The 131303-nt window shown below is 37.9% G+C and overlaps 2 protein-coding genes across 6 annotated transcripts; both read left to right on the top strand.

Moving 5' to 3' along the window:
* The first annotated feature begins 6164 nt into the window (after positions 1-6164).
* On the top strand, positions 6165-66170 carry LOC121945207 (myelin basic protein-like). Its single transcript, XM_042489268.2, has 4 exons — positions 6165-6422; positions 25374-25432; positions 39595-39664; positions 65750-66170. The coding sequence occupies exons 1-4, from the start codon at positions 6401-6403 to the stop codon at positions 66046-66048; spliced, it is 450 nt and encodes a 149-aa protein (XP_042345202.1). The 5' UTR covers positions 6165-6400; the 3' UTR covers positions 66049-66170.
* On the top strand, positions 66041-86885 carry LOC121945208 (myelin basic protein-like). 5 transcript variants are annotated; one of them, XM_042489270.2, is made up of 7 exons: positions 66041-66300; positions 77511-77615; positions 77806-77832; positions 78573-78602; positions 80494-80577; positions 80721-80739; positions 85391-86885. In XM_042489270.2, the coding sequence occupies exons 1-6, from the start codon at positions 66181-66183 to the stop codon at positions 80721-80723; spliced, it is 369 nt and encodes a 122-aa protein (XP_042345204.1). In that variant the 5' UTR covers positions 66041-66180; the 3' UTR covers positions 80724-80739; positions 85391-86885. The 5 variants fall into 5 exon arrangements, with proteins under 5 accessions (XP_042345204.1, XP_042345203.1, XP_087940118.1 ...); XM_042489269.2 differs by lacking the exon at positions 80721-80739; XM_088083992.1 differs by lacking the exon at positions 78573-78602 and having other exon boundaries at positions 80503-80577.
* The last annotated feature ends 44418 nt before the right edge of the window (positions 86886-131303 follow it).

Raw genomic sequence — 131303 nt, forward strand, 5'->3', positions numbered from 1 at the left:
CGTACCCTATCTGGGAAATATCCATATCCTTCAAATTCCAGTTTGTAATGAAAACTGGCATAATCATGACTCCCCATGTGCCCCTTAAAATGGTATTGCATCTCAAATATCATATTGTGTCCAACCAAATCATGACAACTGTTTTTTTTAGAAAGACTCTGATCCAATGGCATATTAACACCCTCCCACAGTAGGCTGTATATTGTTTTTCTTTTTCTTTCTTTCTTTCTTTCTTTCTTTCTTTCTTTTTGTTTACATTCTTAAGGATATTTTTGGATGTCTTCCACTAGATGGGGCTAATTTATATCAAAGAAATGCATTGAAGTTGTTTTAAAAATCCAACCATTGAAGAAAAGTATCGTTTGTGTCATTATGTTCTGGCCTTGCTGAAAGACTGTTAACTGCTGTGTCTGGCACTAATTCCTGGTGTGTTTGGTGAGTTATCAGTTGAAATAATGACAACAGTGTACCAGCCAATTTGATTGCGCAAAGTTGCACAGGTTAATCTCTGTGGTTTCAAACAACATAATCACATTGGGAATATGCCAATGCTGGCAGTTTGACACAATCTCCAGCTGTAAATGTCGTTGTCGGCTTGTTCTGCTGCACATCTTGGCAGCACTTTGTATGGGTTTCTGCAGCACAGCATGCTATTTTACAAATTAGAGATGCTGTCTCTGTTTAACAAGTTGCCCCAGCTAAATCCGACATGAATTGTTCCACATTTCCTGTTACATAGATAATAAAGCAAGTCAATTTTAGGGATAAGTGTACTGCTTTTGTCTGATAAAGTAAAAAAAAAAATATATATATATATATATATATATATATATATATATATATATGTATATAGCTGTTATCTATTATTGAGGTTTGGGACTTGTGGCCCAGAAAAGTCAGAGCAAGAAAAAGTTTTTATCAACTTTCATGTTTCAGCATTATCGGTTGGGCAACAGAGTAGTCACACCACAACCTCAACCTTGAACTAATTTGTGTGAGTTCGTGTTAGCTTTATGCCCACTAAATACTTCTGCAACTGTGTGCCTATGCATTGTGTGCAGGCTGGTGTGGGTACATCTCACATGCATCAGGCATGTAATAGTGCTAATTACAGATTGCATGTAGCATGTAATTTTACACATACGTGTTGGGACTAGAGCTGTTCAGAAATGCCTTTCTGTTCTGGGCATCAGCATCACACACCCTTTAAACCACACCACTGTAGATCAGACTTACCAGTCAAACCCTGTTTGAAGAGAGAGTTTTTATGTGAATGATTTGTTTATCCCTGGCAGTGGTCTTTGCTCTATGTGAGATGTTATCACATCTTTTTCCCCCGTCTATGTGATTAAACCTAAAAAGGTGAAACAAGTTAATGTTTAATATCCATCAGGTTCCTTAGAGGATATTAGTCACATGTGTAAAGATAAGGTCAAACTGCTCTTATGATGTCCCAAAGTGCCCTTTGGGTGGAAGTTTGATTTTTTTTTTTTTTTAACAACACTTTCTGTAACCTTGGCCATTTAGAACACATATGTCAGCACTGATAAAATGAGAGCTGTCTCCTATTTTAATTAAAAGCACTTAAATCTCCTGCATAAATACTGAGGTCACTGCTTCAATTACTTGAATTGAGGTTGAATTACAGTGGTTGCAATACTGCAGTGGTTAGATGGTTCATTGCTTCAGACATTTGTAAAGTTGTAATGGAGTGACCCAGTTGAATTAATCACTAGTTTCAAACTAGCCAGTCATTGCCAAGAACTTAGGAAAGATTTTGTACCTGCTTGTAATAAAGTCCTTTTGCATTTTTTCTGTATACATCATAGAACATGTGCCATACAATCTTGCTCAGGTTATTCTGACCCAGCTATGATGTTAGTATGTGCAGATCCAAAACTAGTTTCTTCCAATACACAGTTTACAATGCAAACACAAAAAGCTATTCCAGGAGTGAAATCTGGAAGCACAACAATGTAGGGCAGAACTGGGTTTGTCGTCACACTTTTTTACTGTCACTTGAATCCCTCAACAGTTGTATCCTTAATAGATTTTCTTTCAATGTGTTATATAAGCCCAAAGTATAAGGTAGGACTGGAGTGACCTCAATCTCCTGCTTACTCTGCTTTAAAAAATATGGACTGTCAGGTACATTCTGTGCACATGGGAAAACCATCCCCACTGTGGTGTTGTCTGTCCCTGTGATAGTTTACTGGGGAAAAGTAAAAATGGAAATACATTTTAAAAAAAAAAATCACTGAAATTATTCATTTATAATAATAATAATAATAATAATAATAATAATAATAATAATAATAATAATAATAACTTAAATTTATATAGCATTTATATAACATGTCCAGAGATTAGGTGTTTCGGATGTCTGTAGGGAGCGTGTTCCAGAGGGTGGGGGCTGTGACACTGAGGGCTCTGTCCCCGAGAGTACGGAGTCTGGTGTGAGGAATTGAGAGCAGGCCTGTGTCTGAGGACTGGAGGTTCTGGGATGGGAAGGAGGAGGTCTGAGAGGTAGTGAGGGGCAAGGCCATGGAGGGATTTGTAAGTGAGGAGAAGGATTTTATAATGAATGCGGAACTTGATTGGAAGCCAGTGAAGGTGGATGAGGGTCGGAGTGATGTGCTGCCAGGGCTTGGTATTGTTCTGGATGTACTGGAGCCTGTCCAGGGCTTTGCTGGGTACCCCAGGCAGGATTCCATTGCAATAGTCCAAATGAGAGGTTATAAATTAATTTCATCAACCAAACAATCTCGTGCATTGAGAGGACATAAACAGGAAAAAAAACATTCCCACAAGTACATTTTAAGTCCTTACTCAGCATTATATTTAAAAACCTTTTAAAAACGAACATGTAACAAATAACCCAAAAGAGAATTTCACCAGCATCCCAAACTGCAACTTTTTGCTAGTGACGAAGCTAACAACCACTTGTTTTAGCCTAGCTAAGAAAAATCAAAACAGCTCTCCTTTTATACTTTTTATTGGTAATGATGGTTTTATTATAATCCCATTGTGTCAAAGCCTAAAAGAGAAACACAGAAGAGCTGCATATTTAGATTTTGACATGAAAAACACAAGGGTCCTGTCATCTCAATACCAAGTGTCTTAAGCCTGAAATTACCCTGTAGGTAACCTCTGACCCCAATGCGTAAAATTTCAGTGCCAACATTTTTAACAGCACCCTCCATCAAGCAAGATGTAATGATTTCGACAACCAACTGATGTGACAATCAACCCTGGTCTTCTTTTTTCTTTAAGAAAGAGTTCAAGGTCTCTGTTCTTAAGAGTAATTTCATCGCTTAATTGGTAGTTTCAGAAATCCTATAACCCGACAGTACAGTAATTGCTTAACCACACTGAAGCATTTATGACGGTGAATAGCTTAACTTCATTTAGACATGTGAAGCAATTTTTGCAAACTGAAAAGTTTGTTTATTTAGATGCTGAGTAAGTTGCTAAAGTTTAGTTAGTAGATGTTTTTCTTTTCTCAATGGAGTGAGCTTTGTGTCAATTCACCCAGTTAGGCCTTTACTTCCTGACATCTACAGGCTTATTTATTTACAAACAAACAAACCAGAAAACCGCATGAGACGATACACTGTATACATCACTGGAAAACCTTCCACCCACATCTAAATGAACCTTTTAATTTAGGATGAGAGGAAATCCATCTTGCTGCTGTATGCATGAGGACCTTCACTCAGGATAATTACATTTAGGACAGATATAGATGAGAGCAAGAAACATGGATTTTTTTTCAGGAAGTAATCAAGCAAAACATCCAGTTATCCATAAAAACATGAAATCATGAGGATGTGTCTGTTTCAGGCCCTTTTATTCACCATCTGCTTCAACCTTGTCTGAAACTGGTGAAAACAGACCCCATGCGATGATTGTGGAGTTTCATTTTCAATCAATAGCTAACTTAGGATATCATGATTTCTATTTGGCTTAAAGGAAATATGACCACGTACGTCCAGCTAAGCAATAAGCAAACGTTTCCCTCAATACAGATACATAGACGACAAACTTCTTCCTCCCTTCCCCCGAGTTACTGTGATGGATAATTCATGCTGTCTTAGGCCCATTACCTCAACTGAGGCCTGGCTATTTCCATGACAACGAGTTACTGTATCTTTGTCAAAATCAGTCCAGGCACAAAGCTAATGGGTTATTATTGTATGACTGACAATGTTGAGTCATTTTCTCTGCCTTTGGCTGATCTCCCTTGATTTTGCCAGCAACCCCCTGTCTCTACTGCCCTGCTACCCCCACACCCTACACCACCCACCACCCACAAAGCCTCTGCAGTCACAAACGCTATCAGGAGCACTGAGTCATGGAGTGGACCTGACCCCCACCCCCCCACCCCAGATACATTATCACAGGTGATTGGATTTTTCTGGTCATTGCTGCATCATCGTATTACAGCATCAAATCAGATCAGTTATCAGCAGGATAGCTATGGCTATATAAATTGTCATGTGACAATCTATGACTCCTTTGTTAGCATGCTAACACACTGGCCATGGTAAACATCATACATGCTAAATATTAGCATGTTTACATTGTAATTAATAGCCTGTTAGCATGCTGCTCAAAGCAGTGCTAATGCTACGGTCCATAGACTCTATATGAAGATGGACGAAGGAACAACTCCCCAAAAGTGAAGTCAAAACAACTTGATTGCTCCTTGATGGCTGTCTGCAGTACAGGTTGTAAACCCAACCTTCTTCACATTAGCAGACGGGACATGAGCCAAACTAAAAACTTGAAGTGCACATCAAAGAAATGGTTATGGTTATTTAAGGTAGCTCTGATCACATTATGTTCAGTTGTTCGTTTTTCTGATTTGGTTTGGTTTGAATGAGCTATTTCATGCTATAAAAAGGGAATTTGGCAACATGATTGACTGCTGAGTGTGCCAATCAGCTGTGTGTGCTCCAAATAATGTCACTAATATGCCACTAACGCAAGATTTTTTTTTTTTTTTTTTTTTACAGTGGAGTAAGCAGAGCGTTGTTTATCTTTATTATACAGCCTCTCAACCATGTGGTTGCAGACTCATTCAATCAGTTTCATTGATTACTGTCTCTAAGACTAATTGGACATTTCATATTGAAATGTTTCTTAATATTAACGTCTCCAATTTAACAGAACATGATTTTTTAGTTCTCTTTTGTCTCATAGTTTAAAGAGAGTAAAAGAAAAAATGGGTCATTGTAGTGTCTGAGTTCAAATAATTGTAGTGGCCTAAGAGAAGTAAACAATGAACATTTTGAGAATAAGGCCTACTCTACACATAATTATATCTGAAAATGAAGCCTTGGCCTTTTGTCCACCTGCAAATTGTTTTTGGTCACTGAAAACAGACCTTTTGTAAAACTGTTCAGGATGAAGATATTCAAGTGTGTGGCCACATAAATGACGGGCGTCTGCAAGATGTCTCTCACAGTCTCATTTCCTCCCCTCTTCTATAGGTCTAACCTATAGAGGAGGGGAGGTCACTTCAAGCTCCACAAAAACATAATGGTGACAGCCAAAATGCCTAGAATGAGGCTTCAAAACGGTAGTCCACAAACCAATGGATGACATTATGGTAGCTACCTCCATTAGGCCTATTTATTCTGTGTATAACAATATACAATATTTTATATGCTCATGTTTCACTTAAGAGAGGAACAGAACATTAAGTTGCAAAAAGAAAGTACTCTGTACTCTGTTGGACTTATATCTTCACAGTTTAATGCGTTTGACCTTTTTTCCTTCCGTGGTTTTATGAATTAATGGCAGATGGCAGTGGGATTTTATGTCTACAGTGAATGCCGCCCAGCTCTTTAACATCACCGTTGCCCCTGAGCAAGGCACTGACAGCACCTGATGGCTGCAGGTATGGTGCAGAGACAACAATGAACACAAAGCAGAGTGGTGCAGGAAACCAGTCTTTAGCTTACTGACTCTGACTGACCAAACCCTGCAGCTGTTTAGCTCATTTCTCTGTGTACTATATGAGACCTTATTTCAAAATCACAACAGTGCTTCCCGCGTTGATTTAACCCTCCCTGCTATGAAGCACGAGCTACTAATCATGCACAGACGTGCACCAACGTGCTTTTTAGCCCTCATTTCTTGGCGGACTAAAGCTGCATTCCGCCCCACCCCTTACAAACAACATCATCACCGCTGTACCTAAATCAGGAAGCACAGAGACACGTTTCTTTTTCTTTTTCTTTTTTTTTTTTAACGGAGACTCTTTGGTGATTTCAGCAGCGGCGAACCATAAACGGCAAAAAGGCGTTATTGTTGATGTTGATGACGACCACCGTCGACCACTGTTGAAGGAAGACTGACAGCTGGTTATATCCAGTACAAGGCTCAGCTGTGGATGCATTTGACACAAGAGACGGGTATGTGCACAGTCGACCTGGTAAAATTGACAAGCACAAATACAAGGCGAGAAAGCCTGTGTCAAGACTTGACACACATGTGGTGGATACTATCTCTTTAGTTCTTTGTTTTCGACTGCGCGATACTTGGTGCAGCGATAGTAAACATTTTATCCACGTCGACTTGTTTACAGTGCGTAACAGACGTTTCGAAACCTGCAGGGAAAATATGCTCGGTATGTCATTTTCTTGCTCATCCAAGACTCGGTGAGACCTGTCGTCGTCAGTGTTGTTTATTAAAGCATCACTGCCACCATACAGTGTCACTGCTTTGTCATGTGCTTTGGCAATGTCGCCCCCCACCACTACTACTACCAACCACCACCCTCCTTTCTGCTGCCTTCTCTCTCGCTTTACCAATCCCTGTTATAAGGTATAGCAATTTAACGTTTTTTTTGTTTACTGGCAGTATCACACAGCGTGTTTAATACAATTAAAGGCCTGCTGTCGATTATTAAACAGTTGTCTTTAATTCGGCATACAAACCATACGCCAAACAGGACTTAAACCCACTAAAATTCAGAGTTTTCTAAATGGTCCACGCTCCTCGCTACCGGAAACCCCAGCGTGTTTTGGCGGCAGTGGGCTGTTAGACAAACGTGGAAACCAGTTATTTTGTTTAAACCTAATCAAATACGCACGTTAATAGGCAGATCATATATATGCCGAATATATCATAAGGTTGTAACAATTTGTCTAAAGTATAAATCATGCAACACTAGGCATGGCTTTGTACAACAAACCTTGTCTTCTTTAAATTGTAAGATTTGAAATGGGATTTTGCACTTATACTTACGGACCATATATGAGAGGGTACCGTTAGTGGTTTATATATATTGCCTTTTTTGTCTTTGCCAGTGGATAGACTGGTCTGCTGGTTTTTATGATCCAAAAAAATACAGACTGTGAAGCCTGGAGGAAATTAAATATTACATCATTCTGCATCCCAAGCAAGGACTTGTCAGCAGCAAGCTCCACTTGTTACTCGAGTTTACATAAAACCAGACAGTGAAGGCCTGTAACAGGAACCATACGGGCTTTATTTGCTTAACTGAACAGAACAACTGTTGAGCCTTGCTGCACTGTTGGTCTGTTGAAGAAGAGAGCTGCCAAGATGTAGCGGCAACATATGGCTGTCATTTCTACACACGGTCTGCTAGTTTCATGTAAGAAAAAGAGCGAGAGTAGATCTCAAAGTGGTGACATGCTTGTTCACTGTCACTGTTATGCACAGCCTATAAATAAAGTGCTCACACATGAGTGGCTGCTTAAGTCGGAACTGCACTGATTTATTAAAGCCTGCAGGGCAGAGAACAGTCAGCAAGGTAACCTCTGGCTCCATTTGATACAAACTGCATGTTTGCTTCATCCTCACCTTTTTGTGGAACACAAAGCTGACCATGTTAGCTGAAGCACTGAGGAATCTTGTTCTCAATTAATCATATTAGGTGCACCATGTGGAAATCCTGCTGTCATGGTCACACATGGCAGAAAACTTGATTGTATGTTTAACTTTTGATACAGATCGGTGCTTCAGTGAAAGAAAACTTTTTGGGATGATTTACCAGATGATCTAATAGGCATGTCAAGGATTATGAACAAGACGAAAAGCTTGTTTTGACACAGACATAGCAGGATGCCAACAGTTGTGGTTTAACCTTCACATAGTTTTAGGAGAAACCTCTGTTTGCTTTCGACTACCTGAGCTTGGAAGGCATGCATTCCTTTGCATTTGGATTTACCTCAGCTCAGCTAAGAGGGAAAATACCAAGAGCTGTCACGTGTGGCAGTCTGCATTCCTTTGTATTTATCTACAAGGCGAGCTTATACACTACAAAATCACGTTGATTTTACTTAAAGTAATCTTCGAAACTTGATTGCCTTGAAGAACGAAAGAGAATATAACTATAAATATTAATTTATGTATACTTTATATCTAAATGTTAATATTTTAATTGCCTTGAAGAGGGTAAGTGAATATAACTATAATTAATTTATGTTTACTTTTATCTAAGTGTTAAGTTTACTTGAAAGTTAGCTGTGTATACTCAATTTTGGGAAGTTGTTGCAGCTTAAAAATGACAAGTGAAATGACCTTGTTATTTCTAAGCGCCATTAACTTCTGTAAAGCAAGTTAGTATGTCTTTGATCGTGACAAAGAGGATTGTGCCAGTGATAAGGTTAGGAGATTTGCGAGTTCTGTTTCGTTAACATGTTTAAGAATGCATAAATATGATTGATTCATTTGCAACCAGCAGAATACAGATACATTGCACAGTATACTTGGTTTACTAAAGTCGCTAAAACTTAGAAAGATTGATTTGATTAAACTTGTCATTTTTTTAAAAAAAGTTGCATCAGCTTCACACAATTATGTAAATATAACTGATATATAATAACTTTTTAATAAACTTAACAATTAGATATAAAGTAAACAGAAATTAAGATTAATAGTTATATTTATCTAAAGTTTTGAAGGCAATCAGTTTCCTAGAATTTTTAAAGTAAAATCAACTTGTCAGAATTTACAGTGTACCAGCAGGCCTTGCTGTAAGTCTAGTTTTGCTGACAGTTTGGTGAAAAGTAGATGGCTCTGTTATTTCCATACTAAGTGAAGTTTTCCATCTTGCTCACTGGATGTGCATGTGACTGCACGCCATATCTGTGCTTTGCAGGTGATACACTGGGGTTAGTCAACTTCCGTCCCCAAAGACATACCAACTTCCTCTCTACTCTCACTTCCCCTCCTGTCTGCGCCTGTTCTTGGCAGACAGGTTGAGTCACATTACCTGCTGCTATATGAACACCCCCTCTGCAACAACGCAATAGTTTTGTTAGTTTTACCCAAGGCGTTGTGCTGCCAGTCAACACAGGGTGGTCCTGTCATCCACAGTGGCGTCACAGCCAGGAGTGTCTTTGCTCCCTCGTAGGGATCTCATCAGATGGTTAAACAGAATACTTTGCCTCCAGATCCAAGTCAAAAGGTTGTTGCTTAGCTTATAGGCAGCAGACCTCAGATAGCAGTGGTTGTCTCCATTGGCCATTGGTGCCCATGCATAAAGCAAAACAAATACTGTATATGCTTAGATTAACAAAGCAATAGCTAAACATGTCATTGGACCCCTGGGAGTGTTGTTTTTCAGCAGGAGTTCCCTCAGAGCCATATGTGCCTTTTCAAGAATGTGCAGAATAACAGCTGTATATTTGTCCATACACCCCCAACACCCCATCCCGACATTCAACATCTGAGTGTGTGTGCAAGACACAGATGGAATTTGCAATTATCTTATGTCAAGAAAGTAGAAAACTACAGTAAGAAAGCATGACCCTGGTGTCTCAGACAGGCACCATGGTGTCTCAGACAGGCACCATGGTGTCTCAGACAGGCACCCGCAACCTACAGGCAAACATTGTGTCAGTGGTGGAACTGCTGGAGTACAGCCTGACGCTCATGACTCATTGGTCACTGAGCTGACAAAACTCTGACTTCTCTTCTAGCCGGGTCACACATACAACAGTCCTCACTTATTCACAGTGTTGAGGTTGAACTAGACTGGCATTGTTATCTAGGAGAAGCAGTGATGCTCATGATTATGTGATAATAGCAGTGATGAGCATCAGTGCAGTTAACCAACCAGCATAACATTCCTCTGGTTTTGTGACGTGAACTGACAAAAATTTCTGTTGTAATTTCAGTGAAACAATGGCAAGTGATTTTAAAAACTGAAACATGATGTGTGTAGTACCACAACTTTGTGTTTTTGTCCTGTCTGTGCTTTTTGTGTGTCTGATCTCTACAAACACAAATGTGTGCAGAATCTGTAGGCAAGGAGACAAGATTTTAGTATCACAAGCGTTCTCGTATCCTTTTGTACCCCGTTTGTAGTCAGTGTAGTATTGACCAATTAGGTTTGAGTGGCAGGTAAATAGTCCATGTGGAAAACAAGGGGGCAAAATGCATTGGCTGAAATGCAGTGTTGTAACCCATCAGCTATGGTCTGATATATATGCAGATATACTTTATGTTTACAGAGATAAGCCAAAATGAATGGTTTACCGAAGTTGTCTTTGCCCAGATATCCGCTGGATAAACTGGAACCAGCGAAATATTGGCTGTTGCCCCAAGAGGCTTATCAGACCGATGGCTGATGGGTTCCAAGATTAACAGAACTCTAACTTCTCTTCTAGCCTGATCCCACGGACAACTGTACTCACTTAGTAGTGTAGTGGTAGTTGGTGAGGTGGGTGTACAACTTAGTAGATGGGTAGGTTACAGAGGAGGAAGTGGATATACTGTTCTTTATATTCCAGTGGCTTTTTGGCTGATAGGTGGGTAGAAAAAGAGGTGGATATACCCTGTGTATCTGCGTATACTCTCTTCTACACCACTGCGCTCACTTATTCACAATGTTGAGCTCAAACAAGACTGGCATTGTTATCTAGTGGTACAGTGGTACAATGGTTTTCAACTTGAGGGACTTACAAGTGGTCCCCAGAAAGATGGGGAATAGTTTATTCTCACTATTTAATTCACCATAGAAGTGAGCCCATTGCGAATAGGTTTCATTTTCGACATTTTCATCTCTTTTCACAATCATATCTAACAGCCAAAGCTGTAAACTTCTCAAAAGGGGAGTCTGTGACCTAATGTGTATCAATTTAGGGGTCTTTGACATTAAAAAGACTAAGAACTACTGATCAAGAAAGGAACGTGATGGTTATGGATATGTTGTAATAGCAGTGATAAGCATAAGTGCAGAGCTTTATCCGTTAGTGAAGAGTTTGCCAATCAGCTTAGCATTCCTCTGGTTGGGTGATCTTCCAGAATTTGCAGATATGATTCCAGTGAATCCACCGAAAGTCAATCTGAAAACTTAAATAACTGAGGATGAAGTTGGTACCATAGTCTTGTTCTTTGTGAGTGTATTTTGTCTGCCGCTTGCCAGTCATCAGAATATCAAAGGAATATCAAACAAAGGTCACATGTAGGCCTCTCATTTCTAAATGGGGAATGACAAATGATACTGTTTGATCTAATTAGCCTTAGCTAACTGGCTAACTGAGCTATGGTTGAGTGAAACCAATGTCACTGGCTAACTTCTTAATTTTTCCAACTCATGAGAATCTTATGAAAGAGTTTTAAATGTGATCTTGATGGCTTTATGATACTTGCAAGAAGACTGATGCTAAAGCTACGTTTTCCTGGCAAAAAGTTAGCATACTCTGCAACTGATGTTCCATGTAGAAGAAACAGGAATAAAGATGCATTGTTATTGTATTACAGGGTAGGCCTCCCTAGATAACTCTCAGTTAATCTGCATTCAGCTCTGCATCAAAAACGTAGCCCTCTTATTTATCTAAATGAGGCCAGTCTGTCAGTGCAGTGGTTGTGCCGACACATGGGGCATTAGCAAAATAGTGCCTCATCCCTTAAAAAAGTTGATCCTGGCTCTACTTTGGCTGCAATGTGATGTTGGCCAGTCACATATATGCTAGTCAGTTACTTTCTAATGTGAACACCGTATTTTTACTGTTTACCTTGCAGTTGTCTTAACCAAAAATATATGACACTGTAACAACTTAAACAAACCATGATAGTGGTGGTTTTGGCATCTGATATGTCCTTTGACGCATTGCTATTGACAACATGTTAACTTACAGCACATAAATATACCATTAAATCTGTCCCTTACACTTTTCCTGTGTTTTTTGGAAAGGTAAGAAAAAAAGACAACACTCCCAAAGTCCTTACATGCCAAGTATTGCTCTTACTCACACTTTCACCTTGACGTAGACTTTTCAAACATGACTACCTTGCTCTGCCAACCTCTCAGAAACAAGACGAGTCAAAACGAAAAGAGAAGGAGAGTGAAAGGAAGTAAGACTTCCTGCAGCCTGCACTCATCTCTGCACAAACAGATGCTGTCTGTCAGGGACAGATGTTGACCTTTGACCTCAAATCTCATTTCAAGAGTAGAGTTTTTTCAATGGTAGATAGGCAGTGTATAACTCTATCACCATTTCTCATCTCATCACTCTCTTTCGCGTCCCCTCTTGTCCCCTCTACAAACACAAACATGCTCCGTACTCATTACGTAATTGACTCTCACTAGAGTGTAACAGGGTGCAGTCACTGAGGGCAGCCAGAGGGTTTAAAAAGAAGCTGTTGTGTTGTCTATCACGCACAAGAGTAATCTTAAAGCGAAACAAAGGAACCAGGCAACGGCAGACAGATGCATGCGTGTTCCAGCCACTTCCAGCTTTAGTGGTAGATTGAGAAATAAGTTCGTCAGCATGTTGTGCAGCATTAATCCAGACAGGCTTCCTGTTACATTAAATATGGACATAGCAGTAACTGTCGAATATATGCACTGTAGATAAGTACATCACTATACGTTGAATCACAGTGGTGTTGTGCCAACAACAACAATTATTCCCATATAGACAACTGGCAATTGATTTGAAAAACAGAAATATGTGAAAATTGTAAACTTGTTTATTTCTGCCGTCGTTTTTAGCCATAAGGGTAGCTTTTAAAGGTATGTAGTTAAACACTGGTGGTATGAGCTATCTGTTGGTTCTTCTGTGCTTATTTTTATGCACTGTGTTGGTTTGCTAGCACCTTGAGAAGCCAAATCTGCTGTAACACAACAGCTGCATTTCACTGCTGGTCGGACTTACTGCCACTTTTGGGTGAACTCAAGCTGTCTTTTTCTTTAGTCCGTAGCCCAACAGTTAATGTTAACATTTAAATTAGGTCTCCAACATATCAAAGTATTTCACTACTGGAAAGATGGTCTATGCAGAAAACTAGGCTGTCTATGCAGTAGAAAGACTCAAATCCTTTTGAAATTGGTGCTGTTAGGCCAGGTAAAAAGAACTGTGGTATTCGCTTTTGCGAGAGGTAGAAAAGCAATAAAATTCAGAATGCATGCTCCTTTTGGTGATTGATGTAATGCAAGTTAGTTTTGGCTAGTCCAAAAACAACACAGTGGTCAGCTGCTAAGAAATCATCTATTATTACAGTCAAGCAGTACACTGAAATATGTTACTGAAAACATTTGAATAAAAAAAAAAAGGCAACTCAGTTAAACAATCGTGGTCCATATTTGATCAGCACTGTTTAGTTTTCATTTTATTGTGAATTTTGATTTTTTTTTATCAGCCTCCATTTAGAGATTACAGGAAACAGTATGATGTCCACTTCCAGTTTACAAATACTTGTATTACAGCCAAACTTTGCGCTTGAATATGTTTTTGACAACATTTTAGGGGAGAAATAGGCAACACAGTTACAGAATCTTGGTTCGTATTTGATTGGTACTGCTAAGTTTCATAGTTTGATCAGAGTTTTTCAGCCTTTGTTTACGCAGTACAGGAAACAGTATGGCACCCACTTGCTGTCCACAAATTCTCATATCTCGTAGTTCGAGCGACAGTTTTAAAACCAGTGAAAGCCAAATTTTTACTGGCAAATGAGCAGGGAGATATGGGCGCAGACAAAATGGGGAGACATTTACCCACATTTATTTACACATAATACCCGCACTGTAATAGGAAAGTGATTGAAAATGAGCAAAGTGTATCCCTTTGAAGTGGTGTTATAAACTCTTTCTATTTAGTTGCCAGCCAGCGCCAGCACTTTTTGGTCATATTTACTCTCAAGACCTCCAGAATATTTTGTTTTTTGAATATTTATATGAATACATCAAGATAAAGAGCAAAAACGCATTTTTGAAAAAGAAAGTCATTTTCAAGAGCAATATTAATGAATTTTTTTCATGTTTTTGTTTTTTCCTCCTATTTTCTTATGTTAACTTGAATTGTACAAAAATCATGCCGAAAATAATATTCTGTTTGAGTTATAGTGGAACTATAGAGTCGAACATTCCCTAAAATGTCAGGAAGCACCACAGCTACAGAACAATCCCTAAGCAGCTCTGTTGCGAACTGCATATTTACATGTTGTTCTGCTTGTTGTGAGTTGGAAGGAATCTAACATCAGATGTCAGCGAGCAGCGTCTCATCTCGTCCTGTCACTGTCTCACACACACACGCACACCTGGCGCAGGAGAAGAGAGGGGGGAGACGTTGGCCTGATGAGCGCTGACAGCGGTGCAGTTACCGTAAAGAGCGGGCATGTGATTATAAAATATATTTCCTCCTTGTCCTGTGATGATCTAAATAAGTCGCTTAATGTGTCTCTTGTTGCTTTTTAAATATAATGCAGCAGAAAGGGTCAGAAAAACTGCTTAATAGCAATAGAGTCAGCACATTAGTAGTTCTCTCCTCCCGTCACCCTGGGACCTTAGATCGTCTTGTTAATTTGTTTTTAGACGTGTTTTTATTGCACAACATCCGTTACAGTGTCACCTACACTGAAAACATAGGTTGACGGAAAATCTCGACAATGGCGGGGAAAGAATTAAAGTTGACCGCCAGACAGGATGCATGAATCTACGATAATGCAATCCAACTGACTCTTTTTCTGCTTTGTTTCCTGTTTGTTCAGAACTTTAGTGACCCTGTGTTAGCAGATTAACTGACCAAAAACAATTTTAAATCCAAACCAAACAAAATCTTTTCAATTTTCAACAAAATCTTAATTTTTTTTTTTTTTTATCTGTGCCTTTGTGGGAAACTTAGACTTGAATCTTTGTAGCGATAGACATGTTGATGCAACAGCAAGAGAGAAAGAAAGAAAGAATAAAAAAATGCACCTCATTGTTTACTTGTTTACTCCTCGAAGCCATCTTTTATGTGAGTCATAGACCCATAACAGTCAGATTCAAGCTCACCGACCCTTAGATTGAGGAAGTACACTTCACACAGGGCAATCCTGGGAAATCTATCAGAGCAGTATTGTTTTGGCAATGTTTGTAATTGTTTCTCCAAAATGAAAGTGTAAGCATGCTCGCTGCAGGTTGATAAAGCAAGCCTCATTGTTCTGAATGGTGTTGTTTCCATGCCTTATTGCTCCCAAGAGTTTATGTTGCTCTGGCTGTTGTAGAGAAACCTATTATCCCTTTTTGTCAGCATTACAGTAGAAACAGCTCATCTGATCCTGATAGGGAGATTTATTTTGCAGCAAGGTAATATCCCTTTCGTCTTAACAGACCTAGAGTCTGTGAGATGAATAGCTTTACCACCTGTGTGGTAAAGTAATCTGTGAGGGATTGTCCTTTTTATCGGTTGACAAAATGGTACCTAAACCAAATTTGCAGCAGGCAACCCAGAGAAGGTCTTCATTACGGGTAAAATTCGTTTTGCTTGTCTGTAATCTGTTTGCTGGTATCAAACATCTCTCTTTTATACAAAATGCCAAAGCACTGGTTGTCCTCACTGACAAAAAAAAAACAACATTTTTTCGAGGATTTCTGTTCCATCACTCAGGTGTGAAAGGGAAACCTGAAATGGTCACAGAGAACAGAAAGTAGGGTTTAATTAATCCAGTATGTGCTGCAAGCAGGAAACATAGGAACATAGGTTTATGTCAACATTCAGGTTTTTGTTAGATTGACTCCCCTGTTGAAGCCATGTAAACTCAGATGTGGATTTCATAGAGCTTCAGGTGATGGCCGGCTCAGACAGATAATTGCTCATATGTACTGCAGACTCTGCTTAAGTGGTAATGGATTCTTCCAGGTGCTGGCCTCTCACATGTGGCCACCCTATCATGAGAGCTTTTTCCATTGTAATGGTATATTTAAAAGGCAAACAGAAAGGTTTCAATAGATGCACTCAGTCACACCTGGCAATTAAGAGCAACTTCTATGGGCTAAATTGGGAAGGAGTGATTGCATTTTTTCTCTCGCTGTACATTTCCCACCACCTTTCTTTTTCTGTCTAAATTACAGGGCAATGTGGGAGGGAAAAAAGGTGATGACCAGGCAAATAATTGTGTTTTTTTTTTTTTAATTTAGTGTAAAAAGTACTACTTACTGGTGAGTTTTAATGGCAGCGTTCTATCACCCCTCCCCTCTCACTCCTCTCTGCATGTCCCTCTCTCACACTCTGTTATGCAACAGTCTTCTCTTGCAAGTCCTTGCAGGATCACAGCTTCGATTGTGTAACGTTCAAGAGCAAAACTGGCTGCAAGGCCTTAGGTTTAGTTGCACAGGGTCCCTGCAACATCTCCCAACATCCAACAAAGTGGGTATTTGCTTTTATGCTAAACTGAATGCACACAGTCACTAGCATTAGGTTTGTCACCCTTTGTTAAATCAACCATCTTATTTTTGTAGCTTCCGTTTGTGCTGTTTGTGACTGTCTTGGCTTAACTACTAGCACACTCAGATATGATTCAGCCCCTTCTCTCCATTCACAAATGCAACTTAAATAGGAAGTTGTGAGACTCTTAAGCTAATTTAAGAAAAAAATATTGAGAAAAAAAATATATGTCTCTAATCTCTTGGCTGGCTGTATCATGTAAGTACATTGGACAATTAGCTGTGTGTAGACTTAGGATTATGCTCTAAACAGCCAATTCCAAGAGCAAAACTGCACAAAATAAAACCCCATCCACTAGTCTAGAACATCAGTTTCCTTTATGTTCATTGAAAGACTGTCATCCTGTAATTTATCAGGGACTACGGGATAAATTTGACAAATTTTAAACTCCCTCTTTATCCATATAATATACAGACAGGATCATAAATTAGACTGTCTACAGCCATAACTTTAACCAGACACATTTTTTATACCCTTAGAGTCTATAACAGGGTTTGCTTGATTTGATTCTTGACAGGTTCATGCGAATCTGGCCGTTTGATTTCTTTAAGCTGCTTAAAGCCTCTCTTAAGCAGTATATGGTGCAACAGGAACCTAAGCTCAAACTTGGAAAAGAATGAGCTCATTGCAACAATACGGACAGATCTAGCATGTAAGAGACAGTCTGAATAAATGTTTCTAGTTGCCCATCACCAAAAAAGGGCTGTAGCCTTCTACAGCAAGTAGCTGTTACCATGTAAACAAAATTGGTTACTTCTAATGTCCTTGGACAGACTTCAGATTCATTTATAGGCATACATGATTGGGGTGAGTCAAGCATTTGTTCACATTTTAGCCCAGTTGCTGAAAACACCAGTTCATGTCACTCAGATGCCTCAGCATGCACAAATATACTGTCATGCCAAATTTACCGGTCCAGGGAACCCTTTAACATTCAACTGCCATTATGCTCTCCATCGTCTAACTCACAGTTTTTCTGCCTGATATAGCAACTGTTAGCTGGTTATGTTGGTTAGCTGGTAGTTTGGCATCAGCAGGGATGAAAGAATAGCTACCATACTGGACAACTGCCGGACAGTTTTTACAGTGTTAATTACTGATATCTGTACCTGCAATTTTTGTAGGTGCACAACTTCTGGTCCCATCATGCAAGGCCATGGGGCCCAAAAAGGCTTTTATTGTATAGACTATTATAGACTTGCATTGTGAAAGCAATGTATGTAAGTCAGCGTATAGTGTACAGGGTCTTCTTTAGTGTCAAAAGGACTGATTTTAGTTTAGTTAGCAGAGCACTAAACCAGAATGTAGTCACTTGGCAGGCAGAAGTTAGCTGCTCGGCCTACAACGTTGGCTCCATGCATCACTGAGCAATTTAGTAATAAAGGATGCCCCTCCGAGAACAATTTATTCACTTCTTTTTATACATCCATGACGTTACCTCCCCTGCAGCAGAGCAGACAAAATTAGCGACTAGCTAGTTAGCGAACGTGATGGAGAATTTAGCTGCCAGAGATATTAAGATATTAACCCCAAAGTGTAAGTGCATCACACTAGTATTAAAAGGAAAGTGAATATTGCATTTACATTTGTCAGGTGTTAAGAAACACTAAATGAATGCTAATGTTGCCCTGTTGGATGTTGATTTGGTTACTGTTAGAAAACATTCGCCATGACAGCTACCTACAGGGATAATATGTGTTTGCAGGTAGGCATTGATAAACATATTTCTAGACATGGCTCCTCCTTCTAGAGAGAGGCATCCGAACATCATCTTGTTTGAGACAGAAAATCAGAAGAGACACTGTTTGTAAAGAGTTTTTTTTTTTGCCAAAGATGTCCTGTTAATATTATGTTTTAATATGTTGTTGCAAATTATTTTCCTTTGTGTGCAGAGCTCAATATCTTGGGCTATATTGCTGCGATATATAATCTTGAACTTTTTAAGCTGATTCCATTTGATTTTAATTATACTTATTACTCCCTGAGAACATGAAAGACTGTTTAAACTGTCTCTAGTGGTCAACAGTGCTCCCCTGTGCTTCCTGTTTGAATGACAATGGGTGTAATAACACCACTCAATGCTTAGTCTTTATTCACTGTGGGAGGCTGTGTACTATATGCAATTAACCTGATTTGACAGTTGCATAATGCAAGTAAGGTGCTAAATCGTGTGTGTGTTGATGTGAGGTGTGTGTGTGTGTGTGTGTGTGTGTGTGTGTAGTTGTGTGCGCGTGTGTGAACTGATTTGGCCATGATTTATTTATTTATTTTTTTTTCACCCTGGTTGTTCAAAGGCTTTATTAACTTGTGTGTGTGGACTGATTGACCTGTGAGAAGGGCATGTGAGAGGCTTAGTGCATTTGAAATTTGAATGATAGAGTTGGCACATTTTGCATTCATGAATGAATTAAGATCATTTTTCAGTTCAGAGTTTCCTGCTTTCTTGACTGTGCAGCCAATCACAATGTCAGAGGCTTTTGCCAACATCCACATTTGGACCAGCTTCAGACCATCAATGAACCACATTACCAAATATTTTTTTAGCATAAACTGTAATGCAGCTTGATCATTTTTGACAAGTGACTGTCCATGTTGTGTGCATGGATTGTTATAAGATAAAGAAAGGCCAGAGAGGGAAATAGTCAAGGTGCCAAAAATGATAAAAGCTTTTTTAGATGGCTGCAAAGCTTTCCTAAAAGCCCAAAAATGCTTGCTATAATTATTTAAAAGAAAAGGAAAGTGGTCCGTAGAGGAAAAATTCTTTTTTTTTTTCTTGGAGTGGTGGGTGCAGGCAGAGATATTCACCATTTTATAAAAACTTTTAGAGTTTTACACCTTTCCTCACTTGCACATATGAATGCACGGCAGCTCTTACTGGCATATGTTGGAATCTTTCATTTGTCATATTTATTTGGATATGAAAATTCTTGTTTTGATATTGTTTGTGAGCTTTGAGCTCAGACACTTGAGGCCTCTCCTTAGTTCACAGACATTTTTCACTTCTACCACATGGAGAGAGCTGTGCTTACATTTGTCTACCGTCCTCCATCTAGGGGAGGTGTTGCTGTTGTCATTTAGTTTGACATATACTGTTTTCAAAAGCCCTGACATTCGGCCTCATGCAAGAAACAATATACGAACAAATGTTCTCTTATTTTTTCTCATAGCCAGGATTCGTTCTTATTTTGTTCATACCCATTGATTTTTTGGGATTCACCAATGATTTCTTATTTTCGCTTTTCTCTTAGGTAAGAGAAAATTTCACGAGAGGTCCAAAGCACTTGTGACAAGATAAGAGAAAAGCTTCTCACTTACACAGTCCACAAATTGTTGTTCAGCACAGGGAAAAATAAATTTTACATTTGAGGAATGTTTAAAAAATGCATGAATATTATTTAATCAAATTAAGATGGTTTTAGAGTATTTATAATGATTTGATTATTTAATATCAGGGCTAAAGGAATACTACTACACTTACTGCATTGATCCCAGTTACTGTAATTTCAGTTTCTGTGTGTCCCTCTGCTGACCAGAGCTGGAATGTATAACCTAGTACATTTACTCAAATACTTTACTAAAGTTCAAATTTAAGGTTTACTTTTTTCTTTTTTCTTTTTTACTTTTTTATGCCACTTTCTACTTTATACTCCACTACAGTTCAGTGGTAAATATTATTCTTATTAATCCACTATTATTAGAGAGCTGCTTTACAAAGTAAGATTTTTGTGCACAATCAAAAATATGAAAATAAACAAGTGCAGCTGAAAATAGTTAATTAATTAGAAAATTAATTGGCAGCTGTTCTTTAACAGTGCAAGTCATTTTTCATGCAAAAAACGTATCATGGCTCCAGCTTCTCATATTAAACGTATGTATGAGGACTTGTTGCTTTTCTTTTAATATTCAAATTATTTTGATTTATTACATTTATTTAAACCTTTGTGCATATGTACTTTTTCTTTTAATATTTCAACACATCTCTCTGAAATCATACTTGCTCTGTTTTAAGTTTATGTAACAACAAGCCTGTTGAAGTTTATATTCTTCTTACAACCTTTTTGGTGTCGTCCATCCAGTCTTGGTCATGTGCCAGAGTCTTTGCACATGGCACTAAACCTTCCCTTATATAGTTTTTCGGGGGTTTTACCTGTGCTAATAGGTGTTTTATGATCACGAGGGATTCATCATTGAGCACACCTGGGTAAGAGCAAATTTATGTTTGATAAGAACGTTCGGTGCATCTGGAGTTGACTTCTCTTATATGTTGTCTTACCAGAAAATCAAGAGAAAATACAAGAGAAATGTAAGAGAATATTGCTGCATGAGGCCCATTGTGTGAGACACAGTGAAACAGAAAACACTGACACAGTCTCTCATGTAGCCCTCACCTGTAAGTGCTGCACAATTACTGGGGACATTGTGATGAATGTTTTTAATCATTGGAATCATTAAAGCCTGTAATTGAGCAGCAATTTGTATGATAGAATAGCACTTCTGTTGTTTCCTTTTTCCCATGACCAGTGCACTAGATTATGGTGAGGATGAGACTAATTTACGGCAACCTGTGGCAAAACAATAAGTTGTTATTTATAAAGATGGCTCATCGGCTGTGGAGAACTGTGTCAGATTCAAGGCTGATGACACTAAAGAAGTGGTTCCTGATACTGGCAGGCAGTGTTTTACAGCAGTGCATCAGAAAAATTAACTAAAAGCTGGTGCTTTTGCCCATTTAGTTGGATTTGTTTTGGGAACTGTGTGAAAGTTTACAACCAAAATCCAGTGCAAGCCAAGAACCCAGACTGAGGCAGCCTTAAAAGGAGGGTCTGTTTCCAAGAAGACTCTTGGAAGTTAGACTTTATTTGTGGTGTGAAAGCAAAACACCCTTTTAGCATAAATTCAAAAACCAGACTACTATTAAATCCATCTGCTGATTGTGAACTGCTCAGGAAGCGATCATGAAATAAGCAGTCAGAATAACAGGCGTGTAGCCTATATTTTTACAAGACAAAGGTAACCATGGTTACATGTCAGCACGAGTGTTGGATTTATCCTGTGATATCATAAAGTGAAAAGGAGTTGTGATGTGCTTGTGTCACATTACATATGTAAATGAAAGGTAGCGATCCTGCAGTAACATTACACAACAGAACGCCACATATGTCCTTTTTCTAAATGCCTTTTGTCCAAGGCACTTGGATCATTTTTTTCTCATACACTTCAACATATTGACAGGAGGAGCTGTGGATCAAACTGACAACCTTATTTTATCTGACTTTCTAAAATCTTGGTGTGTCAGCCAGGGGCGGTGCCTTACAGCCTATGTCACACCCCACAATTAGCACATGTACACGTTTTTTAAACTGGGGTAAACCTAAACCTAACCTACCTAAAAATAGATGATAGATTCCTTTCCCATTGCAAGTAGCCCAGAGCTGTAAGCACGGCAGTGCAACAGATGAGTATGACTTTCTCTGTGTGTGTACATGTATGTATATACATGAGTACAGTAGAAAGCAGAACAGATAGAGGCAAGGTGGTTACTTTTTCATTTGCATGTCTTACTTATTCAGTCTCTCTTTCAAACTGGATTCAGACTAATTTGGATCGACAGATTGTGTTTTGTGTTGGTGGACACTGCATTTTGCTGGTAAGGGGGCTAAAATGAACAAGTTTCCCAAGGTGTTGTGCTTCCATCACTGCCGATCAGAGCCAGAGGTGATAAATACCCATGACCACTGCAGAGTCATTTGACCCTGGTGTGAATGCCAAATGTAACCTTTCATAAAACATACAAAAGCCAGATATTTGCAGGTGTTAGTGTTTTTTTTTTTTTTTTGTGCAGGGGAACAAGTGGCCTCTGTAAGTTGCATACCAAATGCACAGCCTCGCCGGCTCACATTTGGTCATCACGTCGCTTTTTTGGAGAAGCTAACTGACAATGCTAAACCCGCTAGCGTTATGCTACCTGGCTCTTGATACCTATAAGGTAAGAATTAGCAAGCCCCATAACCTAGTGCCTTTCCTTTTATGTTGCAATGGACTTGATTATGTTGAGTGTGTTTCCCTTGTTGAAATCCAATATCCCCCCATTCTGAGGGTGTTTGGTGAAGGTACTCGCCCCTGTCAGGACAACATCTTTTCGGCCAGCCCGTGCTGGATTACAAGCAACAGAGCGACTGGCTGCTGCTTTTGTCTCCTCCCCTGCAGAGCTGGACAACCAGATTCAATGTGACCAGGCTTACGACAAAAGTGACGAGCCTTTTTTCTCCTGGGAAAAAAGAAGACTTTTGTTGTTGCCCCCTTATTTTTGAGAAATTTTAGGTGGATGGGAGCCACCACCATTTTTGTCACTGTGGGGTTTCTCAGTCTCCCCTGTCAGTTTCTCCTGACCATGAATCTTTATGAATAAGAACGTAGTTATGAGCTGCCTCAGCAGCCTTAAACACAGTTTTAATATTCAGGTCATTCATGGATTTCAGCAGGCCCTGCTTGAATTGTTCCAACACAGTCTGCCCGCACAGCTGTTCTAAGTCATATACTTCACATGCATTTAGCCATTTATCAAAATCTTTTTCCTGTTGGCGTGCAAAGTTTAAGTAGGTCTGTCCTGGTTGTACTCTCTGTCCTGAACCATTGTCTATATGCCTCCGGAACTAACTCATATACTGCCTAAGCACTGCCTGTTGAACCACATCATAGTCATCAATCTGACTCACGTCTAAAGCAACATACGATTCTTGAGCCTTCCCTTTTTAGAGGATCCCTGTATTAGGGTTACCCACTCCTTTTTACACCAGCCTCACTGCAAAGCAATCTTCTCAAACATCTCAAGAAATAACTAAACTTTCTTAGGATCAAATCGTGGCACCAAATAAAAACTTTTATTTACATCAAAGATTTCTCGCTGTTCTTGACATATGTGATCCAGAGCAAGCTTAGCTTTCTGAAGATCAAGTGTAATTTTTTCATGTTTCCTCCCTCTCTCTTTCTCTAATCACTCAGACTATCTCTCTCTCTCCCTCCCTCCCTCCCTCCTGTCACTCAGCCTCCCTCACTCTTTCTTCAGGTTTACAGTTATATATATATGCTGCATATGTGCGTTCTGGCTTCTTAGCATCCACAAGGGCCTCTAACTCTAAACTCTCCATCAGCACCCATAATTAACCGCACCTGCATTGCCTAAGTTTCAAGGAACTGCTCAAACTGTGCCACATCAACCAAAGCTTGAAACACAAAAAAGAGGGAAAATGCACAGTACAAACAGGCTAGAAAAAAACACAGTTATCAGAAGGCAACTGCAAATGAAATGGGCACGATACGAACTAATATTTAAACCAGGACGTTTATATTATTTCAACCATCTATAGGCCAATCAACAAACCCAAACACACAAATACAAAATCACTATTGTGCCCAGGAACACAGCTTGTCAAGTTCAAAATGTGTCGCTCTTAACTTAGAGAGTGTCACTGCAAAAGCACAAGCCACTAAGTGAGGCAGAACTCTGACAGACTGTGATCTTTTGCATAACATACAAAAGCCAGATGTTGGTGGGTGTTAGTGGGTTTTATGGCAGTTGAAAAGGGGCTATGGTGTGAGTATTGTGTGCCTAATGCACAGTCTCATTGGGTCATCTCGTCACTTTTTGGATAAGCTAGCAAAACCACAATCGAAAAGGTTGATTCTTAACCTAATTTTTGCTTTAAACCCAAGATTGAACCTACAGGAAACCTAAGGCCTAACTGTAAATTAAAATAAAGAGGATTTCTTAAAAAAAGAGTTATCTTTGGTGTACAAAAATAAAGATAAGATCAGATTCTGATTTAGCTTGTTGTTTTTTTTAACTAAATAGTGCTAAAATATCGTGACATTTAGACTGAATTATGTCCAACAACAATATCTACTCTGCAGCCTCATATTAATGTGGTATCTTGCATTAATAGAGGTGCAAAGTGGCTTACAAGGCAGACTATTAATTTCCATGTACATAAATTAGTTGCAAAACCAAATATACAAATAAAAGAAAAACATAAAGAGTAGTATTAGTAGTATTTTGTATGCCTTCATACTTGTAGCTTGTATTAATACGTCTAGTCTGCCTAAGTTTCCAAGTTTTAGAAATAATATTAATCACACAGTCCAACTCTCATTTTCTTCAAACCAAAAAAAAAATGTTATGCATTGTTACAAAGGAGCATACTGGTTGTCTTATAAAATCTGTATGCACCCTCAGAGCATGAGCTCGCCAAAGTTCACACCGCTGTGTCCTGTATAATCACAACCATCTCGATGAAAAAGCAGGTGACTCTATACCTCCTGAGCCACAGTTGGATATGTCTCTACCTGTTCATTGGTCAAGTTGCAGTTTATTGATACTACTAATAAAGTTCATAATTAGTTATTTCTTTTGTAAGCTCTTGGTGATATCGCAATAAACACATAAGTCTAGTTGGTTGGAAGCGGACAAGCAGCCCTGATCCAGTTTGGTCCACACCAGGGTTCCACCGACAGCTTTCACACTAGCCTAGTTTTTTTTTTTTTATCACCGTGTGTGATGTTACAGTTTCACACACTGACTCAAGAGGTAGCCTGTCTTGCTTAGATAAGGAGGAGTAAATAATCTTCACATAATATGCTGTTTACAGTCTTCTGGTGTGAACTCAGTCTCTGTTTTTCTTGCAGTCTCCGTCAACAGCATGGGCCAGCATCTCGGAAAGAGGGACTCTCCCACAGGCAGCAAGGTAGGAGCTTTAATGTCATGTTCTGTGCATGTGGAATTATGATAATATCTCATGTATATGTGTGTTTTGTCAGCTTTGAAGTGAGAATGAAGCATGTGTTGGAGAGTTTTCTTCAACCTTATCGGTGTGGGCGCTGGCCTTTATCAGCAGGACTTTGGACTCTGATGTCGACAAGCCTTCAGGCTGCTGCACTCATACTGATTTATTACATTCAGCTTTCAGTCTGACTGTGAACCACCTCACAGAGCAAGAGTCTTGAATGTCCCTGAGCTTATATAACATGGCACAAAGGTTAAAAATACTAAATACTCACAGGTAGTGCATTCATCTCTAAGGTCTGTACACAGAATGTTTTTTTTTTTTAAACTTTAATAGAGATTTGATATATATTTCTGAGCCGCCTACGTGTCTGTGGTTACAACTTACTCTGTCACTTCCGACACTTGTATCCTAATACAGGTTTTGTGGTTATCACACTTCCACAGGCACAGTTAATATTCATCTGTCAAACGTGTTGAAAAGCGATGATTTATGGATAATGCTCCGTCTCTTTGCTTCATGTTGTGGAGAATAAAAAGGAATGAGGTGGAAACACTGAGTGGATGTCTATCCATATTTATTTATATCTATGCATTATTTTGACTTAAAGGCCGCTTTACTGGAGTAGGTGAGTTGGTGAAAAAAAACTACCTACTGTGTATTTCATATAATTTATTATGATATTCTGAGTATCAGTGCTGAACGATAAGTTAAGAACCATTGATGCACTTAAATTAGGGGATTTTTTTTCCACCCATTTTAATGTAAAAAAAATCCCTGAACTCACATTTTGGTAAGCTATTTTAAATTCTTCTGCGTAGATGAAATTGCTGGCAATGTTTCAAAAATCTTGCACACTGCATTTTAAACAATCACTTCTTTCCTGTAACTATCAGAGTCCCACTCTTAATTGAGCCATGTTGCCATGGCAATAGTCAAAGCATGATGGGTCTCCATGGCTTTTTTGTGTTGCGTTATAATAAACCTCCTTGAAAGCACAAGTCTCACCACTGCATCGCTCCATGAGAGAACCCATTTGAACTGGGGGCTGTAAATAGATAATTTTGTGCATCAAAGCTGACACTAAAACCTCTTCAGGTACACATGTCATATAACCTTTAGCTTAGTCTGGTGGTAATCGGCACTCTGCCATCTGACATTGATAATGGACTTAACATAGTATATCACCAAAGCATTATTCCCACAGCAACAACAATTTTTCACCCTGGAAGTCCATCTAGAAATGCAAATTTTTTCAGTTTTTCTATCTGAGCAGAGTTGATAATTGTAGGTTTTGTAGGTGTGAAATGTTTGATGTTTCAGTATGTTTGCATCTTGCATTGCTGTTTAGTCAGATTTAAGGCTTAAAACAATAAACTGGAATTAAAGTTTTAGATCGAGAAAGGTTTTGCTGGCTGATGGATGGTGTTTGTTGCTGTTGTAGGACTTTATTCCGTTAGAAGTCTGCAGGAGTGATTGTTGCACTTCCGAGCATCAGGACGGATCAATGAGTTTGCACTCTAAGGTTAAGAATTCTAAAGCCTTTACATTTGTGATACAGTCTAAACAGGAAGTTTGATAAGGTAAGAGTTAAGCTTGCTGGTGTTGTGGCAAATCAAGTGCAGTTTTCTTGTTTTTATACCTCCGTGCTGGCAACAGCTGTGGCTGGAGACATTTTCAGGTTGTCTGTTGTACATCCCATTCTCATAAACTCGATATCTCAAGAATGCCTTGAGGGAGTTTCTTCAAATTTAGCACATACGTCCACTTGGATTCAAATATGAAAAGATTAGATTTTGGTGATCAAATGTCAAGATCACTGTAAAAAACATGATAACATTTCCCAGAAGGTCAAAGGTCAACTTACTTCACTGTAACATCATAATGTTCCATAAAAACACTTTTCTGGCCATTACTCAAAATCATATGTCAGGACCAGAAGATGAGACATTTGGTGCAACTTGACTGGCGCATGTAGGCATATGGCAGCAAGCCGTTATTTTTAGTTCTTTGTAACAAACAAAATTGTTTAGCACCTCACAATAGGAATTTTTAATTGGCTGGGAAGCAAGATGCTCTGCTGTGCCCCAGAGCTGGCACTTGACAGCAAATGTCCGCCACTAATGGATCAGTAATTAAAATATGGTTTGAGAGACCTTTTTTATCCATCTCTCTGCTTTGTGTGAGCACAGAAATTACAAGCCAGACTGTTCCTGTACAGCAAAGTGTGGAGGAGGATCCGGCTTAGACAAGGACAAAAAATGTAATTTAATGTCATCATGTAATTAACCCCAGCTTTGCTTAAAATCTTTTCAAAATGATAGCAGATATAATGAGTTTGGGCCATTATGGCAGAGGCTTCAATCAGATTAGACGAGCTTGCTAGCTTGTTGTGAGCAACTTCACACTGTGAGCAATAAGGTGTCAGAAAAGCAGCATCTGGGGCTGCGGGAAGCAGCGTAAAACCTGCAGTCTCTGCCTGCCTGGTTTTGCTTGCGGCCAACTACCTGAAATGCGTGGAGTGATCTTGTCAGCCTACTGGGGAAGAGGGGAGCCAGAACCAGCGGGGAGGCTGATGGCTCAGCCCACAGATGATTTGTTTCCTTTGCCTGGAAAGCACACTCTGGAGAGAAAAGAGCAGGAGCAAAAGTGTGAAGCTGCCAGAAACGGTGTTAGGGCAGCGTGTCGCACTAAAGCTTCATTGTTTACTTAGCTTTATAATTATGATGTATACCTCTCTATCTCTAACATTTGTTTTACCTCTTTCTTTTGGCTTGATTATCATGACATTAAAGTCAATTTAAAGGTCTGGCAAAACAGCCGGTTGTCATAGTGACAGTTAAGCAGGAACAGAGCGTGACAGAGTAAAGCAGGTTGTGTTTAGATGCTGTTGTCTGAGTCGTGATCCCTCTCTCAGTCCGTCATCTTTTCCGGAAATGTACCCGTACCTCTTTTGTCACACCTTAATAGCAGCTCTGACAAAAACGTCTCTCTTTTCTAAAATGGTCATATTATTGATATTTTAGAGCCTTAAATTGCATCTGGAATTACTGGATAATAACACCGGTCTTTAACCTCAAAGCTGTGTAGAAAGAGAGGCACGTTGTTTGTTAAAATGCTACCAAATGCAAATACATCTGCGCTGATTGATGCAGATGTCTGCTGACGCATTGGATGGTGTGCTGTCAACACTGAGTTACGGAGGCATGGGGGGTATTATGCTGAAATCTAGCCAGATTTAGTCATCAGTGCATGCAAAGCCTTAAAATTCTTCCAAAATAAAAAGTCACTCTGTCATTTTCAAAAAAAAGAAAAAAATGCAACCATTAATACAACAACCACTTTGTGAAACATGCTCTACTGTGGTTTTCTTGCAGATTTGCCAACCAGAGACTTTGTGACATATCATGCTGAGATATTTCCTGCCCAGCTACAGTGGGAGGAATCAATTTTTCCGCTCTCTCAGACATCGGCAGTAAACATCAGGATGTGGTGTCAAGGCTTCCGAGTTGTAGCATGCTTTTCTCTTTCTAGCCTCACCATTTTCTAGTGATGCTGAGCATTCATGGCAGCAAAGACAGAGAGAGCAATTTCTCAAATAACAATAACTTCAATACCAGAATGCAGTGCAGCCAGTGCACTTAACTCAACTTGGAAAAGCAACATGGAAAAGTGCCTGTCTCTGAGCCCCTGCTACATGATTGCTCTTGCTGTGCTCTCTCCATTCAACTATTTCCTGAAGTTCACATTCTCAGGTGTTGTTGTAAGTCATTTGTGCAAATAAAAGAAACCTTTAACAAAAAAATGAAATAGCAATTAATTCTGCAAAATACAGGAAATAAGTAGGATGATGAAATGAGATGTATTAAATAAAGGTGAGTGCACGAAAAAAATAAATCTAAAAAAAAAAATCTTATTTCACGCTTCACGCTCTCTTTTTCATGACACTTCTTCTGCAGGAGTGCGAGCTCTGCGCACACACAGTAACAAGCCTAACTGTTAGCATCCTATAGCTAATGTTACCTAGCAGGTCAAGCTGTTTTGGGTGTTGGCATACATTTGTTGGGACTGTTGAACAGCTCAATGGTCGCATGTTAGCTGCTGCTTAACATTTATTTTATTTATATATTTCATATTATAAGTTTACACTCAACATGATTGGTCGATGGGTTCATTGGTAGAGCTCACACAAGTTTGGCTTGTTAGGAAAAAAAGTTATGTTGGTTTTTTTTGGCAGTGTAATATACATGTTTTGTGTAAAGGTACTCATAATAACAGTAACAGTACAATAAAGTATTAATTATCAAAATTATTAAGGTGTAAATTAATCGCATTGAAAAAAATACCCCCAGGCCTTATGTTAGACAAACGCTGACAAACATGCTGTTTTATCCAATCTGAGCCTTAAAAAAGAAACTCGACCTTAGAAAGTCTTTAAATGCCAAATGTCAGTGCTTTGTGATCATCTAATTCGCTCACAGCAGGGAGTGAAGGTATGTAGGTGTTTTTAATCCAGGGAGCACTCAGCCTCTCAGGTCTTGATCCTCTTTCCATTTTGCTTGAAAACAAAATGTTCTACTACTGCAGTTGATGCCTCTATGCCTGGATCACCTTTAAATGGAACCACTGGATTATCAGAACACCTGTGGCTACACACTACAATTTAACCAAACATATGAAATACTGAGCGGGACTTCACAGATATAGTTGCAGCAGATCATTTTTAAAGTAACATGTGGCTCAAGTTGTAATAAGACTAATAAATCCTGCTAAAAACAGTCTTGAGATTTGAGATGCTGAGTTGGTCCTTGCTGGTTCACCAGTTTAGAGCCAAGCACACTGGAGAGATTATTTTACAATGTGACCTCACAATAAGATGTTTTCAGTGCCTGATTGTGGTACTGAAACTACTGAATTGAAGACTGAAGTCTCCAGATGAGGGAGCTTGAGGCTCAGCTAGCAGTCCTCCAGGCTTCAGCTCCACCATTGTACCCAATTAAAGCGCTCTATGTGTTGTGACCAGCCCAGCAGGCCTTCCCTGTCTCTTCTGCTCTGTGTGTTAGATCTGTCCTCAACGGAATCATAATCACATTTTTCCCACCTCAAGTCTGGTCTGATGTGTACTCACGGTTTGATCTGTGTGAATCGCAGACATAGAACTGGTATACCCTTGTTTGGTGAAGGAGCTGTATTCATTTAGGTTAACATGACAGATAAGCTTTAGCTCACTGATCAGTCTTTCATTGCAGTTATGTATTTTTAGCTTACTTGAGTCATTGGACAAAAATGTGTTGTGCTAATGGTAAGTCTTTATAATAAGATATATAATATATATATCTTTATAAAAATCTGCTTATTCTCCAATGACAAAATATTCCATTATATTTTTTTGTCTTTATTTGAATTATCACATTTTACAGGATATTTGCTTCACAGTCCCAATATTGTTTTTCATTGATCTTCTCTCCTCTGAATATCATTTTTTGGTTGTCTGTCAGTGACCTTGCACTTGCTTGTTATCTTAAAAAAGGGCTTTTATTATAGCACTGCTTTATTTTTTAATGTTATCTTCATGCCCTATGACAGTCTGGCCTTCATTGGGTAAATTGAATTGCTTCCTTACAGCTCTATAAAGCAGATAGATGATACAGATACCTTGTTGTTCTCGTGACATTTGATTAACATAATTACAGTGTAAAACCCGGCTTTTGAAAGGTAGAGCTACAGAGAATCCTTTGTGTCTGGCACTTTTTATGTCTAAGTAAAAAGCTGAGATGATCCCATCCATCTCTAAGGTGAGGACAGAATGAAACACTAAAGGGCACAGCTACCACCTAACCTCAGATGTGAGGAAAACTCCTGTGAAAGCCTCTCATCAGCCAAGCGTTGAGTGGACTCTTATTCTCCTCTCAAACACAGGGCATACTTATGCACATTGAACCCCATCCAGTGCACTAGTGTTGAATGGAGATCAGAGGGCTGTGTGGAGCTCAGGTAGCAACCACCATGGCCCTGTCTAAACATGGACAGATATTTTTGAAAACTGATAGTTGTCCTCCCCTTTATTTAAAAAAAAACCAAAAACATTTCATCCACAGGTCCTACATTTTACAAAATATCTTTGCCCACACAAAACGTTCCCAGTGTGTGCTGTCTGCCTCATCACAAAGGTAGTAAAATGTACAGGCTAACCTTACTTTTTTCAAAACACCTACTGGATATCTCATCACTGTTGATTCTAGTTCAGTTTAAGGATGACTGATGCTCTGGACATGCTAAAGACTTCGGTCCTTTCCTCATTAATAACTAATTCATCCTTGAAAGTGTCCCACCATCTCATCATCACACTTGCAGTGATTGGCTGCAAGCAAAGCCATACAAATCCTTTTTTTTGTCTAGATCTGGGTACCAAAAGGATTAGATACAGGTTTAGTTTGGCTGGAGAAGTTATTTTGGTAGATACCATAAAGTTGATGAGTATCCAGCTTACGACATGACCCTATCTTGGGTAATGCCATCCGGTTGTTAGAGTATTAACCTCCCAAAATTTAAGAGTAGGACATGGCTCCAGACATTTGCCTAAACCCTGATAGCATCCATGACACCATAACAGTCACACACAGTGGGGAAATAACATGGATATGCGTGTGAATCTGACTTTTGTACATTGCTTGTTAAATTATAACTAATGTTACCAAGTTAGTTAATAATGTGCTCCTTGGCTGTGGATATGATGCTTGGTTACTATTGTAGGTGGTGATTGCAGCTTGCGTGAGAGCAGGCAAACACAATGTTTAATTTTTTTGTTTATATATTTGCTTTTGGGTGCTGTATTTGGAAAGCTTACAGCGACCTCTAAACTCCTTATATGCAGAGTATCACCCTCATAGCAGCCCAATGCACACCACTTCATCACATGGAGAAGACCTGGGGCCGTATTCACAAAGAATCCTAGTATTTCGAGTTGCTCCTAGTGAAGAAAATCTAAGAAAATTCTTAGAATTATAACATTTTCTTAGAATTTTCCCCTTAAATTTAAAACTAGGTCCCTGTAAAGATAGAAGTTGTTCACAAAGTATCTCAGCCCTGAAGAGAGCTCCAAAAGTGGAAAAAACGTTAAGACTAGGGAGGACGACTTGCTGATATAGGAGGCTTAAGAATTTCTTTAAGAGACAAAAATGACAGAAAGAAAAAGAAGTAGGATAAATATTCTCCAAACACTGAAAAAACGGTGAATTAATGAAATGCTATTGATTCCATTGTACAGGGATAGTGTGTGGTCGATCTCATTTGAGATGCACTCTCATCTCCCACAATAACGATGGGACGCCAGAAATAAAGCGGTGACGCAGTTCATTTATTTCCATTGGGCGTCCACTTCTTGCAGGCTCAAAAAAGAGTGAGTCTGTGAAAACCTAGCACATCTGGTAAAAGAATGTGTTTAGCTACAGGGGTCAACCACACCTCCTCACTGCAGGTTTCTGTCCCTTCTTAGCTCAGAGTGTCTCTGAGACCTTTCCTAAATCACTCTTAAACTACAACGCCTTGCTAGAAATCTTTAGGCTTAATTATGAGCTCTTTGAGAGTTTTCTCTGAATGTTTGTGAATACGGCCCCTGATATTTAGAGGCCTACAACTTTTTTACAGTTGCTTAGTTAAGGGGCAGCTGTGGCTCAGAGCGGTCATTTATCATTTGGAAGGTTGGTGATTTGAACCCTTGCCCTTGCAGTCTATATGTTAAAGTAGCTTTGGGCAAGATACTGAAACCCAAATTGCTCCCAATGATTGTGCCATATGTGTGTGAGTGTGTGTATTTATCTGATGAGCAGGTGGCACCTTGTACGGGTAGAAGAGTAGTAGTAGAAGAATGAAATCTTAAGATACTCAGGTACTGCCTTTAACATTTTTCTGAGTGTGGGCGTTTATGGAGAGGTGTGAGAGCTCATCACCTGCTTATTGTCATCTTGGTGAAACCTGAAAATAGTGCAATTAGCAAGCTAAAGGTCACAAAGTGCGGGCAGAGAACAGTAGGAAAACATAATTAATTGGCAGGTGTTAGTCAACTTTTGCCCTTTTCCTGAACCCATTTATATGTCCTGTAGACAGGTGATGCACTGACTTCATTAGCAACCTGTATGGAAGTTCTGCTTAACAAGACCTATATTTAATAAGCCAGCAGTGGTGACTAGGTATGAAGTCATGCTGGCAGCTGCTGCCCATGGACATCCTCATACTACTACTGTGGTCCAGAAATACCCATATATTTATTTTTCTTACTTTTCTTCCAGCACCCCGTGTGTTAATAAAGAGGGGCCAGATACAGTGGAGGTGAATACTATAATTTTTCTAGATACAAGCTAATGAGGTTTTCTTAAAGGTATATATATGTATTCACATTGTTATCCCCACATTGTTACTTTCATGCTGGCATAGTTTGCAGAATACAGTGTTACCGGGGAACTGGTATTTTTCTGAAGCACTGAGGTTATTTTCTTATCTGTGTGGTATCTCAGTGACTTGCCGTGTTCCCTCGAGACTTGTATAGCTGCAGCTTGTATAGCTTATAATAACACTGCAACCGGTTCTGTTCGGCTGCATTCTTACCTGATGCAGTCCAGTGGCGTTTCATTGTACATGAAAGATGCCTTTTGGCATTGCATTCTTACACCAAAAGCACAGACAAGTGGCCCTATTTCACGAGTTTGGAGTGAGAACAGGCTGGATTTACCTTATAAGTAATGAGATATAACCCTTCCTTATCCTAACCTTAACTGCCTCTGTTTTAACTGAACAGCCGCAGCAATACCTACTGGTGTTCCCCTGGGAGGAGAGGCACTGTGTGACAATACCAGTTCAAGGGCACCCTGCAGACTTTGTGCAGAGAATGGGTGTAAGTCTAGCATGATTTGTCACCTACCTGCTCAGAGCAGTTAGACAGCTCAGGACACTTGTTCCATTGTATTTTGGTGGCCTTTGCTGAAGATTCTGGTGACTCTCTCTGCAGCCATCTGAAGGCAGTGGGTGTCTGTTCCCTCTGCAGTCTCTGACTGAAGTGATGTTGCACATTGTCAAGCCACATTTATGCACAGCAGATCTGCTGGTTGCACTTTATGCTTATGGGGACCTCAAAAGTATATTAATTAATTAATTATTTTACAGTTTTTACTGGGGCGACGCGGTGGCTTTGTGGTTAGCACTGTTGCCTCACAGCAAGAGGGTCCCTGGTTCGAATCCCGGTTGGAACGGGGTTTGGCCCGGGCGGGGGCCCTTCTGTGCAGAGTTTGCATGTTCTCCCCGTGTCTGCGTGGGTTCTCTCCGGGGTCTCCGGCTTCCTCCCACAGTCCAAAGTCCAGGTTAATTGATGACTCTAAATTGCCCTTAGGTGTGGCTGTGGTGTATGGTTGTTCGTCTATATGTGTCGGCCCTGCGATAGTCTGGCGAACTGTCCAGGGTGTACCCCGCCTTCCGCCCGATGACAGCTGGGATTGGCTCCAGCCCCCCCCGCGACCCTTACGAGGACAAGCAGTTACAGAAAATGACTGACTGACTGACAGTTTTTACTGCAGTGTAAGTCAAAAGGAGCATTGGAGATGGACACATTGAAAGTAGTTCACACTCATTAAAAATCTTAGATCAATTAAAGCGGTCCCCTAATGACTCCTTTAAGACCATTAATCCTAGTCCAGCTTCAGGATTTAAAACACCAGATAACTAGGGGGAATGGTTTCATGCATCATCTTCCTTCCACATTTTCAGTTATAACACAGGAAGATGTGTGGCAGTGATAAGCACCACACTGTGATATGAGAACTTTTGGCTTAAGATTAATAGTGTTCATCAAATGTGTGTTTGGTATACTCCAGACGTACTGGGTAGGGCGCACTTGACTGCAATCTGCTGCTGGGTTCATGAAAATAGAGCCCACAGTTGCTGCTTTATGTGATGTGTGTCCTCAAACAGGGTTAGAAACGAAGTGTTTGGGGCATTCCTTTCAAAGAACCTAAAATTAAAACCAATTAAAAAATAAGGGAGTAAATTACTGTTTTCGTTTTATCAGTTTCACTTGTGTCAAGATACAGCTCCCCAAAGCCCATTACTTGCAGATTTAGTCCTGAGTGTCCTCAGCCTCCAATGATATCAGTTCAACAAGTACTCACTCTCCAGCTCCTCAGCCCCTAGAATGTGGATTTGTTGTTTGCATTGCTAATTTTCCACACTTACAAAAAGTGTAAGGGTGAACTACAGATAAGGCAGCTGTCTATGCGTGTGGGTGTGTGTGGACTAAATCCAACAAAGGTTGAATACTGATTGCTTTAATGACGGGGAAAGTGTTGATGTGCCAGACAGTAGGAATGCAGTGATAATGTAAGCTTTATCAGTGCACAAAAATCCTTGTGCAATTTGTCTTCTCTCTCTGCCTTGCTTTCTCTGTGTCTGGCTCTTGCTCTCCTGTTGCTTTCAAATCACTGGTTGAGGGTCTTTTGGCACCAGATGCCTGTTTATTTTGATTATCCCAAATGCCAATGAAAAATAGCTTAAAAATAAACGATAAAAAACCTTCACTTTCACACCAACTTATAATTAAATCAGTTTTCAGAAAACAATATAAACCGACATGTTTCAGACATGCTGGCATGACATGTTGTAGACCCACATAATTTTTGTTTTCTTTCTCTTTATTTTACTCTGTTGTACTGCTCTCCATTCTGAAACAGAAGATGTACCCATACTCAGAGCATCCCTCTGGTTGTTCATTGTCCATTGAGCAGCTCCAGATTTTATACCCTATGACTTCTCAAGTTTTAACATTGAGCACTTTAGTGTAGGAGTAGGCAATATCACATATATATTTTATAATATATATAATATATATAATATTATATATTATATATATATAATATATATTATATATATAATATTTTCCCCATATTGATCGATATTTATCACGATATATAATTTGATAATGCTGCTCTTTCCCCGCAAGAGTATTTATATTAAGTTGCCAGCCAGCACCGGCATTTTTGGTCATATTTACTAATCCTTCAAGACCTCCAGAATATTTTGTGTTTTGAATATCTAAACAATGAATACATCAGGATAAAGAACAGATCTTCAGCTTTCATACAAAAACACACACAAAAAACATTTAATTCTAGCTTCTTCCATTTCTTTTTCATCAACATCTGAATTTGTGCATTTTTATTAAAAAAAAACACATTTTGGACAAAAAGCTGAGAAAACAAATTTTTGTAAAAGACAGTCATTTTCAAGAGCAAAATCGATTTATTTTTTACATTTTTTTTGTTTTTTCCTCTTATGTTCTTATGTTAACTTGAATTGTACAAAAATAATGCCGAAAATAATAATCTGTTTGAGTTATAGTGGAACCATAGAGTCGAACATTCCCTAAAATGTCAGGAAGCACCACAGCTACAGAACAATCCCTAAGCAGCTCTGTTGTGAACTGCATATTTACATGTTGTTCTGCTTGTTGTGAGTTGGAAGGAATCTAACATCAGATGTCAGTTTATTCTTTCAACATAACTGAGCTTGAAACTCGCTACACCTGAATTCACACAGCGAGCAGCGTCTCATCTCGTCCTGTCACTGTCTCACACACACACGCACACCTGGCGCAGGAGAAGAGAGGGGGGAGACGCTGGCCTGATGACCGCTGACAGTGGTGTTTTGCAGTTACTGTGAAGAGCGGGCATGTGATTCTAAAATATATTTCCTCCTTGTTCCATGATGATCTAAATAAGTCGCTTAATATGTCTCTTGTTGTTTTTAAAATATAACGTTGGTGAGAGGGTCCGAAAAGCCGCTTAAAACTGATAAAGTCGGCACATTTGTAGTCCTCACCCTGGGACCTTGGATTGTCTTGTTTGCTTGTTTTTGGACGTGGAAATGTTGTTTTATTGCACAACATCCATAACAGTGTCCTCTACACTACGGTAAAAACACTGATTGATGGACAATGGCAGGGAAAGAGTTTAAAAAAAATGAAAATAGAAAGAAACAATGCTTGGCCCGGCGGGGAGTCAGGTCAGGCATGGCAGTCCGCCGAGCCTATCATACACTGTTTTGAATTTCTCCTCACCTCGCCACACTCACCTTATCACATACTAAACTTGAGTGAAAAATGGGCATGTACTGTGACGCCGATCTCCCCTGCTGCTGGCTGACAGACGTCTAACAACTTCTGCTCTATGACACAGCACGGCGGGCAAGCTGTTTGAATCTATCTGGTCTATCCATATTGAGTAAAAATGACCATAGTTTATCATCGAAACAACTCACCTTTTAATGTGATCCCGTATCGAGATCGTTTTATCGCCCAGCCCTACTTTAGTGTTTGGATTTAAGAGAGAGTTGTTCACTAATATTTTGGATTTTCTGGGACCATAGGAATAACATGTATGAATTTTGAATAGAAGAGACGTGGTTCCCTAGTAAATTTAGGTGCATTTTTGAAGTAAAAAAAAAAAAAATTCAGTGATCAAGTTTTAATACATAAGTTTGTGTGTAACTACATGAAAAAAACTGAATGAGGCCAGTTGTGCTTATTTGGTAATGTAGCCGTACTGAGCGTGTTCTCTGAACCTCTTCATGTCAAAACAAATTTACGTAATTTCTTTACAAATGAAGTTCCCAAAGTGTGACACTTTGTTGACCTTTTACGGGATTTGCATCAGTTAAGTGCTTGCTCACGACACTTCTCAACCTCCCATTAGCTCACAGGACTGTGTCACAGTTGCACTTCTCTGTATGCCCACAGTTTTTGAATGCCTCTGTCAATTTCCCTGTGTTGGTGCAAACCCAGTCAGAAGTGAAAGCTGGGCACATGAGTGTACATTGTTATCAGTCGCAAATGCCAATATTTAGTTCACTTGGTACCACTGAATAGAAACAAGCAACTCTACCTGTCATGAATATAAATTACCATGATATATGGGACTTTAGAGCAAAGTTTGGGGAGATAAAATTGACCCTCATGTATTCAGACAGCCTGACTCAGACTGGAGCTGACAGGAATTTACTGAATCAATATTTCTATACATCTGGAAACGCTGATAAGACAGGCGTGTATTGTCATTCAAAGATTAAATGGTGTCATTCAATCTTTGTGTTTTCTCAACATTCACTGCCTCTCTGTGATAGCAGCAAAAGTTGATATATGCAGCTTTGGCTGCAGCTCGATACCAGGAAAAATCTTCCACCTAAGTACTTCCAGAAGCAAGGCTTTTGAATAGACAATGGCCCACTGGAAACTATTACTGGTGTTTTTTTTACTAATTAGATTTCAAGCAGATGTGATCACAATGCAAAATATTTTGACAAAATCACAAAATTGGTGTTAAGATTAAACCAGTTTTCATAGAAAAGATCCACAGATCTTGTCTCTCAGTTCTTCAAATTTGGCACAAACATCCTCTTGGACTCAAAAATGATCTCATTAGGTTTTGGCTAAAGGTCTCTGAGATCTTGTGTCTGTCCCATTTTTGTGAATGCATATCCTACAAAGTCCTTGAGGGAATTTCCTCAAATTTAGCAAAAATGTCCACTTGGACTCAAGGATGGACTGGTTTCAATTTGATGTTTAAAAGTCAAAGGACAAAGTCACTGTGACCCCACAATACAAGTTTTTAGCCATAACTCAGTAATTATGTTGTTAATCCTAAAAAATATTCACACAAATGGCTAGAAGGATAAAACAATGAAGTGATGACATTTTCTACCCAAAAGTTTAGAGGACAGATATGTATATCAGGAGCTTTAAAAACAAATACTCATGTTTAAAACACTAGCTTTACAGAATTAGTCCTGTCTTAAATCCAAATAATTGTGGATAATGAAACATGTAGGTTTTAGAAAAGCCATTGAAATCTGCAAACCTCAATATGTATGTGATTCAGAAATTGTGGCACTTTCTTTTGAACGTTAAATGAACAAGTCTGAGGATCATTCTGCTGTAATTATTAAGCCAAAAAGCCTAAATAGGTTCAACTATCCCTGTTTCTCTCCCTCCTCTCTCTTTTGCTCTGTTGGTTTCTGTCTTTGTTCCGTTGCCATGGTACCTCAGCGCCTCACCTCTTCAATCTGTTTTTGTGTTCCCGTTAAAGGCTCCGTCTCCTGAACCTGAAGAACAGCAGACAACAGAAGCAGAACCTGAATCACAAGATGAAGTCTTCGGTAAGGGGTCAAACCACATCTTGAATTTTAATTTACATGCATATTGACAGCACTCTAAAGTCCCAGAGTTGGTCTGGCTTTTCTATTGAAAATCAACTGACATACAAAAAGCAGTACACCTTTTTGAATTCTTTTAGCTATTCAAATAGCAAATTTAAGAGCTACTATTAGGTGTAATTAGGGAAATCCATAAATATTGAACAGTGTAAATAATATTGGTGGAATCTTTACTACTGCAAATGCAGGCCCAGTGCAGAGAAGCACAGTGAATATAAATAAGCAGTCACACAAGTCAGCAATTATCAAATCTGACTTCAAATTTTGATTTATGTTGTTTTAAAACAAAAAAAAATACTTTTTGAACTGGAGCGATCACGATCAGCTGTAAAAGGCTTTCTTTCCAAAAGAGTGTATCATGCAATGAAATTCAGATTTTGAGTTTTTTTACTGAGGCCTTACTCATAAAGCACAGTCGAAAGGGATGAAATGTGTTATCAAAAAATCAGTATAAATCCACATTGACATGGTAGATCTGTTAACCTAGCTATCTCGGAACAATGTAGTTTTTTCTGCAGCAATAAAAAGCCTAAACAGTGCCTCCTAATTCAGCAGCGTGACAGTAATTTGGATTTAGTAGTCTGGCTGATGAAAAGTTAGCAGTTGTCATGATGAGTGAAACTTGAGAAACTGTTCCTTGAATAAGAAAATCTCAGAAGTCAGGGTTCAGGCACAGCAATTTTTTTTTCCTCTTAAGCTCTTTTTTCCCTCTGTCACATCCACTGGGATGTGTTCACCGTGTAATGACAGGAGTTGAAAAAGAGCCTTTGTAATACGGCAGCTCAGCAGAGGAGGGCAGAATTTGTCGGTACCAAGTTGATTGATTTCAATACGAGACATTTTTCACAAATTAAGTTGAAGGGTATCATCAGGAGGCACATAGATAATTGCAGTTGTTAGTGGAAGTTTGCTGAATTCCCTTTTCAAAGAGGCAACAGCTCTGATTTAATTCTAATCAAATGAGATTGGATTTACTTCTGACCAGTATAACTGTAATTTATCCACATTGGCTAAATAATGGATCGGGCTACAACAGAAAACTCAATCAAGACTTAAATTGCTAAGTTACGAGAACTTTCCCATGAAAACAATGTCCCCAATGTCTTATTTTTCCACCTTGAGTGAAACCATCAGTGTTTCTGTGGCCTTCCGTTGGCTCTCGTCAACCTTGATAATAGGAGCTGAGTGAGGATGCAACTTCCCAACATGAAGGAGGATTGGTTGTTCATTCTGCAAAAGAATGAAACCTTCAAGAAGTTCACCACATTTGTACAGGAAAACCAATGAATGTTGAAGACCTATGGAATAGAAGACAAGCACGGCCTGTCTTCTCCCTTCTGTGTCAGTCTCGATTGTTTTCAGGGTGAGTCGAGGTGAAATGCAAGACAGGGAAGGGATTTGGATAGGCCTATATAAAGAAGTTACAGCCCATGTAAGTGCTTTTTCAAGTGTGTGTTTATTAAAAGGGATATCCAATGTTACTTGCCATTATACAGTATCTCTCATAAGCTATTTTAAGAGTTTAAACAACTTTAAAAAACAAAAAAAAGGTTAGTGATTCACTTCTTCCAGATCTTTCCTCAGGGCACAATTGCCTCTAAACCATCACAAGCAGATGAGATGGAATTAAAACCCCAGAGATAATTTCAAAAAATATAAGTATATTCCATGGATGGATTACTGAACAGGTCTCCCAGGCACAGGTCTAGGGGCCCAAAGTGACACTTAAATTAAAATGGAACAGGAAGAGACTCAAAATCTATTTTATGAAAAACCTGGCTAGCTTTGTGTTGCATGGCCTGTGTGTTAGTGCATACGGTCATATTGTTAACGTGTAACTGCATCTTTTAACATTTCATCAAAATCTATGTAATGACTTGTATTTTACCTCTGCTTGTATTTTATCTCTACTTTATCTTTACTTATCTCTACTTTATCTCTACTCTCTACTTGTCTCTACTTTATTGCTCTTTCTTGCTGCTGTTGTTGCTCTGCATGTCTGCATGTAATGCTTAGCTGTGTGTCATCACTTTATGCTGCTTGAATGGCTATTTGTGCTAAAAAGCTGTATGTTGTTGCTTCACACTGCTTGCATGGCTGCTTGTGTGAAAATGCTATTTGTTGTTGCTGTGTCATTGTTTTGTGCTAATGCTGTGCTGTTTCTTGTTGCTTTGCATGACCTGTGATCTGCTTTGTGAATTCTTGTTTGACATTGCTGTTGCTATGTTTATGGTGTCCTGTGAATTTCATCATTTTATAGTTTTTAGAAGAAGGACAACAGTTGAAAATTAGCCAGCTGCTAATTCGCTTCATGCTGCCCGCATGGCTAATTGTGCAAAAATGCTGTTTGTTGTTACTGTGTTATTGTTATGTTTGGATGTTGTGCTGTTTAATTGTTGCTCTGCATGGCCCGTGTTCTGCTTTGAGAATTTCTTGTTTGATACTGCAGTTGCTGTGTTTATGGTTTCCTGCTGTAGTTCTGTTAATTTTATTATTTTTAAGGTTTAAAACATCTTGCCAAAGTTACAGTTGAAAATTAGCCAGCTGCTAATTTGCTTTACACTGCTTGCATGGTTGATTGTGTGAAAATGCTGTTTGCTGTTGCTGTGTCATTGTTTTGTGCTAATGTTTCTGCTGCTGTTTCTTGCTGCTCTGTATGGCCTGTGTTCTATCTTGAGAATTTGCGTTCTATGAATTTTATCATTTTATAGGTTTCAAAACATCCTGCCAAAAGTTGAAATTTATCCAGCTGGCTGATGCTGGCACATTTACAGAAATGTTGATTCATGTGTGGTGTCCTTATTAATACAATAAATTAAAATTAAATGAAAAAAGAAGATGACCACAAAGACACTCAAAAGTCCACAAAGAAATGCAAAGGAACTGCAAAGACACAAAATAAACACAAAAACAGGCAAAACAACAACAACAACAAAAAAAAAACACTAATGGATTTTGGAAGTGGCCAAAGAGATATCTTTAAATAGGTAGATATATTTTTTGGAACATCCCAACACTCACAAAATGACTAATTTCACCACCAAGATCTGATCTATTCAATCCAAAAGCATTTACAGAGTCTAGAAGAGACACACAATTAAATTATTTTATCCCCATTCAAGTTAGAGGAGAGCCGAACTGGAAGCAGTCGGATCTATCGAGGTAAGCATAGTGGACTTGGGCAATATAGTGCCAGTCATCTGGGTAATTTTATGCTAAAATTTTTCGGTTTCATGTACCTCTAAGCAAGTTTTATAGGAACGTACGGAGCCCTGCCTTAAACTCTGCCTCCAGTTTTCTTTATACATTCATGTCATTTATTAGGACAAGATTTCACACAAATATGTAATGATGATGACATTTAATATCCAAAAGATCAAAGGTTAACTTCACTGTGACATCATAATATTATGCATGATATTATGCATAATATGTGATGCATAATATTATGCATCACATATTGACCATTAGTCAACATCTTGTCTCAAAAAAAGACAAGAAAGAGACATTTGGTTGGATGCTACATTGATGACACGAATAACAGGTGTCCACCTTCAAACTGCGCTGATTGTAGGTTACAGACCATCTGTGCTGCTGGGTTCACAGACATAGATGTAAACTGTAAGTGTAACTTGACTGGTATACGGCGGCATACAACCATGTGGCGGTAATTCTAGTTTTTTTTATGATTCAGTAAGCAGCAGTTTCTATACTGTGGTTATGAGCAATTTTTGGATTATGTTAACTATAGTGGGATCCACAAAGAAACGCTCCAATCAAACAATATGAGGACATTGAGGAAGCTGATTATAGTGTGTTTTTTTGCCCCAGATTGAGTCTACTGTTACACAATCAATGTAGTATTGATTATTATTATTATTATACGACAAATGCAAAACCATTTAAACTGCGTTGCGTCAGAGGGTGGATGCACCAAGCAACTGATTTCAAGGAAAGGTCAATATTGACCTAATATCATGCAAAAGCAATTTCTCAGCCCAGCTGCCTTGCGTGTATACATACATACATGCATGATTGAATTTGTGTGTCTCTATATTAATGTCATGTCACGGCAGCTTGTTTTAGTTTGTAATCATGCCTCCCCATGAAGGGGCAAGCTTACCAGATCGCCACCACTGTGATCTGCCGTTCTCACTGATGCTTTATTATCAGCATGAAAGTTATACCAGAGGCTTTGTCAGATTGATCTAAAAGCTACTCGATACACTCCTTCTCCTGCAGCTAATTAATGTTCCTTGTGTTTAACACTTGCTATTGATCAGCATGGGGCAGACTTTGTGGATCCACCACTGACACAAGTGATACGTCAAAGAAGCCCCCCACACAACACGTTATTAATTTTAAGCCTTTGAGAATGACATGTTTACCAGGCACAGACATGTAATTATCTGACATGTATGTCAGAAAGGTTACTGTACAAGTGGACAGGCTTGCTTCAATGGCTGCTTGATGCTATTATTTTCTTGCACATGTCTCATAATGGACATCAGCTTCCTTACACAGCTCATGAAGAGAATAGAAATCAATCAGGAAGCAGCTTTAAGTGGCGATCTCTTCGAGATGGGAGGTTAGCAGCCGAGAGACTGCAGTGTTTGCCACGCTCAGTCAGGTTTTTTAAAGAATTTACTTTAAAGTGAACATATTTTAGCTTCACTGTGAAGAGAAATAACTAGCTTGGTTTTAGACTGAGGCTGAAATTAAAGAGCAGTTTGTCTTGATTAGGGTTTGTTAGAGCAGTAAGTGGAAAACCAGTAATCAGAGTAATATTCCAATCAGACTAAACAAGGCTTCATGTAGACCCATCAGTCAGAAGACACTTGCCTGATCTGACCTGATCAGAGGCAATTTTTAATCGGGTTGAGAGGGTTGGTGTAAACCATTCGTAATCTATTACATAGGAAAATATTAGCACCTGATAACTATGCAAGTGCTTCATTGTTTCTCTCTAGTTGGAACAAATATATTCTTTTTGCACGTGTTTGCCTCACATGGGAGTCCCATAGAATGTCCAGGGATGATGTTTTTCTGTAGGCTGACGTTGGTCAAAGTTGGTCACCCTGGCTCCCTTGTCAAGAAGTTGTAATGGGATTATTCCACTGGATTTTGGATTATTGCAGAAAATAAGCTCTGGGGCAAATAAACATTTGATACTTACATGTTTTGTTCAGAAAGGTTTTTTTTTACGACACATAAATGCTTCACAGCTTGTGAATGGGGTATTTACTGACATATTTTATGTCAGAATAAAAATCTCTGAAGCATGTATAAACCACAGACACTTGTTGCATCTAACCAAAAACCCATTCAAAAAACCCATTGACTTTGAAACAAGGGAATCATGAGTGCTGAGCTAATAACCCATTTTCAGGTTTTGGGACTCATTCTCGGAGCACTCTATTAGGTGATGTTATGAGCTGCACATGAAGCTACTGATTCTAAGTGACTGCCTCTATTGATTTTGACCAAGAATTGTTCATAAATTTAAAAAAAAAAATATTCAGGGCTCTGCTAGTGATGCATTCTTATGTGACTGCTGTGATTAATATATATATTCTTTTGAGTTTGAAACAGTAGTCTTATGTCAGTTGATATAGCATCCGTCTATAGCAGTAGCCTGTAAAGAGATGGTTAGGAAACATAAATAAATAAAATGTAATAGTCATACATGCATGTAACTTGTAGTGTCTACCAATAGTTTGCACGTGTGAGGTGTTTAGGGGACATCTTTAATTTTTAGCTACAGATAATAACCTTGGTTACACTTAGGTTACTTACTAATAAATTATATAAACAGCTGAAACCACTTCTACTCATTAAGTAGTTTCTGTATTGAGTGAATGGAATTCTCTTTAAAGTTTGAAAACATCCACTTCTGTTATATTTACGGCAGATTAGATCATTTACAGTGTGCAGAACCACCTTGCAAGAATCAAAGAGCTTATAGTCTTATTAAATGCTTTCGGGCATGCACATGCACGTCTTAACGGATCACTTTATTTATTTCAATGTAAACCATGGATTTGGAATCTCTTATCAGAATGCCAAATGTATAAATATATATAAATAATTTAAATACATATTGTCACTTAGCTGCTGCTATAGTGTGTATTTTGTAGTTATTACATTGCTTCAGATAGTAGTACACATTCCACTCTGATGGCTTACGTTTAACTGGCTCTTTGCTCAGTCAGCACTGGTCTCTGATAGTGTGTAAAAATCCCATTTTCTTATCAGTTTCTAACTCTTAAAGAGGGAACATTGCTGTTAAGATACATTTAAAACCCTCCTCTTACCTGTGCACCAAGGCTGAACTAATGCAGTGCCATTAGGTTGATTCAGGCTGCGGGCAAAGAAAATAAAAGGAATTTCCACCAAATTGACAAAGCGTGAGTGGTTTATGATGGGCAGGTTAGCTGTACTTTATTGGAGCCTGTTTTGGTGAAGTGTCATCAGCAGGCGTCATGAGTCACCTCTGCCTGTCCAGCGTCTGGGGATGTCTCCATGCAGAACTTCCTGTTTGCACTGCTTTTCCACTGAAGAGCAAACACACTGCCATCAGCTGTGCAGCTGTTAAAAGCCCATTATGGCCCCATTACCTGGCCCAGTCAGCAGCATGCCCCCTGTTCAGCAAAACAGACCCCTTCTATCTGTCTGTCTGCTTGTTCCGTCCTGACTCGGTCTGGGTCACTGTTTCTTATCATCACAGGGTGAAGTGAGGAGAAATGAACAGCAGTTTTAGATAGAAACCCAGTAGAGGTAGGGAAAGAAATGTGCGATGGACTTGGACGTTTGATATAATAATGCTGTGTGTATTTTATTGTGTAATTTATTGTATTCTATTTTAGTATCTTCTTTGACTTTTAGAAAGTGTCTTTTAGGTTCTTTCAAAGCATTTTACAAATAAAATGTTTGTTTTTTTTTTCTTACATTTTTATTATTATTATTAAGATGATGGGCTAGCCCAGGGGTGTCAAACTCATTTCAGTTTAAAAAAGTACATTCTGAAAACATTCATCCATTTACAGCACAGATGGTGAACAGCCTGAAATTTCTTGGAAAAAATGAGTGCAATTTCAACAATATGTTACTGATTCCCTACATTCAATCAGTGCACTACTCACTGACATTCCTTTTTTTTTACTCCTGTGCAGTACTGTTTACATCTCCACACCAAATTAAAGTGAAAGTTTGATAGCTTCCACTTCCACGAGCAACAGGATTCAACCAATATTGTTTTAGATAAGAGTTCTGATACAGATTCTCTTGTACTTACACTGCTGATTGACAATATTTGGCACAGTGTCCAATATCTTTGACTGACCGCAATAAGTATTCACTGTCATTTCAGAGAGCTGTATTCTGGTCAGGGTGAAAAGCTTCTGAAGCAGCATTTTACATGAAGTAGGCTTTTCACTGTTTAACTTGCTCCTGAAACCTGCCACCTCTAGCCTTCACGAAGTGCGTTTATAAATATTAAATATGCAAAGTCATTAGCTGGATTAGACCCTTTGGTAGGTAGATTCTGGCCCATGAATCATATGTTTGACACACTCGGGGCTAGGTTATTATTTCTTATGTGTAATTTATGGTGGGCTCTCTGCACTTTTGATGAGTGTCACTTGACAGAAATGACCTGTTTTCAACTGAAAAAAAGTGTTGTGTGACACATAACAATTTTGTTAATTTGTGGAGAACATCATAGTATGTCAAGCAGTGTGGTTAATAGTGTCATCACCATGGAGATAGTAGTATTCGAGCCCCCCAAATCTGACCTGCAAAGCTGACGAACACAGCTGGTCAAACTGCCTTCACCAGGCTGATAACTGTCCAAGCATAAACTGAAAAGGTCACCCTGCTCTTTAATTCCTGACGTGTGGCACTCTTCAAAAGCGTTGTGTGCCTGACCATAACTCAGGCTTTACAGTTTGCTTTCTTCCCTGACCCTTCATAAACCACAAAGTTCTGTCATTCAGAGGAGAAAGATAACATCAAGTAACAAAACATAAGTCAGTGAAGTAGTCTAAAGTTCAATACATCACAATCATGTCTGGGCAAAAAGTTGTGTTTGTCTTTTAAACCAACTCAATCAAGAAGTTTGAGTTGTTTTTTTTTTTTTTTTTAAATAAAGTCGATGCCACTTTCCCACCAAATGTACAACAGTGCATACATGGCCTGAGGTAGTGCTTAGTCTAAGTACAGCACATAATCCTACAAAGCAGCTACCACGGACTACATCAGAATCTAAAGACAGTATTACTTTTCCAATCTGGTATCTTCTCTGATTTTGTAATGCCTGAGATGTTTTTACCCAAATCCTGATAGGATTGGAGAGTCAAGTTTCACATCTTTGGTAATTCAGGATTGCACAAAGTTAACTTTCTTCTCTAGAGTGAAATTTTAATTTGCCATCACTACCTCCTGTTAATGCCAGAATCCCTTATATCCCTCCTGGATATTAGTTGATGTCAAATGTTAGAGGATGCTTTCGAAAGTGTCTGTCAGGAATATGAAATGTAGATAATAGTTTGAAAATGGGTATTGTTCTGTTAAACACATGTGCATTCAAGGACCGACACTCATTATCTTTAATCTGTAAGGATGTTAGGTTCATATGAAAGGGAAAGCATGCAATTATGAAACAGGGTTTGGCTCTTTCTCTTGACTTGAAAAAGTCTTTTTCTTGTAATTAGTTTGTTGTTGTGCCTCTGTCTCTTCCTCCACCCACACTCATGAAGAGAACGTTAATGAGATGAATCGATACTTATTACCTAAGCTCTTACATTGTAGGTCAATCAATTCTCATGCAACAGAGTAAGATGTATCAAAAAAAAACAAACAGAGAATTGGGATGAGGTTATGCACCAAAGTAGCAAAGTAAAGAATTTCTTAACATTCCTGAAATAAATTAAAGAGTAAATCTTAGCACACAAAAGCTGATGCCTTTTTTCCTTTTGTTAAGCTTTGCACATTCCCTCCCAGTATTAAGTATGGCTTCACCACAAGGAAGAGAGGAAAGAGTCAGAGACCAGATAAACACTGGACTGCATTCAGTCAGCAAGTGACCACTCCTGAGTGAGCCCAGAGGGCATCTTTTTCAGCCTCATATCACATTATCTGTGCGAAGAGACTGCACACTCTCTGTGAAGCAATGATTCTGCTCTCTTTGTTTGGAAATGTGCATGTTTTGAGGCAGCTGGGAAAGCTGATATAGTAATATTTTATGGTTATAATAGCAGAACTAATGAATGAAGGAAGAAATACATATTGGATGGTTGGCTGATAACAGTGATTGATATTCATACATGGCAGAATATTTTTTGTCATTTTGTCAAAATTCAAAAATAAGGGTAATAACTGGTGCCTGATGAAAGACACTTTAGTAAGATAACATTTTAACATGTCATCACTTAGCTCATCAACACCAGAAGCTTTTCTCACTTTTTCATTTTCATTTTCTTTTGAATTATTTTGCTTCTGAAAACTCCATTCAAAAAAATATTATCAGAATTAATCGAATTGCCTCCATTCTCTCACAAAGTTCGTGCGTCAAACTTTTACATTTTGAAAAGAGCTAAGTTAAAAAAAAGGATGACGGCACAGTAATTATTTCTACCATGAGAACCTTCACTTGTAATTTAAAAACCTGAAAAAGGAAAGTATTGCATATTGATGATATTCAGATGAATAAAATATAAATAAAAATACAAGAAAGGTTATTTAGTGTTATAATCTGACTTGACAACTGGTAGTAATGACAAGTGCATTTTAGGGTTAGGGTTAGCAGGTACACTTTTGGTCACTAATACAAGAGAGGAGGAGCAGCTCATGTATCGATTTAAATCTCATCCCCAAAAATTGAAGAACACTGAAAGGACAAAGAAATGCTACAGTAACACTGAACTTACATAATCAAATCTTGTCTTTTGCATGTGTAACGCACACATGCATTAGCTTTTCACCTCCACAACTCATCCAATACTTGTATTGTTTTCTTTAAAACCTAAGTTAAATCCTGCACTGGAAAGGAGGACTCAGACAGCAACAATGAAATGTAATATAGATATACAGTTCCACAATGAAAATACATTGAATGGCTATTGCAAAAAAACTGCCTGTCATAGATGAATGAACTGCAATGACAATCTTAGAAATTTTATTTTTTATTTTGTTATTGTATTACCCATCTTATCCAAATCTGAATGTGCAGCCTTTCACACTTACTACCTTGACCCTTACCCTATAGTTGGACTGATGCAACAAAACACCACTTGAATTAGAAAAAAAAAAAAGTGGAGAATTGTTTGGGAGCATATGATTAACATCTACCAATAGCATTGTACCAAATAGCATTGACTTTTTCTCGTGTTATATCTGAAATCTGAAAATGTTCAGCACACACTGTGTCTGCGCTCCACAACCCCCCTGAAATATCAAACAACAAAGATAACTGGATTTGCTTCCAAATCGTTCAAAATCAAAATGAAGCTCAACATTTCAAAATATAAAAGCATGTCATGGAAGAATTATAAACCAAGTGTCTGACAAAGATATGGAGATAACACAATATAAGACTGTCCTCATAAAATCAATTGTCATTTCGGATTTTTTCTTCCTGCAGGTCATACTTGAGTTTCCATCAAGGAACACGAATGATATTGGTGCGAACCAATTATCACTTATTTCATGCACTACGTGCTTGCCCTGTAATTGTTTTAGGGACCTTATGGCTTCCCCTGAAATCTTAGGGGCAGAAAAGGTTGCTTTAGGTTGTATTGATTTTGTCACAGCCTGATGGGGTTAGTCAGAGTGCTCTTCTTTACTGCTGGTCAAGAGTGAGCAGAGAGAGGATCTAAGACTCCTCATCTCTCTGCTCGCTCATTACTAATTCTATAGAGAAGCTTCTGAAAACACAGGTCAACCCCTAATAAAAACAGAATCAGACCAAGCTCTTTAGAAATTAGATTTTTCCCTATAAAGTCTTGTGAATATTTAGTATCTGGGTTAGTTACTGAGGATGAAGAGCTGGATGATGGAGTTAATGCAGAATCATGTGTGATGTACACAGCTAGGCTTTGCATTTACTGACATGCCCTTTGCCTGGCAAGTACAGCTCCCACAGCTTTATGCATTCATGATTGGATTCTTCTTCATCCTGCTCACTTTGTTTGCTTAATGTTTTGGTTTTTTTTAAGTGGATAAAGAGGCAGAGGGAGTAAATAATTTTTGTTGTATGGATTTTGGCAAAATGTCTGGGTTCCCAAGGTCCCGACATTCTTGGAAAATGTATGAAATTAGAGAAACTGTTTTCCAGGTCTGGAAATTGTTTGCATTTAACAGAATGTTTTGGAAAAGTTTTGAAAATACAATTCTAAAAATCCCAATGCATGTTTAGCATTATGCAAAATGTGTTCCTAGTATACTGATTTAAAATATAGTATTAGTGTAGTAGTGTAGTATATAGACTGTTGAAACATACCGTAGGTAGCACTTTTGCAAATGCAAAAGTGTGTGTGTGTATGCATATGCGATAATGTATGGTTTCATTGCTTAATAGGCCCACCCATTTTAAACTACTTAATTAAGTCATGGAAATACGGTAAAATATTGGGAAAAAGTAATGGGAAAGTTTTGAAAATTCATTGGTTAGAATATGCCAGAACCGTTTTTAAAATTTGGTAGCTTTCGGACTAGTACAAGTCACTTTGTAGACTGTCAAAATCATGCAGAAAATATTACTATTACTATTATTTTTTTTTATATCCTCTCTGCCTCCTGCTGCCATTTTTTGCCTTCTACACCCTCAGAATCCATTGGTCACATACACTGAAAGGTGTAATGTGTGTTTCACTGATTTCCATCTATGTGTATGCACTATATATTCTCACTGAGATTGTGTAAGCACTGCTGACTGCGCATACAGCACAGTATTAAGAATATGTACGAGTGTGTTTCTCTGCTGTGCATTTGTCAGCTGTACACATATATAAGTGCAGTGGCTCAGTCATTTGTCTCTGTGGCCGAGGCTGACACGAGCTGGTACGGGCCCTGGCACTGCCAACGTGAAGCACCTCCTCTCCTCCCCCCTCAAAAGCTCTGATTGTTAAAGGGCAGCATCCATCACTGGACCAGTGTTCTTTGGTTTGACACCATTGTTCAGATTCTCCCTTTCTGTCCCCTCTCACCTCGCTTTCTCGCCTCTGATCTCTTTCCATTTCTTTCAGGGGCTCTTCTCTTTTGCAGATGAATGAATTAATCCCAAGATCGCTCGAAATAAGCTACGATATGCACTACATGCCAGTATTTTTTCTTCTGATCTACCAAGTGTGGTCCTGTTATTGATGCAGGCACAATCATTTCCTGCTGTCTGCAGCTTTTCCCAGCTGATTTCATGAAAGCACACACCATGTAACTGGGTATTTTGAGTGTGTGTGTGTTTGTGTGCCATGTTGTAAGAGATTGTGCCTCGGTGTTGCCATGAGTTCAGAAGGCCACGTCATCTGGCCTCGACCATCTGGCAGGACAATCACTGAGTGTGTATGTGTGTTAGCAGCTGGGTCTGTGGCTACAAGAGTCCAAGAAGAGAGGATGATGGGTAACCAGGAGAGTACAAAAGTACTACTCTAGCTACTACATCCCATATGTCAGACAAGATGAAGTGGAATCCTTTTCCCTTGGAAGAAAACAAAGTCAACTTAAAGTGGTATCTTAGTCAGCGTTAAGACATCTTTTATCCAGAAAGATACAGATTGTGTCTAGTTCCAATTGAGAGGGATTTTAGTTCACACCTGGTAATAGGATAGATTGTGTTTTTAGTGTGGCTCTGCTGATTGCTTTTTATCCAATATTGCTTCACTGCTCACACTTTATCTGTGGGACTCATCTGACAGATGCCAAACACAGAAGGATCCACATTCATGCTCAACTAACATAGCTGGCCGATGCCACTGTGTCTAGTTGGTAGCTCGCCTTGGGTCCAAATAGGCCCAGTCTGGGCTGTTTAGCATTGGAAAATCAACAGAATTTTCAACTGTGATGGAAAGATTTCTCACATTTCATACGCAGTGACCAAGTGATCCTGCAGTGGAATGAGGGATGCATTTTCATTAACACTTTCCTACGCACACATATGTGGCCACATGACCATGGCCTGGACCCCTGCCAAATGTTGCCTGAGCAATTGGATCTCAATTACCACATTTATAATTAGCCTTTCCATGTGTTTTGAGTGGATCAGATTGCTATTGAATGAGGGCTGGTTGATGCGCTAAAAAAATATCACAATATTTTTGGACACAACCTCAATATCAGTATTGGTAAAAGACAAATTGATTTGCACTTGCATAGCACCTTTCTTGTCTTCTGACCATCCAAAGCACATTTACACCTTCTGTCTCATTTACTCATTCACACAGTCTATCATAGAAGGTGCCGCCTGCTACTCAGTTACACATTCACATGCACTCACACCCATTGGGAGCAATTTGGGGTTCATTATCTTGCTTATCTAGAATACTTCGACATTCTTTGACTTCTTCCAATTAGTGGACGATCTTCCAATTAATGGCTTAAACTCCTGAACCACAGCCACCCCTGTTGCAACGATATTGAAGAGTTGACTCTTAGTGCGTCTTAGAAAATATTTACAAGGGGTGTAAAGATACATCCATCTAGACCAGGCATGTCAAACTGGTCCACAGGGGGGCCGGTGTGGCTGCAGGTTTTTGTGCCAACCAACCAAGAGCACACAGTTTGACCAATCAACTGTCTGAAGACGGAGATCAGTTGATTAAATGAGTCAAGTCTGGTGTGCTGCTACTTGGTTGGAAACAAAACCTGCAGCCACACCGGCCCCCCTGTGGACCGGTTTGACATGCCTGATCTAGACTGAGTTATTGATTCAATTATCAATGATCAAATATCATTGGTGCAAAGTTAAAACGTCAATGCAAATCGCCATCTTAAAGATACTCCTTTTATTTTGAAATTAACATGGCAAGTCTGTGTCACCACTTCAGCCAAGCACACTTCCGACCTAAAAATTATTATTTACACCCCTAAAAATTACACAACAAAATTTTCAATAAGTGATCATCAGTGAGGTGGATATAATGATTAATTGAGTAAAGACAAATAGTAGAACAGCTAGAATTCTGGTAAGTTCAGAAAATGACATCACTTGACTGTAATGCATTGTTTAAAACCAGGAAAAGACAACACATCTAAGATGATATTTAGTCTAATATCATAATATTGAATATCAGTATCAAAAATTTTAGAGTTAGGCTTAACAAGAATTATATTTTGCGTGGGAAAAAAAAAACTTATGCAATCAGATGTATGATCTGGTGCATTCGTGTTTCTTTGTGTCATCTGGATTTTATCCAGACCTGTGACACTTGAGATGACATGTTAAATAGGATAAGTGCTTCCTGGAAACATTGATCCCATTAATGTGTCATTTTTTTCAGTGCACCTGTTACAAATCTGTCTGCTTGTGATCAGATTGCCCAAGATTCATTTCAGTGCCAATGTGACCAGCCGTGCAGTATGAGAATCCACCTCAATCCATCCTCTACCGGCTAATAAAGTTGTTCCACAGTAGTCTTTAATTGATATGTGCCTCGGTGCAACAGAAACATTTTGTGTCACCTAGTGGGTGAAAATACTGAATAGTTGCTACATCTTGGTCACAGCCATGCAGGCTTAATACCACCCTTATTTATAGAAACTTCATAACATGCTGTTACATTTATCAACCAATCCTGACCCTTTTTTTTGCCTGACAGAGCAGAACGTTTCAGTTTGTTTTGTGACCTAAAGCTCTCGGGATGATACGTTTTTCGTGTCAGTGATCATGCAGAAGAAATCAAAGAGTAATGTCTCAGTTTAAGCCTTTGACACAAGGTTCCAGCCAGTTTACGTCATGTCCACAGTCCCCGTCGAAGTGTATGTATAAATGTGTTTTGGCCTCTCATGTCTCCATGGGTGAGGAAACGTCCCTCAGCACTGCGCTGATGGCATCAACCCATGTTGAGCCCTATTCTTCGTCTGTGCTGTCCTACGAGAGACATCCATTCATACCCGCTGCCAATGAAAACCTCATCCTCCACAAACATGTCTGTCATGGCAGAGATTTATGTCAATACACTAGGCTGAACTCAACACATTCAACATTAAGATTCATGAATGAGCATGTAGAAAAAATAAAATTCACTTCAAACCTCAGTATGTCTTAGCGCTGTCTTAGCTGAAGTCACAGTGAAGTTGCAGCAAAGTGTAGACAGTGTTGTACTGATATTATGATAAGTTATTGATTAGACAGGCAAAGAAATGTGATCAACAGCTGTTTTCGGAATTGTTTAAGTAAATTGTCAAGCAATAATATCAACCATTCATTTGGCCTCTTAAATGTGAAATTTGGCTGTCTTTCTCTGTTTTTTTATCATTGCAAAGTCCTTGTGGTCTAGTCATCTATCCCATTCTCCTTAATGCGATACTCAAGAACACCTTGAAGGAATTTCTTTAAATGTGGCACAAACTTGATCTCAATAATAAACTGATTTGACTTTGGTGGTCAAAGGTCAAATGACAAGGTCGCTGTTATCCTGTTTCCATCTCGTTCTTGTGAATGCAATATCTCAAGAATGCCTAGATGGAATTTGTTTAAATTCTGCCCAAACATTCACTTGGACTTAATAATGAATTGATTCATTTAGTGGTCAAAGATTAACTTAACCGTGACCTTGCATTTGTCTATTTCTTTTGATCACAATATATCCAGAACACCTTGAGAGAATTCCCTAGAATTTGGAAAAAAATGTCCAGTTGGACTCAACAATGAACTGATAAGGTTTTGGTGATCAAAGGTCAAGATGGCTGCCAAAGGTAAAGGTCTCTCTGAACTCACAAAACATGCTTTTAGCCATAACTCAAGAATCCATATGCTAATTATTACAAAATTTTACACAAATGTCTAATAGGATAAATTGTGTAGTGTCAGTTTTATCACCTTCCTCCTACAGTCAGTTCTGAACTTCATATAACAGAAGCGGTTATTTTCAGTTTATGTACCATAGGGAAAAGACAGTACTGTGAGGAAAGAGAACTCCACGCAACAAATCAACAAGATCCTATCTCTATTATCTACCATGCTGGGTATGTCATATTACATCAGTTGCAGTCCCTTTGGTTACTGTCTTTCAAGTAATTGAACACCAGGATGCTGTTGCAATTTTATGCATGATTAAAATTTGATAAGGATTTGAGGGACAGTGAACCACCATGATGTCACCTATTTGTTTTTGGACTCCCATTTTGAAGCCTCGAATTTGAAGTTTTTGCCATTGCCATTTTGGATTCTTAAACTAGAAGTGACCATATCTTGACGAGTGTTTGGAGCTGTGGAGGAGTGAGGGGTGCACAGTTGTCATAAATGGGTGAATTAGCTATAGAGACTTGAGTGTCTATAGATATTGAGGAAAGACTGTATAAATAACAGATGTAGTTACCGTGACATCACCCATTTGCTTGTGGACCTTGCTTGTTGAAGCCTCGAGTTCAGCATTTCAGCTGTCGCTGGTTCTTTGGAGCCATTTTTGGTACCAGGATGTAAACAGGTTTATTTCTGCTGTAAAGTTTGTCATTTTAACATGTGGTACTTTGGGGTTCGACTTGCTTTTGAAGCCAGCCTCAAGTGGCCATTCGATGACTTATGGTTTTTGGCACCTGTTGCATTCATTTTTCAGCCCCTGAGGTTTGCGCTTGCTGTGAACATACTCATTAGAATTGCACTCTTATCACATTTGCTTATGTAGCTAAAACTTCTATCTAAAGCCTCTTAATAATAAGACACATTTGGCTCCAATTTGTTAGCTTCACTGTGCTATTTTGATCAAGTTAATGAAAACATATTTTAATAATGTAGGTTTGGATTGCAGACACTGAAAACAGCTGATCACAATACAAGAAGCAAATGACTTAGTCTTTTTCCATTTAATGGACTGCTCTTGGCAACCAGAGAATATCAACAACATCAACAGTTATCTGATCCAGTGTGCAGTGGGTGATAAGGAATACGAATCTGTCTTATCTTCTCTTTACAGATGAGGAAGTAATCTAATCTAAATATCTCTAAAAAAGGATGTAATAGTAACAGTAATACAACAAACACAACTACTGTGTCATTTGTGTATACAGCTTGAAAACAATCCAGTTTGTATCACCAAGTTGTCCACCATCCTTCATTTTCAGGCACTTAAAAATGGGAGGATTTAGTTTTTCCACAAAAGCAGCTGGAGAGTGAGTTTGGATTAGCCAGAAATGTGAGATCCGTAATCACTGAGTCATCAGCATCGATTAACAATCCCATTAATGCACCACAAATGTATTATGGTCAGTTTGTGCACTGAGATGCTAAAATCTTGACTAAGTGCATCTTTCAGTGAGAACACAAAAGCAGCCAGTTGATTTATAAATTACTCATTTGCACATAACCTTTTTTGTGGCGAAACATAGTGGACACAATTGACACAAATGTCTAATAGGATAAATCGTGGGTGTTCATCTTGAAACTGTACTGATTGTATAGATCTTGTTTGCTGTCAGGTTGACAATGTGTGTTAAGAGTCCACATCTTAATATGTAGCATCTTTGCAGCAACATCCATGCCTGAAGCATTGTCATCTGTTATGGCTACATATTAATTTGGGCAGGCATGGATGTAAACTGTAACTGCAACTCAACTGGTTTGCTGAGTCATGCAACCACGAGATGAAATTCTAATTTCGTTTTTGATTGGACATAGCAAGCAATTTGAAGATGTCAACTAAGGCGCTACAGTTAGGGCTTGGTATTGGCATTAGATATCCTTTAAAGTGTTGATCAAAATAACCCAGTACCAAGGAGTATTGAACCTTATCCAGTCAAGTCAAACCTGCATTTGATCCTTTTTGTACCCAGATCTGGGCCAATCACTGCAAGCCCTCTTCACTTTAATGCATTTGGCCCGATACAACCAGTAAACTTAAATATAGTCTGTCTTAAGGTGATGTCAAGCTTAGTGTTTCTGACGGAGTTGGCTGTTCAGTATGGCAACGTTAAAAAGTAAGCCTATACTACACATCCGTGGTGTCTGGTGGCATTTTACGCAACGGCAGGCTTCTACTCAAACCTACTGCATGTGGTGGACATTTTTCACTCTATAAAGGCAATCTATGGATTTGAATTTAATGATTAAAAAATGAAATTGGTACATAGTTGTCAGCCCCTAAACAGCATGTATTCATTTGGTGTGAACATACATCACAAGTCTGATTAACCCATATTATTTCTAAGAATGGTGGCTGAGGTACAAATCATCAGGATATTTTCTTAATATTGTAGAAAATTAACAGCAAGCCTGTGTGGCACATCACACTGCACAAACAAACCTATATTGATGTGAGGGAAAACTTGTAAATGTATAATCAGCTCTTTTCAAGAGAACCAGAGTGGTAGGGATAGAGGTGTAAAAGAAATAGCGTGAAAATAGCTGATGTTTGTCGGCAAACAAATCGATGTGCAGAGCTGTTGGTGATGAGTAGCCAGGACTTCCATTATATTTGGTGGCACTGCGAGGTGAATTTTTCACAGCTGTTACACAGACGCTCTGGCACTGCTGTGTATATGATGGATGCCTCAGTATGAAGTTTGGAAAATTCAAAGAGTTTTCTTGGTTTTATTTAACATTCCAAAAAATAAATCTTGTCTTGACTTTAGCCTCACAGCATAACATTGGTACCGTGGTGTGAAAATTCTTCCTTCGAATCTCACCCTTTCCTATTTAAAAAACACTGTTCAAGGTAAAGTTTAAAGGTCATGAACATGACCTGGGTCATAAGAAGGGAGTGGTTCTGCTGTCTTATCTCGTCCAGAAAAATCTCTGGAGGACTAACGTCCTGAATGCCAGATGGGTTTTCAGAAACAGAGAGTGGCTTTTTTCTCAAGGCTTGTGGGTGCTTCAGATCTACCATGAATGCAGCAGCAGAAGGATTCTCGCCCCTGAGTGGGAGTTTTGGTCTGGAGCCACATAGCAATGGACGTTTTTTCAGAGGAATGCTTCCCGTGCCTCGGTCCCACCACAGTTTTTGTTGTTGTCCTAGCGGCTGGGTTACACATCCTCTTCACACTGAAGAAGAGGAGGAAAAATGAGATTGAGTCCCACTCCCTGCATACTTCCTCCCCTTCTAGATGCTGATCTTTCCCCTCTTGCGGGGCGCTGAACTTCTCTGCTAATCAGATCAGTTTTCGGTGTGTCTTCACCCAAATATTTAATCTAGATTGTGCCGGAGACAGAGGTGGTGATGGTAATTGTTCTGGGCACAGTAATCTGAGACTCCGCTGAGGCATATCATCAGATTTGTCCCCTATAATTTCATCAGTATTATCTGACCTTGTTGCTTTTGTTGTCATAGGGACACCTCGGAATTGCCATGCTTTATTAATCAAGATAAAGTAAGAGGCTAATAGCTGGTCACCCTCAGACTGCGATAATATCTTGGCTACATTATGAAAAGTGCCGAAAACATACTCTGTATCTTTTGTCAGGCATACAGAGTAATATGTTTGACAGAGCGTGTGCACCATACTCTGACCTCACTGCCTTCTCATCAGGCTTAAGGACCCCTCTGCTAAACCAGCAGTGATACACAGGCTTTACCTTGGATTTCAACACAGGAATGAGTCCAGTATTTATGAAAGCCAAGAAAGAGAAGACAACACACTCTTAGCAGATCCCCCTGCTTCTCTCTGCAGTGTTATGAGTCAGACTGCTGGATAATTGGCCCTTAGTGTTGTTTATAACAAGTGCAGCATCATATTTGACCTCCTTCACTTCTATATATCAGCATCTTAGCCAGTGGTGAAAATATCTAAGTACATGAAAAGCTTATTTCCATTTAATATTATTAATATTCTTCAGTTTTCAAGGAAACACATCAATGCTAAACCACAAGCTGACACTGTGACACAGAGTGTTTACAGCTGTCCAGTAACTTCAAATCACAATAAAAACATTTAGTCACTGCAGCAGAGACAATGGAGATTAATGACAAATTAGTTAAATGTGCTGAGGGTATTATTAAACTCTGCTAGGTGCTGATTGATGGCTTGACTCTTTGCAGTTGTAATTAGATTAAGTAAAGATTGAGTCATTGAGGAAACAGATCAGCATGTGGCTGACTGTAATCCAGACATTGATCTTCAGCCCAATTAAAAAGTCGGCACACTGTCACAGAGCTGTCGATGACCCAGCCACTGAAACAAGGATTCAAATGATCTCCTGTAGTGTCAGTTTTATCATCTTCCTCCTCCAATCATTTCTGAACTTCATAATACATAAGCAGTTATTTTCAGTTTGTGTATCATAAAGACAGTACTGTGAGGAAAAAGAACTCCAAGCAACAAATCAACAAGATCCTATCTCCATTATCTACCATGCTGGGTATGTCATATTACATCAGTTGCAGTCCCTTTGGTTACTGTCTTTCAAGTAATTGAACACCAGGATGCTGTTGCAATTTTATGCATGATTAAAATTTGACAAGGATTTGAGGGACAGTGAACCACCATGATGTCACCTATTTGTTTTTGGACTCCCATTTTGAAGCCTCGAATTTGAAGTTTTTGCCATTGCCATTATGGATTCTTAAACTAGAAGTGAGCATATCTTGATGAGAGTTTGGAGCTGTGGAGGAGTGAGGGGTGCACAGTTGTCATAAATGGGTGAATTAGCTATAGAGACCAAAACTTCTTTTGTACTGAGCTGTAAACATGTTTTTTTTGCAGTAAATACAGGCATTTTAACTTGAGTGTCTATAGATATTGATCAAAGGCTGTATAAATAACAGATGTAGTTACCGTGACATCACCCATTTGCTTGTGGACCTTGCTTGTTGAAGCCTCGAGTTCAGCATTTCAGCTGTCGCTACCTTGGTTCTTTGGAGCCAGAAGTGACCATGTTTGGCAGAGCGGGTGAAGCTGTGGAGGAATAAGTGGTGGATCCGACTGTACAGTTTTCATGAATGTTGAAATTAGCTATAGAGACCAAAACCATTTTTGGTACCAGGATGTAAACAGGTTTATTTCTGCTGTATAGTTTGTCATTTTAACATGTGGTACTTTGGGGTTCGACTTGCTTTTGAAGCCAGCCTCAAGTGGCCATTCGATGACTTATGGTTTTTGGCACCTGTTGCATTCATTTTTCAGCCCCTGAGGTTTGCGCTTGCTGTGAACATACTCATTAGAATTGCACTCTTATCACATTTGCTCATGTAGCTGAAACTCCTATCTAAAGCCTCTTAATAATAAGACACATTTGGCTCCAATTTGTTAGCTTCACTGTGCTATTTTGATCAAGTTAATGAAAACATATTTTAATAATGTAGGTTTGGATTGCAGACACTGAAAACAGCTGATCACAATACTGTACAAGAAGCAAATGACTTTATTTAATGGACTGCTCTTGGCAACCAGAGAATATCAACAACATCAACAGTTATCTGATCCAGTGTGCAGTGGGTGATAAGGAATACGAATCTGTCTTATCTTCTCTTTACAGATGAGGAAGTAATCTAATCTAAACATCTCTAAAAAAAGATGTAATAGTAACAGTAATACAACAAACACTACTACTGTGTCATTTGTGTATAGAGCTTGAAAATAATCCAGTTTGTATCACCAAGTTGTCCACCATCCTTCATTTTCAGGCACTTAAAAATGGGAGGATTTAGTTTTTCCACACAAGCTGGAGAGTGAGTTTGGATTAGCCAGAAATGTGAGATCCGTAATCACTGAGTCATCAGCATCGATTAACAATCCCATTAATGCACCACAAATGTATTATGGTTAGTTTGTGCGCTGAGATGCTAAAATCCAGACTAAGTGCACCTTTCAGTAAGAACACAAAAACAGCAGATTTATAAGTTACTCATCTGCACACAACCTTTATTGTGGCTAAACATAGTGGACATGAAGTCATAGTTATACTGCAGTGTTACGGACTGTGCAGGGCTGTTTAAAGTTCAACCATGTCAGGATGCTTCTCTCCCTGTGATTTGTATTTTATTGGTATTCTAATGGCAGATGGTAGCACCGCTGGGCTTGAAAAAGCGAGCCACAGGTGATGTACGATGGAAATGAGGACTCGTGGGCAGGCCGCTTAAGGACGGAAAAACAGCTCCTTTATTTATTACACTGTTTGTGGTAAAATGACAGCTACAGAGTTTCTCCTGAGAGGGAAAAAACAGGGTAATATAACATATTTACTGTTAGTAAATGATTTTACGAGGCTACGCAGTGGTTGAGGATATTTGTGCAGTGACAACTTAAACAAACAACTTGGATTGTTTTGCTTTTCTGTCGCATCTCTGGAAATGTCGCAGATGCATAAAACACATTGAACATGTACAGTGTCTCTTTAATGAGGCTCACTGTTGGCTGCTGAGATCACAAGCTGGCTTTTGCTCAAATGACTGGCAGGTCATGCTGTTTGTTAATGAGCTCCAGGGAGAAAGTTGAAAACACAACAGTGAGTCTGTCTTTTCTTACTTTTACAGGCCAAAAAAAGTAAAAAAAATAGAATAAAAATAAAACTACTACCTGCTGATGGTGTGCAAAAACTCTACAGAAAGACTGTTATTGAGAAACCACTGGAGCCACTCACTGTTGTTATCTTAACTTTAGGAGTTTTAAAACTCAGGGGTGAGTATGCAGAACTTTTACTACGGTTATAAAGACAAACATCATCGGTTTAGGTTGCAGATGTATGATGTGGTAGGGTTATAACCGTTCATTTATTATCTGCAAGCAGAATATACTGTATATAGATTAAATCACCTAATACAGGGCCTAAGTTCACAAGTGCAAGTTCTGCCCAGAAACTTGAAGCCATACGCTGTTGGTATGCAAGCCAATCATACTACTGCAAGTGAAAGGTGGAGGACCCGCCTACACGTTCTCAGCTACAACAGCAATGAAAACAAAGTTGTGCATAAATGAGGACAGTGTGTAGGCTTTGCTTCACCATTGTGGATATGAATTTAAACACATCCAATAAGCTAACACATGTCTGAAGACATCAGCCTGATGTGCTTCTGATGATAAATGTTTGGGTGCTTTAAATGTTTTAATATAGCCAAGGTGGAGCTAATTGAAACACGAGTTTTACGTTTTGTCATTCTATGTATTTTGGTATGAATGAGTTCACAGAATAAAAGCTGCATTTCATTTTTATAGTCTGTTGCTCCCTGTTGCTTTTTGGGAATGTGTTCTTTCAGTGTAAAACTGAAATGCTTGAAATATTCTTTATTTTTATAATGCAAATATTTTACTGAAATTGCCAATGGGCAAAGTGTGACTTCAGTCCTCAGCAAGAGGACTGTACCTGTCTTTGACACTTGCACTACTATCTGTTCAAAACTAATAAAAAACCAAATTGTCCTTATGAGTTTGGTTTTTTTTTTGCTTTTTTCTGATATACCAAACTCACATAGAACTTAGGCTCCCTAAACCTGGGTTTGAACAGTGACTTCTGTGTAGCTACACCCTTATAATGCTGTGCATAATAACTTTAACGCACTGGAGAAAGATAATTGATTGTTGAGTCTCATTCCCAAGTCATCAAATACTGAATACAGACACAGTGAGACCCAACCACCAACCCAAAGCATCATTATTTGAGACCCTCGGAATGAGACTCGACAATAAACTATATTTCTCCAAAGTTACATACAACACTTTTAAAGCCACTATATTTAATTCCCTTCAAGAGTGCAGTTTGGGGTGCATATTGCTGTCCAGACCTGACCTGAGAGAGGAGTAACTCAGCCCAGCCTGAGCCCAACAGGCCATAAATAATAAACCCCAGCACTGAAAACTGGGCTCAGGTCAGTTATTCACACTCTACTACTTTACCCCATATAACTTACTCAAGCACATAGAGGTTAATGGGCTGAAATCAACTCATAGATTGCATCAGTGTGTTGAGATGTTTCATTTTTGTGATTAGAATAATTTGTAAGATAATCACATTTTTTTAATCATAGTGACTTGAATTTCAGTTTCTTCATCTTTGACCAAAACCTCACATTTTATTTATCCTTTGATAGTTTTGCTTAAAGTCTTTATAGAAAATGGCTTTGAATGGAATGTTTAATTTGTCTTTAAGCAGCTGTCTACGAGAATTTTATTAGTTTACAAAGAGGACTTTTATGGTCTCATAATGGACAATAAAATGGCTTTTTCACTTTGACAAGAATGAAATTATGAGGAAGCTTTCTTTAAATACTTTACAGCAGTACAACGCATGTGACCAAGCTGCAGCACTGAAGGTAGTGGGATTATGGATGTTCTTCAAAGACCACTCTGATAGTGGGAGAATGGCACCATCAGATAACATTATTAAAGCCTTTTTACTGTCACGTCTTACATTACAAAATGTTAAAAAGGACTTAAGGGCTTTTAAGGATGATTTTTAGTATGCTTTGATACAAGGCCAAGGAAAATAGTTCTCATTCTTTTGTAAAACAAGTGATAAGATTTTGTTCAGTCTAACATCAAAAACATTCAATTAACATGTTTATCTGTCTCTGTCTGCAGAAAAAAAAAAAATTATAAATGCATTGAAAACTGAAAAATACTGCAGGTATCCAACTGGCGGGCGAGAGATAAATATCATCATCACTAAGACTTCTTTCTGGATCATGGCCTATGATAAAAGAGAAACAACCAAGTCATAAACATTGTTTTGACAAAGTCATAGTAACCTTTTAAGTGGAGCAGTGATGTATGTATGACAAATATCTCTCTCTCCTTTTGGGCTCACTTCCTCAAAGAACAAAAGTTGGTTGCATTCTCTTCAAAAACAGTCATATTTGCATCTTTTCTTCATCTATGTTCACATTTGATACATGAGTTGCAAATCTGCCAGAAGGAAATCACGCTGAGGAATTCATTGGAGCAAATAATGAGAGACGATTATGCTGGTGTTGCTGCTACAGATACATTTTTTGTGAGTAATTCCATCTAAAATTGTAAGAATTCATAGAGTAAACTTCTGCACAGCACACGGTGTTGAACTAGCATTTGCTTTGCACCCGGAGACCGCAGCCTCCATAGCTCTCCGGCCTCCGAATCAGATAAGTGTCACCGTGCATTGGGTTGAAAATCCATACTTATAGGAGTTATTTTAGTGACACTGGGCCCATTGTTTTCTCTGTAATAACTATGCAGCTGTGACAACAGGCCACTGTTTCAGCCAATATTAGCATGCAGATTCTCTGGTGTAGTGCTACACCATTTCTGCACAGTACAGTGTGGATATTGTTTCCGAGGCAGGAATGCACTGGATGTCCTCCGCTGTGGGAGCGGGCTCACTTAATGGATAGCTGTCAAAGTGGATGTTAGAGAAGCAGCTGTATATCCATCTCACTGGAACTAATATGCAGGAACATAGCTTTTGCATGGATTAACTGCAAAATGGGCTATGATAATGTAGGGAGATGCAACTGTTGCAAAGGTGGTGCAGCATTAAAATGTCAAGGAGATTTCTGCTTAATTCAGTGTTGTTTTAATTGCAAAATTGTGTAAAACCACTATAAATTGCATTACTGTAAGAAATTAATTTGTGCAAGTATTCTAATGTATTGTGCGCCAGTCAAGTTAAGTTGCACCTGCAACATTATTGTTTTGACTAAAAAAAATCTGCACCCAGGAAAAATAAAAGATGGTAAAAGTGCCCTCAGAGACAAAACTGCACTAACCCTAACCCAAACCTTAATGTCTTCAATCTCATCTTCAGTTCTACCTTTTTGTCTTAGGCAGGTAAGGTTTGTCCAAGATAAAAAATTTAAAATCTGCTGGTCTGCAGCAGGAAGGGCACGGCCTCGTCAAAAGAGCCCATTGTGCTGCTGCGGTTTTGTTGTGTGCCATGCAGGCCCAAGCCCATAGATGACCCTTGTTGTTTCTGCGCAGGCCTGGGTGAGGCAGATGCGAACCAGAACAATGGCTGCATCTCGGAGAAGCCGGCGGTGACTGACTCCACGGGCGCTGAGGGCCCCCGCCATCCCTGGACCCCCGCCAGCACAGCTGACCCTGACGCCGCCACACCACGCCCCCACCTGGCCCGCCTCTTCTCCCGAGATGCCCCGGGCCGAGAGGACAACACCTTCAAAGACCGACCCTCCGAATCGGACGAGTTGCAGACCATCCAGGAGCACAGCGGAGCGGCTTCAGAGTGCGGGTCGGAGAGCCCCGAACAGGACCTAGAATAGGCTAGCTTTTTTTTTGTCCCTCCCTCCCTCTCTTTTCTCTTTTTCCCTCCTCTCGTTTTTTCGCTCTCTCATTTAAGAGAGAGACAAGAAACCCCACAGTTGACAAATATACTACCAACCACTACTACAAGCATGGCATCTGCAAGCAGCTCTGCACAGGCTGCCTTCGGGCTGGGCCGGAGGAAGAAGAACCCCGGCCTCCTGGATCAGATTGGAAAGTTCTTTGGAGGAGACAAGAAGAGGAAGAGCAAGGTGAGGAAGCAGGGAAAATCGAGGTGAAACTCGACCCCTCTTATGTCTCCGTTCACTCTGCTGATTCTCTCCCAGAACCACTTTTTAACTTCTTTAACAGTTCTTGTAAGAATTTGTTGCAACATATTTGTCATATAGATTTGTCTTGGTTTTACTGTTGTTCTATGGTGAACCGAAGTCTGACATTGTCCTGTGATTCACATCAAGTGGTTATGACTCGACACTGGATAATGACTTTGGGTGGGGTTTGTTTTATTTTTTATTACAAAGAGCTGTGATTTTTGACTCACATAAGGATACATTTCTATATTTTATCTGTTCTCCTTTCTTTTATTTGAATGGTACTGACATTAGTAGCATTTTTCTCTTCAAAGTTAATATATCTGTTGTAGATGTGATATGGTGGAATTGTTTGCTGCCGTTGTTCATTAGAACATAAAACTGCAGTAAAGACCAGCCGTGTTTCAGTTCAGGTATTTCCCTAAATGATGATGATAATGATGTAAGCGATGGAGAAATTTGGGTCGTACCATTTAGATATAAAGATGGTACACTTATGGATTTGTTGAGGCATTAGAGTTCTTTGTAGAGAGTTAGTCTCTTTGATGTCTCTGTCTCTGGGGTCATGTTTTAGCATTGGTGCCACGGGGAGGTACTTTACTATTGTTTGCACGGTACAGCAGTCAGCTAAGTCACTTTCAAAGTTAATGATCACATTATGCTATAAATGATCAAAGAGATATACGTTGTATATTTACATATAATAAGATTAGAGTAGGAGCATATTATTGTCTCCTGTATGGGAATATATACAAAAGTCTGCTGTCTATAAAGTCACAACAGGCTTATCTTATCCTGCAGGCAAGTGATTATGATTATGAGGCATTTGAGCCTGCATTGCTTTTTAATTACTTTGGGCTTTGGTGTTGTCAGGGTAGCATAATTTTGACCATTAGTGAATATGAAAACCTTGCTGATTAGATCTACTTTTCCAAAAAGGAAAGTTTCTCTCCTTGCTGTGGTAATTAAAGTTCCATTTCTACTTCTGGCACCAGTTTTTCCATTAGTTTAGAGAGACTGGGATGCACTTCCAGTCATGGTGGGCTGCTTGGCACAGCTGCAACAGCCATTTAGGACCACAGCTCTGGTGGTTCCACTTCTCTTTCACTCAATGGGCCGTGCACTCTGTGATGCCCTCTGGAGGTGGAATGTCGGCTCCGGCACCAAATGGGGTGGATATATTGAGATCACAACTGCTCCTAAGTGTTGGTTATCCTGACAACACGACTGCAAAATGCTGAAGCTACAACCCAAAGCCTTGTGTAATGCTAACATAGAGGGGAAATGAAACTGTATGATCCATCCTGCTCATTTTGACTGTTGTCTTAAAACATGGCCATTACAGATGACGGTTTGAAAGGAGGTCCACGTCACAGGGAGCTAAATCCTGTGGACAAAACTATCCTTTTGATTTTCAGCTTTTCTAACCCTGCAGGGTGCTAATCAGCAGGTTTGACAAGGTAATTGCAGAAAAATCACTTAACAGCATGAATATATGCATTCCTCCCACGCCTTAGTCAACTATGAAAAGGTGTTCACCGTCAGAAAAAAAAAAGATTTTATTTATAAACTGTATGCTTAAAACAATCTTTGCTTTAGCCTGTACAGCTGATCAAATATTATTTTGCTTTTGTAAAATGTTACTCATGAAATATTCAGGGAAAGATGTCAATAGAACAAAATTGTGAAGCTTTCATTCCACATTAGGCTAGTGACTCATTTGCTGAAAATTTTGTTTTACTTTATGCCATAAAATTTGTACATTGCTCTCCACATTGATGACAGGTTTACTTAAAAAAGTTGTACAAATATATATATATTTATGTATTCACCAAGGGTTTGCCTTCAAATGATGAGCGTCCGTGTCTCAAGTGAACGACCGACAGGTTCGCCCCACCTTCGTTGCCTCTAGCAAAAGATCAACCTGCACTAACTTTCTGCTGCCAACTTATTTTTCCAGCAAGAGTTCAGCATGAAGACAGATATTTTTGTGCGTAGTTTCTGATCCACCCTGCCTGTCTGTGCAAACAGATTCTCCACAGATTCTCTTAATGAATACTTTGACTTCTAGGCTGCAGTACTTTTGGGCAAAATTTGTGTCAGTGTTTTCTGTCAGATCTAAATATGCATGCTGATTTTAGTAACTAATTGTTTAAATATGTGGCAGGTGTGGAGGCTTTCACAAACTAATTCATTGTCCTTTGTCTGATATATTTGCAAACTTTTTAATCCAAGCCCAAGTCTGAGCTTTGAGAAAGGTTAAGCCGGCACAAGAGAGATAAGTTTTGAGATGATGCCAAAAACTCCAGTCTCTAGACTCAGAAAATCTGCATTTGAATGGATGCTGAAACGGATGTTTGATCATTTCAAATTACAGGGATAATGTTGTGCTAATTGGAGGGAAAATTAACTTTGCATGAACATCAGCTATTCGAGCAGAAATGTAGACTCATAAAGACGAGAGAATATTTTTAATTTGCATAGTAATTTGTTGAAAGGCAGACTGAATAAGTCATTTAATGCAACGCAGCAGTGATTATGTATGAATCATGCTTTAGCAGAACAGTCAAAACCAAAAGTCATGTGATGCTGTTCTCTAACCCCAGTGTCTTGGATGAAGAGGGGGTGTCAGCGGTCCACCCTTCCTTCACATCAGTCTGCTCACCTCAGGTTCACGTGTCTTTGACCCAGTGAGAGTTTGAACCAGCAGCGGATCGGTGCTGATCCCTGTTTTGTAACGCCTTCAACTTTGCAGTGGATAACCGTTTGTATCTGTTGTGAACTGTTGTGACCGGTGACCTGTTCCTAACCTGATCCTGTTATAAGCTTTTTGGATTATTGCTTAATTAAAAACTCTTTAACAACACCCTCAGCGCACTCTTTGTTTTGTTTAATGTCTCTCCTTTTTGGTTCTTCTTCTGTTGTAAAAGTTCCATAAATTGTTTTAACTGCTCTGCTAACAGCTGGTAACACCCATTTGTTATTGCTCTAATTGCGAAGTGGTGTTGCAGTCCATCTTTCTGAGATTGGCCCCAAGCGACAACTAAAAGAGACCCAACATAGGATAGCATTTATTCAGCGAGCTTGGTGCAGTCTCAAGCCTTTAAAGATTATAGACTTTAAGACAAATTAATATATTCCAGAGTTCTTTCAACCAATCACATCAACATACTGCAAAACAAAAAGGATTATCTGGTCTAATGGAAAGCAGACCTACTGTTTATCACTGATAGTTCTAAGTAATGGATGACTTGCTTGAGTTGTTTGTGTGAGCCTAAAGATTAAATGGCAAGAAAGGAATATCAAACACCTTTCACTCTTTCACTCACAGTCTTCTAAAAGGGCAAAGCTTTGTAATCAATGTGAGCCGATTGTTCATGTTTCCTGAAGACATGCGGGAATGGAAATTCATTTATTTAGACTCAGATCATAGAGCGATATCGCCACATTTGAACAGCAGCATGTTCGTGATTACTTCTCCAACAAAAGGCAACAGAGTTCAGCTCTGAAATTCAGTCAATATATACTCCTTTACTTTTCGCTTTAATATGTAAAAATGTGTATTTGTATTCACGGTTTCTTGGTAGAATGGACAAAGAAAAACCCTGGCACAGGACATTATTTCACAATAAAAACAAATACTGTCTAGAATTTTGGATAGACTTGCTATTGAATGTATTTTGAAAACGACCTGCAAATGACTGATACTGCAAAATTAACAACAGGCCTGCATTATCAGTCAAGAAGACAAATGCAAATTCTGTGCATGCACTCTTGCAAATATTGCTCATGCATTTTATTTGAAGGGTTGGGTTAAGTGCTGTGTAGAAAATGCATTTAACCTAATTATACTTTAGGGAGTGTAAATAAATTATTTATCATGTTTATTTATCTACTTTTTAAAGCAAGACACTCCCCAGTAATATAGGTGTTAAATTTCTTTCCCTTGACAAAGAAAAAAATCCAATAGCCTCCCCACAAAATTTCTAAGTATGTAGTACCTTAAAATAATACAAATAATTTTGCTGTCCAATAAATTCAAACCTTAAAAACAACTGAAGTGGATTTATCAACTGTAGGGCCACTGTACTATTGCAAAAAGAGAATTACCCTCCCTTCACCCCCTTCATTTTCCTACAGTCCCTAAGTAGTCCCTTTTCTGGCAGCATGCACAGATAATGGCTTGATTAGCCTCCTTTTGTTTGGTACTTGATCTTCTGAGGCTCAAGACCTGATTGCCTTCCGAGGGGAATAGCGAGCTGCAGCTGCTATGTTTGTGTATCTCCACCGTCAGACCAAGTATTGTGTTTGCCTGCCAGATCGATTGGCCTATTGCTCCCTCTGTTCATGAATCTGAAAGTGTGTAACAAGTAAAAAAAAGAAAAAAGCAGCCTCAGGAGTTGAATGCAGTTATTCCCCCTTTCTTCTGGTTGTGTAAGGACACACAATAGGGGTCAGATGGGGTAATTGTGATGAAATGAATGAGTGCTGTTTCCTCTCATTCACGGCTGCAGGGTAGATACCTGATTTCTTGGAAATACGTTGCAGGTATCTCAACACGATTCTTCATGAATGTTACATGCAAGTTTCTGATGTGTTCAGAGTGAAGCTTGTTGAAATTATTATTTTTTTATGTCAATCTATGAAGACTTATGAGGAAGAATTTCCAAACCTTTCCCTCTACTCAGGATGAATTATTAAGCATCATCCATAATGACACAGGCCGTGAACTCAACCTCAGAGGAGGTAGTTGTGTTTGTTAACCTGTACTTAGTGATAAGCTACAGGGTACAAATACCATGTAGCTCAATCTGTGTCCTGAATCCTGATTTCTCACTTTCTTCACTTTGCCTACCTCATATTATGCCTGTGGGGCATAATTTTCTTTGCTACTTCTTTCCAAAGTCCAAAGTTATTGTTATCTGTGAGCAGTCAAACCACAACTGTGTCATCAACAAAAATGATGATGGTGTTGGAGCCAGAAATAGCTATACAGTTGTTAGTGTACAGTGCAGCAGTGGGCTCAAAACACAGCCCTGGGGTGCTCCAGTAATAAGGATGAGCATATAAGAGGTGTTTCGGCCCTCTCTCACCACCTGGAGTCTGTATTACAAGAAGTAAAGGATCCACATGCACAGTGAGGTGTTAAATGCCAGCTGCCTGAGCTTTGTTATGAGCCTGAAGGGAATTATAGTGTTAAACACTGAGCTGTAGTCAGGGAACAGCAATCTTGCTTTCTTGTCCAGGTGAGAAAGGGAGGATGTGGATGTGTGCATGTCTTATGGTTGTGACTATAGGCAAACTGTAGTGGGTCCACTGTGCTGGTTAGTAAGAAACTAATATAATCCTTACCAACTGTTAAAAGCAATTCATCAATACAGAGATGAGTGCCACTGGGCAGGCATGGTGGTCTTGTTTTCTTGGGGACAGGAATAATGGTGGACTTCTTGAAGCACTCAGGTATGACAGACTCAACCTGGGACACTGAGCTTAAAGGTGCTGGTAACCTGACTTTTAGATATTCAAATGACTGGATGGACTACCAATATTTTAGATATTCATGGTCCCCATAGGATGAATCAAAAGTTTGACATTTGTTATTTGTTTTGTTTGACATTGTTTGACATTTTTAATTGAAATTTCTCAAAAACTGTTGTATGGATGCCATGAAAGTTGTTGCATTTATGTACCCCACAGTATCAATTGTAATAACTTAAATAATCCCCTTACTTTTCCTGTTATGCACCATCAGGTCAATTTTTTATTTGTCTAGAACACTGGTTCATGACAACTTAACTGCAATCAATGACATTTCATCACCCTCAGCAGTAATTTGTGTTTATTGCTAAAAAGAAATGCAAGAATGCTAACATGGTCAACACCGTGCCATTATACCTGCTGAACATCAGTAGGTTAGACTCATTGTTGTAAGCATGTGGCCATGCTAGCGTAAGCATGTAGCTCAATATGCTGCTGTCTTTAACTACCATGTAAAAGAGATGTTAGCATGGCTGTACAGTGATATTGATAGTCTTTTCGGACTCTTGTCAAAAAACTAAACAAAACAAGCAAACACAGATTAAATAAATAATAATTTTATCTCCCTGAATGCTTAACTACTACTTTAAATAAAGTTTTATGTCCTTTTTTTCTAGTCTGGATCCTAAAATACACAAACTATAACTTAACCTATCGCCACTTTGGAAAATCCAGGAATTCATTTTTTTCTTTCTTCTGCATTTATATTTCTTGAAATAATCATTAAAAGAAGAAGTTTAAAGTTGGCACAAACAGTGGGACTGAAGAAAATGAAAAGTGTACCAACTACAGAAAATCAAATTTCAACAAATCCAAAGGAAAGGTGTCACAATATTGGACATACTGATTATATATGCTATACGAATTGCACACTGGTAAATGAGCTGTGTCCCTCTGCATTTTCTTTTCTCTCTCTCAAACACACACACACACACCTTTGAACTGCTTCATAAATCAAAAAGGGATCACTGATTGCAACCTCCACACTTCAGTCGTGTCTTTTCAAAGACACGACTGAAGTTCAAGAAGAAAGTTCAAGAAGAAGTTTGAAATGCTGAACAGTGGAGGCATAATGTCCTCATCGTTTATCAAAACAACTTCTAATTTAGAAAACTTCTTTTAATAAGTGGGAGAATGTCTAAGTGTCACAGCTCAAGATTTTAAAGTCTCCATCATCATTAACAGCATGCCAGGAGCTAATGGAAATCTCATTTGCATTTGGATGCATGCAATGATCCATTCTCACGAGAGCAGTAAAGAAATTTACTGTCATTTTTTATCCTCCTCAAATGTAAAATAAAGACAAAGTTTTTTAAAGCAGGGGTAGAGATGAGAAGAGAAAACAACCAAATACAGAGCAGAGACTCATTTACATCAAAGGGACAGCTGCCTGAACTTGAGATTGTACCAGCAGAATTCATACAGCTTTATTTGTAGTCCCATTTCCTTTCCCATCTCTTTCCTTTTCTTGTCTCCTTTCTCCAAACAATGGCACCACAGCTGCCACTAAGGCGACTCTATTTTCTCCCCTCTCTTTCATTACCATGATTTACATCATGGCAGAAACAGACATGCAAGAACACACACAAAGACATACACTTATTCAGGAGGACATCATTAAGGGGTCACTATTTGAGCACAGAGCTGGAAAACACATGATGACATCAACAACAGAGAGGTTGGATGTACTCCTTTTCAAATGGTTGGAATTGTGATTTTAATACACACTGTACATTTGATGGATTAGGATTTTTTCCCCCCTAAATGGAACAAAAATTCATTCTATAAAAGCCATGATTGTCCGTCTAGATGTCCATTTGGGTGGATTGTGCCCTGGGCGGAAACTTTCCTTTTTCTGTGTCTTTCCTAGACTGTATTGATCTAATTGTTAGTTGGTCCATTTTCCAAATCCCCCCATAAAAGACAGTTCAGGTGAGGTATAATCAAACACCACATCATATTGTGCAAATGGTGGTGGTGGTAAAAGTTCCCCCTCTTTTGGTTACCTTGAGGTTCTTTGATGTGTGATAATGGATGTGAATCATCAACAGCTCGCCCTCCCCCTCCATCCATCTGACACACACTGATGTGAACACACACATTTCCCGGTAACATTAATGGGGTCAGTGAAAGGGATGAATGAGGTAACATTAACTGAAAAGACTGGACATACTGAGTAGGTGGGAGTGAGGTTGTTTTTTTTTTCCTGCCGTGGGCTGCAGGTTGTTGATGGTGGTTGGTATTAGAAAAATTATACTTTTCACCTTTAATGCATTTGTGCTGTTTGCATAATTTAAAGTGGGAACAGAAAACTTTTCAACTCCCCCAGTCATGCTATGACTGTTAGTGCCAAAGTCATAAATTGGCATGTCCATGCACAGCATTTGGTTTGTTATCTTCCATAAATGCACATACAACACTTCATATGATAGCTTAGAAACAACAACAAAGCTCCACACAAATTATGTAAATTTCCATAGGTTAGGTGTAGGCAAGTAAAGTTACTTATGTTAGGGTTACCAAAGGAAACATGGTAACGGTGTACCTTAAAAAACACCATTTCATAACATTTCACAACACCTGTCTCCAACACTTCTTCTTGAATCTTTACTAGGGTTGCAAAGGGGTTGAAAATTCAGGTAAATTTCCAGAAACATTACATGGGAAGTTAAGCTGGGGAATTTTGGGAACTTCCCATTGGAATTATTGGAATTTATGGGAATTACAAAACTGAAGGTTGGCTAGTTCGGGAAAATATATTTTAGCATAATCTTGACTAAAAAAAACAGATTTCATGCGTAACACTAATATCTATGCTATTCTTCAATCACATGCACATAGCACACTGCTTACTGCCGGGGTACTAATGCCATGCCCCCTGCATGCACTATCCATTCCTCCATCACATGCACAGATGATTTCTAGAACACTGGACTACTGAGGTCACAGTTTTGAGCCTTAAAGAATTTTTTTGCACTTTGCAATATGGTGCTGCATTTTTGTGGCATTCTTCTCATATGTCGTTTCACAATAAAGTATTTAAACATATACAAAGACGTTCCTTGAACATTAGCTTGTGTTAAATGCCTCCACACATTGGATGGCGCACATGGCATTTTTCTGTTGAATAAGGTAACAACAGCTTGTAAAAATACTGGCATGAACAGATATATAAATAGTTAGACCAGTCAAACACATGGAATGGTCTTCAAAGTATTTTACAATTGATGTACAGAAAAACATCTTGCAGGAGGCAGAAAAAGCAGCATCACATTTGAGGTTGCAAACATCATAATAAGATAGCATCTTAAATGGTCAATGAAATGGTATTAGCTATACCTTACATGTAGCATCTAACTTATCAGCTAGCTATCTACTGTATGAATACATTGTCATCAAATATATTTACCCCATAATATCATCAAAACTTACTTCACTATGTAGTCAACTTGCTCAAAGGTGTGCCTTCCATAGTCTTATGCTCTGGGCTCAAAAATTTGGCCTCAGTAGTCCAGGGTTCTAGAAATCATCTGTCCATGTGATAGAGGAATGCACAGAGCATGTAAGGGGCATGGCTTCAATACCCCTACAGTAAGCAGTGGGTTATGTGCATGTGATTGAATAGCATAGATATTCTCAAGTGTACTTGCATGAAATCTGGTTGTTTTAGTAAAGATTATGCTAAAATATATTTTCCCCAGCTGTATTTGAATTCCCTGTTCAGGGCCAACCTTAAATTTTGTAAATTCTGCCACTGTCCCAAAGCAACTTATCCTCATGAAACAGTTTGTATGATATCTTATAGGAGGGTTTGTCATACCTAACGAATTAGTGCCCCAGAAATTACATTATGTACTTAATATAAAGTTGTGTATGTTAGGTTTGGGAGAAGAAAAAATTTACCTTAAAATAACTCAAAGTCAACTTGGTTTTACATGGCTCCGAATATCAATCCTCTGGAGGAAAGTCCTGTGTTTGCTTGACTTATCCACCACCCCAACCTGCTTCCTTACACAGAGTTATGTTTTTTGTACTACTTCCTTCTCCTTTCTTCTTCTTCTTTCTGTGGGCACATTTGCCACGCAATTGCAGCCTTCGTGATTATGTAAGTTATACACAAATTACTGGCTCATGATGACATGGGTTATATACAATCTGTGCAATACTATTTGAAGTAATATGTATGAACAGTACATTAGAACAGCCTGTTTTCCTCAGAGCCGAGCAACTACTGTTTCCACTGTTACTTTGATTTTTCTGCCATCCACCATTTCTGCCCCTGGGGATAGCAAATGCAACTTGGACTAGCTACTGATAACTATTGCAGAAAACACACGTGCTACCTTCATCAAGCTTTTATTTTCAAGGCAAATAATACCCAGTGGCAGACATATTGCATCAAATTGAATTGCGTAGTGAGTGCCAATAGCCTCATAGGGATTCGATCAAAATGCAGACGTAATTATTCTATAGCTATTTTATTGTGCATGCAACATTTACTTAATAATATTAAGTTAAAGCAAAAAATAAATAAAAATAAAAAAAATAAACATGTGTTGCCACTTTAACAGAGGATTAGTTTTAGTGCACCAGTGTTTTTACTCTGGCCTAAAAGTCAAAGGATATCGACCTGTTAAACACTCATTTACACATACTCTTTGTAGAATCTGACTTTTAAGTACTTGGCTGCATTGATTTGTCCTTTGGGATGGTAATTAGTCTCCTTTGTTGGGAACAAACCATTGACAAGAAAATACTGACATCCTCTCTGCTCATTTGCTCTTTTTTTTTATTTGTTTTTAATAGCCCTTGTCCAAAGGTTGTTGAAAGGTTGGGATAAGGGTCAATGGGGCAGGAGTCATCGGAAACTTGAGGCTGCTGTTAATGCTCCTGATTGAGTGAATATTTTTTTTACATATATACAGGGTTCTTGCACCTCATCTGATACTTCTGACTATGTGGCATGACTTTTTAAGGGTAAAAATGTTCTCACCTTAAAACAGTGGCTTAAGTGGCGACAAAAACGACCACAGAGGTGATGAATGAGAGTTAAAACTGCCAGTCCTCAGTGGAAACATGTACCCAAGTTTCAGAGAAGTCTTTTGTAATTATTACTAATTTTATATATTATATACTATATACTAATATTACTAATATTTCAGGTAAGTAAACCTGTTTATGCTACATCTTTGAGCTTCCAGTGTATCCCATCAGCCAACACTTTTGGTGCTATTTGGCAACACGGGAAAGTACAGTGTGTTTGGAAATTGTCAACAATTTCATGAAAAGTGAATCATTTTGTTATTTGTTGTTCTCATCATTCAACAGGTAAGTAGAACAAGTAAAAGAACAACCTGCACCAATTTTGTATTATTTGAAGTAGTCATTCATATAACTACAGGGGGTATTTTAACCTTTTTTGTTGAGAATTTAAGTGTGATCTTAAACTATCAATCTTACATTTGCTATTAAAGATTTTGACAAAATCCCTGGGAAACTGTATTTTAGCATGTAATTCTTAAGATTTTAAGGCAAATAAGTTTTTGTTCTGTGCATAAGCATGCATTTATTAAACATGTTGGTCTGTTGTTTCCATTTTTTTTTCTTCCTAGGGATCTTTCCGAGGTGCTCTGTCTCCAGGCCCTCAGAAATCCTCTGCCACTTCCCCACGTAAGCGCGGAGCAGAGAACGCTGTGGTCCATTTCTTCCGCACGATCGTGAGTAACAGCAATAATACACTATACCTTTGATGCACTCATAGTACAGGAGTCTGCATTAGCAGTGCTGCCACTATCCCTGTCTCTTCCAACTTTCCCTCCATGTTTGTCTCTTTGCTTCTCTATTACTCTCTCTGATCTCTCACACTCTGTTAAATCTCTGTACTTTCTATGATTAACTCTTCTTCAGGTGTCCCCCGCCCCTCCCAAGTCTAGGGTGAGTCTGCTTTCTGTTGCTGCTTCTGATGTTGCAATTTACACATGAAATACAAAAATAGTAGAGTATTTAGTATTTTTAGTATTTTTAATACTGACAGTTAATATATGTTTGGGTTTTTTTTGTTTTTTTTGGTAGAGACAGCCAGACTGTAAATCACTGAATCTCCAGGATAAACAAATTCAAATTTGTAAAGTTTTATGACACAAACATATAAAATTGTTATCTTATATAAAACAGTGAAATCTCTCACTATACACTTAATGCTTTTGAAACAGATTAGATAAAGGACTTTCCCTAGGACTAATTATGATCACATAGGGAGTGGATTGAATTTGCACTATATGCATAAAAAGCGCACAAAAAAGCGCACAAAGTTTGACAAATGCATACACAGCAAATTCAACCATTTAACCAGACTTCATAAAAAAATTTAAAATCTTTGACTGGTAGTGTATTTTCTATATGCTGTTTATCTTTGTTACTACTGAATGTCACTAAATTTGTGCTCTTTCCAATGTGAGCATCTGCCTCGCTGCTCTCGCCTTCCCCCCACATATCTGCTCCTCTTCCCTCTTTTCCTCATCTGCTCCTGCCCCCCTGTGACCCTGTGACTTTCCCCCTTGGACGGACCTTCCTTCCTTCCCATCCTGCCTTTGTGCTGAGTAAGACAAACATTTCTATTTGCCCCCTCTCCCTTTTACCTCTTGTCTTTGTCTCTTGTTTCTCTACACATCCAGTGGAGAGGACTAGCAGCCAAGATAGGCCTGGTAGGTGGTTTTTTTAAAAAAAAAACAACTGTAAATTAAACCGAGGGGGCAAGTGAGGTCATCCTCTTAAATGGCCTTCGATTATGACCCCTGTGGCTCCATCAACCACTTAGCTGTTGTAATCAGTCCACACATCAGCGATAACGCCCTCATTTCCTTAAGTCCATTTCAAGATACATCATACCCATTTTGTGGCTGTGCAGCCTGACTTATCCATATCATGTGTGTATCTTATATATTCATGATAACACAGGCATTATTCTGCTCTTCACAGGCCTATTTCATTTCAAAAATTCCTCTGTGGCTGGCTGCAGTGAGGCTGCCTTCTGCTTCATTTGACAAGATTATCAGCACTTAATTTAGGGCTCTCATGCATATGTGCGCGAGTGTGTGTGTGCGCAGACAAAGACTCTCCTAAGGGACTGTATGAACATTATTTGGGAGGGATAGGTGGTGGAAGGGTATTTTATTATTGACTGAAGTTGTGAAATATGAATTTTCTTAGGAGAACCAAAAAGATTCTTTTACTTTTTTTTTTCTTGTTCTGACTTTATACTTTTTTCAGCCTTCCTTTGCCATACACAGTGGTTATTGATGAAAAGAAAGTTACAAAAAATGCTAAATTCAACTTACAACATGCTTTATAAGGGTGCACTATGTCATATGCAGAGTTCAATGGCCTTGTCTCTGTATCTGAGTTTTTAGTAAAGTACCATGGAAATATCATGGTTTGGGTATTTTTCAGAGGTTAGGACTGGAGTCACATGACTTTGATTTGAGTTTGACTCAAGCCACAAATTTGACAGATTCAGACATATAACTTTGTGGTGGTTCACAAAAAAACCAACTGCAGCATGCAAAATTTCTGGGTCAAAAATTACAGAGATGCAACAACTTTTAACATCTAATTTCACTTGATATATGAAGTTGCACAAAGAATGGTAAATCGAGGCTAATATTTACATAGCTAGCGAGCTCATGTTTAGCTAACATTAGCTGAACTGCTAAGGATGTTTTTTACAAACTTGTTTTAACAAATAAATGCAAATTTCAAAATACATACATGATTTTTGTAAATGTAATATTGGCATTAAACTTGCTTGAGAATGTGACTTGTTTAGGACTGGAATCTAAAAGTTTAGGACTTGGAACTCAGCTTGGGATTTGTCGGTCTTGACTTGGGATTTGAATGTAAAGACTTGAGACTTACTTGTGACTTGCAAAACAATGACTTGGTCCCAAACTTTTTTTATAAAGGCAAAGATAAGGGTCAGCCCCTGTCGCCACTCTAATAATTTTCATACAGTCCCAAAGTGTATTTCTAAGGAAATCAGCCTTTAAAGCAGTTAGTTCATGCAAGTCAGATGTTATAGTAATTTCCAAAATGAAATATGGTTCATTGAATCCTGCATGAGGAAGTGAATAAATCAGAGTATTACCAAATACCATTAGGCACAACAGAAAACAAGCTGTTTAAGCACTGATTATAATTCGTCAAACTGACAATCCCTATTGGTTTCAACAAAATGTGCAAGCAGAAAACTTTTACTTTTCATATCAAACTTTGCTGCTCTGTAGCTTTTCTGACTCATGCATAATTCACACAAAATGCCTCGATGAAAGAACTTCAACACAAAGTAGGGCAAAATGTAATTGCACCGTAGTCGCTACCTAGTTTTACTCCTATATTTTGGGCTTTTGTTGAGCACTCTGATCTATCAGTCCAAGCACCACCCAGAGAAGGAGGGTTTACGTATTCTCTTGTGATCTCTCCTTAATCTCTGAAATTTGAATCTGGGGCAGTCTATAAAAGGGACAGCCATGTCTCAATCCCCTGCCAAACATCTCCACGATTCTTTTGACCCACTGACTTCTCTCCTCCCTCTGGCAGGGTGACCAGAAGTCACAGTCTGCTAAAGCCAAGAAGGCCAGTGCAGGGGACGGCAAAGGCACCCTGACTAGGATCTTCAAAATGGTAAAAACTGCTTGAAGAACACTTTCCGAGTCCTTTCCTAGTGCCTTCTCTATACAACTTCTCGTTCCTTGAGTCAAAATCGTATATAAAAGGGAATATTTCCCTGATGACTTTCTTACCCCCTCTTTTTTTTTCCGGCTCAGTGATGATATCAGCAGCAGAGTGAGTAACTGATTCGTGATGGAAGGATACTTGAGTTTAACTCACTCCGTATTTGTTCAACATTGATATGCTTAGAAGACATCCTAATCTCATTACTAGTGCAGCAGCAGCAGCAGAATGATAAGAGGCTTTTAAAGACAAGATTGATCACAGTGCATGCTATAAGCATTATGCTGGCACTGATATAATCATGGCAGAGATGGCAGATCCACTTTTGATAAGGGCCCAGCAGGGCCATGGCTTATAACTGCTTAATGGGGAGGGGCTGTTTGCTTATGCGCAATATGTATCATTATGATGCAATACCATCAATCACTTGTCAAGTACGACTGGCTCCTTTAGGTGCTTTGGAGGACTCAGTGCACACAAATATTGGCAGAGTATAGAAATGATCATTCAGCACACTATACAGTTCCTGAAAAAGCTATCATTCAATGGCCAGTAATGCATAAGATTTAGGATTAATATCTAAAGATTTATCTAAAAGATATTGCTACAATTACTTGTAGTGTGCATAATAAAGCATTTAATAAGAGATTGTACATATTTTAAAAAAACACTTGTTTATCATACTCTGTTATTGATTTATGATTAACCTATCATAACCTAACCTAAAATATATTTAAATATGTTTGCTATAAACAATTATTTTATAATACACCTGCTTTGACTGTTATCACTCTATTGAATGGACATCATTAGTGGTTATCAGCCTCACAGATAGCCTAAGGATTAAAAGGGATTATCAGCCGATTAAATGGCCTATTAGGTAACAAAGAATAAAAAGCAGCAGTCCACTTGAGATGTTGAGTTGATGAGTGGATCAAACAAACACGTGTCTTTCAGCCACAAGGCAGCTGTTCATCTCCTGTGTGAAACCAAAAATGTGCCGTATTTTGACTTACATATGTAAATTAGTCATGTGATGTTATGTGACTTTACATTACACAAAAAATTTAACAACAAACACAAGACCTCACCCGGGAGACTGCTGTTCTCCTCCCTTGTTAAATCAAAAGTCAACACTGATTCACTGTAACTGACTTGTAACTTCATGTCACGTCACTTAATGTTGCGTAACAAATTTAACAACAAATACAGGACATTCACCCAAGAGACAGTCGTGCCTGTCTCATGTGAAACCAAAAGTCAGTGTTAACTTATTTTTACCGACATTCTAAAGTTAAATTACGTCATGTTACATAAAAAACATACTTATTTCAGCCCAAATCACGGTCTTTTTTCTAAGCCTAAGTTACATGACATTATATTACATAAAAAACATACTTATTTCAACCCAAACCACTGTCTTTTTTCTGAACCTAACCATGTAGTTTTTGCACCTAAACCTAACAAAACTAAGAGTAAAACCTAAAATACATGCAACCATTTTAATGTTCTGATAATTACCTTCTGAACCTACTGATAAGTGTAGCATGTCTCTCCTAACCCATATGTAGCTGATAACCACTGATAATGCCTATTCAATCAAGAGATAATATTCAAAAGGGGTATATTAGCAATGACCCTAATAGATATGTGAGACCAAAACTGAGCAAAAAGTAGTATGAGTATTAGACTTACATTTATCAGGTGTCTAGACACAAGACTTAATATATATATGTGTGTTTGTTCAAGGTGTAAATAGGCAACATAAAAAAAAACCAATGGTTTAAATGTAGTCTTTTAAAAATGTTTCCTTTAAAGCATAAACAAACTGTTAGCCTAATACACAGACAGGTTTAAAACTGTTCACGAATGTGCTTGAAACTGCTGAAGACAAATGTATGACAACTAAGGTTGCACTGATAAAAATTTAAAGACATTATATAGCCTACTCTGCTATAATACATTTATTAAGTGTTTATGGGGTTTACAGAGAAAAATTTCAGATTTTTCAAGTTAAGGTCTTGGAAAGTCTTGTCATGGCACTGTTAATGCTAGCTTCTTATTTTAGCTTATGAGCACATCATCAAAAGAAAGTAAAAATAAATTGGCAAGCAGTTCCAATTAGCAAGTCAAAGTTTAAACACAATGTTAGTCAGACATGGTAAAACAATGGGTTCTGGGTTTAAAATATGTATGTAGGCTACTTGTGTGGGTGAGACAGTGACCTATAAGTCAGAAATTAATTATACAAAATAGTTTTAGAAAAATCTGCACTGAAGTTCCTCTAACAGGTTGATAACCCCATTTTGCTCACTACAAAGCTTCTAAACATAAAATGTCAAAAGCATTCTGGGCACAGATGGAAGTTAAAACTTTGCGCTCCTGGTATGACTCAGTGAACAGAGGTTTTCACACTCCCACACGCTACAACATTCAATTTCATACAGTGTAGCCGTCACCCAACTTTTCAGATTAAAAATATTCCTCAACACTTAGTTCAGACTACCATATTCACGGCCGCTTGACTTTCCAGAGAAGCTTCTTATGAGTTGATTTGTTTTCATATGTCATGAAAAGGAGTGTTGACTTTAATGCTCTGTCAGGTTTTCCCTGTCAGGTTTTAATTAGCCAGCCTCTGTCACTGTAGGCTGCCTTAGATTTCTTAGTTTGGCAATTACTGATGCTGGAAAGGAATCCAAATTTCCCCTGGGCTGCATCCTCATCTGTAGTGGCTAAACTGTTGTCACTAAGCTAAGAGAGTAAACAGCTCCAGAGATGAAGGAACTCCTGGGACGCTAGATTTAAATTTCTCACACGGCTAATTAGCATTGACTCAGTGTCTTTACACAATCGCTATCCTTTTCCTCCACACATAAAGGGGCTTCCCACTCTAAATGGAAGTGAGCATAAAGCCATATTAACTTTTTAATTACTGTTTTGTACTTTGTTTCTATGTGTTTCCCTGCTTTCATTTCAGATTTTGCTGTATATTGAGCTTTTTTCTTTAGTGACAGATAATGAATTTCATCTGAAATGACTCTGACAACAACAAAAGCTCAGTACCCAGCTTTTGTTTTATGAGGAGGTATTAAAAGCTTCTCATAATATGGATAATCTTCCTAAACAATCCATAAAGATTTGTTTCATTTGTATAATTTTTATGCCTCTGAGAATCGTTTTCTCTTCCCACTTTTTCATCAGAATGGAGTGGGATGGATAAAGTCTGATATAGTCTCAGAGACGACTTGGCGATAAACACAGGATGTCTAATCTGAAACTTTAGGGACATAAAGCAAATGGAAAACTGGGAGGTTTCGCCTTTGGCTACAAATAAAACACATTTGTTAGATCTGTGAAGCAATACATAATTACCTGTGGAACCCTGATTTCCTGTTCAGCTGTCCAACTATTCCTTTCTTTAATTTACGGACAATACAATAGGAACTTACTCCTGCATGACCATTATTTTTCTTGAGATAAAAAAAAAAAACATGCTTGCAAAATGATAGCTGATAACATCAGCAATGTATGGAAGCCAATTTCTGTCTAAAAAAAAGCAAATAGGAAAAAAAAGAATGCAAAAAATAATTTGGGCAAACTCAAATGATTCTAGTTCAAAATCAAGATGTGCTATGTCAACATTATGACTTATTAAGCCAAAAAGTTGAAATACTGGGCAATAGTTATGAGATGAGTAAAGAGATAGCTTTTTTAGCTTAGATTATTTGTCAAAATTATAACTTAATCAGAATTATGAGATTTTCCAGTTTTCCAGTAATACTCGTCCAGTGCAAATAGGGCTTTAGTATCTTACAGTTTCTGTTGTCTCATAATGTTTTATACTTTCTTTTAAGTTTGACCTAGGAAGACAAAATTGTCAATCATTATCTTATCATTTTGACTTACTTTCTCATCATTTGAATCAAGCAATACAAAATATTGTTTTACTATGTTGATTATTTTTATCTTCATCATTTGTAACTTTTCATTGAATTACTTTGGGGTGGCTGTGGCTCAGTCCACTTATTAGGAGATCGATGATTCAGTCCCCAGCTCCTCCAGTGTGCATGTCGAAGTGCCCTTGGGTAAGATACTGACCCCCAATCATATATAGTCTTGGTCACCAGTGTTTGAATGGGTGAATGTGACATGTAGTGAAAAGGCGCTTTGAGTGGTCGCAAGAAAAATGCAAGTCCATTTACCATTTTTGTTGTTTTCTATCAGTTTCCATAGCTATGCATCATTGCAGGCCAGAAAAAGTGCCCACAAACGTACTAACCTGCTTGTTTTTCACATTGAAGTTCTACTCTTGGTCTTAGCCCTGGTGTCATTATTCAGTAAGAGAACTTAAAGCAGCTACGAAGCTTGAAAGTTAGCTCATTGCATACAGCTCTCAGGCTTCATGATAGTGCTGGGAAAGCCTGATACGATGCTCTCTCTGTTCTTCCAAAAGAACCTCTAAGATTATTTTTTTTAACACAGGATGTGAAAAGTTAGTCTGACAGCTATCATTGATGATTCACAATGGGCTTTGCTGAAGACTACAGCTTTCTGGTGACAACCTACCTATTATTGTTACCTATTACTGAACATGCTTTTTGCTTAAGTGCTGACACTTTCTACTGAGGTGAAAATTCTCATCAAAGACTGAGTAAAATAACTGAAAGGCCAGACTCCAAAAAAACCCAGAGTAGTCCTTTAATGCTGAACCAGACCTGAGGCTGTCTCCACATACTCATCAGATGTCATGTCTTCAACACAGGGAAGCAGGAGTGCTTCTCCAGCCAAACGCTGAAGGCCCTCTCCAACACCTCTTCCAACAGGACGAGGGCAGGCGTTCAAGATCGCGGGACTAAAGTGGGGAAAAAGAGGAAGAAAAGGAGGAAATCTTGTCACCCCCTTAAACTCACCTTTCCCTCCACTTCTGATAACACTCTAACGTATGCTAAATCCCTCATCTACCCTATTACCTCCCTGCTCCTTTGGCTGGTAGATAGCGACACAATCTGTTGCCCCCAACCCCCCCTGCATGCATTGTGCTGAGTCTGTGCAGTCATCATCTTTAGTGTGAACTTTTTTGCTGAACCCCGAAGCCGCTCACATGTGCAGCCCAAATGACCCCCTGCAATGGCTCTCTATCGTGCTTGAGTTTCTGTGGACGTCTTCGATTGTTCCTCTAACAAAAGGGTGGCAAAACTGAAGCATGCCTGGAGCAGTTGAGGGATTACGGCCGGTGCGAGTCCGACTGACTTGACCGTCATTGCCGATTGCAGATGGAATGAAAAGACCGGGATGTTTCTGTTTTTTTTTTGTAAAAAGAGCTGTTTTCTGTCTCGTCACACTGTCTTTGTATTTCCCTTGAACCTTCTCTGTGAACTCAAACTTGTGTTTAACAGATTTTATATTCTTACGAGAGCCATTTGGTCAAAGTGTGTTTTCATTCATCCTTTGTGTCTTAGATGTAGTTAAGTGTCCTGTCATAAATGTGATGTTGATCTTTGTTTGTCATTAGGGCCTAAGGCTGGCTGTGGGTTTTGTGGTATAAATATAATTTCTAAACCCTCTAAATCATAATCACTGAAAAACTGTTTCTAATTTATTTCTTTTTCAGTCCACAAGATAATGGTAAACACTAATTCTCCTTTCCATATATGAAGTAAATAATTTCATAGTGCACTGTTTTCCACTTTTAAAAGCTGCCAGAATCTGAATCTGAAGCTGATGTTGGTGCTGCAGCATGATGCCAGATTCAGACCCTTTCCTCTTTGCTTTAGTGTAGTCTAGGTCTCTCCTTTGTCTCTGCTGTTTCTATCTCATGCACAGCACACATATTGTAAATTAAATTCACAAAAATCCTCGCTCCACAACACGCAACTTTCCCCCTGACTACCAAAAACAATGTGCTGTGTTTCCTTCTTGTGGATAATTATAAAAAACACAATTTCAAAAAGGTGCTCTGTAACTAATTGTGGTGACACACTGTAAAAGGGTTTCTTGGGAATGTGTAACTTTTCAGAAAATACAAAAGCTCAGCACTACCATATGTGCTGTTCAAAACAAACATCTTCCACATGTTACAAGAAAGCGTGTTTGTCTCTCCCACTGTTTGTGTGTGCTTGAGCCTTGTGGGTGCTGTGTGATCTTCTGAATGGACCCTGTGGGTGAATGTAAAGATCCTCTTCATTATGTGTAATAAAACATGACCAGCCACTTAACTGAGAATAAAAAATAAAAATTATAAAACCAACTCTACTCTACATGTTGTGTAGTGTGTTGTTTTTTGTTTTTTTTTTGGTTTTTTTGGCATGGCAACAACTCATAGAGCTGAAGTGATGTTATTGGGTCAGATCACAGCAAATGTACAACAGTTTCTTTCACAAAGCCAGAATTCATGATTCATTTGGTATTCATCATCCATGCTGAGCTTCCTGAGCTACTGATGACTGGAGTGGCTGGAGCACCATTCAGGCTTGAGAACAATCCCCCAGAGTATGCGTTTTAATGTCATGTTGAGATTACAAAAGGTACACAGGTACAAAGGCTAGCTGTGAATGAAACACACAGAAAGAAATTATTTTTACCCAATGTTTCATAACAAAGCATTTTTAATTTCCTTTAAATTAACATATTTTAAATGACAAAAGAAGAACTCAGGAGACTGATAAATTACACAGAGTACTGAATAAAAACTTGATCAAAGAGAATCTCAGCTAGCGGGTCCCTGATAGGGTCTGGGGGCCCTGGCACCCTGGCTTAGCAGACTTGACGATTATGCCCCTCTGTTGCTGCTGACCCCACTAAGACTCTCATCCTGAAGTAATCCAGGATCCAATCTGCGATGCTGTGTAGCACATAGTGTTTGGTCATGGTTGTGTGGACCAGTTTGTGGGGGATGAGCCATCCACATTGGCCAGGTCTAACCACACCACTGTGAGGTCTCCCTTGTTTTCTCGGAATTCTGTCACCACTCCAGTGTATTCTAGACACCCTGGCACTCCAGAGATCCCTCCTTTTTGCACCAATGTGTCTATGTAGCTGTTGCTGGAGAGGAAGTCAGCCAGTCGCCTTGCTACTAAGCTGAAGAAGATGTTTCCTTCCACGCTCAGCATCTAGACTATTCTGTTGTGCCACCTGTCCTCTCCTCCATACGACTCATAGGATCTTCCAGAGTTGCTTGAGTAGCTTGAGTTGCTTGAGTAGCGAAGGACAGTTCATGTAGACTTTTCTGCCCTCGGATGCCAACCTCCCTCAGGATGCTTGCAGTAGATCCAGCAATGAAACCTCTACAGCCAACCTTGACTAGGCGCACATCAACCTTCCATCCCCTCCCTTCATCTTCAACGCATCCTTTATAGTGGAATTGTCAGTTCCACTATAAAGACACGCTGACAGATATTTGACCAGAGGACCAGATCTGGTTACAGGTTACTAGTCTCTGGCCTAGGTTCACGCTCATGGCCCAATCTCTGGCTGCATTTAGTGGGGAAGAGTCAGGAGGTGTGAGGATGGCTCCTGGTTTCTGTCCTTCGTGGATGAAAAATGGCAGGTGTGGGGCTTTCTTCTGGTTCTCAGGAGGCATGGCATTGATAGCTGTTTTTCTGCCCTCCAGTACATTGGCCAGGTACCTTAATACTTGGTTATGTTGCCAGGTGTATCTTCCCTGTGCTAGGCTGATCTTACATCCAACCAGTATAAGTTTCAAGGTTGCTGGCACAGTGCATAGTGGGCAGTTTGGATCCTCCCCCCACCAGAGGTGTAGGTTCGTAGGAGAAGGCAGGATGTCGTAAGTGGCTCTGATGGTGAAGCTCAGGATGTTTGATTCCATGTTCCACACTTCGTTCCATGTGAGCTTTCTTCTTTCCACAGCGTCCCACCTCATCCAGGCTCTTCGCTTGGCTTGGGATATGGCTTTAGCCCACCTTGCAGCTTCTTCCTGGCACCTCCTCAACTACCAGGTGCTAGCCTTCTGCCAGATGGGTTTCACTCCTTCCAAGCCAAAGCCCCCTCTGCTTTGCTGGACATGGCCCACTTTGTCACAGTTGCAAAAGGCAAATTTTGCATCTAGGACCGCTGTAGCTGGTGTCCATTTTTTCCCAGTGACAAGGTTAGGAGTTACGCCTCTTACGACTGTATCCTGAGATTCTGCGAGTGTCATCTCCAGCCTTGCTTAGCACATCTGGACTCCTCCACCAGGCTGGAGATGGGCAGCGACAGAGCTCCATTCCCATATAGCCTGATGCTGCTGAGACATCTCGACAGACCAAGCCATTTCCTCACTTCTCCATTCACCAGCCTTTCAAGCTGAGACACGAGAGATAACGTGACCTCGTACATTGAGACTGGCCACATGAGATGGGGAGGAAGGCAGAACTGGAAACACCAGAGCTTCAGCTTCCCTGGGAGAGCAGAGCAATTAATAATAATAATAATAATAGTAATAATAATAATAATAATAATAATAAAAACCCATCATAGTATTGTATAAAAAATGTCAATGTATATCATGTTGATAAAATCACAATATCTTTGTAATGTTGTATATAAATCGAAAATTTCAAAAAAATGTCACTGAATAGTATGTAGCTCAGAAAATTATTCAAATGTTGTGAAAAAGTATGTCTGTCAAAAAATCACTTGACAACGCAGTGGGGCAAAACTGGTCGTGTACACTTGAAATGCTGAAGGACAGCGTCAGGTAATGACGCTGATGGTAACCAAATACATATATTATGGTGTAGGGTTTGTTTTTGCAACATTCTATGCTGTGGCTTGTCTCAGCAGACTATTTTATGCGGTTTTCAGCTATTTTTAGGACCTATTTTTCAGGTGTTTTCAGCTGTTTTTTGAACATGTCAAATTTTGCAGTTTTATGTCATACTATAGTTTTGAAACACGCTTTATTATGGTGATTCTGGCTGTTATTACAACATTCTATACTATGGGGTGTCTCGGTATGCTATTTTATGCTGTTGTCAGCTCTTTTTGGGACATGTCAAATTTTGACATTATTTGCCATACTGTAGTATTGCATTTTTACTCATTTTTTAAACAGTTGTGGTGTTTTTGGCCACTTTTGCATCATTCTGTGCTATGACAAGTCTCGCCTTAGTATTTCATGCCGTTTTGAGCTGTTTTTTGGACATTTCTTGCACATTTTAAGGCTATGGCATTGTCAGCATGCTATTTTATGCTGTTTTGAGCTGTTTTGAGCAGTTTTTATTACATGAAATTTTTTGACATTTTTGCCATACTATAACCTTGCTATTTTGTTCATTTTTTAAAACATGCTATCTTATGGTGTTTTTGACCGTTTTTATGCTGTTTTGAGGTGGTTAAAACTCTTTTTGGAACATGTCATTTTTGACATTTTTGCCATACTATAGCCTTGCTTTGCTCGTTTTTTTGACATGCTGTTGTATGGTGTTTTATGCCATTTTTGCACCATTAAATACTATGGCGTGTCCCAGAAGGTTATTTTAGGGTGTTTTGAGGTGTTTTTAACTGTCTTCATGACATGTCATTTTTTGACATTTTTGCCATACCTTGCTCCTTTGCTCGTTTTTTTGACATGCTGTATTATTGTGTTTTAGGCCATATTTCCATGTTTTAATGCTATGGCGTGTCCCAGTGGGCTATTTAATGTTATTTTGAGGTGTTTTTCGCTGTTTTTATGACCTGTCATTTTTTGACATTTTTGCCATACTATAGCCTTGCTTCTTTGGTCGTTTTTTTGAAATGCTGTATTATGGTGTTTTAGGCCATATTTCCGTGTTTTAATGCTATGGCGTGTCCCAGTGGGCTATTTAATGTCATTTTGAGGTGTTTTTAGCTGTTTTTATAACATGTCATTTTTTGACATTTTTGCCATACTATAGCCTTGCTTCTTTGGTCGTTTTTTTGAAATGCTGTTGTATGGTCTTTTATACCGTTTTTGCACCGTTAAATGCTATGGCGTGTCCCAGTAGGCTATTTCATGCTGTTTTGAGGTGTTTAAAGCTCTTTTTATGACCCGTCATTTTTTGACATTTTTGCCATACTATAGCCTTGCTTTTTTGGTCATTTTTTTGAAATGCTGTATTATGGTGTTTTATGCCATGTTGCCATGTTTTAAAGCTATGTCGTGTCCCAGTCAGCTATTTAATCTTATTTTGAGGTGTTTTTAGCTGTTTTTATAACATGTCATTTTTTGACATTTTTGCCATACTATAGCCTTGCTTCTTTGCTCGTTTTTTTGACATGCTGTTGCATGGTGTTTTAGACCATATTTCCATGTTTTAATGCTATGGCGTGTACCAGTGGGCTATTTAATGTTATTTTGAGGTGTTTTTAGCTGTTTTTTGAACACGTAATTTTTTGACATTTTTGCCATATTTTGCCTTGCTTTTTTGGTCATTTTTTTGACATGCTGTATTATGGTGTTTTAGGCCATATTTCCATGTTTTAATGCTATGGCGTGTCCCAATAGGCTATTTAATGTTATTTTGAGGTGTTTTTAGCTGTTTTTATAACATGTCATTTTTTGACATTTTTGCCATACTATAGCCTTGCTTCTTTGCTTATTTTTTTGACATGCTGTATTATCGTGTTTTAGGGCATATTGCCATGTTTTAATGCTATGGCGTGTCCCAGTGGGCTATTTAATCTTATTTTGAGGTGTTTTTAGCTGTTTTTTTAACACGTAATTTTTTGACATTTTTGCCATATTTTGCCTTGCTTTTTTGGTCATTTTTTTGACATGCTGTATTATGGTGTTTTAGGCCATATTTCCATGTTTTAATGCTATGGCGTGTCCCAATAGGCTATTTAATGTTATTTTGAGGTGTTTTTAGCTGTTTTTATAACATGTCATTTTTTGACATTTTTGCCATACTATAGCCTTGCTTCTTTGCTCATTTTTTTTGACATGCTGTATTATAGTGTTTTAGGACATATTGCCATGTTTTAATGCTATGGCGTGTCCCAGTGGGCTATTTAATCTTATTTTGAGGTGTTTTTAGTTGTTTTTTTAACACATCATTTTTTGACATTTTTGACTTGCTTCTTTGCTCGTTTTTTTTGACATGCTGTATTATGGTGTTTTAGGCCATATTTCCGTGTTTTAATGCTATGGCGTGTCCCAGTGGGCTATTTAATGTTATTTTGAGGTGTTTTTAGCTGTTTTTATGACATGTCATTTTTTGACATTTTTGCCATACTATAGCCTTGCTTCTTTGCTCGTTTTTTTGACATGCTGTTGCATGGTGTTTTATGCCGTTTTTGCACCTTTAAATGCTATGGCGTGTCCCAGTAGCCTATTTCATGCTGTTTTGAGGTGTTTAAAGCTCTTTTTATGACATGTCATTTTTTGACATTTTTGCCATACTATAGCCTTGCTCCTTTGCTCGTTTTTTTGAAATGCTCTATTATGGTGTTTTAGGCCATCTTTCCATGTTTTAATGCCATGGCGTGTCCCAGTGGGCTATTTAATGTTATTTTGAGGTGTTTTTCGCTGTTTTTATAACATGTCATTTTTTGACATTTTTGCCATACTATAGCCTTGCTTCTTTGCTAATTTTTTTTACATGCTGTATTATGGTGTTTTAGGCCATCTTTCCATTTTTTAATGCTATGGCGTGTACCAGTGGGCTATTTAATCTTATTTTGAGGTGTTCTTAGCTGTTTTTATGACATGTCATTTTTTGACATTTTTGCCATACTATAGCCTTGCTTTTTTGGTCATTTTTTAAAAATGCTGTTGTATGGTGTTTTATGCCGTTTTTGCACCTTTAAATGCTATGGCGTGTCCCAATAGGCTATTTCATGCTGTTTTGAGGTGTTTAAAGCTGTTTTTATGACATGTCATTTTTTGACATTTTTGCCATACTATAGCCTTGCTTCTTTGCTCGTTTTTTTGACATGCTGTATTATGGTGTTTTATGCCGTTTTTGCACCTTTAAATGCTATGGCGTGTCCCAATAGGCTATTTCATGCTGTTTTGAGGTGTTTAAAGCTCTTTTTATGACATGTCATTTTTTGACATTTTTGCCATACTATAGCCTTGCTCCTTTGCTCGTTTTTTTGAAATGCTGTATTATGGTGTTTTAGGCCATATTGCCATGTTTTAATGCTATGGCATGTCCCAGTAGGCTATTTAATGTTATTTTGAGGTGTTTTTAGCTGTTTTTATGACCCGTCATTTTTTGACATTTTTGCCATACTATAGCCTTGCTTTTTTGGTGATTTTTTTGAAATGCTGTATTATGGTGTTTTAGGCCATCTTGTCATGTTTTAATGCTATGGCGTGTCCCAGTGGGCTATTTAATCTTATTTTGAGGTGTTTTTAGCTGTTTTTATAACATGTCATTTTTTCACATTTTTGCCATACTATAGCCTTGCTTCTTTGCTCGTTTTTTTGACATGCTGTATTATGTTGTTTTCGGCCATATTGCCATTTTTTAATGCTATGGCGTGTACCAGTGGGCTATTTAATGTTATTTTGAGGTGTTTTTAGCTGTTTTTATGACCCATCATTTTTTGACATTTTTGCCATACTATAGCCTTGCTTCTTTGCTCGTTTTTTTGACATGCTGTATTATGGTGTTTTATGCCGTTTTTGCACCTTTAAATGCTATGGCGTGTCCCAATAGGCTATTTCATGCTGTTTTGAGGTGTTTAAAGCTCTTTTTATGACATGTCATTTTTTGACATTTTTGCCATACTATAGCCTTGCTTCTTTGCTCGTTTTTTTGACATGCTGTATTATTGTGTTTTAGGCCATATTTCCATATTTTACTGCTATGGCGTGTACCAGTGGGCTATTTAATGTTATTTTGAGGTGTTTTTAGCTGTTTTTATGACCCGTCATTTTTTGAATTTTTTTCCATACTATAGCCTTGCTTCTTTGGTCGTTTTTTTGACATGCTGTATTATGGTGTTTTCGGCCATATTGCCATTTTTTAATGCTATGGTGTGTACCAGTGGGCTATTTAATGTTATTTTGAGGTGCTTTTAGCTGTTTTTATGACCTGTCATTTTTTGACATTTTTGCCATACTATAGCCTTGCTTCTTTGCTCATTTTTTTGAAATGCTGTATTATGGTGTTTTAGGCCATATTTCCATGTTTTAATGCTATGGCGTGTCCCAGTGGGCTATTTAATGTTATTTTGAGGTGTTTTTAGCTGTTTTTATGACCCGTCATTTTTTGACATTTTTGCCATACTATAGCCTTGCTTCTTTGCTCGTTTTTTTGACATGCTGTATTATTGTGTTTTAGGCCATATTTCCATGTTTTAATGCTATGGCGTGTACCAGTGGGCTATTTAATGTTATTTTGAGGTGTTTTTAGCTGTTTTTATGACCCGTCATTTTTTGAATTTTTTGCCATACTATAGCCTTGCTTTTTTGGTGATTTTTTTGAAATGCTGTATTATGGTGTTTTAGGCCATCTTGTCATGTTTTAATGCTATGGCGTGTCCCAGTGGGCTATTTAATGTTATTTTGAGGTGTTTTTAGCTGTTTTTATGACCCGTCATTTTTTGACATTTTTGCCATACTATAGCCTTGCTTTTTTGGTCGTTTTTTTGACATGCTGTATTATGGTGTTTTATGCCGTTTTTGCACCTTTAAATGCTATGGCGTCTCCCAATAGGCTATTTCATGCTGTTTTGAGGTGTTTAAAGCTCTTTTTATGACATGTCATTTTTTGACATTTTTGCCATACTATAGCCTTGCTTCTTTGCTCGTTTTTTTGACATGCTGTATTATTGTGTTTTAGGCCATATTTCCATGTTTTAATGCTATGGCGTGTCCCAGTGGGCTATTTAATGTTATTTTGAGGTGTTTTTAGCTGTTTTTATGACATGTCATTTTTTGACATTTTTGCCATACTATAGCCTTGCTTTTTTGTCATTTTTTTGAAATGCTGTATTATGGTGTTTTAGGCCATCTTATCATGTTTTAATGCTATGGCGTGTCCCAGTGGGCTATTTAATGTTATTTTGAGGTGTTTTTAGCTGTTTTTATGACCCGTCATTTTTTTACATTTTTGCCATACTATAGCCTTGCTTTTTTTGTCATGTTTTTAAAATGCTGTTGTATGGTGTTTTATGCCGTTTTTGCACCTTTAAATGCTATGGCGTGTCCCAATAGGCTATTTCATGCTGTTTTGAGGTGTTTAAAGCTCTTTTTATGACCTGTCATTTTTTCAATTTTTTGCCATACTATAGCCTTGCTTCTTTGCTCGTTTTTTTGACATGCTGTATTATGGTGTTTTAGGCCATATTGCCATTTTTTAATGCTATGGTGTGTACCAGTGGGCTATTTAATGTTATTTTGAGGTGTTTTTAGCTGTTTTTATGACCCGTCATTTTTTGACATTTTTGCCATACTATAGCCTTGCTTCTTTGGTCGTTTTTTTGACATGCTGTATTATGGTGTTTTATGCCGTTTTTGCACCTTTAAATGCTATGGCGTGTCCCAATAGACTATTTCATGCTGTTTTGAGGTCTTTAAAGCTCTTTTTATGACCTGTCATTTTTTGACATTTTTGCCATACTATAGCCTTGCTCCTTTGCTCGTTTTTTTGAAGTGCTCTATTATGGTGTTTTAGGCCATATTTCCATGTTTTACTGCTGTGGCGTGTACCAGTGGGCTATTTAATGTTATTTTGAGGTGTTTTTAGCTGTTTTTATGACCCGTCATTTTTTGAATTTTTTGCCATACTATAGCCTTGCTTCTTTGCTCGTTTTTTTGACATGCTGTATTATGGTGTTTTAGGCCATATTGCCATTTTTTAATGCTATGGCGTGTACCAGTGGGCTATTTAATGTTATTTTGAGGTGTTTTTAGCTGTTTTTATGACCTGTCATTTTTTGACATTTTTGCCATACTATAGCCTTGCTTCTTTGCTCATTTTTTTGAAATGCTGTATTATGGTGTTTTAGGCCATATTTCCATGTTTTAATGCTATGGCGTGTCCCAGTGGGCTATTTAATGTTATTTTGAGGTGTTTTTAGCTGTTTTTATGACCCGTCATTTTTTGAATTTTTTGCCATACTATAGCCTTGCTTCTTTGCTCGTTTTTTTGACATGCTGTATTATGGTGTTTTAGGCCATATTTCCATGTTTTAATGCTATGGCGTGTACCAGTGGGCTATTTAATCTTATTTTGAGGTGTTTTTAGCTGTTTTTATAACATGTCATTTTTTCACATTTTTGCCATACTATAGCCTTGCTTCTTTGCTCATTTATTTGACATGTTGTATTACTGTGTTTTAGGCCATATTTCCATGTTTTAATGCTATGGCGTGTACCAGTGGGCTATTTAATCTTATTTTGAGGTGTTTTTAGCTGTTTTTATGACCCATCATTTTTTCAATTTTTTGCCATACTATAGCCTTGCTTCTTTGCTCGTTTTTTTGACATGCTGTATTATGGTGTTTTAGGCCATCTTGCCATTTTTTAATGCTATGGTGTGTACCAGTGAGCTATTTAATGTTATTTTGAGGTGTTTTTAGCTGTTTTTATGACCCGTCATTTTTTGACATTTTTGCCATACTATAGCCTTGCTTCTTTGCTCGTTTTTTTGACATGCTGTATTATGGTGTTTTAGGCCATATTGCCATTTTTTAATGCTATGGCGTGTCCCAGTGGGCTATTTAATCTTATTTTGAGGTGTTTTTAGCTGTTTTTATAACATGTCATTTTTTGACATTTTTGCCATACTATAGCCTTGCTTCTTTGGTCGTTTTTTTGACATGCTGTATTATGGTGTTTTATGCCGTTTTTGCACCTTTAAATGCTATGGCGTGTCCCAATAGGCTATTTCATGCTGTTTTGAGTTGTTTAAAGCTCTTTTTATGACATGTCATTTTTTGACATTTTTGCCATACTATAGCCTTGCTTCTTTGCTCGTTTTTTTGACATGCTGTATTATTGTGTTTTAGGCCATATTTCCATGTTTTACTGCTATGGCGTGTACCAGTGGGCTATTTAATGTTATTTTGAGGTGTTTTTAGCTGTTTTTATGACCCGTCATTTTTTTGACATTTTTGCCATACTATAGCCTTGCTTTTTTGTCATTTTTTTGAAATGCTGTATTATGTTGTTTTCGGCCATATTGCCATTTTTTAATGCTATGGCGTGTCCCAGTGGGCTATTTAATGTTATTTTGAGGTGTTTTTAGCTGTTTTTATGACCCGTCATTTTTTGACATTTTTGCCATACTATAGCCTTGCTTCTTTGCTCGTTTTTTTGACATGCTGTATTATGGTGTTTTATGCCGTTTTTGCACCTTTAAATGCTATGGCGTGTCCCAATAGGCTATTTCATGCTGTTTTGAGGTGTTTAAAGCTCTTTTTATGACATGTCATTTTTTGACATTTTTGCCATACTATAGCCTTGCTTCTTTGCTCGTTTTTTTGACATGCTGTATTATTGTGTTTTAGGCCATATTTCCATGTTTTACTGCTATGGCGTGTACCAGTGGGCTATTTAATGTTATTTTGAGGTGTTTTTAGCTGTTTTTATGACCCGTCATTTTTTGAATTTTTTGCCATACTATAGCCTTGCTTCTTTGCTCGTTTTTTTGACATGCTGTATTATTGTGTTTTAGGCCATATTTCCATGTTTTAATGCTATGGCGTGTCCCAGTGGGCTATTTAATGTTATTTTGAGGTGTTTTTAGCTGTTTTTATGACCCGTCATTTTTTGACATTTTTGCCATACTATAGCCTTGCTTTTTTGGTCGTTTTTTTGAAATGCTGTATTATGGTGTTTTAGGCCATCTTGTCATGTTTTAATGCTATGGCGTGTCCCAGTGGGCTATTTAATGTTATTTTGAGGTGTTTTTAGCTGTTTTTATGACCCGTCATTTTTTGACATTTTTGCCATACTATAGCCTTGCTCCTTTGCTCGTTTTTTTGACATGCTGTATTATGGTGTTTTAGGCCATATTTCCATGTTTTAATGCTATGGCGTGTCCCAGTGGGCTATTTAATCTTATTTTGAGGTGTTTTTAGCTCTTTTTATGACATGTCATTTTTTGACATTTTTGCCATACTATAGCCTTGCTTCTTTGCTCATTTTTTTGAAATGCTCTATTATGGTGTTTTAGGCCATATTTCCATGTTTTAATGCTATGGCGTGTACCAGTGGGCTATTTAATGTTATTTTGAGGTGTTTTTAGCTGTTTTTATGACCCGTCATTTTTTGACATTTTTTCCATACTATAGCCTTGCTTCTTTGGTCGTTTTTTTGACATGCTGTATTATTGTGTTTTAGGCCATATTTCCATGTTTTAATGCTATGGCGTGTACCAGTGGGCTATTTAATGTTATTTTGAGGTGTTTTTAGCTGTTTTTATGACCCATCATTTTTTCAATTTTTTGCCATACTATAGCCTTGCTTCTTTGCTCGTTTTTTTGACATGCTGTATTATGGTGTTTTAGGCCATCTTGCCATTTTTTAATGCTATGGTGTGTACCAGTGGGCTATTTAATGTTATTTTGAGGTGTTTTTAGCTGTTTTTATGACCCGTCATTTTTTGACATTTTTGCCATACTATAGCCTTGCTTCTTTGCTCGTTTTTTTGACATGCTGTATTATGGTGTTTTAGGCCATCTTGTCATGTTTTAATGCTATGGCGTGTCCCAGTGGGCTATTTAATGTTATTTTGAGGTGTTTTTAGCTGTTTTTATGACCCGTCATTTTTCGACATTTTTGCCATACTATAGCCTTGCTTTTTTGGTCGTTTTTTTTGACATGCTGAATTATGGTGATTTATGCCGTTTTTGCACCTTTAAATGCTATGGCGTGTCCAAATAGGCTATTTCATGCTGTTTTGAGGTGTTTAAAGCTCTTTTTATGACATGTCATTTTTTGACATTTTTGCCATACTATAGCCTTGCTTCTTTGCTCGTTTTTTTGACATGCTGTATTATTGTGTTTTAGGCCATATTTCCATGTTTTAATGCTATGGCGTGTACCAGTGGGCTATTTAATGTTATTTTGAGGTGTTTTTAGCTGTTTTTATGACCCGTCATTTTTTGAATTTTTTGCCATACTATAGCCTTGCTTTTTTGGTGATTTTTTTGACATGCTGTATGATGGTGTTTTAGCCCATCTTGTCATGTTTTAATGCTATGGCGTGTCCCAGTGGGCTATTTAATGTTATTTTGAGGTGTTTTTAGCTGTTTTTATGACCCATCATTTTTTGACATTTTTGCCATACTATAGCCTTGCTTCTTTGCTCGTTTTTTTGACATGCTGTATTATGGTGTTTTAGGCCATATTTCCATGTTTTAATGCTATGGCGTGTACCAGTGGGCTATTTAATCTTATTTTGAGGTGTTTTAGCTGTTTTTATGACCCGTCATTTTTTGACATTTTTGCCATACTATAGCCTTGCTTCTTTGCTCGTTTTTGACATGCTGTATTATGGTCTTTTAGGCCATATTTCCATGTTTTACTGCTATGGCGTGTACCAGTGGGCTATTTAATGTTATTTTGAGGTGTTTTTAGCTGTTTTTATGACCCGTCATTTTTTGAATTTTTTGCCATACTATAGCCTTGCTTCTTTGGTCGTTTTTTTGACATGCTGTATTATGGTGATTTATGCCGTTTTTGCACCTTTAAATGCTATGGCGTGTCCAAATAGGCTATTTCATGCTGTTTTGAGGTGTTTAAAGCTCTTTTTATGACATGTCATTTTTTGACATTTTTGCCATACTATAGCCTTGCTTCTTTGCTCGTTTTTTTGACATGCTGTATTATTGTGTTTTAGGCCATATTTCCATGTTTTAATGCTATGGCGTGTACCAGTGGGCTATTTAATGTTATTTTGAGGTGTTTTTAGCTGTTTTTATGACCCGTCATTTTTTGAATTTTTTGCCATACTATAGCCTTGCTTTTTTGGTGATTTTTTTGAAATGCTGTATTATGGTGTTTTAGGCCATCTTGTCATGTTTTAATGCTATGGCGTGTACCAGTGGGCTATTTAATCTTATTTTGAGGTGTTTTTAGCTTTTTTATGACCCATCATTTTTTGACATTTTTGCCATACTATAGCCTTGCTTCTTTGCTCGTTTTTTTGACATGCTGTATTATGGTGTTTTATGCCGTTTTTGCACCTTTAAATGCTATGGCGTGTCCCAATAGGCTATTTCATGCTGTTTTGAGGTGTTTAAAGCTCTTTTTATGACATGTCATTTTTTGACATTTTTGCCATACTATAGCCTTGCTTCTTTGCTCGTTTTTTTGACATGCTGTATTATTGTGTTTTAGGCCATATTTCCATGTTTTACTGCTATGGCGTGTACCAGTGGGCTATTTAATGTTATTTTGAGGTGTTGTTAGCTGTTTTTATGACCCGTCTTTTTTTTGACATTTTTGCCATACTATAGCCTTGCTTTTTGGTCATTTTTTTGAAATGCTGTATTATGGTGTTTTAGGCCATCTTGTCATGTTTTAATGCTATGGCGTGTCCCAATAGGCTATTTAATCTTATTTTGAGGTGTTTTTAGCTGTTTTTTTAACATATCATTTTTTGACATTTTTGCCATACTATAGCCTTGCTTCTTTGCTCGTTTTTTTGACATGCTGTATTATGGTGTTTTATGCCGTTTTTGCACCTTTAAATGCTATGGCGTGTCCCAATAGGCTATTTCATGCTGTTTTGAGGTGTTTAAAGCTCTTTTTATGACATGTCATTTTTTGACATTTTTGCCATACTAAAGCCTTGCTTCTTTGCTCGTTTTTTTGACATGCTGTATTATCGTGTTTTAGGCCATATTGCCATATTTTAATGCTATGGCATGTCCCAGTGGGCTATTCAATGTTATTTTGAGGTGTTTTTAGCTGTTTTTATGACATGTAATTTTTTGACATTTTTGCCATACTATAGCCCTGCTTCTTTGCTCGTTTTTTTGACATGCTGTATTATGGTGTTTTAGGCCATATTTCCATGTTTTAATGCTATGGCGTGTACCAGTGGGCTATTTAATGTTATTTTGAGGTGTTTTTAGCTGTTTTTATGACCCGTCATTTTTTGAATTTTTTGCCATACTATAGCCTTGCTTTTTTGGTGATTTTTTTGAAATGCTGTATTATGGTGTTTTAGGCCATCTTGTCATGTTTTAATGCTATGGCGTGTCCCAGTGGGCTATTTAATGTTATTTTGAGGTGTTTTTAGCTGTTTTTATGACATGTCATTTTTTGACATTTTTGCCATACTATAGCCTTGCTTCTTTGCTCGTTTTTTTGACATGCTGTATTATGGTGTTTTAGGCCATATTTCCATGTTTTAATGCTATGGCGTGTACCAGTGGGCTATTTAATCTTATTTTGAGGTGTTTTTAGCTCTTTTTATGACATGTCATTTTTTGACATTTTTGCCATACTATAGCCTTGCTTCTTTGCTCATTTTTTTGAAATGCTGTATTATGGTGTTTTAGGCCATATTGCCATGTTTTAATGCTATGGCGTGTCCCAGTGGGCTATTTAATGTTATTTTGAGGTGTTTTTGGCTGTTTATATAACCCGTCATTTTTTGAATTTTTTGCTTCTTTGCTTATTTTTTTGACATGCTGTATTATTGTGTTTTAGGCCATATTTCCATGTTTTAATGCTATGGCGTGTACCAGTGGGCTATTTAATGTTATTTTGAGGTGTTTTTAGCTGTTTTTATGACCCATCATTTTTTGACATTTTTGCCATACTATAGCCTTGCTTCTTTGCTCGTTTTTTTGACATGCTGTATTATGGTGTTTTATGCCGTTTTTGCACCTTTAAATGCTATGGCGTGTCCCAATAGGCTATTTCATGCTGTTTTGAGGTGTTTAAAGCTCTTTTTATGACATGTCATTTTTTGACATTTTTGCCATACTATAGCCTTGCTTCTTTGCTCGTTTTTTTGACATGCTGTATTATTGTGTTTTAGGCCATATTTCCATGTTTTAATGCTATGGCGTGTCCCAGTGGGCTATTTAATGATATTTTGAGGTGTTTTTAGCTGTTTTTATGACCCGTCATTTTTTGACATTTTTGCCATACTATAGCCTTGCTTCTCTGCTCGTTTTTTTGAAATGCTGTATTATGGTGTTTTAGGCCATATTTCCATGTTTTAATGCTATGGCGTGTCCCAGTGGGCTATTTAATGTTATTTTGAGGTGTTTTTAGCTGTTTTTATGACCCGTCATTTTTGAATTTTGCCATACTATAGCCTTGCTTTTTTGGTGATTTTTTTGAAATGCTGTATTATGGTGTTTTAGGCCATCTTGTCATGTTTTAATGCTATGGCGTGTCCCAGTGGGCTATTTAATGTTATTTTGAGGTGTTTTAGCTGTTTTTATGACCTGTAATTTTTTGACATTTTTGCCATACTATAGCCTTGCTCCTTTGCTCGTTTTTTTGACATGCTGTATTATGGTGTTTTAGGCCATATTTCCATGTTTTAATGCTATGGCGTGTACCAGTGGGCTATTTAATCTTATTTTGAGGTGTTTTTAGCTGTTTTTATGACATGTCATTTTTTGACATTTTTGCCATACTATAGCCTTGCTTCTTTGCTCATTTTTTTGAAATGCTCTATTATGGTGTTTTAGGCCATATTTCCATGTTTTAATGCTATGGCGTGTACCAGTGGGCTATTTAATGTTATTTTGAGGTGTTTTTAGCTGTTTTTATGACCCGTCATTTTTGACATTTTTCCATACTATAGCCTTGCTTCTTTGGTCGTTTTTTTGACATGCTGTATTATTGTGTTTTAGGCCATATTTCCATGTTTTAATGCTATGGCGTGTACCAGTGGGCTATTTAATGTTATTTTGAGGTGTTTTTAGCTGTTTTTATGACCCATCATTTTTCAATTTTTGCCATACTATAGCCTTGCTTCTTTGGTCGTTTTTTTGACATGCTGTATTATGGTGTTTTAGGCCATCTTGCCATTTTTTAATGCTATGGTGTGTACCAGTGGGCTATTTAATGTTATTTTGAGGTGTTTTTAGCTGTTTTTATGACCCGTCATTTTTTGACATTTTTGCCATACTATAGCCTTGCTTCTTTGCTCGTTTTTTTGACATGCTGTATTATGGTGTTTTAGGCCATCTTGTCATGTTTTAATGCTATGGCGTGTCCCAGTGGGCTATTTAATGTTATTTTGAGGTGTTTTTAGCTGTTTTTATGACCCGTCATTTTTTGACATTTTTGCCATACTATAGCCTTGCTTCTTTGGTCGTTTTTTTGACATGCTGTATTATGGTGATTTATGCCGTTTTTGCACCTTTAAATGCTATGGCGTGTCCAAATAGGCTATTTCATGCTGTTTTGAGGTGTTTAAAGCTCTTTTTATGACATGTCATTTTTTGACATTTTTGCCATACTATAGCCTTGCTTCTTTGCTCGTTTTTTTGACATGCTGTATTATGGTGATTTATGCCGTTTTTGCACCTTTAAATGCTATGGCGTGTCCAAATAGGCTATTTCATGCTGTTTTGAGGTGTTTAAAGCTCTTTTTATGACATGTCATTTTTGACATTTTGCCATACTATAGCCTTGCTTCTTTGCTCGTTTTTTTGACATGCTGTATTATTGTGTTTTAGGCCATATTTCCATGTTTTAATGCTATGGCGTGTACCAGTGGGCTATTTAATGTTATTTTGAGGTGTTTTTAGCTGTTTTTATGACCCGTCATTTTTTGAATTTTTTGCCATACTATAGCCTTGCTTTTTTGGTGATTTTTTTGACATGCTGTATTATGGTGTTTTAGCCCATCTTGTCATGTTTTAATGCTATGGCGTGTCCCAGTGGGCTATTTAATGTTATTTTGAGGTGTTTTTAGCTGTTTTTATGACCCATCATTTTTTGACATTTTTGCCATACTATAGCCTTGCTTCTTTGCTCGTTTTTTTGACATGCTGTATTATGGTGTTTTAGGCCATATTTCCATGTTTTAATGCTATGGCGTGTACCAGTGGGCTATTTAATCTTATTTTGAGGTGTTTTTAGCTGTTTTTATGACCCGTCATTTTTTGACATTTTTTCCATACTATAGCCTTGCTTCTTTGCTCATTTTTTGACATGCTGTATTATGGTCTTTTGGCCATATTTCCATGTTTTACTGCTATGGCGTGTACCAGTGGGCTATTTAATGTTATTTTGAGGTGTTTTAGCTGTTTTTATGACATGTCATTTTTGAATTTTTGCCATACTATAGCCTTGCTTCTTTGGTCGTTTTTTGACATGCTGTATTATGGTGATTTATGCCGTTTTTGCACCTTTAAATGCTATGGCGTGTCCAAATAGGCTATTTCATGCTGTTTTGAGGTGTTTAAAGCTCTTTTTATGACATGTCATTTTTTGACATTTTTGCCATACTATAGCCTTGCTTCTTTGCTCGTTTTTTTGACATGCTGTATTATGGTGTTTTAGGCCATATTTCCATGTTTTAATGCTATGGCGTGTACCAGTGGGCTATTTAATGTTATTTTGAGGTGTTTTAGCTGTTTTTATGACCTGTCATTTTTGAATTTTTGCCATACTATAGCCTTGCTTTTTTGGTGATTTTTTGAAATGCTGTATTATGGTGTTTTAGGCCATCTTGTCATGTTTTAATGCTATGGCGTGTCCCAGTGGGCTATTTAATGTTATTTTGAGGTGTTTTTAGCTGTTTTTATGACCCATCATTTTTGACATTTTCGCCATACTATAGCCTTGCTTCTTTGCTCGTTTTTTTGACATGCTGTATTATGGTGTTTTATGCCGTTTTTGCACCTTTAAATGCTATGGCGTGTCCCAATAGGCTATTTCATGCTGTTTTGAGGTGTTTAAAGCTCTTTTTATGACATGTCATTTTTTGACATTTTTGCCATACTATAGCCTTGCTTCTTTGCTCGTTTTTTTGACATGCTGTATTATTGTGTTTTAGGCCATATTTCCATGTTTTACTGCTATGGCGTGTACCAGTGGGCTATTTAATGTTATTTTGAGGTGTTTTTAGCTGTTTTTATGACCCGTCATTTTTTGAATTTTTTGCCATACTATAGCCTTGCTTTTTTGTCATTTTTTTGAAATGCTGTATTATGGTGTTTTAGGCCATCTTGTCATGTTTTAATGCTATGGCGTGTCCCAGTGGGCTATTTAATGTTATTTTGAGGTGTTTTTAGCTGTTTTTATGACCCATCATTTTTGACATTTTGCCATACTATTGCCTTGCTTCTTTGCTCGTTTTTTTGACATGCTGTATTATGGTGTTTTATGCCGTTTTTGCACCTTTAAATGCTATGGCGTGTCCCAATAGGCTATTTCATGCTGTTTTGAGGTGTTTAAAGCTCTTTTTATGACATGTCATTTTTGACATTTTTGCCATACTAAAGCCTTGCTTCTTTGCTCGTTTTTTTAACATGCTGTATTATGGTGTTTTAGGCCATATTTCCATGTTTTAATGCTATGGCGTGTCCCAGTGGGCTATTTAATGTTATTTTGAGGTGTTTTTAGCTGTTTTTATGACCCGTCATTTTTTGACATTTTTGCCATACTATAGCCTTGCTTCTTTGCTCGTTTTTTTGACATGCTGTATTATTGTGTTTTAGGCCATATTTCCATGTTTTAATGCTATGGCGTGTACCAGTGGGCTATTTAATGTTATTTTGAGGTGTTTTTAGCTGTTTTTATGACCCGTCATTTTTTGAATTTTTTGCCATACTATAGCCTTGCTTTTTTGGTGATTTTTTTGAAATGCTGTATTATGGTGTTTTAGGCCATCTTGTCATGTTTTAATGCTATGGCGTGTCCCAGTGGGCTATTTAATGTTATTTTGAGGTGTTTTAGCTGTTTTATGACCCGTCATTTTTTGACATTTTCGCCATACTATAGCCTTGCTTCTTTGCTCGTTTTTTTGACATGCTGTATTATGGTGTTTTATGCCATATTTCCATGTTTTAATGCTATGGCGTGTCCCAGTGGGCTATTTAATCTTATTTTGAGGTGTTTTTAGCTGTTTTTATGACATGTCATTTTTTGACATTTTTGCCATACTATAGCCTTGCTTCTTTGCTCATTTTTTTGAAATGCTCTATTATGGTGTTTTAGGCCATATTTCCATGTTTTAATGCTATGGCGTGTACCAGTGGGCTATTTAATGTTATTTTGAGGTGTTTTTAGCTGTTTTTATGACCCGTCATTTTTTGACATTTTTTCCATACTATAGCCTTGCTTCTTTGGTCGTTTTTTTGACATGCTGTATTATTGTGTTTTAGGCCATATTTCCATGTTTTAATGCTATGGCGTGTACCAGTGGGCTATTTAATGTTATTTTGAGGTGTTTTTAGCTGTTTTTATGACCCATCATTTTTTCAATTTTTTGCCATACTATAGCCTTGCTTCTTTGCTCGTTTTTTTGACATGCTGTATTATGGTGTTTTAGGCCATCTTGCCATTTTTTAATGCTATGGTGTGTACCAGTGGGCTATTTAATGTTATTTTGAGGTGTTTTAGCTGTTTTTATGACCCGTCATTTTTTGACATTTTTGCCATACTATAGCCTTGCTCCTTTGGTCGTTTTTTTGACATGCTGTATTATGGTGTTTTATGCCATATTGCCATGTTTTAATGCTATGGCGTGTCCCAGTGGGCTATTTAATGTTATTTTGAGGTGTTTTTAGCTCTTTTTATGACCCGTCATTTTTTGACATTTTTGCCATACTATAGCCTTGCTTCTTTGGTCGTTTTTTTGACATGCTGTATTATGGTGATTTATGCCGTTTTTGCACCTTTAAATGCTATGGCGTGTCCAAATAGGCTATTTCATGCTGTTTTGAGGTGTTTAAAGCTCTTTTTATGACATGTCATTTTTTGACATTTTTGCCATACTATAGCCTTGCTTCTTTGCTCGTTTTTTTGACATGCTGTATTATTGTGTTTTAGGCCATATTTCCATGTTTTAATGCTATGGCGTGTACCAGTGGGCTATTTAATGTTATTTTGAGGTGTTTTTAGCTGTTTTATGACCCGTCATTTTTGAATTTTTGCCATACTATAGCCTTGCTTTTTTGGTGATTTTTTGACATGCTGTATGATGGTGTTTTAGCCCATCTTGTCATGTTTTAATGCTATGGCGTGTCCCAGTGGGCTATTTAATGTTATTTTGAGGTGTTTTTAGCTGTTTTATGACCCGTCATTTTTTAACATTTTTGCCATACTATAGCCTTGCTTCTTTGCTCGTTTTTTTGAAATGCTGTATTATGGTGTTTTAGGCCATATTTCCATGTTTTAATGCTATGGCGTGTACCAGTGGGCTATTTAATCTTATTTTGAGGTGTTTTTAGCTGTTTTTATGACCCGTCATTTTTTGACATTTTTTCCATACTATAGCCTTGCTTCTTTGCTCGTTTTTTGGACATGCTGTATTATGGTCTTTTTGGCCATATTTCCATGTTTTACTGCTATGGCGTGTACCAGTGGGCTATTTAATGTTATTTTGAGGTGTTTTTAGCTGTTTTTATGACCCGTCATTTTTTGACATTTTTGCCATACTATAGCCTTGCTTCTTTGGTCGTTTTTTTGACATGCTGTATTATGGTGTTTTATGCCGTTTTTGCACCTTTAAATGCTATGGCGTGTCCAAATAGGCTATTTCATGCTGTTTTGAGGTGTTTAAAGCTCTTTTTATGACATGTCATTTTTTGACATTTTTGCCATACTATAGCCTTGCTTCTTTGCTCGTTTTTTTGACATGCTGTATTATTGTGTTTTAGGCCATATTTCCATGTTTTAATGCTATGGCGTGTACCAGTGGGCTATTTAATGTTATTTTGAGGTGTTTTTAGCTGTTTTTATGACCCGTCATTTTTTGAATTTTTTGCCATACTATAGCCTTGCTTTTTTGGTGATTTTTTTGAAATGCTGTATTATGGTGTTTTAGGCCATCTTGTCATGTTTTAATGCTATGGCGTGTCCCAGTGGGCTATTTAATGTTATTTTGAGGTGTTTTTAGCTGTTTTTATGACCCATCATTTTTTGACATTTTTGCCATACTATAGCCTTGCTTCTTTGCTCGTTTTTTTGACATGCTGTATTATGGTGTTTTATGCCGTTTTTGCACCTTTAAATGCTATGGCGTGTCCCAATAGGCTATTTCATGCTGTTTTGAGGTGTTTAAAGCTCTTTTTATGACATGTCATTTTTTGACATTTTTGCCATACTAAAGCCTTGCTTCTTTGCTCGTTTTTTTGACATGCTGTATTATTGTGTTTTAGGCCATATTTCCATGTTTTACTGCTATGGCGTGTACCAGTGGGCTATTTAATGTTATTTTGAGGTGTTTTTAGCTCTTTTTATGACATGTCATTTTTTGACATTTTTGCCATACTAAAGCCTTGCTTCTTTGCTCGTTTTTTTGACATGCTGTATTATTGTGTTTTAGGCCATATTTCCATGTTTTACTGCTATGGCGTGTACCAGTGGGCTATTTAATGTTATTTTGAGGTGTTTTTAGCTGTTTTTATGACCTGTCATTTTTTGACATTTTCGCCATACTATAGCCTTGCTTCTTTGCTCGTTTTTTTGACATGCTGTATTATGGTGTTTTATGCCGTTTTTGCACCTTTAAATGCTATGGCGTGTCCCAATAGGCTATTTCATGCTGTTTTGAGGTGTTTAAAGCTCTTTTTATGACCTGTCATTTTTTGACATTTTTGCCATACTAAAGCCTTGCTTCTTTGCTCGTTTTTTTGACATGCTGTATTATTGTGTTTTAGGCCATATTTCCATGTTTTAATGCTATGGCGTGTCCCAGTGGGCTATTTAATGATATTTTGAGGTGTTTTTAGCTGTTTTTATGACCCGTCATTTTTTGACATTTTTGCCATACTATAGCCTTGCTTCTTTGCTCGTTTTTTTGACATGCTGTATTATTGTGTTTTAGGCCATATTTCCATGTTTTAATGCTATGGCGTGTACCAGTGGGCTATTTAATGTTATTTTGAGGTGTTTTTAGCTGTTTTTATGACCCGTCATTTTTTGAATTTTTTGCCATACTATAGCCTTGCTTTTTTGGTGATTTTTTTGAAATGCTGTATTATGGTGTTTTAGGCCATCTTGTCATGTTTTAATGCTATGGCGTGTCCCAGTGGGCTATTTAATGTTATTTTGAGGTGTTTTTAGCTGTTTTTATGACCCGTCATTTTTTGACATTTTTGCCATACTATAGCCTTGCTCCTTTGCTCGTTTTTTTGACATGCTGTATTATGGTGTTTTAGGCCATATTTCCATGTTTTAATGCTATGGCGTGTACCAGTGGGCTATTTAATCTTATTTTGAGGTGTTTTTAGCTCTTTTTATGACATGTCATTTTTTGACATTTTTGCCATACTATAGCCTTGCTTCTTTGCTCATTTTTTTGAAATGCTGTATTATGGTGTTTTAGGCCATATTTCCATGTTTTAATGCTATGGCGTGTACCAGTGGGCTATTTAATGTTATTTTGAGGTGTTTTTAGCTGTTTTTATGACCCGTCATTTTTTGACATTTTTTCCATACTATAGCCTTGCTTCTTTGCTCGTTTTTTTGACATGCTGTATTATGGTGTTTTAGGCCATCTTGTCATGTTTTAATGCTATGGCGTGTCCCAGTGGGCTATTTAATGTTATTTTGAGGTGTTTTTAGCTGTTTTTATGACCCGTCATTTTTTGACATTTTTGCCATACTATAGCCTTGCTTCTTTGGTCGTTTTTTTGACATGCTGTATTATGGTGATTTATGCCGTTTTTGCACCTTTAAATGCTATGGCGTGTCCAAATAGGCTATTTCATGCTGTTTTGAGGTGTTTAAAGCTCTTTTTATGACATGTCATTTTTTGACATTTTTGCCATACTATAGCCTTGCTTCTTTGCTCGTTTTTTTGACATGCTGTATTATTGTGTTTTAGGCCATATTTCCATGTTTTAATGCTATGGCGTGTACCAGTGGGCTATTTAATGTTATTTTGAGGTGTTTTTAGCTGTTTTTATGACCCGTCATTTTTTGAATTTTTTGCCATACTATAGCCTTGCTTTTTTGGTGATTTTTTTGACATGCTGTATGATGGTGTTTTAGCCCATCTTGTCATGTTTTAATGCTATGGCGTGTCCCAGTGGGCTATTTAATGTTATTTTGAGGTGTTTTTAGCTGTTTTTATGACCCATCATTTTTTGACATTTTTGCCATACTATAGCCTTGCTTCTTTGCTCGTTTTTTTGACATGCTGTATTATTGTGTTTTAGGCCATATTTCCATGTTTTAATGCTATGGCGTGTACCAGTGGGCTATTTAATGTTATTTTGAGGTGTTTTTAGCTGTTTTTATGACCCGTCATTTTTTGAATTTTTTGCCATACTATAGCCTTGCTTTTTTGGTGATTTTTTTGACATGCTGTATGATGGTGTTTTAGCCCATCTTGTCATGTTTTAATGCTATGGCGTGTCCCAGTGGGCTATTTAATGTTATTTTGAGGTGTTTTTAGCTGTTTTTATGACCCATCATTTTTTGACATTTTTGCCATACTATAGCCTTGCTTCTTTGCTCGTTTTTTTGACATGCTGTATTATGGTGTTTTAGGCCATATTTCCATGTTTTAATGCTATGGCGTGTACCAGTGGGCTATTTAATGTTATTTTGAGGTGTTTTTAGCTGTTTTTATGACCCGTCATTTTTTGACATTTTTTCCATACTATAGCCTTGCTTCTTTGCTCGTTTTTTGGACATGCTGTATTATGGTCTTTTTGGCCATATTTCCATGTTTTACTGCTATGGCGTGTACCAGTGGGCTATTTAATGTTATTTTGAGGTGTTTTAGCTGTTTTTATGACCTGTCATTTTTTGAATTTTTGCCATACTATAGCCTTGCTTTTTGGTGATTTTTTTGACATGCTGTATGATGGTGTTTTAGCCCATCTTGTCATGTTTTAATGCTATGGCGTGTCCCAGTGGGCTATTTAATGTTATTTTGAGGTGTTTTTAGCTGTTTTTATGACCCATCATTTTTTGACATTTTTGCCATACTATAGCCTTGCTTCTTTGCTCGTTTTTTGACATGCTGTATTATGGTGTTTTAGGCCATATTTCCATGTTTAAATGCTATGGCGTGTACCAGTGGGCTATTTAATGTTATTTTGAGGTGTTTTTAGCTGTTTTTATGACCCGTCATTTTTTGAATTTTTTGCCATACTATAGCCTTGCTTTTTTGGTGATTTTTTTGACATGCTGTATGATGGTGTTTTAGCCCATCTTGTCATGTTTTAATGCTATGGCGTGTCCCAGTGGGCTATTTAATGTTATTTTGAGGTGTTTTTAGCTGTTTTTATGACCCATCATTTTTTGACATTTTTGCCATACTATAGCCTTGCTTCTTTGCTCGTTTTTTTGACATGCTGTATTATGGTGTTTTAGGCCATATTTCCATGTTTTAATGCTATGGCGTGTACCAGTGGGCTATTTAATCTTATTTTGAGGTGTTTTTAGCTGTTTTTATGACCCGTCATTTTTTGACATTTTTTCCATACTATAGCCTTGCTTCTTTGCTCGTTTTTTGACATGCTGTATTATGGTCTTTTAGGCCATATTTCCATGTTTTACTGCTATGGCGTGTACCAGTGGGCTATTTAATGTTATTTTGAGGTGTTTTAGCTGTTTTATGACCTGTCATTTTTGAATTTTTGCCATACTATAGCCTTGCTCCTTTGCTCGTTTTTTTTAAATGCTGTATTATGGTGTTTTAGGCCATCTTGTCATGTTTTAATGCTATGGCGTGTACCAGTGGGCTATTTAATGTTATTTTGAGGTGTTTTTAGCTGTTTTTATGACCTGTCATTTTTTGACATTTTTGCCATACTATAGCCTTGCTTCTTTGCTCATTTTTTTGAAATGCTGTATTATGGTGTTTTAGGCCATATTTCCATGTTTTAATGCTATGGCGTGTCCCAGTGGGCTATTTAATGTTATTTTGAGGTGTTTTTAGCTGTTTTTATGACATGTCGTTTTTTGACATTTTTGCCATACTATAGCCTTGCTTCTTTGCTCGTTTTTTTGACATGCTGTATTATTGTGTTTTAGGCCATATTTCCATGTTTTAATGCTATGGCGTGTACCAGTGGGCTATTTAATGTTATTTTGAGGTGTTTTTAGCTGTTTTATGACCCGTCATTTTTGAATTTTTGCCATACTATAGCCTTGCTTCTTTGGTCGTTTTTTTGACATGCTGTATTATGGTGATTTATGCCGTTTTTGCACCTTTAAATGCTATGGCGTGTCCAAATAGGCTATTTCATGCTGTTTTGAGGTGTTTAAAGCTCTTTTTATGACATGTCATTTTTTGACATTTTTGCCATACTATAGCCTTGCTTCTTTGCTCGTTTTTTTGACATGCTGTATTATTGTGTTTTAGGCCATATTTCCATGTTTTAATGCTATGGCGTGTACCAGTGGGCTATTTAATGTTATTTTGAGTTGTTTTTAGCTGTTTTTATGACCCGTCATTTTTTGAATTTTTTGCCATACTATAGCCTTGCTTTTTTGGTGATTTTTTTGAAATGCTGTATTATGGTGTTTTAGGCCATCTTGTCATGTTTTAATGCTATGGCGTGTCCCAGTGGGCTATTTAATGTTATTTTGAGGTGTTTTTAGCTGTTTTTATGACCTGTCATTTTTTGACATTTTTGCCATACTAAAGCCTTGCTTCTTTGCTCATTTTTTGAAATGCTGTATTATGGTGTTTTAGGCCATATTTCCATGTTTTAATGCTATGGCGTGTACCAGTGGGCTATTTAATGCTATTTTGAGGTGTTTTTAGCTGTTTTTATGACCCATCATTTTTTGACATTTTTGCCATACTATAGCCTTGCTTCTTTGCTCGTTTTTTTGACATGCTGTATTATTGTGTTTTAGGCCATATTTCCATGTTTTAATGCTATGGCGTGTACCAGTGGGCTATTTAATGTTATTTTGAGGTGTTTTTAGCTGTTTTTATGACCCGTCATTTTTTGAATTTTTTGCCATACTATAGCCTTGCTTTTTGGTGATTTTTTTGAAATGCTGTATTATGGTGTTTTAGGCCATCTTGTCATGTTTTAATGCTATGGCGTGTCCCAGTGGGCTATTTAATGTTATTTTGAGGTGTTTTTAGCTGTTTTTATGACCCGTCATTTTTTGAATTTTTTGCCATACTATAGCCTTGCTTCTTTGCTCGTTTTTTTGACATGCTATATTATGGTGTTTTAGGCCATATTGCCATTTTTTAATGCTATGGCGTGTACCAGTGAGCTTATTAATGTTATTTTGAGGTGTTTTTAGCTGTTTTTATGACCTGTCATTTTTTGACATTTTTGCCATACTATAGCCTTGCTTTTTTGTCATTTTTTTGAAATGCTGTATTATGGTGTTTTAGGCCATCTTGTCATGTTTTAATGCTATGGCGTGTCCCAGTGGGCTATTTAATGTTATTTTGAGGTGTTTTTAGCTGTTTTTATGACCTGTCATTTTTTGACATTTTTGCCATACTATAGCCTTGCTTTTTTGGTGATTTTTTTGAAATGCTGTATTATGGTGTTTTAGGCCATCTTGTCATGTTTTAATGCTATGGCGTGTCCCAGTGGGCTATTTAATGTTATTTTGAGGTGTTTTTAGCTGTTTTTATGACCCATCATTTTTTGACATTTTTGCCATACTATAGCCTTGCTTTTTTGGTGATTTTTTTGAAATGCTGTATTATGGTGTTTTAGGCCATCTTGTCATGTTTTAATGCTATGGCGTGTCCCAGTGGGCTATTTAATGTTATTTTGAGGTGTTTTTAGCTGTTTTTATGACCTGTCATTTTTTGACATTTTTGCCATACTATAGCCTTGCTTTTTTGGTGATTTTTTTGAAATGCTGTATTATGGTGTTTTAGGCCATCTTGTCATGTTTTAATGCTATGGCGTGTCCCAGTGGGCTATTTAATGTTATTTTGAGGTGTTTTTAGCTGTTTTTATGACCCGTCATTTTTTGAATTTTTTGCCATACTATAGCCTTGCTTCTTTGCTCGTTTTTTTGACATGCTATATTATGGTGTTTTAGGCCATATTGCCATTTTTTAATGCTATGGCGTGTACCAGTGAGCTTATTAATGTTATTTTGAGGTGTTTTTAGCTGTTTTTATGACATGTCATTTTTTGACATTTTTGCCATACTATAGCCTTGCTTTTTTGTCATTTTTTTGAAATGCTGTATTATGGTGTTTTAGGCCATCTTGTCATGTTTTAATGCTATGGCGTGTCCCAGTGGGCTATTTAATGTTATTTTGAGGTGTTTTTAGCTGTTTTTATGACCTGTCATTTTTTGACATTTTTGCCATACTATAGCCTTGCTTTTTTGGTGATTTTTTTGAAATGCTGTATTATGGTGTTTTAGGCCATCTTGTCATGTTTTAATGCTATGGCGTGTCCCAGTGGGCTATTTAATGTTATTTTGAGGTGTTTTTAGCTCTTTTTATGACGTCATTTTTTGACATTTTTGCCATACTATAGCCTTGCTTCTTTGCTCATTTTTTTGACATGCTGTATTATTGTGTTTTAGGCCATATTTCCATGTTTTAATGCTATGGCGTGTACCAGTGGGCTGTTCAATCTTATTTTGAGGTGTTTTTAGCTGTTTTTAGGACATGTATTTTTTTGACATTTTTGCCATACTAAAGCCTTGCTTCTTTGCTCATTTTTTTGAAATGCTGTATTATGGTGTTTTAGGCCATATTTCCATGTTTTAATGCTATGGCGTGTACCAGTGGGCTATTTAATGATATTTTGAGGTGTTTTTAGCTGTTTTTATGACCCATCATTTTTTTGACATTTTTGCCATACTATAGCCTTGCTTCTTTGCTCGTTTTTTTGACATGCTGTATTATGGTGTTTTATGCCGTTTTTGCACCTTTAAATGCTATGGCGTGTCCCAATAGGCTATTTCATGCTGTTTTGAGGTGTTTAAAGCTCTTTTTATGACATGTCATTTTTTGACATTTTTGCCATACTAAAGCCTTGCTTCTTTGCTCGTTTTTTTGACATGCTGTATTATGGTGTTTTAGGCCATATTTCCATGTTTTACTGCTATGGCGTGTACCAGTGGGCTATTTAATGTTATTTTGAGGTGTTTTTAGCTCTTTTTATGACATGTCATTTTTTGACATTTTTGCCATACTATAGCCTTGCTTCTTTGCTCATTTTTTTGACATGCTGTATTATGGTGTTTTAGGCCATATTTCCATGTTTTAATGCTATGGCGTGTACCAGTGGGCTATTTAATGTTATTTTGAGGTGTTTTTAGCTGTTTTTATGACCCGTCATTTTTTGACATTTTTTCCATACTATAGCCTTGCTTCTTTGGTCGTTTTTTTGACATGCTGTATTATTGTGTTTTAGGCCATATTTCCATGTTTTAATGCTATGGCGTGTACCAGTGGGCTGTTCAATCTTATTTTGAGGTGTTTTTAGCTGTTTTTAGGACATGTATTTTTTTGACATTTTTGCCATACTATAGCCTTGCTTCTTTGCTCGTTTTTTGGACATGCTGTATTATGGTCTTTTTGGCCATATTTCCATGTTTTACTGCTATGGCGTGTACCAGTGGGCTATTTAATGTTATTTTGAGGTGTTTTTAGCTGTTTTTATGACCCGTCATTTTTTGAATTTTTTGCCATACTATAGCCTTGCTCCTTTGCTCGTTTTTTTGAAATGCTGTATTATGGTGTTTTAGGCCATCTTGTCATGTTTTAATGCTATGGCGTGTACCAGTGGGCTATTTAATGTTATTTTGAGGTGTTTTTAGCTGTTTTTATGACCTGTCGTTTTTGACATTTTGCCATACTATAGCCTTGCTTCTTTGCTCATTTTTTGAAATGCTGTATTATGGTGTTTTAGGCCATATTTCCATGTTTTAATGCTATGGCGTGTCCCAGTGGGCTATTTAATGTTATTTTGAGGTGTTTTTAGCTGTTTTTATGACATGTCGTTTTTTGACATTTTTGCCATACTATAGCCTTGCTTCTTTGCTCGTTTTTTTGACATGCTGTATTATGGTGTTTTAGGCCATATTTCCATGTTTTAATGCTATGGCGTGTACCAGTGGGCTATTTAATGTTATTTTGAGGTGTTTTTAGCTGTTTTTATGACCCGTCATTTTTTGAATTTTTTGCCATACTATAGCCTTGCTTCTTTGGTCGTTTTTTTGACATGCTGTATTATGGTGATTTATGCCGTTTTTGCACCTTTAAATGCTATGGCGTGTCCAAATAGGCTATTTCATGCTGTTTTGAGGTGTTTAAAGCTCTTTTTATGACATGTCATTTTTTGACATTTTTGCCATACTATAGCCTTGCTTTTTTGGTGATTTTTTTGAAATGCTGTATTATGGTGTTTTAGGCCATCTTGTCATGTTTTAATGCTATGGCGTGTCCCAGTGGGCTATTTAATGTTATTTTGAGGTGTTTTTAGCTGTTTTTATGACCCGTCATTTTTGACATTTTGCCATACTATAGCCTTGCTTCTTTGCTCGTTTTTTTGACATGCTGTATTATGGTGTTTTAGGCCATATTGCCATTTTTTAATGCTATGGCGTGTACCAGTGGGCTATTTAATGATATTTTGAGGTGTTTTTAGCTGTTTTTATGACATGTCATTTTTTGACATTTTTGCCATACTATAGCCTTGCTTCTTTGCTCGTTTTTTTGACATGCTGTATTATGGTGTTTTATGCCGTTTTTGCACCTTTAAATGCTATGGCGTGTCCCAATAGGCTATTTCATGCTGTTTTGAGGTGTTTAAAGCTCTTTTTATGACATGTCATTTTTTGACATTTTTGCCATACTAAAGCCTTGCTTCTTTGCTCGTTTTTTTGACATGCTGTATTATGGTGTTTTAGGCCATATTTCCATGTTTTAATGCTATGGCGTGTACCAGTGGGCTATTTAATGTTATTTTGAGGTGTTTTTAGCTGTTTTTATGACCCGTCATTTTTTGACATTTTTGCCATACTATAGCCTTGCTTCTTTGCTCATTTTTTTGAAATGCTGTATTATTGTGTTTTAGGCCATATTTCCATGTTTTAATGCTATGGCGTGTAACAGTGGGCAGTTCAATCTTATTTTGAGGTGTTTTAGCTGTTTTATGACCCGTCATTTTTTGACATTTTTTCCATACTATAGCCTTGCTTCTTTGCTCGTTTTTTTGACATGCTGTATTATGGTCTTTTTGGCCATATTTCCATGTTTTACTGCTATGGCGTGTACCAGTGGGCTATTTAATGTTATTTTGAGGTGTTTTTAGCTGTTTTTATGACATGTCATTTTTTGACATTTTTGCCATACTATAGCCTTGCTCCTTTGCTCGTTTTTTTGAAATGCTGTATTATGGTGTTTTAGGCCATCTTGTCATGTTTTAATGCTATGGCGTGTACCAGTGGGCTATTTAATGTTATTTTGAGGTGTTTTTAGCTGTTTTTATGACCCGTCATTTTTTGAATTTTTTGCCATACCATAGCCTTGCTTCTTTGCTCATTTTTTTGAAATGCTGTATTATGGTGTTTTAGGCCATATTTCCATGTTTTAATGCTATGGCGTGTCCCAGTGGGCTATTTAATGTTATTTTGAGGTGTTTTTAGCTGTTTTTATGACATGTCATTTTTTGACATTTTTGCCATACTATAGCCTTGCTTCTTTGCTCGTTTTTTTGACATGCTGTATTATGGTGTTTTAGGCCATATTTCCATGTTTTAATGCTATGGCGTGTCCCAGTGGGCTATTTAATGTTATTTTGAGGTGTTTTTAGCTGTTTTTATGACCCGTCATTTTTTGAATTTTTTGCCATACTATAGCCTTGCTTCTTTGGTCGTTTTTTTGACATGCTGTATTATGGTGATTTATGCCGTTTTTGCACCTTTAAATGCTATGGCGTGTCCAAATAGGCTATTTCATGCTGTTTTGAGGTGTTTAAAGCTCTTTTTATGACATGTCATTTTTTGACATTTTTGCCATACTATAGCCTTGCTTTTTTGGTGATTTTTTTGAAATGCTGTATTATGGTGTTTTAGGCCATCTTGTCATGTTTTAATGCTATGGCGTGTCCCAGTGGGCTATTTAATGTTATTTTGAGGTGTTTTTAGCTGTTTTTATGACCCGTCATTTTTTGACATTTTTTCCATACTATAGCCTTGCTTCTTTGCTCGTTTTTTTGACATGCTGTATTATGGTGTTTTAGGCCATATTTCCATTTTTTAATGCTATGGCGTGTACCAGTGGGCTATTTAATGTTATTTTGAGGTGTTTTTAGCTGTTTTTATGACCTGTCATTTTTTGACATTTTTGCCATACTATAGCCTTGCTTCTTTGCTCATTTTTTTGAAATGCTGTATTATGGTGTTTTAGGCCATATTTCCATGTTTTAATGCTATGGCGTGTACCAGTGGGCTATTTAATGATATTTTGAGGTGTTTTTAGCTGTTTTTATGACCCGTCATTTTTTGACATTTTTGCCATACTATAGCCTTGCTTCTTTGCTCATTTTTTTGACATGCTGTATTATGGTGTTTTAGGCCATATTTCCATGTTTTAATGCTATGGCGTGTACCAGTGGGCTATTTAATGTTATTTTGAGGTGTTTTTAGCTGTTTTTATGACATGTCATTTTTTGACATTTTTGCCATACTATAGCCTTGCTTCTTTGGTCGTTTTTTTGACATGCTGTATTATTGTGTTTTAGGCCATATTTCCATGTTTTAATGCTATGGCGTGTACCAGTGGGCTATTCAATCTTATTTTGAGGTGTTTTTAGCTGTTTTAGGACATGTCATTTTTTGACATTTTGCCATACTATAGCCTTGCTTCTTTGCTCGTTTTTTGACATGCTGTATTATGGTCTTTTTGGCCATATTTCCATGTTTTACTGCTATGGCGTGTACCAGTGGGCTATTTAATGTTATTTTGAGGTGTTTTTAGCTGTTTTTATGACCCGTCATTTTTTGAATTTTTTGCCATACTATAGCCTTGCTCCTTTGCTCGTTTTTTTGAAATGCTGTATTATGGTGTTTTAGGCCATCTTGTCATGTTTTAATGCTATGGCGTGTACCAGTGGGCTATTTAATGTTATTTTGAGGTGTTTTTAGCTGTTTTTATGACCTGTCATTTTTTGACATTTTTGCCATACTATAGCCTTGCTTCTTTGCTCATTTTTTTGAAATGCTGTATTATGGTGTTTTAGGCCATATTTCCATGTTTTAATGCTATGGCGTGTCCCAGTGGGCTATTTAATGTTATTTTGAGGTGTTTTTAGCTGTTTTTATGACATGTCGTTTTTTGACATTTTTGCCATACTATAGCCTTGCTTCTTTGCTCGTTTTTTTGACATGCTGTATTATGGTGTTTTAGGCCATATTTCCATGTTTTAATGCTATGGCGTGTACCAGTGGGCTATTTAATGTTATTTTGAGGTGTTTTTAGCTGTTTTTATGACCCGTCATTTTTTGAATTTTTTGCCATACTATAGCCTTGCTTCTTTGGTCGTTTTTTTGACATGCTGTATTATGGTGATTTATGCCGTTTTTGCACCTTTAAATGCTATGGCGTGTCCAAATAGGCTATTTCATGCTGTTTTGAGGTGTTTAAAGCTGTTTTTATGACATGTCATTTTTTGACATTTTTGCCATACTATAGCCTTGCTTTTTTGGTGATTTTTTTGAAATGCTGTATTATGGTGTTTTAGGCCATCTTGTCATGTTTTAATGCTATGGCGTGTCCCAGTGGGCTATTTAATGTTATTTTGAGGTGTTTTTAGCTGTTTTTATGACCCGTCATTTTTTGACATTTTTTCCATACTATAGCCTTGCTTCTTTGCTCGTTTTTTTGACATGCTGTATTATGGTGTTTTAGGCCATATTGCCATTTTTTAATGCTATGGCGTGTACCAGTGGGCTATTTAATGATATTTTGAGGTGTTTTTAGCTGTTTTTATGACCCATCATTTTTTTGACATTTTTGCCATACTATAGCCTTGCTTCTTTGCTCGTTTTTTTGACATGCTGTATTATGGTGTTTTATGCCGTTTTTGCACCTTTAAATGCTATGGCGTGTCCCAATAGGCTATTTCATGCTGTTTTGAGGTGTTTAAAGCTCTTTTTATGACATGTCATTTTTTGACATTTTTGCCATACTAAAGCCTTGCTTCTTTGCTCGTTTTTTTGACATGCTGTATTATGGTGTTTTAGGCCATATTTCCATGTTTTAATGCTATGGCGTGTACCAGTGGGCTATTTAATGTTATTTTGAGGTGTTTTTAGCTGTTTTTATGACCCGTCATTTTTTGACATTTTTTCCATACTATAGCCTTGCTTCTTTGGTCGTTTTTTTGACATGCTGTATTATTGTGTTTTAGGCCATATTTCCATGTTTTAATGCTATGGCGTGTACCAGTGGGCAGTTCAATCTTATTTTGAGGTGTTTTTAGCTGTTTTTAGGACATGTATTTTTTTGACATTTTTGCCATACTATAGCCTTGCTTCTTTGCTCGTTTTTTGGACATGCTGTATTATGGTCTTTTTGGCCATATTTCCATGTTTTACTGCTATGGCGTGTACCAGTGGGCTATTTAATGTTATTTTGAGGTGTTTTTAGCTGTTTTTATGACCCGTCATTTTTTGAATTTTTTGCCATACTATAGCCTTGCTCCTTTGCTCGTTTTTTTGAAATGCTGTATTATGGTGTTTTAGGCCATCTTGTCATGTTTTAATGCTATGGCGTGTACCAGTGGGCTATTTAATGTTATTTTGAGGTGTTTTTAGCTGTTTTTATGACCGTCATTTTTGAATTTTTGCCATACCATAGCCTTGCTTCTTTGCTCGTTTTTTTAAAATGCTGTATTATGGTGTTTTAGGCCATATTTCCATGTTTTAATGCTATGGCGTGTCCCAGTGGGCTATTTAATGTTATTTTGAGGTGTTTTTAGCTGTTTTTATGACATGTCATTTTTTGACATTTTTGCCATACTATAGCCTTGCTTCTTTGCTCGTTTTTTTGACATGCTGTATTATTGTGTTTTAGGCCATATTTCCATGTTTTAATGCTATGGCGTGTACCAGTGGGCTATTTAATGTTATTTTGAGGTGTTTTTAGCTGTTTTTATGACCCGTCATTTTTTGAATTTTTTGCCATACTATAGCCTTGCTTCTTTGGTCGTTTTTTTGACATGCTGTATTATGGTGATTTATGCCGTTTTTGCACCTTTAAATGCTATGGCGTGTCCAAATAGGCTATTTCATGCTGTTTTGAGGTGTTTAAAGCTCTTTTTATGACATGTCATTTTTGACATTTTGCCATACTATAGCCTTGCTTTTTGGTGATTTTTTTGAAATGCTGTATTATGGTGTTTTAGGCCATCTTGTCATGTTTTAATGCTATGGCGTGTACCAGTGGGCTATTTAATGTTATTTTGAGGTGTTTTTAGCTGTTTTTATGACCCGTCATTTTTTAACATTTTTGCCATACTATAGCCTTGCTTCTTTGCTCGTTTATTTGACATGCTGTATTATGGTGTTTTAGGCCATATTGCCATTTTTTAATGCTATGGCGTGTACCAGTGGGCTATTTAATGTTATTTTGAGGTGTTTTTAGCTGTTTTTATGACCTGTCATTTTTTGACATTTTTGCCATACTAAAGCCTTGCTTCTTTGCTCATTTTTTTGAAATGCTGTATTATGGTGTTTTAGGCCATATTTCCATGTTTTAATGCTATGGCGTGTACCAGTGGGCTATTTAATGATATTTTGAGGTGTTTTTAGCTGTTTTTATGACCCATCATTTTTTTGACATTTTTGCCATACTATAGCCTTGCTTCTTTGCTCGTTTTTTTGACATGCTGTATTATGGTGTTTTATGCCGTTTTTGCACCTTTAAATGCTATGGCGTGTCCCAATAGGCTATTTCATGCTGTTTTGAGGTGTTTAAAGCTCTTTTTATGACATGTCATTTTTTGACATTTTTGCCATACTAAAGCCTTGCTTCTTTGCTCGTTTTTTTGACATGCTGTATTATTGTGTTTTAGGCCATATTTCCATGTTTTAATGCTATGGCGTGTCCCAGTGGGCTATTTAATCTTATTTTGAGGTGTTTTTAGCTGTTTTTATAACATGTCATTTTTCCACATTTTTGCCATACTATAGCCTTGCTTCTTTGCTCGTTTTTTTGAAATGCTGTATTATTGTGTTTTAGGCCATATTTCCATGTTTTAATGCTATGGCGTGTACCAGTGGGCTATTTAATGTTATTTTGAGGTGTTTTTAGCTGTTTTTATGACCCGTCATTTTTTGACATTTTTGCCATACTATAGCCTTGCTTTTTGGTCATTTTTTTGAAATGCTGTATTATGGTGTTTTAGGCCATCTTGTCATGTTTTAATGCTATGGCGTGTCCCAGTGGGCTATTTAATGTTATTTTGAGGTGTTTTTAGCTGTTTTTATGACCTGTCATTTTTTGACATTTTTGCCATACTATAGCCTTGCTTCTTTGCTCATTTTTTTGAAATGCTCTATTATGGTGTTTTAGGCCATATTTCCATTTTTTTGATGCTATGGCGTGTACCAGTGGGCTATTTAATCTTATTTTGAGGTGTTTTTAGCTGTTTTTATGACCCGTCATTTTTTGACATTTTTTCCATACTATAGCCTTGCTTCTTTGGTCGTTTTTTTGACATGCTGTATTATTGTGTTTTAGGCCATATTTCCATGTTTTAATGCTATGGCGTGTACCAGTGGGCTATTCAATCTTATTTTGAGGTGTTTTTAGCTGTTTTTAGGACATGTATTTTTTTGACATTTTTGCGATACTATAGCCTTGCTTCTTTGCTCGTTTTTTTGACATGCTGTATTATGGTGTTTTAGGCCATATTTCCATGTTTTACTGCTATGGCGTGTACCAGTGGACTATTTAATGTTATTTTGAGGTGTTTTTAGCTGTTTTTATGACCCGTCATTTTTTGAATTTTTTGCCATACTATAGCCTTGCTTCTTTGCTCGTTTTTTTGACATGCTGTATTATGGTGTTTTAGGCCATATTGCCATTTTTTAATGCTATGGCGTGTCCCAGTGAGCTTTTTAATGTTATTTTGAGGTGTTTTTAGCTGTTTTTATGACCTGTCATTTTTTGACATTTTTGCCATACTATAGCCTTGCTTTTTTGTCATTTTTTTGAAATGCTGTATTATGGTGTTTTAGGCCATCTTGTCATGTTTTAATGCTATGGCGTGTACCAGTGGGCTATTTAATGTTATTTTGAGGTGTTTTTAGCTGTTTTTATGACCCGTCATTTTTTGAATTTTTTGCCATACTATAGCCTTGCTTTTTTGGTGATTTTTTTTAAATGCTGTATTATGGTGTTTTAGGCCATCTTGTCATGTTTTAATGCTATGGCGTGTCCCAGTGGGCTATTTAATGTTATTTTGAGGTGTTTTTAGCTGTTTTTATGACCCGTCATTTTTTGACATTTTTGCCATACTATAGCCTTGCTTCTTTGCTCATTTTTTTGACATGCTCTATTATGGTGTTTTAGGCCATATTTCCATTTTTTTAATGCTATGGCGTGTACCAGTGGGCTATTTAATGTTATTTTGAGGTGTTTTTAGCTGTTTTTATGACCTGTCATTTTTTGACATTTTTTCCATACTATAGCCTTGCTTCTTTGGTCGTTTTTTTGACATGCTGTATTATGGTGTTTTAGGCCATCTTGTCATGTTTTAATGCTATGGCGTGTCCCAGTGGGCTATTTAATGTTATTTTGAGGTGTTTTTAGCTGTTTTTATGACCCGTCATTTTTTGAATTTTTTGCCATACTATAGCCTTGCTTCTTTGCTCGTTTTTTTGACATGCTGTATTATGGTGTTTTATGCCGTTTTTGCACCTTTAAATGCTATGGCGTGTCCCAATAGGCTATTTCATGCTGTTTTGAGGTGTTTAAAGCTCTTTTTATGACATGTCATTTTTTGACATTTTTGCCATACTATAGCCTTGCTTCTTTGCTCGTTTTTTTGACATGCTGTATTATTGTGTTTTAGGCCATATTTCCATGTTTTAATGCTATGGCGTGTCCCAGTGGGCTATTTAATCTTATTTTGAGGTGTTTTTAGCTCTTTTTATGACCCGTCATTTTTTGACATTTTTGCCATACTATAGCCTTGCTTCTTTGCTCGTTTTTTTGACATGCTGTATTATTGTGTTTTAGGCCATATTTCCATGTTTTAATGCTATGGCGTGTACCAGTGGGCTATTTAATGTTATTTTGAGGTGTTTTTAGCTGTTTTTATGACCTGTCATTTTTTGAATTTTTTGCCATACTATAGCCTTGCTTTTTTGGTGATTTTTTTGAAATGCTGTATTATGGTGTTTTAGGCCATCTTGTCATGTTTTAATGCTATGGCGTGTCCCAGTGGGCTATTTAATGTTATTTTGAGGTGTTTTTAGCTGTTTTTATGACCTGTCATTTTTTGACATTTTTGCCATACTATAGCCTTGCTTCTTTGCTCATTTTTTTGAAATGCTCTATTATGGTGTTTTAGGCCATATTGCCATTTTTTAATGCTATGGCGTGTACCAGTGGGCTATTTAATGTTATTTTGAGGTGTTTTTAGCTGTTTTTATGACCTGTCATTTTTTGACATTTTTGCCGTACTATAGCCTTGCTTCTTTGCTCATTTATTTGACATGCTGTATTACTATGTTTTAGGCCATATTTCCATGTTTTAATGCTATGGCGTGTACCAGTGGGCTATTTAATCTTATTTTGAGGTGTTTTTAGCTGTTTTTATAACATGTCATTTTTTCACATTTTTGCCATACTATAGCCTTGCTTCTTTGCTCGTTTTTTTGACATGCTGTATTATGGTGTTATAGGCCATCTTGCCATTTTTTAATGCTATGGTGTGTACCAGTGGGCTATTTAATGTTATTTTGAGGTGTTTTTAGCTGTTTTTATGACCCGTCATTCTTTGACATTTTTGCCATACTATAGCCTTGCTTCTTTGCTCATTTTTTTGACATGCTGTATTATGGTGTTTTAGGCCATATTTCCATGTTTTAATGCTATGGCGTGTCCCAGTGGGCTATTTAATCTTATTTTGAGGTGTTTTTAGCTCTTTTTATGACATGTCATTTTTTGACATTTTTGCCATACTATAGCCTTGCTTCTTTGCTCGTTTTTTTGAAATGCTGTATTATGGTGTTTTAGGCCATATTTCCATGTTTTAATGCTATGGCGTGTACCAGTGGGCTATTTAATCTTATTTTGAGGTGTTTTTAGCTATTTTCATAACATGTAATTTTTTGACATTTTTGCCATACTATAGCCTTGCTTTTTTGGTGATTTTTTTGAAATGCTGTATTATGGTGTTTTAGGCCATCTTGTCATGTTTTAATGCTATGGCGTGTCCCAGTGGGCTATTTAATGTTATTTTGAGGTGTTTTTAGCTGTTTTTATGACCCGTCATTTTTTGACATTTTTGCCATACTATAGCCTTGCTTCTTTGCTCGTTTTTTTGACATGCTGTATTATGGTGTTTTAGGCCATATTGCCATTTTTTAATGCTATGGCGTGTACCAGTGGGCTATTTAATGTTATTTTGAGGTGTTTTTAGCTGTTTTTATGACCTGTCATTTTTTGACATTTTTGCCATACTATAGCCTTGCTTCTTTGCTCATTTTTTTGAAATGCTGTATTATGGTGTTTTAGGCCATATTTCCATGTTTTAATGCTATGGCGTGTCCCAGTGGGCTATTTAATGTTATTTTGAGGTGTTTTTAGCTGTTTTTATGACCCATCATTTTTTGACATTTTTGCCATACTATAGCCTTGCTTCTTTGCTCATTTTTTTGACATGCTGTTGCATGGTGTTTTATGCCGTTTTTGCACCTTTAAATGCTATGGCGTGTCCCAATAGGCTATTTCATGCTGTTTTGAGGTGTTTAAAGCTCTTTTTATGACATGTCATTTTTTGACATTTTTGCCATACTAAAGCCTTGCTTCTTTGCTCGTTTTTTTGACATGCTGTATTATTGTGTTTTAGGCCATATTTCCATGTTTTAATGCTATGGCGTGTACCAGTGGGCTATTTAATGTTATTTTGAGGTGTTTTTAGCTGTTTTTATGACCCGTCATTTTTTGAATTTTTTGCCATACTATAGCCTTGCTTCTTTGGTCGTTTTTTTGACATGCTGTATTATGGTGTTTTATGCCGTTTTTGCACCTTTAAATGCTATGGCGTGTCCCAATAGGCTATTTCATGCTGTTTTGAGGTGTTTAAAGCTCTTTTTATGACATGTCGTTTTTTGACATTTTTGCCATACTATAGCCTTGCTTCTTTGATCGTTTTTTTGACATGCTGTATTATTGTGTTTTAGGCCATATTTCCATGTTTTAATGCTATGGCGTGTCCCAGTGGGCTATTTAATGTTATTTTGAGGTGTTTTTAGCTGTTTTTATGACCCGTCATTTTTTGACATTTTTGCCATACTATAGCCTTGCTTCTTTGCTCGTTTTTTTGACATGCTGTATTATGGTGTTTTAGGCCATATTTCCATGTTTTAATGCTATGGCGTGTACCAGTGGGCTATTTAATGTTATTTTGAGGTGTTTTTAGCTGTTTTTATAACACGTCATTTTTTGACATTTTTGCCATACTATAGCCTTGCTTCTTTGCTCATTTTTTTGAAATGCTGTATTATGGTGTTTTAGGCCATATTTCCATGTTTTAATGCTATGGTGTGTACCAGTGGGCTATTTAATGTTATTTTGAGTTGTTTTTAGCTGTTTTTATGACCCGTCATTTTTTGACATTTTTTCCATACTATAGCCTTGCTTCTTTGGTCGTTTTTTTGACATGCTGTATTATTGTGTTTTAGGCCATATTTCCATGTTTTAATGCTATGGCGTGTACCAGTGGGCTATTCAATCTTATTTTGAGGTGTTTTTAGCTGTTTTTAGGACATGTATTTTTTTGACATTTTTGCCATACTATAGCCTTGCTTCTTTGCTCGTTTTTTTGACATGCTGTATTATGGTGTTTTAGGCCATATTTCCATGTTTTACTGCTATGGCGTGTACCAGTGGGCTATTTAATGTTATTTTGAGGTGTTTTTAGCTGTTTTTATGACCCGTCATTTTTTGAATTTTTTGCCATACTATAGCCTTGCTTCTTTGCTCGTTTTTTTGACATGCTGTATTATGGTGTTTTAGGCCATATTGCCATTTTTTAATGCTATGGCGTGTCCCAGTGAGCTTTTTAATGTTATTTTGAGGTGTTTTTAGCTGTTTTTATGACCCGTCATTTTTTGACATTTTTGCCATACTATAGCCTTGCTTTTTTGTCATTTTTTTGAAATGCTGTATTATGGTGTTTTAGGCCATCTTGTCATGTTTTAATGCTATGGCGTGTACCAGTGGGCTATTTAATCTTATTTTGAGGTGTTTTTAGCTCTTTTTATGACATGTCATTTTTTGACATTTTTGCCATACTATAGCCTTGCTTCTTTGCTCATTTTTTTGAAATGCTCTATTATGGTGTTTTAGGCCATATTTCCATTTTTTTAATGCTATGGCGTGTACCAGTGGGCTATTTCATGCTGTTTTGAGGTGTTTAAAGCTCTTTTTATGACATGTCATTTTTTGACATTTTTGCCATACTATAGCCTTGCTTCTTTGCTCGTTTTTTTGACATGCTGTATTATTGTGTTTTAGGCCATATTTCCATGTTTTAATGCTATGGCGTGTACCAGTGGGCTATTTAATCTTATTTTGAGGTGTTTTTAGCTGTTTTTATGACCCGTCATTTTTTGACATTTTTGCCATACTATAGCCTTGCTTCTTTGCTCGTTTTTTTGACATGCTGTATTATGGTGTTTTAGGCCATATTTCCATGTTTTAATGCTATGGCGTGTCCCAGTGGGCTATTTAATGTTATTTTGAGGTGTTTTTAGCTGTTTTTATGACCCGTCATTTTTTCAATTTTTTGCCATACTATAGCCTTGCTTCTTTGCTCGTTTTTTTGACATGCTGTTGTAAGGTGTTTTATGCCGTTTTTGCACCTTTAAATGCTATGGCGTGTCCCAATAGGCTATTTAATCTTATTTTGAGGTGTTTTTAGCTCTTTTTATGACATGTCGTTTTTTGACATTTTTGCCATACTATAGCCTTGCTTCTTTGCTCATTTATTTGACATGTTGTATTACTGTGTTTTAGGCCATATTTCCATGTTTTAATGCTATGGCGTGTCCCAGTGGGCTATTTTATGCTGTTTTGATGTGTTTTTAGCTGTTTTTATGATGTCATTTTTTGACATTTTTGCCATTTTGCCTTGCTCCTTTGGTCATTTTTTTTGACGTGCTATATTATTGTGTTTTAGGCCATATTTGTATATTTTAAAACTATGGCGTGTCCCAGCAGGCTATTTTATGCTGTTTATAGGTGCTTTTTGCTGTTTTTATGACATGTCATTTTTTGACATTTTTGCCATACTATAGCCCCTACTTGAGCTACCACCTTTTCGTGGTGGAGGGGTTTGCGTGTCCCAGCGATCCTAGGAGCTAAGTTGTCAGGGACTTTTTGCTCCTCGTAGGGTCACCTATGGCAAATAGGTCCTAGGGGAGGGACCAGACAAAGTGTAGCTCACCAGACCCTTATGAAGACTAAGATGAATGGTCCAGAGTTTCCCTCGCCCAGACACGGGTTACCGAGGCCCCCCCCTGGAGCCAGGCCTGGGGGTGGGGCTCGATGGCGAGCACCTGGTGGCCGGGCCTAAACCCATGGGGCCCGGCCGGGCACAGCCCGAAGAGTTGACATGGGATCTCCTGCCCATGGGCTCACCACCCATGGGAGGGGCCGTAGGGGTCGGGTGCAGTGTGAGATGGGCGGCAGCCGAAGGCGGGGACCTTGGCGGTCCGATCCTCAGCTGCAGAAGCTAGCTCTGGGGACGTGGAATGTCCCCTCTCTGGCGGGGGAAGGAGCCTGAGCTGGTGCGCGAGGTTGAGAAGTTCTGACTAGATATAGTTGGCCTCACCTCGACACAGCGTGGGCTGCAGAACCAGTCTTCTCGAGAGGGGTTGGACTCTCTTCCACTCTGGAGTTGCCACTGGTGAGAGGCGCCGGGCAGGGGTGGCAATACTTATTGCTCCCTGGCTTGGTGACTGTACGTTGGAGTTTACCCCGGTGAATGAGGGTAGCCTCCCTCCACCTTCGAGTTGAGGGACGGATCCTGACTGTTGTTTGTGCCTATGGTCCAAGCAGCAGTTCAGAGTATCCACCCTTTTTGGAGTCCTTAGAGGGGGTGCTGGAGAGTGCTCCTTCTGGGCACTCCCTCGTTCTGCTGAGGGACTTCAACACTCACATGGGCAGCAACAGTGAGACCTGGAGGGGCGTGATCGGGAGGAATGCCCCCCCCCGATCTGAACCCGAGTGGTGTTTTGTTATGGGACTTCTGTGTTCGCCACAGATTGTCCATAACAAACACCATGTTCAAGCATAAGGGTGTCCATATGCGCACTTGGCATCAGGACACCCTAGGCTGCAGTTCGATGATCGACTTTGTAGTCGTATCGTCGGACTTGCGGCAGTATGTCTTGGACACTTGGGTGAAGAGAGGGGCAGAGCTGTCAACTGATCACCACCTGGTGGTGAGCTGGCTCCGATGGTGGGGGAGGATGCTGGTCAGACCTGGTAGACCCAAACGCATTGTGAAGGTCTGCTGGGAACGTCTGGCAGAGTCTCCCGTCAGAAGGAGCTTCAACTCCCACCTCTGGGAGAGCTTCGACCATGTCCCGGGGGAGGCAGGGGACATTGAGTCCGTGTGGGCCATGTTTTGTGCCTCCATTGCTGAGGCGGCCGACCGGTGCTGTGGCCGTAAGGTGGTCGGTACCTGTCGGGGCGGCAACACCCAAACCCGCTGGTGGACACCGGCGGTAAGGGGTGCCGTCAAGCTGAAGAAGGAGTCCTATTGGGCCTTCTTGGCCTGTGGGACTCCGGAAGAAGCAGACAAGTACCGACAGGCCAAGCGAAATGCAGCGGTGGTGGTCCCCGGGCGTGGGAGGACTTCGGTGAGGCCATGGAAAACAACTTCCAGACTACCATCCGGCGTGTCAGGAGGGGCAAGCCGTGCTCTGTCAACACTGTGTATGGTGGGGACGGGGCGCTGCTGACCTCAACTCGGGACGTTGTGGATTGGTGGAAGGAATACTTCGAAGACCTCTTCAATCCCACCGACACACCTTCCGCTGAGGAATCAGGGCCTGGGAGGATTCACGGCCTCTACTGTTAACTACTTATTGAAGATGGGTGCAATACTTGTCACGAGCACGTGTGGAAGCTATCAAAAAGATGGAAAGACCACAGACAAAGACTGAACTGTTATCCTTTCTGGGTCTTGTGACCCATTTATTGGCTGACTATGCAACATACGACTCTGTCTTGTGTAAAGCCACCCTTAAGGATGTTCCTGATGATGTCCGATGGGATCAAAGAGATGAGACAAGTCTTCCGTCACATCAAATACCTCCTCTGTATCGCTCCAGCTCTGGGCCTGCCTGATTACAAGTTGCCATTTCATCTTTATGTTGCTGAAAATGGACTTGTCACCTCCGCTTTTTTGGCTCAAACACATGGTGACAGATCAAGACCAGTTGCATGTTACTTTCAAACTCTCAAACCATTGACTGATTAAGGCAAGGTTCTTTGCTAAAGAGCAGCGGCAGCTGCTGCCATTATGGTCGAGATATCACAGAAAAATTTCTACTCAACACATGACATAGCAATTATGAACATGTTTTTATGGGGACGCAAAACCTTACAATATCAACTACGGCAAATATAAATCCGGCTCTACGCTTGAAAATATTATTACAAGGAGCTGATTAGAGAAGGAAAGCCCAAAACATGACTGTACGGAAATAATGAATTCAGTATCTATATCAGCTGTACAACTGTTGATCCTCCTTTCACTATTAATGATTTGATCTTATTTATAACACAGGCCAATGATCCAGATATAAATTTATGGCAAACAAGGACATTGATAATCTATGGAAATCATCAGACAATCAAATAGTTTTGCCAAAAGTAGCTTTTGGCCCCCTAATATTGTACATTCATGGTATGAATCATGCCAGTTATTAAGTGGTAACAAATTACATCTCTATAGGTTTGGAAAAAGCGGCTGTAGAATTTCAACAATGTCTAATTTCCGCTAGACGTAATCCATGTGTAAATCTGATCATTTACCGATACTAGGCCCCTTTCAGTTGCCGCAGATTGATTTCACACATATGCCAAAATGTAAGAGTTTTCTTTATCTCCTAGTCATTTTAGACAGGTTTTCAAAACCACATCTTGCGCATTTCCCACAAGAAAAGGAAAAATGAGCAAGATGTGGTTACGTGTTTAATGGAGCATGTGATTCCTTGATTTGGTATTCCTCCGAGTAATGACTCTGATAATGGAACGTCACGTACGTCTCGAGTAACCAAGCAGCTAGCGTTGGGTATTTCACATACCTTGTCACCCTCAGAGTTCTGGTCAAGTAAAAAAAACAAATAGGACAATAAAGGATAAATTATGAAAAATTAATCAGTCTAGACAAATAAATTGGATAGAAGCGTTGCCTCTGACATTAATGTCAATTAGGGCTAT

Source organism: Plectropomus leopardus, chromosome 11, assembly GCF_026936395.1.
Source record: "Plectropomus leopardus strain MGB_pleo_1.0 chromosome 11, ASM2693639v1, whole genome shotgun sequence".
Classification (NCBI taxonomy): Eukaryota; Metazoa; Chordata; class Actinopteri; order Perciformes; family Serranidae; genus Plectropomus; species Plectropomus leopardus.

Coding starts and splice junctions, on each gene's coding strand:
- LOC121945207 (XM_042489268.2), top strand. CDS start 6,401: ATGCATTTGACACAAGAGACGG. Junction 6,423..25,373: donor GCATTTGACACAAGAGACGG/GTATGTGCACAG, acceptor TTTTTCTTGCAG/TCTCCGTCAACAGCATGGGC. Junction 25,433..39,594: donor ACTCTCCCACAGGCAGCAAG/GTAGGAGCTTTA, acceptor TTCCCGTTAAAG/GCTCCGTCTCCTGAACCTGA.
- LOC121945208 (XM_042489269.2), top strand. CDS start 66,181: ATGGCATCTGCAAGCAGCTCTGCACAGGCTGCCTTCGGGCTGGGCCGG. Junction 77,833..78,572: donor CCGCCCCTCCCAAGTCTAGG/GTGAGTCTGCTT, acceptor CTACACATCCAG/TGGAGAGGACTAGCAGCCAA. Junction 78,603..80,493: donor TAGCAGCCAAGATAGGCCTG/GTAGGTGGTTTT, acceptor TCCCTCTGGCAG/GGTGACCAGAAGTCACAGTC.